Source organism: Lactuca sativa, chromosome 3 (genome assembly GCF_002870075.4).
Source record: "Lactuca sativa cultivar Salinas chromosome 3, Lsat_Salinas_v11, whole genome shotgun sequence".
Taxonomy (NCBI): domain Eukaryota; kingdom Viridiplantae; phylum Streptophyta; class Magnoliopsida; order Asterales; family Asteraceae; genus Lactuca; species Lactuca sativa.
This window is the reverse complement of record NC_056625.2, coordinates 323,442,758-323,586,936: the sequence shown is the minus strand read 5'-3', so window position 1 is coordinate 323,586,936 and position 144,179 is coordinate 323,442,758. Positions and strand designations below refer to the sequence as shown.

At 41.0% G+C, this 144,179-nt stretch overlaps 1 protein-coding gene across 1 annotated transcript; it reads right to left on the bottom strand.

Moving 5' to 3' along the window:
- Nucleotides 1–111,800: 111,800 nt before the first annotated feature.
- On the bottom strand, nucleotides 111,801–112,649 carry LOC111892188 (uncharacterized). The gene has a single exon (XM_023888261.1). The coding sequence runs from the start codon at nucleotides 112,647–112,649 to the stop codon at nucleotides 111,801–111,803; it is 849 nt and encodes a 282-aa protein (XP_023744029.1).
- Nucleotides 112,650–144,179: the final 31,530 nt, after the last annotated feature.

Here is a 144,179-nt window from a genome sequence, read left to right as displayed (position 1 = left end):
TCCCTAGAACTTGTCGCAGATGATCGCCATGTTCTTTCTTACTTCGGGAGTAGATCAGGATGTCGTCAATGAAAACGATGACGAACTGATCCAAGTAAGGTCGGCATACTCTATTCATCAGATCCATGAAGACTGCGGGCGCATTGGTCAATCCGAATGGCATCACTACGAACTCGTAATGTCCGTAACGAGTTCGGAAGGCGGTCTTCGGCACATCCTCCTCTAGCACTCGTAACTGGTGATACCCGGATCTCAGATCAATCTTAGAAAAATAGTTCGCCCCTTGCAGTTGGTCGAATAGATCATCTATGCGCGGTAGGGGATAACGATTCTTGACCGTCAGTTTGTTGAGTTCTCTGTAGTCGATGCACATCCTGAACGATCCATCTTTCTTTTTCACAAATAACACGGGTGCTCCCCAAGGTGAGAAGCTCGGTCTGATGAATCCTTTTTCCAGTAGTTCATTCAGTTGACTGGATAGTTCCTGCATCTCTGCCGGGGCTAATCGATAGGGTGCTTTGGCTACTGGGGTAGCTCCGGGAATCAGATCGATTCTGAATTCGACTTGTCTTACGGGTGGTATCCCTGGAAGGTCCTCGGGAAACACATCGGGAAAATCGCAAACGTCGGGTACATCCTTGATGTCCCGGACTTCGCGTTTCACGTCTACAACATGTGCAAGAAATGCGTGACACTCCTTTCGTAAGTGCTTCTGAGCTTGGATACTTGAGATGATTCTAAGAGTGGTACTAGGTTTGTCGCCCAAGACGAGGAAGGTTTCGCCGGTTGGCAGATTAAGGCGAACGGCCTTATCGTAACATAGAATGTCCGCACGATGTGAACTCAGCCAATCCATGCCAATGATGACATCGAAACTCTTAATCGAAACTGGCATGAGGTTGATTTGAAAGGGATTATCGTTTAGAGTTAGGGTGCAGTTTAAGTATATCTCTTTAGTGCCTTCGGTTTTCCCGTTGGCCATTTCTACTATGAACGGTTCACTTAATGATTGTGGTATTGGTTTTAGCATGCTTTTAAAGTCGTGACTCACAAAACTCCTTTCTGCTCCACTATCAAACAAAATGCATGCATACGAGTTATCGAGAAGAAACGTACCCGTAACAACAGTAGGGTCCGCAATGGCTTCATCTTGTCCCATTGCGAAAACTCGGCCTCTTCCGCCGGTATTCCTGTTGTTTGCCTTCGGGCAGTCCCTGCGGTAGTGCCCTGTGCTCCCGCACTCAAAGCAAGCGCGGCTTACTCCGGTATTAGCAGTGGCGGCGGATTGTTGGGTTGGCTCCTTGCAATAGCGGGCTGTATGACCCTTCTTATTGCACCTGGTGCATTGAAGGCCATGACAGAGACCGTGATGGTGGAAGTTGCACTGGTTACATTTCGGTAGCTTTCCATTGTATGAACTTGTGGGGGCAGAGTTGGTAGGCACAGTAATAGCGTGGGTCGCTATCACTTGTTGTTTCTTGGGGTTTTCCTGGAGGATTTGTCCCCTCCTCTTGTTCCAAGGCCTACTCTGTCCCTGAGCCTCCCTAGGTGGATTTGCGGCTGTTGTGATGGTACTCTGTTTCGCTCCGTGATCGATGAGTCGTTGCGCCAGGCGTTTAGCGCTGTTGTAGGTGATAGGGTTGGAGGCTAGGACATGTCCTTGAATCTGGGGTGACAACCCCCAAATGTACCTTTCGACCTTCTTTGATTCTGGGTTGACCATGGTAGGGCACAAAGCAGCGAGATCGTTGAACCTAGCTGTGTAAGCGACTAGGTCAGACCCGACCATTTTCAAATTCCAGAGTTCCTGCTCAAGCTTTTGCACTTCACCCCTTGGGCAGTATTCTTCCAGTAGTAGTACCTTCAGTTCTTCCCAACTCATGGCGTTAGCGACAGTGAGCGTCACTGAGTTCACATGGCTTTTCCACCAAGTGAGGGCTCGATCTATGAAGGTGCAAGCAGCGAACTTAACCTTGCTTGTTTCTTGGCACGAGCAGATCTCAAAGACCGTTTCGGTCTTTTCGAACCATTGCATTAGTGCAATGACTCCTCCTGTTCCATTAAAAGTTTTTGGTTTAGCGTTAGAGAACTCCTTGTAGGTACATTCTCTTCCTTGGCCATGACCAGTGCCATGATTTGGATGATTCGTGCTGCTTCCCGCCCCTCCATTCCCTTGGGAGTTTATTTGCGAGAGGGCTGCGGTTACCGCTGCTGTGATAGCAGCCTGAACCATGGCCGGATCATAAGCTGGTGGTGGAGGTGGTGCCGTGCCCGGCCTGGGCCTTAAGTTTGGACGAGGAGGCATCTTGCTGCCAAAAGAAAAATATGGAAGAAAATTATAAGTTTTGGCAGTTCAAAGTTGAATGATATTGAGTTAACTGCCTTAAATAGATTAAGAATTTGGTTTGATCAACAATGGGTTTTGAGCTTGATTTATTAATAACGTTTGAAGGGATGCACTTATGAGTTGAACGGAATACGCATATTTAAAATCAGAGAAGGGGGGTATGCTCCATATATATAAAACATATAGTCGTGTTACATCCGAGTTTAGACAAAACTTTTTGACCTTTCTAAAGGTCTCCGATTACAGAAAGTTTTAACGAAAAGGAAATTCTTATCCGAAGTCCTAATTTATAACAAAATTTGAAGTCCTGGCAGGCACTACTTGCGACGTAGGTTGCGCTTGGAGCTTGACTCCGCATCTGATTGCTTCGATTCCATTAGGCGTCGATCAAAAGCGGCTTGTTGCTCCCTTAACTCGGCTAGGGCTGCAATTATCTGTGCCTGAAATGCCTCAGACTGGAGTTGGACATTATCTTGTATCTTGTCCAGTCTACGGATATCGGAAGTGTGAACCTGCACTTCCACGTTGATATCCCGGAGTCGGCTTGCTTGTACTCCGGACTGATAGGACTGATTGGCTAACTTACCAACCATTACCGGGAGTGCTCGATCAGCCGAACTGCCACCGCGGACATCGTAGAAGTCCCGACACATGCCGTAGGGAGGGCGTATGCCTTGTTGTTGGCTCCAATGATGTAGGTGACTCCCCCAGACGGGAGTGGGTCCTTGGAAGTTCCTCACATGGACAGGAGGTTGAATGGGTGGTGGATCGATCACTTCAGGTTCTGAGTCAGTACCGGAGTCATCACCCAATTCTATGGGTTCCTCATCCTCTTCTGGATCATCTTCGATCCAACCTCCGTTGCCTTGGTTGGGAAAGTAGGGGTCATTGGGGTGGTGAAATCCAGCCATTTGACTGTACGAGAAATAGGGTCATAAGATTTGAATAAAGTCGGAACATGCAAAACATGTAAGTTAGTTTAAATAGCAACTACTCCTATAGCATTTAAATTATTGTGTTTGATTCTAATAACGGTTTGGTAAGTTTTTAAAATTTGTTGTCCACTGCAGACACCCCTCGGCACACGTTAGTCGGCTCTCGGACAAATATAGTTGATCAGGCTATATCCTTCCCAGTTCCGATTACATGTCCCAAGGCGTACCTGTACTGCACAACTTATTAATAATACTTCTAATATGGTACGATGTGGAACTGTTATTTATTACTAAATGAATGCATGCTTACTTTACAAAAACTAAATAAATTTAATTTCAAAAGTATGACTCTTCTCAGAGTGTTTTTGCCCAGTTGAGTTTATAGTTGTATAAAAAAAAAATGGTTTTGATATACTTAATTCACTATAAACGAAGCTCTGATACCAATCTGTCACACCCCCAAACCTGAACGGCGGAATCGTTCGGGGGCGGAGGACGTCATATTCAGTATCATAACAGTTCATAGAAAGGAAAGTACACACCACCATAATATAAATATTTTTGAAAAGTTTACATGATTGTAGGTGTTACATGTTTGCAAAAGAAACCAAATATAAAATGGTGATCCAAAATATGTTACTAACGCCAATGCGTTAGTCTTCAGAAGTAGTTGCTACCTGGCTAGCGGTTTCCTGTGAATACAAGTTATTTCAAAGAAAAAGTGTCAACATTTAAGTTGGTGAGTTCATAAGTAGTGTTTTGAGAAAATGTATGCCATTCGAAAGTGTTTGCATGTTTTCCAGAAAAACCCTTATTTTCTTATAAAAGTATGCAATGCATATGAATGTTCGTGATGTAAATTGCAACTAATTGTACCGAGAAAATCCCTTATTTTCCTATTAGTTGTTTGGTTTGTATACAGGAAAAACCCTTATTTCCCTGACATAACTGGCAGTCTCTAAGACCGAAAATCGCAAGCAAGCGACGTGCTTGTAAGTTGTGTCATAGTTTTACATAGTAAAGCTATACGAAGATCGAACTTATCAGATGAAGAATAGTTTTAATGACTACTCGTTCATAAAAGCATAATACCATAATAATTGTATATCCGATGAGTTTTATAACCATACTAAACATAATATGCCTGTAGCGACGTTCTTCAGGCGTCGTAGCGTTATGACAACTGTCACCCCAAAAGACGGACTGTAGCTAACAGTCAGGGCGCGGGATCATGACTTCCCGTATAGATCTATACACATTTGACACGTTCTCCGAACGGGAGACTCTGGTTATAGACAGGACTTGTAGCATTATTTTCTAATAAAGAAAGTAACGTTTGAAGATATATACGACTCATGGATTCTCAACTAAGTCCGTAATAAGGTAGTAGTTTGTATGCAAAGTTTAACCTCTTTCACAATGTTTGACAAAGCATAATCATAAGTTCTTTGAATGCATGAAATGACTTAGTAAAGAATGTTACCCTTGATATGATGTGTTTGTATATAAACGTATAAATAAAACATATTTCTATTTATAAACATATTATATCCCAAAGAGTGTAAAGCTGTGTTGTGAGGGGTTTTGTATCATAACAACTTCACAAAATAGTTAAAACAACAGTATGAAAAGTACATCAAAAGGTTAATGTTTCACACGATTTTAGTCATGTGTTTACTTGTATTCCTCCCCAAAAAGAGTATAAAACATTTAAAATGTATTTAAAGAGTGTTCGAAGGGGATATGAACTCACTTGATAGTTTGAAGATTGTGAGGTGGAAAATCGAGTAGAGTTTCGTCTCGGGAAACTGACTTTTCTTGGGATTCTCGGGAATCTCGGGAGTAGGATCGACCTTCGGGGCTTGAGCCAAAAAGAACAGGGATTCGGGTTTGAACGGACACGGAAAACGAGGAAATGCTGAGAGAGAGAGAAGAGCAATGAACACTATCTTTGGAAACCCTCGCATTCTATTTATAGGAAGGCAGGTCTGCCTCGGTACGCGGGGCGTACGCTCGTACGCGCTGCGTACGCGTACGTCATGCATGACCGAAGCCTCGACTGCCTCGGTTCGGATGGGACGGGTTCTTGGGTTATCGGGTCGGATGGGACGGGTTGCTGGGGAGGTGGGTCGGATGGGACGCCGGGTCGGATGGGACGTCGGTTCGGACGGGTCGGACGGGTCGGCTTCTTCGGATATGGCGACGTGGACGATCCGAGGCCAATCCTCTCGGTTACGCGGGGCGTACAGGAGTACGCAGCGTGTACTTCCGAGAAGGATGCTGACTCCTCTTCGGATTATATCCGAATTTTGAATTAAATAAATAATTAATTTATTTAATAAACTTCAAAAATCCATATCTTCTTCATACGAACTCCGTTTTCGATGGTCTTTATATCCACGCGTAGGTGAGACTACGATCTACAACTTTCGTTTAGACTCCGTTGGCAAATTCCAAAATATATATATATATTTTTTTTTATTTATTTTATAACTAATCGTTTTTAAGGAATTTCTTTGAAAAATCATAACTTCCTCCTGCGAAGTCAGATTTGGACGTTCTTTTTATATTTGGAACCTTTAAGACGATATCTACTACATAGCGTACTCCAAATCAAAGCTTTTGAATAATTCATTTATCGATGATATTCCCATTACATTAAAAAGGGGGTTACAAGACTCGGTTTATAATGCCTGGAAATAACGGGTTGTTACACTAGCGTTTCTTCATGCCTTTTTTGCCTTGTATTTGGAGTGTGAGAGGTCCCATGGGGAAATGGTACCTAGATTTGGACCTTAGTAGGTCCAGAGAGTCCCAAATGCCCTGCTTTATGCATATCCTTTTGAGTTGGGGACTTAGGTTACCATTTTAGATGTCATTTCACCAAAAGAAGCCTTGTAGGCGTTGCATGGTAGCCAAGATTGTGACTTTACGTGATGAATGTGATTGGGAGGGCTAGATCTAGGAGCTGATGGAGCGGATCTGACCTCAGGAACGAGATTGAGTTGATGCATGGCATGGACTCCCTGAGTCCGAAGAACAGACTCGGCGAGTAGCATGAAGATTGACCTTAACCACTCAGCGAGTGGTCTTGCCGAGTTAAGGGTTGACTCAGTGAGTCAGGGAGAGTTGGAGAGGGTGACAGATGGACTGAGTCGAGCTGGAACTCACCGGGTTATTCTTGAGACTCGGCGAGTTAAGTCGTGGTGGCCCCACGATTCATGCCAGGTGGAACTCGTCGAGTTAGGGGTGTACTCGACGTGTCAGGAGAGGATCCTAGGGAGTCAGTGAACACGTATAGACTCGCCGAGTCCGGTCAAAGTTGATCGTTGACCGTTGACCAGAGTTGACCAGTGTTGACTTGATAGGGGTAGTCAACCTTAGTGGTAAAAGTATTAATTAGAGATATATGATGTTATAGGAGGATTATAGGTCGGAGGATCGAGCACGAGTGATTTCCAGGATTCGCGAGTTATCGAGATATACGAGGTGAGTCTTCTCACTATACTTTACCTTGAGTAGGTAATCAGAGTTATGTGATAGAGTATTTGTATCCTATATATATGTTATGTGTTGTACTGCATTATTTCTATGTGATTTATGCTGTGCATGTTAATAGAGTTGGAACCGGAAGGTTCCCAGAGTTAGAACCAGTGGGTTCACAGAGTAGGGTCTACGAGACAGAGTATAGCCTTGAGTGGCTAATATGTGTTATGTGTGGTATTTTGGGGAACTCACTAAGCTTTGTGCTTACAGTGTTAGTGCTTATTGTTTCAGGTACTAGTGATGACCGTGGGAAGGTGTCGGCTTGATCAGTACACACACATGGGATTTTTATGATATGTGATCTTGGGATTTATTGTATGACATTGATTGGAGTTTTAAATACTGATGTTTTATGAAAATTAAATGAATATGTTTTTAAATTATGCGAAAAAAATTGTTTTGAAATTCACGGCGTTACAAGTTGGTATCAGAGCCTTGGTTTGAGGGATTCAAGTACACCTTCGGGCGTATTTGAACTCAAACTGAGGATTTGAGAAGTATTTTCAAAAGGAGTAAAAGATTTTTGGAAAAACGCAGAGCAGAGTTGTGTGTACGATCAGTCCGCGCCCGAACGGTGATTTCCCAAAATACCCTCATGTTATGTGATATTGATATTGATATGATGTATTCTCATGCTAGAGTAGGCTAAGTACTCCTATTAGGACTAGAGTGGCCTGATTTGTGATGCCTTAGCCTAGGGAGAGGTGAGCTGCTATGAGATGCTTGAGAGTGAGTAGGTAGCAGCGAGGGGCTTATGAGAGATTTGTTAGAGAGTGGATTGTGCATGATAGAGTACTTGGAATTTGGGATCCGAAGAGGAGGACTTGGGGTGTATTCTGATATGGTGCGGACAATAGTATTGGGCCCGTACTACTGAAAGCACCGGAGCGGTGTACGGCCCAAGTAGGAATCTTTGGAATACCAAGGATCAAGGAGGGAAGAGTTGTCGAGTGTGAGTATGCTCGAATGGATTCTAATTTATCATATGTTGTATTTTAGAGGTAGATCATGGCGACGACACGTCTGATGCCTGAGAGCAGTGAGACCAGTGATGAGGAGATCCGTCGGATCATCCATAAGGAGGTGGCTGCGGCCATCAGGGCAGAGATAGCAGAGATGTTCGGGTCTATTAAGACCACGTTGATTGAGACCTTCGACGAGCGTTATGCCGCTCTTTCTGAGGCTGCTGTTGCAGCGGCTACCGCAGCTATTGCTGCCGCGAGGCCGAAAGGTGGTGATGCGTTGCTGTTCCAAGAGTTCAGCAACACAAAACCACCAGAGTTTGATGGGACCCAGGACCCGGTGGCGGCTATGAGATGGATTTCTGATATAGAGGGGTGTTTCTTCACTTGCTCAACTCCTGGGCATTTGAAGGTTCGGTTCGCGATGAACCAGCTTCGCTTGGGAGCGAAGGACTGGTGGAAGTTTGTGACGGCGCACTTTACGCCTGCTGAGCTTGCGGCAGTGACCTGGGAGAGGTTCACTGCCATGTTCCGAGATGAGTACGTACCCTAGGTGGAGAGGGAGAGTTTGGCACAGGAGTTTCTGACCCTCAAGCAGGGTACTGAGTCTGTTACGGTGATTACCAAGATGTTCCATGAGAGGGCGATATTCTGCCCTGAGCACGTGTCCACGGAGCAGGCACGTATGAGCCGATATTTGAGTATCTTGAGGCGAGACATTCGGGAGTTCGCGGCGAACTCCTCGTACTGGACATTTGCCGAGCTTCAGGCAAATGCCCAGAAGAGGGAGATTGAGCTAGAGACTCAGGCCAGGGAGGAGGCGGAGTCTCAGGGGAGGGATCGGCGGCTGACACAGTCTCAGCCGGAAGCCAAGCGGGCCAAGCGTGCTGATCCCAAACCGGGGAGCCAGAAGGGCTGCACTTGTGGGAAGTGTGGCAAGGGTCACGATGGAGTTTGTAGAGCAGGATCTTGCTACAAGTGTGGGAAGGAGGGGCACATGGCCAAGGACTGCCCCAAGGGGTTTGCGGTGTGCTTTCACTGCAACCAGATCGGACACCGGAAGGCAGAGTGTCCGCAATTGTGAGGTTCATCTCAGGGAGCACCTCAGGGATCTGCCCCTGCCACCATCAGAGCTACCGAGAGTCGGCCAGTGAAGGCCGAGGCGCCGAGAGCGCGAGGGAGAGCTTTTCAGCTGACCGCGGAGGAGGTCCGCGCAGCACCCGATGTCGTGGCTGGTATGTATTCTTTCGTGTATTTATTTGATGTTGTGATATTATGCTTATATTATGTTATGCGTAGTACTTTTCTTGTGAATTCTGTACCTGCCTTGGTGTTATTTGACTCGGGTGCGAGTCGGTCTTTTGTATCTTTGGCTTTTAGTCAGCATATCAGCGTTAGTCGTGAGGCGTTGAGTCGGCCTCTGAGAGTTTCCATAGCTGACGAGAGGGTGACATATGCCACGGAGGTTCTCCGAGGGTGCGTAGTCGAGATTTTCGGTGTTGAGTTCCCGATTGATCTGGTTCCTATTGCGATGGGTGATGTCTGTGTCATTGTGGGCATGGACTGGTTGAGCAGATTCGGTGCGGTTATCGACTGCGAGCGACAGCTGGTGACCATACGAGACCCTAGTGGGGGAGTTCTTGCGGTGTACGGCGAGGGTACACATTCGGGATCAGTGTTTTGTTCGGCCGCTAGGGCGAGGCAGTGTCTACAGCAGGGCTGTAAGGGTTTTGTGGCGTATGTGATGGATACGCGGGTGGATTCCGAGAGACCGAGGTCAGTTGAGGAGGTTCCGGTAGTGCGTGAGTTCCCGGATGTATATCCCGAGGAGTTTCCGGGTGTGCCTCCTGTGAGACAAGTGGAGTTCAGTATCGATTTGGTTCCGGGGGCCGCGCCTATCGCTAAGGTGCCTTATCGCCTTGCACCTCCAGAGATGCAAGAGTTATCCTTGCAGCTTCAGGAGCTGCTGGGGAAGGGATTTATTCGGCCGAGGAGCTCGCCGTGGGGAGCGCCTATCCTGTTTGTCAAGAAGAAGGATGGTTCACACCGGATGTGCATTGATTACCGGGAGTTGAACAAGCTGACGGTCAAGAACCGTTACCCGTTGCCGAGGATCGACGATTTATTCGATCAGTTGCAGGGAGCATCTTGGTTCTCCAAGATCGATTTGAGGTCTGGATATCATCAGGTGAGAGTGTGGGATGAGGACGTCCAGAAGACAGCGTTCAGGACGCGTTATGGGCATTATGAGTTTGTGGTGATGCCTTTCGGGCTCACCAATGCCCCGACAGTGTTCATGGATCTTATGAACCGAGTGTGTAGGCCGATGTTGGATCGGTCGGTGATTGTATTTATTGACGACATTTTGGTATATTCGAGATCTAGAGAGCAGCATGAGGAGCATTTGAGAGAGGTTCTCGGAGTTCTGAGATCGGCGAGGCTTTATGCCAAATTCTCCAAGTGTGATTTCTGGTTGCGGGAGGTCCAGTTCTTAGGACATCTCGTTAACCGGGAAGGGATATTGGTCGACCCGGCCAAATTTGAGGCGGTGATGAGTTGGGAGGTGTCGAGGTCATCCTACGAGATCAGGAGTTTCCTAGGGTTGGCAGGGTATTATCGGAGATTTATCAAGGATTTCTCTAAAATCGTAGTGCCACTCACCAGATTGACCCGAAAGGGTGTTGCTTTTTCATGGGGCCCCGAGCAGCAGGCCTCCTTTGAGACACTTCGCCAAAGGTTATGCGAAGCCCCGGTGTTAGCCCTCCCGGAAGGGATGGAGGACTTTGTGGTATACTGTGATGCATCGATTTTGGGATTGGGGGTAGTGCTGATGCAGAGAGGGCATGTGATAGCATATGCATCGAGGCAGCTGAAGCCTCATGAGATGAGATATCCCACCCATGATCTAGAGTTGGGGGCAGTGGTGTTCGCCCTCAAGATTTGGCGTCACTACCTGTATAGGGTTCGGTGTACGATATACACGGACCATAAGAGTTTGAAATATTTGATGGATCAGCCCAACCTAAATATGCGACAGAGAAGGTGGTTGGATGTGGTCAAGGATTATGATTGTGAGATCCTGTACCACCCAGGCAAGGCTAATGTTGTAGCCGAAGCACTGAGCCACAGGGCGGAAAGCACCCCGCTGTGTGATGTATGTTTGAGATTGACCGTGATCGCTCCAGTGTTGGACGCCATTCGTGGGGCACAGGCCGAGGCTGTGCAATCTGAGATGCAGAAGAAAGAGCAGGTTGTTGGTTTGGTTTCAGAGTTCGTTACCGATGATCGGGGGCTTATGACATTTCAGGGGCGTATCTGGGTGCCTTACGTGGGAGGAACGCGTACAATTTTGATGGAAGAGGCTCATCGGTCAAAATTTTCGATCCATCCTGGGGCCACTAAGATGTATTTGGACCTGAGGAAGGAGTATTGGTGGCCCTGTATGAAGAGGGATGTTGTGTGGTTTGTCGAGAGGTGCTTGACCTGCCGTAGGGTTAAGGCCGAGCACCAGAGGCCGCATGGTAAGTTGCAGCTGTTGGAGGTTCCCGAATGGAAGTGGGAACAGGTCACCATGGATTTTATCACCAAATTGCCAAGGACTGCCAGGGGATTTGATGCAATTTGGGTGATTGTGGACAGGTTGACAAAGAGCGCTCACTTTCTTGCTATCAGCGAGAGTTCTTCAGCAGAGAAATTGGCAGAGGTGTATGTAAGGGAAGTGGTATCTCGGCATGGGGTGCCGATCTCGATTGTTTCAGATCGAGATGTGCGTTTCACTTCCAGGTTCTGGAAGAAGTTTCATGTGGAGTTGGGTACTAGGCTGCATTTTAGTACCGCTTATCATCCCCAGACAGACGGTCAGAGCGAGCGGACGATTCAGACGCTCGAGGACATGCTCCGGGCATGTGTATTGGATTTCGGGGGTAGTTGGGATGCATACTTGCCCTTGGCAGAGTTTTCCTACAACAACAACCATCATTCGAGCATTGGTATGCCGCCCTTTGAGCTGTTGTATGGGAGGAGGTGTCAGACCCCCATTTGTTGGGGAGAGGTTGGTCAGCATGTGATGGGCAGTACAGAGATCGTGCTTCAGACGACAGAGCAGATCCAGCAGGTCAGATAGAGGTTGTTGACCGCTCAGAGTCGTCAGAAGAGCTATGCAGATAGACGCCGGTCCGAGCTTGAGTTTCAGGTCGGCGACCTTATGCTCCTGAAGGTCTCTCCTTGGAAAGGAGTGATTCGATTCAGGAAGAGGGGCAAGTTGGGGCCCCGATATATTGGTCCTTTCCGAGTAATCGCAAGGGTAGGCCGGGTAGCCTATCGTTTGGATTTGCCAGCAGAGTTGGGGCAAATTCACGACACTTTTCATGTGTCGCAGCTGAGGAAGTGCATAGCCAATGAGTCGGCAGTGGTTCCATTAGAGGATATTCAGGTGGATGCGAGCCTGAATTATGCTGAGAGACCAGTGGCAATCAGAGATCAGAAAATCAAGGTTCTGAGGAACAAGGAGGTACCTCTGGTTTTGGTTCAGTGGCAGCATCGGAAGGGGTCCGAGATGACTTGGGAACTGGAGCGTGAGATGCGTGAGCAGCATCCAGAGTTATTTGCAGAGCGAGACTTCGAGGGCGAAGTCTAGTTCAGGTGGGGGAGAATTGTAACAGCCCGGATTCCCAGGTATTATTCATTTATTTATTTTGGTAAATTGTGAGGAGACTCGGCGAGTTGGAGCCTAGACTCGCCGAGTAGGATCGCGGATTTGGACGCAGGTTCGCGTCCGGACTCGGCGAGTCCACTCTGTTTAATGAAACCCTAATTTCCCGGCCCTGAGCCCTATTTAAAGGGCCTTATAACCCTTCATTGCGGCTACCTTCGACCTTGAGAGCACCAAAGCAGCTGAGAGTCATTGTGAGTGAGATAAGAGGCCATTATTCACCATTTTTGTGTGTATTTGCAAGAAAGGAAGAGGAAGGCCAAGCTAGGAGAGTTGGGGAGCTTGGATCTACTTCCATTTCGACAGAGGAAGCCATTTGAGGTAACATTCAGAGCTTATTCTCATGTTTTTCTTGATATGGTCAAATCTAGGGTTTCTTCATGCCTTGTTTGCCTTGTATTTGGAGTGTGAGAGGTCCCATGGGGAAATGGTACCTAGATCTGGACCTTAGTAGGTCCAGAGAGTCCCAAATGCCCTGCTTTATGCATATCCTTTTGAGTTGGGGACTTAGGTTACCATTTTAGATGTCATTTCACCAAAAGAAGCCTTGTAGGCGTTGCATGGTAGCCAAGATTATGACTTTACGTGATGAATGTGCTTGGGAGGGCTAGATCTAGGAGTTGATGGAGTGGATCTGACCTCAGGAACGATATTGAGTTGATGCAAGGCATGGACTCGCCGAGTCCGAAGAACATACTCGGCGAGTAGCATGAAGATTGACCTTAACCACTCAGCGAGTGGTCTTGCCGAGTTAAGGGTTGACTTAGTGAGTCAGGGAGAGTTGGAGAGGGTGACAGATGGACTGAGTCGAGCTGGAACTCGCCGAGTTGTTCTTGAGACTCGGCAAGTTGAGTCGTGGTGGCCCCACGATTCATGCCAGGTGGAACTCGTCGAGTTAGGGGTGTACTCGACGTGTCAGGAGAGGATCCTAGGGAGTCAGTGAACATGTATAGACTCGCCGAGTCGCCCTAGTGCACTCGCCGAGTCCGGTCAAAGTTGACCGTTGACCGTTGACCAGTGTTGACTTGATAGGGGTAGTCAACCTTAGTGGTAAAGGTATTAATTAGAGATATATGATGTTATAGGAGGATTATAGGTCGGAGGATCGAGCACGAGTGATTTCCAGGATTCGCGAGTTATCGAGATATATGAGGTGAGTCTTCTCACTATACTTTACCTTGAGTAGGTAATCAGAGTTATGTGATAGATTATTTGTATGCTATATATATGTTATGTGTTGTACTGCATTATTTCTATGTGATTTATGCTATGCATGTTTATAGAGTTGGAACCGGAAGGTTCCCAGAGTTAGAACCAGTGGGTTCACAGAGTAGGGTCTACGGACCCACAGAGTATAGCCTCGAGTGGCTAATATGTGTTATGTGTGGTATTTTGGGGAACTCACTAAGCTTTGTGCTTACAGTGTTAGTGTTTAATGTTTCAGGTACTAGTGATGACCCTGGGAAGGCGCCGACTTGATCAGTACACACACATGGGATTTTTATGATATGTGATCTTGGGATTTATTGTATGACATTGATTGGAGTTTTAAATACTGATGTTTTATGAAAATTAAATGAATATGTTTTTAAATTATGCGAAAAAAATTGTTTTGAAATTCACGGTGTTACAGGTCCGAAGCCTCTTCATCAGAACTTTCGTTCTCAGAATATGAGGGTAGAGCGTTCTTCTGCTTAGGAGGAACATATTCTGAATCTGAATCGCTGGAGGATTGAAGAATAAGTCTCCTAGCAGGCTTCTTCTACTTTTTGGGTTGAGGTTGAGAAGGAGCATCCTTATCAGTTTTTCGCTTCTTGGGGGTCTGCCCCTTGGTGGGTTTTGTGACCGGTCCCTCCTTCTGCGATTCAGGCTTCTTGCCCCTCTTGGCTGGCTTGTCAGCCTCTTCAATGGAGCCAAGCATTGTGGGTGTAAGATCACATGGACCAACAGATGGACATTTCCTGTACTGTTGAAGAAGATTACTCGATGCTTAGATACAATCGAGCATGGCTTCAGGAATAGATCCGATGTACGAAAACTTTGTTAGATCAGTGACAATGATCTTCGTCGTATGAAAAGTGGTGATAGAAGAAAGCAAGGGATCCGCCATAATTAGGACACGATTACGATCCATTGCCCATTTGGTGATGATAGTCCAGAAACGCCCACATGAAATCTCTGAATGCCTGGACGAAGAAACTAGGCTTTGAACCAACTGCTGCCAAATAATGGACCCATAGTCAAGGTTAAGCCCACTGTACAACCCATACAGCACCATCATGAATGCCTAGCTAGCACCGTCAGAACCAGCGCTCCGCTCAGACAATCCCTTGAATAAGAGCGTGAACAAACCATTCCATTGAGGAGGAAGGCAGGACTTCTTGAGCTTGGTGACAGTTGTTAGGGTTTCAATATACCCCATCTGATAAAACATTGTGAACAGTTGGCCAGTTGTAATGGAATCAGGGTTTGCCAGAGACGGATCTTGAGAAAGACCAATTAGGGCACAAAATCGACTCTTGGAGATAGACCTTCTCATCGTGAAGTTCAAAGTGGATCCGTTCATTATCCTTGTCGTAGAACACCGTAGGGTAGACGAGTGACAACAATGATGTGACAACCTGAAATTTCCATTCTGTACAAACAATATCACTTCCATAGAAGTTATAATAGTCATAGTCAGTTTTTAGACTTTTCGTATAAGTTGGAATAATTCAGGGTTTACACTTCAGTAAACATCAAGAGAGTGGATGCACTATGGTTTTGTGCAACACTATTATTCCAACACTATGTTATATTAGAAATCATTTCAGGAATAAAAATATTTTCTGTCCAAAATATCTCAGGACTATAAATAGAATTCTGAACCAAATTCATTCATTATTCACATTTCCAACTAGAGAAAAGCCATTTTCTCTCTCACGGATCTTCGGGTTTTCATCCCAAATCATGATTACACTTCTCTAGTTGTTTTATAATGCTTATTATATGCTTAATAACATAGATTACATGTCAAATATGTGAGATTCGGGATTTTACCGCCCAAGAACGTTCTTGGGGAGTAAACTCCAAAATGAAGCTTAAAGGCTATCTAGTCTGTCACAACTAAAATTTTGTGTCTTGTAATTACTATACTTAAGTAAAATATTGAATCAAAAACTTAAGAGCATGTGTGATACCTATTATTATGACATCAAAAACTTCAATCAAATACATCATACACATACTACAAATAGTCATCAAGCAATTGGAAATCCTAGAAGTTCTTGTTAGGTCCATTTTGGACTAGGACTTCCTTATTGGACTCAATGGACCAATAAGCTTCCAATTTGACTATCATGGGCTTAGAAACCTTAAATGGGCTCTAATTGGACCCACATTCACTTATTTCAACATTTTGGGCCATATTGGGTCTAGCAGGAAATAAATTAAATATTGTGAACCATAATTAACCTAAACTAGCCCAACAAGATATAAAAATCACACTTGTATCTTACAATCATCCAACTTAACTCTAATAATGGGCTTAAGGGCATTAAAGCCCAAAACCCTCCTTTCTTTTTTTAATTTCGGCCCAAAAGCCCAAGACAAAGGTGAAGAGTTGACTTCATCATGCCACATCAATAATACCTCATGGATATCCATGCATTACACTACAAACCTCCATGCAATCCCATTTCTCCATGCACATGTCACCTCAAAGTCACTCTTCTTCCTTCCCCTCTCACTCTCGGCCGAGGATACACACACATCACAAAAATTCAATTCCAATCTCTCTAAGTCTTGAAGAGCATTCCTCCCTCCCCCTTCAAAAATTTCGAGAATCAAGAGCTTCACAAGGAGAATTCTTCACTAAAATCATTATCTAGGTAAGTTAATGCTTGGAACCATACTTTGGACTTCTTCTTACATCCAAAAATCTCTTCTTAACTCTCATGAAATCATAAAATTGTGTCTTAGAACCCCTCAAACTCGAGATCTTCAAGAAAAGGGTGCTAAGGCCAAAAACCACCAAGCTTTCTTCCATCTTTTCTTCAAAAACCGAAACCACACCCTAAGGTGAGCTTCATACTCCCTATTTTCTGTTTTATAAGTTTTGTGGGGGGGGGGGGGGGGAATACAAGTGATAGTGTAGATCTATATGTGTTTTGTATGTCTTGTATGATTTCTATGCTTAAATGTGTGTTTTTGTGTGATTATGATGTTGGATCTAGCCATAAACTCCTAAAAATCGAGATATATTTTATGTTAAATGATATTAGCATAAATTATATTATTACATACAAAGTATTCCAAGAAAAATGGCTAAGTGACTTGATAACATCTTCTTTGGGCTAAAAAACTCAATTTTTGGACACAAAATGTTAAAAATATAAAGTTAAAGGGCCCAAATTGACATATTACGAATTCTGATGGATGAGAGGAGTCAAAACAGTTTCAATAAAATGTTTTCTGGAAATATACTCATTTGGAGGATTAAAAATATAAATTTGAAGCATAATGGGCTAAAAATGACATTTTCGGCCCAATAGGGCCCAATATGCGAAAATTTCTATTTTGGAGGGCTGAAACTGTGTTTTTCGGTAAAACAGTGGACTAATAGTGTTATAAGTCCTTTTCAAAGGTTAAAAATGCTTTTCATAATTAAAAAGGACCAAAGTTGCAAAATTTTCCAATTTGGGCCAAAAGTGTAAAAATTGCGAAAAGAGGGGTTATAACCGAGAAAACTGTATTTTCAGGGACTAAAACTGTTTTCAACTAAAAGTAGGCTGAAAAATATCAATTTCAGTAAGTTTTGGTGTTAAAATGTCAAGAAAAATGGTTTAGGGACTAAACCGGAAATTTATTTATTTAAAGGGTTGAAAAAGTAAATTTACAACAAAAAGAGGGGCTGTAACAGAAAAGTTGCAATGTTAATTCAATACATCCGTTGTGAACAAACACTGGCACTACGACTACCGACGAATTATATTACACAACAACACCAAAAATCGTTATCAAACGAATTGATTCGGTCTCGAATCAATAACAAACCCGAAACTACTAACACGACGATAACTCGACTCATACACGGAAAATTTGGGAAATCATTACACACGTGAGAGTGCACAGACGTCGACGCACCACCTTTGGGCCCAAAAGTGTAAAATCTTGTTTGTTGGGTCTAGCTAGCCCAATGACTTGATCTTTAGGCCCGAAGACTTCAACCTTACGAGTTGTTGAGTCTTACATGATCCAACACAACGTAAAAGGACTTTCAATGGCTTTTATACTATTGGTCCCCAAGGGTCCTTTGGTACTGCTAGTAAAGTCGGTTATTCAAATGCGAGTCGGGTCAAGGGCCCTTCGCACTCTTTTTATCCCCAATCGAATAACGGAGTTATCGAGGTCTTCGTGCCCTCTTTCTCTTCGGATGTGGGACTACAAGAAGTCAGGGCGGTTGGATTGCGTGAATAGTATGGACGACGCCTACGGGATCGTTAGTATAGTTGTAAACTGGTCGTTTGTGTAACGCGTGTTTATAGCAATTCACCATGCGCAATAATCCGACGTCGCCTGGAATCAGTGACTTCACACGCCGCGATGGTTCTACAACTACACGAAATTCAAAGTGTTAGGAAAACATCGGGTTTTCCTAGAGTTTTTCAATACATACAGTTTACGAAATGTACACAAGTTTAATGAACAATTTTTACAACTATAGAAACAAACAAGCATACTTATGGATCTTCACAAACTTTTTCATAAACTCTTTTCAGAAAATATCGGATTTTCTGGTAGTTTTTCAAAACAATACAAAACGTTGCTTTTCAAATACCGCTTATGAACTCACCAACATTTCATATGTTGACGTTTTTCAAAATACTTGTATTCTCAGGTAACAAGTGAACCGAAGGAAAATGTACTCAGTGATGGCTTGCAGTTTGTTTATCTATGAACCGAACAATTTATTTTTGGGAATGTAATGCTAAAACAATGTACTCAGTGTAAACTTTATCAGTTGTACTATATTAATGCATGGTGATGAATGATGTTATGTTTCATATATATTCAATGTTATGGTATTCAATTAAGTCACGACAGCCCTCGGACGTTTCCGCCGTCTGGTTCGGGGGTGTGACATAGTCCCATTCCCTTGATAAGTAACTAGCTTAGGCTTGCAAATGTGTAAATTTGAGGCTAGAAAACAATCAAAAACACCAAGCTTAGGGTGTTCACGACCCAAGAACTTCTTGGACCGTGAACTCCAAATTCAAGGGCCAAAATGTGCCCTAACCACTCCTAAAGCTTTAGACATTAACCCCCATTTATTCCTAGCTAATTTGTGGACTTTAAAACATCAAGAGCACCCCTCAAAGTGAGTTTACGGCCAAGGAATACTCATAGGCCGTAAACTCCAAACAAGGGCACCAAAGTGTGCCTAGGGTCCTTATTAGCCTTAAACAAATGCCTAGAAATTATCCTACTTGTGCTTGGAGCTTGAAAGAATAAAAATACCCATCCCAAGAGAGTTTACGACCGTAAACTCTAAGGGAATTGACCTTGGGGCCGTAAACTCCTCAAGGGAGTGTTTCTATGCCCTAAACTACCCAAAGAACTAAACCACCAAGTAGAACTTATTCTAGAAATCAAATAGCACTTCAAAACACCATGTACCAACAAGTTAAGAGTTCACGGCCGTAAACTCAAAGTTTTACGACCGTAAACTCCTTGTGTGGAGTTTATTGAGGAGTAAACACCTATACAAGGTCCTTGGAAGCATTAAACCCCTTTAGCCTTTTCCCACAACAACCTAGAGGCAACCATTAGGACCTATAACAATTTTACAAAGTGTTTTCATGTTATAGAGTTTCCTAACTTATTTCATTTGTTATTATTTGGCTAATTAGTTATATATATGCTCATTATATGATAACTAGGCTCGTGCGTGTGAACAAGTCTCCGTTTGCCACCTAGCACGGTATCTGACACTTCAATCCAATCCACTCACCACAAGTGAGTTCATACCCCTTTCATTAACCTTTGAAATACGTTTAATGTTTTAAATGCTTTTATGGGGGGGGGGGAATACAAGTTAAATACTTATAGTTATTACATCAATCACATGTGATTAGTTACTACAAAACCAATGATTTTATTATTGTTCAAACTGTTTATCAAACTGTTTTACTTCAAACTGCTTTACAAACTCTTTTACTGTAACACCCAAAGTTTTGAAGACCAAGAAAGGGAAGAAAACCCTAAGTTTAGGGGTCGACTCGGCGAGTCCAAGGAGGGACTCGGCGAGTCGGAGCGGGATCCGGGTCGAGGAGTAAGTGACCGACTCGGCAAGTCGGCCTAGGTGACTCGGCGAGTCTGGTCTGTGCGAGGAAAACCCTAATTCCGGGAGTTGTATCCTATATAAAGGGTGTTATGTCCCTCCCTCAGCCCCCATATCACTCCAGAAGACCTGTAAACCCTATAATTCGTGTGAGCTTCCTTTATTGAGAGAAATAGCTTTGGGAGGAAGGAAACTTTGGAGAGAAACTTGAAGATCAAGAAGGTTGCTTCAAGGGGGAAGTGTGTGCTCGAGATCTACTTCAGTTGTGTTCATCTTGGAGGTATTAAGCTGCCATTTTCCCTTCTTTGCATCTAGATCTATTTTGTCATAAGATTTGGGGGTTTTATGGTTGTTTGAGACCCAAATCGGGTTAGGGGCTTAGATATGCTGTTGCCACTTCAGATCTATTGTTGGGTTGGTCCATTATGTCATAAAGCATCAGGAGATGAGTAGTTGGTGAAGCCCTTGTGTCCTTAAACCAAACCCTAATGTGTTTTGAGCCTAGATCTCTTTAGTTATACGTAAAGTTTGCAACTTTACGTAGGGATTGAGTTTTGGAGGTATGGATCTATGGATTGGAGTCCCTGCATGACTCAAAAGCCCTCTGCATGTTGGGAGATCTGAATGGACTCGGCGAGTCCTTTGAGTGGACTCGGCGAGTCCTTTGAGTGGACTCGGCGAGTACCATGAAGATGAGGAGGAACTCGACGAGTGGGATGAACAGTTCGTCGAGTCGGATGAAGATAGGCATGAACTCGGCGAGTTGGATGAATAACTCGGCGAGTTGGATGAAGATTGCCGCGTGCTCGGCGAGTCTGTTCTTAGACTCGGCGAGTCAGGTCGCGAAGTCCCCAAACCCTTCGAGTTAAGACTCGAGTCAGCTAGTTGAGCAAGGACTCAGTGAGTTGGACAGGACAGGAATCGGGAATCAGTAGACTCGGTGAGTCAGGGGCTGACTCGGCGAGAAGAGTCGCGAGTGGAAGGACTCTGGACTTATGAACTCGGCGAGTCAGTAGGGTGACTCGACGAGTAGGGTTGACCTGGAAGGTTGACTTTGACCAGGACTTTGACTTTGACCTGAGTTGATTTGGTTATCTTTCGGGGGTCAGATAGACTCAATGTTGCTTTGATATTGGTAGCTTGGGGAGCTAGTGGAGCAGGAGTTCAGAGAGTTGTCGGTCAGCGACAGAGGATTATCAACAGAGTTCAGCAGTGCGAGGTGAGTCTCCTCACTGTTTGTATAGGTCTAAGGCACCAATGCCGGCCCATTTAGAATATGCATGAAAGACCAGGGGGCGGCTCCTGGCACACAGTATGTTACTTTGTATGGTAGGAAGACCCGGGGGTTAGCCCTAGGCGATATGTATGAAAGACCGAGAGGTGGCTCCTGGCGCATTGTATGCTATAGATATGAAAGACCAGGAGGTGGCTTCTGGCACACTGTATGCTGTTTAGCTAAGTAGACTAGTATGTACGGTTGTCTTTGTGATACTTGCATAGAAGACCAGGGGGTGGCCCTTGGCACTTGTCTGTAAGACCAGGGGGTGGCCCTTGGCATTTGTCTGTAAGACCAGGGGGTGGCCCTTGGCACACGGCAGTAAGACCAGGGGGTGGCCCTTAACACTTGTCTGTAAGACCTAGGGAGCGGCCCAGGCTTGACCAGGAAGACCACGTGCGGCCCGTGGCATAATGGCAAGACTATGTTTGGCACATAGCACCTTACTTGGTTATGGATAAGTCAGTTATGTATGGTTCTTGGCTATGAATGGTTTGTATGGTATGTGGTATCTAGGGAACTCACTAAGCTTCGTGCTTACGGCTTTCAGTTTTGGTTTCAGGTATTTCCGGTAGCGGATGATGGAGCTCGGGATGATCGCATGGCACACACCATAGATTAGTCAGCTTGGGAATGTTTTACTCTAATAATGAACATGTGTTTTGAAAACTAATACTCTGTTTATGTTTTGAAATGATGATTTTACTTTAAGTGATACTTTATTAAAATAAATTTTTAGTCTTGAATTTTGGGACGTTACATTTACTTATCAAATACTTTTATTTAAAATTTGTTATATTTCTTATAAATTGCATGCCCATATATGTGTAGATATATAAGAAATGTTTAAAGGGCTTAGGAAGGCCATCCGCCCTATTTCCTTTTTCTCGATTTGGATGTGGTCTGGTGGGATTTCGGGTAGCCCTCCGAAGGTCGTTTCAATATTTAATTATATATCAAATGTACATATATAGACATAAAAGTACTCCTTTATTCATGCGTATCAGTACATCATTAGTAAGTTACCATCGGGGTAACATAGGATCATACTACTACAATTTCTAGATCAATGAGTCAGTTCATTCATGAGTCAATACTTATTACTATGAGTACATATACAGCTATACTAGAAAGAGAACATATACAACTATACTAGAAAGAGAACATATAAAACTATACTAGAAAGAGAACATATACAACTATACTAGACAGAGAACATATACAACTATACTAGAGAAAGAACATATACAACTATACTAGAACAGTTCATTACATTACATATACAAGAATACGTTCATTATTGTGATATAAATCGGAGCATGACTTAAATGCCATGGCCCGAGTTGTAGCCAGAGTCTCTTGAAGGGAGAGCGTGAGTTTGCGTATAGATCTATACTGGATTGACTATCCTACACCTTGCTGCTAGCTACAGCCGGACCTGCAGGTCTGCGGGTGCCAAACGTCATTCCGTTATTACGACCATTCGTATGTCGTTGTTACCAGTCGATAGTATGGTGCAATTAGTCACATGATACCTTAATATAAATCCGGTTTAAGGTAGTTAGTACAGCAGTAGTTCCTATAATACAACACTATAGTACTACAATAATTTACCCATTACATATATTTAGTGATTATTTCACTTAAACATTAATGTACAAACTATATTTTGTTAAATGATTGTTACACTTGGGAAATTACACACTTTTACAACAAACGAGCATACAAAACAGTTAAGCCTTGGTAGAAGGCTACTTTACTAGAAAATATAGGTTTTTCTGAGAGATTCAAACTTTTACAAACATTTACATACATTTTCCAAACTTACACTTGAGACATGTTCAAACGTTTTGATAACAAACACCGACACTAAAATACTTATGAACTCACCAGCTTAATGCTGATAAACTCTTTGAAAATAACTTGTATTCTCAGGTCATCAGTAGACAGGTACCGAGGCCAGCTTTTGAGAAGATGGAGCGCATCCAAGACTCATCTTATTATTTTGATTCACATTATATTTTTGGTGTCTATAACTGTTCAGAACACGCTTGTATTAAAATTATATATTTAATGCTGTAACAACCCGTTATTTCCAGGCATTATAAACCGAGTCTTGTAACCCCTTTTTTTTTAATGTAATGGGAATATCATCGATAAATGAATTATTCAAAAGCTTTGATTTGGAGTACGCTATGTAGTAGATATCGTCTTAAAGGTTCCAAATATAAAAAGAACGTCCAAATCTGACTTCGCAGGAGGAAGTTATGATTTTTCAAAGAAATTCCTTAAAAACGATTAGTTATAAAATAAATAAAAAAAAAAAAATAAAATAAAATATATTTTGGAATTTGCCAACGGAGTCTAAACGAAAGTTGTAGATCGTAGTCTCACCTACGCGTGGATATAAAGACCATCGAAAACGGAGTTCGTATGAAGAAGATATGGATTTTTGAAGTTTATTAAATAAATTAATTATTTATTTAATTCAAAATTCGGATATAATCCGAAGAGGAGTCAGCATCCTTCTCGGAAGTACGCGCTGCGTACTCCTGTACGCCCCGCGTAACCGAGAGGATTGGCCTCGGATCGTCCACGTCGCCATATCCGAAGAAGCCGACCCGTCCGACCCGTCCGACCCGTCCGAACCGACGTCCCATCCGACCCGGCGTCCCATCCGACCCACCTCCCCAGCAACCCGTCCCATCCGACCCGATAACCCAAGAACCCGTCCCATCCGAACCGAGGCAGTCGAGGCTTCGGTCATGCATGACGTACGCGTACGCAGCGCGTACGAGCGTACGCCCCGCGTACCGAGGCAGACCTGCCTTCCTATAAATAGAATGCGAGGGTTTCCAAAGATAGTGTTCATTTCTCTTCTCTCTCTCTCAGCATTTCCTCGTTTTCCGTGTCCGTTCAAACCCGAATCCCTGTTCTTTTTGGCTCAAGCCCCGAAGGTCGATCCTACTCCCGAGATTCCCGAGAATCCCAAGAAAAGTCAGTTTCCCGAGACGAAACTCTACTCGATTTTCCACCTCACAATCTTCAAACTATCAAGTGAGTTCATATCCCCTTCGAACACTCTTTAAATACATTTTAAATGTTTTATACTCTTTTTGGGGAGGAATACAAGTAAACACATGACTAAAATCGTGTGAAACATTAACCTTTTGATGTACTTTTCATACTGTTGTTTTAACTATTTTGTGAAGTTGTTATGATACAAAACCCCTCACAACACAGCTTTACACTCTTTGGGATATAATATGTTTATAAATAGAAATATGTTTTATTTATACGTTTATATACAAACACATCATATCAAGGGTAACATTCTTTACTAAGTCATTTCATGCATTCAAAGAACTTATGATTATGCTTTGTCAAACATTGTGAAAGAGGTTAAACTTTGCATACAAACTACTACCTTATTACGGACTTAGTTGAGAATCCATGAGTCGTATATATCTTCAAACGTTACTTTCTTTATTAGAAAATAATGCTACAAGTCCTGTCTATAACCAGAGTCTCCCGTTCGGAGAACGTGTCAAATGTGTATAGATCTATACGGGAAGTCATGATCCCGCGCCCTGACTGTTAGCTACAGTCCGTCTTTTGGGGTGACAGTTGTCATAACGCTACGACGCCTGAAGAACGTCGCTACAGGCATATTATGTTTAGTATGGTTATAAAACTCATCGGATATACAATTATTATGGTATTATGCTTTTATGAACGAGTAGTCATTAAAACTATTCTTCATCTGATAAGTTCGATCTTCGTATAGCTTTACTATGTAAAACTATGACACAACTTACAAGCACGTCGCTTGCTTGCGATTTTCGGTCTTAGAGACTGCCAGTTATGTCAGGGAAATAAGGGTTTTTCCTGTATACAAACCAAACAACTAATAGGAAAATAAGGGATTTTCTCGGTACAATTAGTTGCAATTTACATCACGAACATTCATATGCATTGCATACTTTTATAAGAAAATAAGGGTTTTTCTGGAAAACATGCAAACACTTTCGAATGGCATACATTTTCTCAAAACACTACTTATGAACTCACCAACTTAAATGTTGACACTTTTTCTTTGAAATAACTTGTATTCACAGGAAACCGCTAGCCAGGTAGCAACTACTTCTGAAGACTAACGCATTGGCGTTAGTAACATATTTTGGATCACCATTTTATATTTGATTTCTTTTGCAAACATGTAATACCTACAATCATGTAAACTTTTCAAACATATTTATATTATGGTGGTGTGTACTTTCCTTTCTATGAACTGTTATGATACTGAATATGACGTCCTCCGCCCCCGAACGATTCCGCCGTTCAGGTTTGGGGGTGTGACAGATTGGTATCAGAGCTTCGTTTATAGTGAATTAAGTATATCAAAACCATTTTTTTTTATATACAACTATAAACTCAACTGGGCAAAAACACTCTGAGAAGAGTCATACTTTTGAAATTAAATTTATTTAGTTTTTGTAAAGTAAGCATGCATTCATTTAGTAATAAATGACAGTTCCACATCGTACCATATTAGAAGTATTATTAATAAGTTGTGCAGTACAGGTACGCCTTGGGACATGTAATCGGAACTGGGAAGGATATAGCCTGATCAACTATATTTGTCCGAGAGCCGACTAACGTGTGCCGAGGGGTGTCTGCAGTGGACAACAAATTTTAAAAACTTACCAAACCGTTATTAGAATCAAACACAATAATTTAAATGCTATAGGAGTAGTTGCTATTTAAAATAACTTACATGTTTTGCATGTTCCGACTTTATTCAAATCTTATGACCCTATTTCTCGTACAGTCAAATGGCTGGATTTCACCACCCCAATGACCCCTACTTTCCCAACCAAGGCAACGGAGGTTGGATCGAAGATGATCCAGAAGAGGATGAGGAACCCATAGAATTGGGTGATGACTCCGGTACTGACTCAGAACCTGAAGTGATCGATCCACCACCCATTCAACCTCCTGTCCATGTGAGGAACTTCCAAGGACCCACTCCCGTCTGGGGGAGTCACCTACATCATTGGAGCCAACAACAAGGCATACGCCCTCCCTACGGCATGTGTCGGGACTTCTACGATGTCCGCGGTGGCAGTTCGGCTGATCGAGCACTCCCGGTAATGGTTGGTAAGTTAGCCAATCAGTCCTATCAGTCCGGAGTACAAGCAAGCCGACTCCGGGATATCAACGTGGAAGTGCAGGTTCACACTTCCGATATCCGTAGACTGGACAAGATACAAGATAATGTCCAACTCCAGTCTGAGGCATTTCAGGCACAGATAATTGCAGCCCTAGCCGAGTTAAGGGAGCAACAAGCCGCTTTTGATCGACGCCTAATGGAATCGAAGCAATCAGATGCGGAGTCAAGCTCCAAGCGCAACCTACGTCGCAAGTAGTGCCTGCCAGGACTTCAAATTTTGTTATAAATTAGGACTTCGGATAAGAATTTCCTTTTCGTTAAAACTTTCTGTAATCGGAGACCTTTAGAAAGGTCAAAAAGTTTTGTCTAAACTCGGATGTAACACGACTATATGTTTTATATATATGGAGCATACCCCCCTTCTCTGATTTTAAATATGCGTATTCCGTTCAACTCATAAGTGCATCCCTTCAAACGTTATTAATAAATCAAGCTCAAAACCCATTGTTGATCAAACCAAATTCTTAATCTATTTAAGGCAGTTAACTCAATATCATTCAACTTTGAACTGCCAAAACTTATAATTTTCTTCCATATTTTTCTTTTGGCAGCAAGATGCCTCCTCGTCCAAACTTAAGGCCCAGGCCGGGCACGGCACCACCTCCACCACCAGCTTATGATCCGGCCATGGTTCAGGCTGCTATCACAGCAGCGGTAACCGCAGCCCTCTCGCAAATAAACTCCCAAGGGAATGGAGGGGCGGGAAGCAGCACGAATCATCCAAATCATGGCACTGGTCATGGCCAAGGAAGAGAATGTACCTACAAGGAGTTCTCTAACGCTAAACCAAAAACTTTTAATGGAACAGGAGGAGTCATTGCACTAATGCAATGGTTCGAAAAGACCGAAACGGTCTTCGAGATCTGCTCGTGCCAAGAAACAAGCAAGGTTAAGTTCGCTGCTTGCACCTTCATAGATCGAGCCCTCACTTGGTGGAAAAGCCATGTGAACTCAGTGACGCTCACTGTCGCTAACGCCATGAGTTGGGAAGAACTGAAGGTACTACTACTGGAAGAATACTGCCCAAGGGGTGAAGTGCAAAAGCTTGAGCAGGAACTCTGGAATTTGAAAATGGTCGGGTCTGACCTAGTCGCTTACACAGCTAGGTTCAACGATCTCGCTGCTTTGTGCCCTACCATGGTCAACCCAGAATCAAAGAAGGTCGAAAGGTACATTTGGGGGTTGTCACCCCAGATTCAAGGACATGTCCTAGCCTCCAACCCTATCACCTACAACAGCGCTAAACGCCTGGCGCAACGACTCATCGATCACGGAGCGAAACAGAGTACCATCACAACAGCCGCAAATCCACCTAGGGAGGCTCAGGGACAGAGTAGGCCTTGGAACAAGAGGAGGGGACAAATCCTCCAGGAAAACCCCAAGAAACAACAAGTGATAGCGACCCACGCTATTACTGTGCCTACCAACTCTGCCCCCACAAGTTCATACAATGGAAAGCTACCGAAATGTAACCAGTGCAACTTCCACCATCACGGTCTCTGTCATGGCCTTCAATGCACCAGGTGCAATAAGAAGGGTCATACAGCCCACTATTGCAAGGAGCCAACCCAACAATCCGCCGCCACTGCTAATACCGGAGTAAGCCGCGCTTGCTTTGAGTGCGGGAGCACAGGGCACTACCGCAGGGACTGCCCGAAGGCAAACAACAGGAATACCGGCGGAAGAGGCCGAGTTTTCGCAATGGAACAAGATGAAGCCATTGCGGACCCTACTGTTGTTACGGGTACGTTTCTTCTCGATAACTCGTATGCATGCATTTTGTTTGATAGTGGAGCAGAAAGGAGTTTTGTGAGTCACGACTTTAAAAGCATGCTAAAACCAATACCACAATCATTAAGTGAACCGTTCATAGTAGAAATGGCCAACGGGAAAACCGAAGGCACTAAAGAGATATACTTAAACTGCACCCTAACTCTAAACGATAATCCCTTTCAAATCAACCTCATGCCAGTTTCGATTAAGAGTTTCGATGTCATCATTGGCATGGATTGGCTGAGTTCACATCGTGCGGACATTCTATGTTACGATAAGGCCGTTCGCCTTAATCTGCCAACCGGCGAAACCTTCCTCGTCTTGGGCGACAAACCTAGTACCACTCTTAGAATCATCTCAAGTATCCAAGCTCAGAAGCACTTACGAAAGGAGTGTCACGCATTTCTTGCACATGTTGTAGACGTGAAACGCGAAGTCCGGGACATCAAGGATGTACCCGACGTTTGCGATTTTCCCGATGTGTTTCCCGAGGACCTTCCAGGGATACCACCCGTAAGACAAGTCGAATTCAGAATCGATCTGATTCCCGGAGCTACCCCAGTAGCCAAAGCACCCTATCGATTAGCCCCGGCAGAGATGCAGGAACTATCCAGTCAACTGAATGAACTACTGGAAAAAGGATTCATCAGACCGAGCTTCTCACCTTGGGGAGCACCCGTGTTATTTGTGAAAAAGAAAGATGGATCGTTCAGGATGTGCATCGACTACAGAGAACTCAACAAACTGACGGTCAAGAATCGTTATCCCCTACCGCGCATAGATGATCTATTCGACCAACTGCAAGGGGCGAACTATTTTTCTAAGATTGATCTGAGATCCGGGTATCACCAGTTACGAGTGCTAGAGGAGGATGTGCCGAAGACCGCCTTCCGAACTCGTTACGGACATTACGAGTTCGTAGTGATGCCATTCGGATTGACCAATGCGCCCGCAGTCTTCATGGATCTGATGAATAGAGTATGCCGACCTTACTTGGATCAGTTCGTCATCGTTTTCATTGACGACATCCTGATCTACTCCCGAAGTAAGAAAGAACATGGCGATCATCTACGACAAGTTCTAGGGACATTAAGAAAAGAGAAACTTTATGCGAAGTTCTCGAAATGTGAATTTTGGATCCGAAGAGTCGAATTCTTAGGACACGTGGTAAGCGAAGAGGGAATCCACGTGGACCCATCCAAAATTAAGGCCATTGAGAACTGGTCAGCACCGAAGACTCCTACAGAAATTCGTCAATTTCTAGGTCTCGCTGGCTACTACCGCAGGTTCATTCAGAACTTCTCACGAATAGCGAAGCCTCTTACAACCCTAACCCAGAAAGGTGTGGCCTTTGACTGGGAAGAGAAACAGGAAAGAGCGTTCCAAACGCTCAAACGAGCCTTGTGCACCGCACCAATACTATCCCTTCCTGAAGGAATAGAAGACTTCGTAGTTTATTGCGATGCATCAAACCAAGGACTCGGATGTGTTCTGATGCAGCGAGGTAAGGTCATCGCCTATGCCTCGAGACAGTTGAAAACACATGAGGTTAACTACACGACCCACGATCTTGAGCTAGGAGCAGTAGTGTTTGCCCTGAAGATCTGGAGACATTACTTGTATGGAACGAAGATCACTATCTTTACCGACCACAAGAGCTTACAACACATTTTCGATCAGAAGGAGCTCAACATGAGACAACGGCGATGGGTCGAGCTACTCAGTGATTACGAATGCGATATTCGCTATCATCCGGGAAAGGCAAACGTCGTAGCCGATGCCCTTAGTCGAAAGGAGTACTCAGGCCGGAGAGTGAAGTCATTAGCTATGTCGATCCATTCGCACCTATCAACGCAAGTCAAGGAAGCTCAATTAGAGGCCTTGAAACCCGAAAACGTGGCAGGTGAGGCCCTTAGGGGAATGGACAAGAACTTAGAAATCAAGAGTGACGGAGCACGCTACCTCATGAACCGGATCTGGACACCAAAGTTTGGGGGATTCAGAGAGGTAGTTATGAGCGAGGCACACAGGACCCCATACTCCGTACACCCAGGGTCAGACAAGATGTATCTAGATCTCAAGCAACTCTACTGGTGGCCAAACATGAAAGCGGAGATCGCTACTTATGTGGGCAAGTGTCTAACTTGCGCCAAAATAAAAATAGAACACCAAAAACCCTCAGGCCTACTCCAACAACCTGAAATACCTGAGTGGAAATGGGAGCAGATTTCCATGGACTTCATAACCAAACTGCCCAAAACTCAGAATGGCCAAGATACTATTTGGGTAATCGTCGACAGATTAACCAAGTCAGCCCATTTCTTACCTATCAAGGAAACCGATAGGATGGAAAAACTATCAAGAACCTACATCCGGGAGGTCGTACGACTTCATGGGGTACCAAAGTCCATCATCTCAGATAGAGACAGCAGGTTCACTTCCAGATTTTGGCAATCACTGCAAAAATCCATGGGAACAAGGTTGGACATGAGTACAGCATACCACCCTCAAACTGACGGACAGAGTGAGAGGACGATCCAAACCTTGGAAGACATGTTGCGAGCATGTGTAATCGACTTTGGCAAGGCATGGGATATTCACTTGCCTTTGGTCGAGTTCTCTTATAACAATAGTTATCATACTAGTATCAAGACCGCTCCGTTCGAAGCCCTTTACGGCCGTAAGTGCAGATCACCCCTGTGCTGGACGGAAGTGGGCGACACCCAATTGGCAAAAGGTCTAGTCACTAAGAGCACCCTTACTGGCCCAGAGATCATCAGAGAGACTACCGAAAAGATCGTGCAAATACGAGAACGACTGAAGTCCTCAAGGGATAGGCAAAAGAGCTATGCCGATAGGAGACGTAAACCCTTGGAATTCCAGATTGGCGACCGTGTGCTACTGAAGGTCTCACCCTGGAAAGGCGTGATACGCTTTGGGAAGCGTGGAAAGCTAAATCCCAGGTACATTGGACCCTTCGAAATCATTTCGAGAGTTGGTCCAGTGGCCTACAAACTCCAACTTCCAATCGAGCTTAATAAAGTGCATCCAGTATTCCACGTGTCGAACCTGAAAAAGTGTTTGTCCGACGAAACACTTGTAATACCACTCGATGAAATCGCGTTAAACGAAAATCTTAACTTTGTGGAAGAACCTGTCGAGATCATGGATAGGGAAGTTAAAAGGACCAAGCAGAGTCGCATTCCAATAGTAAAAGTCCGATGGAATGCTAAGAGAGGACCCGAATTCACATGGGAACGGGAAGACCAAATGCTACAGAAGTATCCGCATCTCTTCCTCAGCCCCTAAAACTCTTACCTTGTATTAAATTTCGGGACGAAATTCCCTCTAACGGGGGGATGATGTAACAACCCGTTATTTCCAGGCATTATAAACCGAGTCTTGTAACCCCTTTTTTTTTAATGTAATGGGAATATCATCGATAAATGAATTATTCAAAAGCTTTGATTTGGAGTACGCTATGTAGTAGATATCGTCTTAAAGGTTCCAAATATAAAAAGAACGTCCAAATCTGACTTCGCAGGAGGAAGTTATGATTTTTCAAAGAAATTCCTTAAAAACGATTAGTTATAAAATAAATAAAAAAAAATAAAAAATAAAATATATTTTGGAATTTGCCAACGGAGTCTAAACGAAAGTTGTAGATCGTAGTCTCACCTACGCGTGGATATAAAGACCATCGAAAACGGAGTTCGTATGAAGAAGATATGGATTTTTGAAGTTTATTAAATAAATTAATTATTTATTTAATTCAAAATTCGGATATAATCCGAAGAGGAGTCAGCATCCTTCTCGGAAGTACGCGCTGCGTACTCCTGTACGCCCCGCGTAACCGAGAGGATTGGCCTCGGATCGTCCACGTCGCCATATCCGAAGAAGCCGACCCGTCCGACCCGTCCGACCCGTCCGAACCGACGTCCCATCCGACCCGGCGTCCCATCCGACCCACCTCCCCAGCAACCCGTCCCATCCGACCCGATAACCCAAGAACCCGTCCCATCCGAACCGAGGCAGTCGAGGCTTCGGTCATGCATGACGTACGCGTACGCAGCGCGTACGAGCGTACGCCCCGCGTACCGAGGCAGACCTGCCTTCCTATAAATAGAATGCGAGGGTTTCCAAAGATAGTGTTCATTTCTCTTCTCTCTCTCTCAGCATTTCCTCGTTTTCCGTGTCCGTTCAAACCCGAATCCCTGTTCTTTTTGGCTCAAGCCCCGAAGGTCGATCCTACTCCCGAGATTCCCGAGAATCCCAAGAAAAGTCAGTTTCCCGAGACGAAACTCTACTCGATTTTCCACCTCACAATCTTCAAACTATCAAGTGAGTTCATATCCCCTTCGAACACTCTTTAAATACATTTTAAATGTTTTATACTCTTTTTGGGGAGGAATACAAGTAAACACATGACTAAAATCGTGTGAAACATTAACCTTTTGATGTACTTTTCATACTGTTGTTTTAACTATTTTGTGAAGTTGTTATGATACAAAACCCCTCACAACACAGCTTTACACTCTTTGGGATATAATATGTTTATAAATAGAAATATGTTTTATTTATACGTTTATATACAAACACATCATATCAAGGGTAACATTCTTTACTAAGTCATTTCATGCATTCAAAGAACTTATGATTATGCTTTGTCAAACATTGTGAAAGAGGTTAAACTTTGCATACAAACTACTACCTTATTACGGACTTAGTTGAGAATCCATGAGTCGTATATATCTTCAAACGTTACTTTCTTTATTAGAAAATAATGCTACAAGTCCTGTCTATAACCAGAGTCTCCCGTTCGGAGAACGTGTCAAATGTGTATAGATCTATACGGGAAGTCATGATCCCGCGCCCTGACTGTTAGCTACAGTCCGTCTTTTGGGGTGACAGTTGTCATAACGCTACGACGCCTGAAGAACGTCGCTACAGGCATATTATGTTTAGTATGGTTATAAAACTCATCGGATATACAATTATTATGGTATTATGCTTTTATGAACGAGTAGTCATTAAAACTATTCTTCATCTGATAAGTTCGATCTTCGTATAGCTTTACTATGTAAAACTATGACACAACTTACAAGCACGTCGCTTGCTTGCGATTTTCGGTCTTAGAGACTGCCAGTTATGTCAGGGAAATAAGGGTTTTTCCTGTATACAAACCAAACAACTAATAGGAAAATAAGGGATTTTCTCGGTACAATTAGTTGCAATTTACATCACGAACATTCATATGCATTGCATACTTTTATAAGAAAATAAGGGTTTTTCTGGAAAACATGCAAACACTTTCGAATGGCATACATTTTCTCAAAACACTACTTATGAACTCACCAACTTAAATGTTGACACTTTTTCTTTGAAATAACTTGTATTCACAGGAAACCGCTAGCCAGGTAGCAACTACTTCTGAAGACTAACGCATTGGCGTTAGTAACATATTTTGGATCACCATTTTATATTTGATTTCTTTTGCAAACATGTAATACCTACAATCATGTAAACTTTTCAAACATATTTATATTATGGTGGTGTGTACTTTCCTTTCTATGAACTGTTATGATACTGAATATGACGTCCTCCGCCCCCGAACGATTCCGCCGTTCAGGTTTGGGGGTGTGACAAATGCAATGGATGATGTTGTTTGCTTGTTTACTTTTACTGTGTTGTGATACTCTACATGACGTCCTCCGCCCCAGAACGTTCCCGCCGTTCTTGGTTTTGGGGTGTGACAGATTGGTATCAGAGCATTGTTTATAGTGAATTAAGTATATCAACCCATAAAAGATATACTAAACTATAAACCCATTAGGGATTAAAACACTCTGACCAAGAGTCTATACTTTAAATATTAAAATAATTAATTAAGTATACTAGTATGCATTCATACTAAAATCGGTGTCACAATGACAAGAACAAAAGTATTACGATTGTTAAATATCACAAGTGAGCTCGGGGATGTATGGTCAGTCCTAGGAATGGCATAGCCTGATCAACTATGCTGGTCCGAGGAGTGATTAGCATGTGCCCTAGAATGGTTGTGATATGTTAACAAGTCTAAAAACTTACCAACAATACCACAAGAAGATCAGTAGAACCTAAACTTAAAATACTATAGGTGTATTTTGTACTACTAGCTACATATATACTATATTCTTATACCTCTTTTCTCGCGTAGATTTAAATGGCTGGATTCCATCACGGCGACCCATACTTTCCAAATGAAGGCAATGCAGGGTGGATCGAAGAAGAGCCCGAAGATGAGCATCCAATCCCTTTGGATGATCACCTCGCAGAAGGCTTTTCTGATGGATCCGACTCCGAGCCTGAAGTCAACAACCTACCGCTAGTAGGTCAAGCCCCGAATAACAACCCCCGACCAGCTTTTCCAGGTCCTACACCCTTGTGGGCAACCAACTTGAATCGCTTGAGTGACGAACAGGGTCAACCCTTACCTTACTTTGGGGACCGAACCTTTTACCACGTTAGCGATGGTGGCTCTGCGGATCGAGCTCTGCCCGTCATTATCCGCAGAATAGCTCGTAATGTTGAGCAAGTAGAGCAGTCATCGACCGGGTCATGGAGATTGATGCCAACTCTGGTGTCAACACAGTCCGCATCCGCCGTCTTGAAGAAGACATGGAACGGACCCGGAGAACCAATGAAACCCTACAACAACAACTAGCTGCCTCCCGAGCTGAAGTCTTGGAACTCCGAGCCCGCCAGAGGGCTCAGGAGCGACACCTTCAAGAGGTGTTTCGTCAAGTGTCAGACCTCAGGACTCGCCCGAGGAATTCCCATCGCCGTTAGATGATGTCTAGTACATCTCTGTCTTTTGGTTAAGGAATAGCCTTTAGCATCTGTGCTCTAAGTAGCACTTGTCTGTAAAATATTCCTAACTTTTAGTACTCTAATTAGGAATCTAAGAACTGTCAAACTTGTTCGTATGGTATGATGTAAGACCTACTGTTAGGTCGATTTTCCCTGAACTTGTTACATCAGTAATACCAGTAATATTGATGTCTATCTAATCTGTGGGAAAAATCTGTACACTTGTGTTTTCCTACTAATATTCATTGTTGTGATCTCAAGCACTTATTCAAACTGTGGGGCTATGGTTAGTTAGTCCATGTGTCACTCTCACGTTGCTTACAAATTGATTCTTACCACTTTGCTTATCTTTATAAACTTCTAGCTGAAAGATGCCTCCTCGCAAATCTACCCGGAATAACCCTGCGCCTCCTCCGCCTCCGGTCATCGATACTGCAGCCCTAAATGCTGCCGTAGCCGCAGCAGTGGCAACTGCCATGGCTCAGTATCACTCTACTGACGCCTGCAGAGGTGGGACCCCTGTTAAATCCATTCCGGTTGAAACCCCTTTGCGCTCGAGAGAGTGCCCCTACAAGGATTTCACCAACTGCAAGCCGAAGTCCTTTCATGGGACCGGCGGAGTCATTGCCCTCTCGCAATGGTTCGAGAAGACTGAATCAGTCTTCGAAATCTGTTCATGCCCTGCTGCGAGCAAAGTCAAATATGCCGCATGCACCTTTGAAGGGAAGGCTCTGACGTGGTGGAACGGCCACGTTAAAGCTCTAACCCTCGTCGTAGCCAACGACATGGGCTGGGAAACGATGAAAGACCTCATGATTGAGGAATACTGCCCAAGGGGCGAAGTCCAGAAATTGGAGCAGGAGCTTTGGAGCCTGACCATGAAGGGCACCAACGTGGTCGCTTATACCGCCAGATTCAGCGAACTGGTGGCCCTCTGCCCCAATATGGTTCCCACTGAAGGGAAAAAGATCGAAAGGTATGTATGGGGGCTAGTGCCTCCGTACCAGGGGAATGTCCTATGATTAAACCCCGCTACCTTCGACAGTGCCAAGTGACTGGCACAACGACTCATTGACCATGGAGTCAAAACCTCTGCAACAACAACAACCCTAGCCGTCTCAGAACCCTCAAAACCCGTTGACACTAAGCGGAAGCTCTGGGATGAAAAGAAGAAGAAGCAGCGAGCTGCCAAAAAGCAGCAAATTGTGGCAGTACATGCTGCGATAACCCCTACTACTACTGCTACTGCTACTGCTCCGGTGGGATAGTATGCTGGAAGTTTTTCCAAATGCAACAAATGAAACTACCACCACAACGGCCCCTGCCGTGAAATGCAATGCTCTAACTACAACAGGAAAGGACACACAGTCCGTTTTTGTAAATTTCCGGCACAACCGATCGCCCAAGTCCCCGGCTCTGGCGCGAGCCCGACCTGCTATGGATGTGGCGAAGCAGGCCACTATAAGAGGGACTGCCCCAAAGCAAAGAATACTGGTGGAGCAAGAAGGAACTAAAGAGCATTGAGTGTTCAAGCACAAAAGTATCTGCGTAAAGAATATCGTGCATTCCTTGCTCACGTCGTCGATACGAGCCTTGAGATGAAGGAACTAAAGAGCATTCCAGTAGTGAGCGACTTTCCCGACATTTTCCCAGAAGAGCTACCAGGATTACCTCCGCAACGACAGGTCGAATTCAGAATCGACTTAGTCCCAGGAGCTACCCCAGTAGCCAAGTCGCCCTACCGATTAGCAACAGCAGAGATGCAGGAACTATCTGGTCAACTTAACGAACTGCTCAGCAAGGGCTTTATAAGACCAAGTTTCTCACCTTGGGGAGCACCAGTCGTGTTTGTTAAGAAGAAAGACGGATCATTCCGTATGTGTATCGACTACAGAGAACTCAACAAACTGACGGTCAAGAATTGTTACCCTCTGCCTCGCATAGACGATCTATTTGACCAACTGCAAGGGGAGAATTATTTTTCCAAAATTGATTTAAGATCCGGATATCACCAGTTATGAGTGCTAGAGGAGGATGTCCCAAAGACGGCCTTCCGAACTTGTTACGGACACTACGAGTTCGTGGTGATGCCATTCGGATTGACCAATGCGCCCGCAGTCTTCATGGACCTGATGAACAGAGTATGCCGACCTTACTTAGATCAGTTCGTTATCATTTTCATTGACTACATCCTGATCTACTCCCGAAGTAAGGAAGAGCATGGCGATCACTTGCGACAAGTTCTAGGGACTTTACGAACGGGAAAACTCTATGCGAAGTTCTCGAAATGTGAATTTTGGATCCGAAGAGTCGAATTCTTAGGGCACGTGGTAAGCGAAGAGGGAATCCACGTGGACCCATCCAAAATTAAAGCCATTGAGAACTGGTCAGCACCGAAGACGCCTACATAAATTCGTCAATTTCTAGGCTTCGCTGGTTACTACCGCAGGTTCATACAGAACTTCTCCCGAATAGCAAAACCTCTGACAACCCTGACCCAGAAAGGCGTGGCATTTGACTGGGAAGAGAGACAGGAGAGAGCGTTCCAAACGCTCAAGCGAGCCTTGTGCACCGCACCAATACTATCCCTTCCCGAAGGAATAGAAGACTTCATAGTCTATTGCGATGCATTGAATCAAGGGCTCGGATGTGTTCTGATGCAGCGAGGTAAGGTCATCGCCTACGCCTCGAGACAGCTGAAAACGCACGAAGTTAACTACACGACCCACGATCTTGAACTAGGAGCAGTTGTGATTGCCCTAAAGATCTGGAGACATTACTTATATGGAACGAAAAGCACTATCTTTACCGACCACAAGAGTTTACAACACATTTTCGTTCAGAAGGAGCTCAACATGAGACAACGACGGTGGGTCGAGCTACTCAGTGACTACGAATGCGATATTCGTTATCATCCGGGTAAAGCCAACGTAGTAGCAGACGCCCTAAGTCGGAAGGAATATTCTGGTCGCAGGGTCAAGTCATTGTCAATAACCATCCATTCACACTTGTCTAAAGAAATTCAGGCGGCCCAACTTGAAGCCATGAAACCTGAAAATGTGACGAGTGAATCCCTTAGATGAATGGATAAAAACCTAGAAGTCAAGGGTGGCGGAGCCTTATATTTCATGAACCGGATCTGGACACTGAAACATGGTGGTTTCCGAGACATGGTCATGACCGAGGCGCACAACACTCGGTATTCCGTCCACCCAGGTTCAAATAAGATGTATCTGGATCTTAAAAAGCTATACTGGTGGCCTAATATGAAAACAGAGATTGCTACCTTCGTAAGTAAATGCCTTACTTGCGCAAAGGTTAAGGTCGAGTACCAGAAGCCCTCCGGTCTACTACAACAACCAGAGATCCCAGAATGGAAGTGGGAGCGGATCACTATGGATTTCATAACCAAGTTACCCAAGACAACGGGTAGACTTGATACCATATGGGTCATCGTCGATAGATTGACCAAGTCTGCACACTTCCTACCTATCAAAGAAACAGACAAGATGGAGAAGCTTACGAGAACGTACATTAGGGAGATTATACGACTACATGGTGTACCTATATCCATTATCTCCGATAGAGATAATAGGTTCACCTCCAGATTCTGGCAATCACTATAACACTCCCTAGGAACAAGGCTGGACATGAGCACAGCCTACCATCCACAGACCGACGGACAAAGTGAGAGAACAATCCAGACCTTAGAAGATACGTTGCGTTCTTGTGTAATCGACTTTGGAAGAGCTTGGGATACCCATTTACCCCTCGTCGAATTTTCCTACAACAACAGTTATCACATGAGCATAAAGGCAGCACCATTCGAGGCCCTCTATGGCCGAAAGTGCAGATCCCCTCTGTGCTGGGCTGAGGTGGGTGATACCCAGTTAGCTAATGGACGAGTTCCCGAAAGCACTCTCACAGGTCCGGAGATCATTCGAGAAACGACAGAGAAGATCGTTCAAATTCGTGAATGATTGAAAGCCTTTAGAGACCGACTGAAGAGCTACGCTGATAAGCGAAGGAAACATTTGGAATTCCAGGTGGGCGACCGAGTCCTTCTCAAAGTCTCACCCTGGAAGGGCTTGATACATTTCGGTAAGCGTGGGAAGCTTAATCTGAGATACATAAAGCCTTTCGAGATTCTCGCAAGAGTCGGCCCCGTAGCTTACAAACTCGACCTACCCGACCCACTTCGTAACGTACATTCTACATTCCACGTATCTAACTTGAAAAAGTGTCTGTCCGGCGAGACTCTTGTAATCCCACTCGACGAGATCGAGATCAACGAGAGCCTCAACTTCGTGGAAGAATTGGTAGAGATCATGGACCGTGAGGTCAAGCAGACAAAGCAAAGCCGTATCCCGATCGTGAAGGTCCACTGGAACGCCAAGCAAGGACCGAAATTCACTTGGGAACGCGAGGATCAGATGAAACTGAAATACCCTCATCTTTTCGCTTAGTTATTTGTAACTCCTTAATTGCTTAAACTCTAATTTCGGGACGACATTCCTTCTAACGGGGGATGACGTGACAACCCGAAATTTCCATTCTGTACAAACAATATCACTTCCATAGAAGTTATAACAGTCATAGTCAATTTTCAGACTTTTCGTATAAGTTGGAATAATTCAGGGTTTACACTTCAGTAAACATCAAGAGAGTGGATGCACTATGGTTTTGTGCAGCACTGTTATTCCAACACTCTGTTACATTAGAAATCATTTCAGGAATAAAAATATTTTCTGTCCAAAATATCTCAGGACTATAAATAGATTTCTGAACGAAATTCATTCATTATTCACATTTCCAACTAGAGAAAAGCCATTTTCTCTCTCACGGATCTTTGGGTTTTCATCCCAAATCGTGAGTACACTTCTCTAGTTGTTTTATAATGCTTATTATATGCTTAATAACATAGATTACATGTCAAATATGTGAGATTCGGGAGTTTACCGCCCAAGAACGTTCTTGGGGAGTAAACTCCAAAATGAAGCTTAAAGGCTATCTAGTCCCATTCCCTTGATAAGTAACTAGCTTAGGCTTGCAAATGTGTAAATTTGAGGCTAGAAAACAATCAAAAACACCAAGCTTAGGGTGTTCACGGCCCAAGAACTTCTTGGACCATGAACTCCAAATTCAAGGGCCAAAATGTGCCCTAACCACTCCTAAAGCTTTAGACATTAACCCCCATTTATTCCTAGCTAATTTGTGGACTTTAAAACATCAAGAGCACCCCTCAAAGTGAGTTTACGGCCAAGGAATACTCATAGGCCGTAAACTCCAAACAAGGGCACCAAAGTGTGCCTAGGGTCCTCATTAGCCTTAAACAAATGCCTAGAAATTATCCTACTTGTTCCTGGAGCTTGAAAGAAGAAAAATACCCAACCCAAGAGAGTTTACAGCCGTAAAATCTAAGGTAATTGGCCTTGGGGCCATAAACTCCTCAAAGGAGTGTTTCTATGCCCTAAACTACCCAAAGAACTAAACCACCAAGTAGAACTTATTCTAGAAATCAAATAGCACTTCAAAACACCATGTACCACCAAGTTAAGAGTTCACGGCCGTAAACTCAAAGGTATACGACCGTAAACTCCTTTTGTGGAGTTTATTGAGGAGTAAACTGATGGGTTTTATACAAACAATCCTAAGTGTGCATGCAACGCTAGTTTGGATCTTTGTTTTCACTATTAGATACACAACATTATGAACACAAGAATAAAACCCTAATGTGCATTGCTGTTTTCGAAATTAACATACAAGATTGGATTACATACCTCTTGTTGTTATATTGCAATAACAACTTAAATCTTCAAATCCTAAGTCTTGAAAGCAAGCACCACAAGTGTAGTGTAACAGCCCGGAATTTCCAGGTATTGTTATATTTATGATTTTGGGTGTTTTAAGAGGGGACTCGGCGAGTTGGAGCTCAGACTCGCCGAGTAGGATCGCGGATCTGGTCGCGGGTTCGCGACTGGACTCGGCGAGTCCGGATATGGACTCGGCGAGTCCGCGCTGTTTAGCGAAACCCTAACTGTTCTGGTTTGGGACATATATAAGGGGCCTTATGGCCGTCATTGTCCACCCTAGTCCTGTGAGTGAAACCCTAATTCGGTTGTGAGCATCTGGAGCAAGGTAGAAGACCATTATTGATCTTGGAAGTGTTATTTTGCAAGGAGGAGGAGGCTTGGTTAAGGGAACAACAGGAGAAGCCATATTCTGAGGGTTGGGGACACAGAGCAACGTTATTCAGGTAATATTTTCGAGTTGTTCCCTTCTATGTTGATGTGTATATGGATTTAGGGTTTATTGAACCCTTTTGTGACTAGATTGAGTGTTTCCTTAGTCCCCCAAGCGATTGGAACCCTATATTGGGACCCTTGGAAGTCCAGAATGTTCCATGCCTGAGCTTTTCGGGAATCAATGGAGGTTTTGGATTGGAATCCTTATGCCTTAGGTCAAAATGTAAATTATGAGTCATGGGGTGTATTATGAGCACCGAAATGAGGACTTTACGTGATGAACCAGTCTAGGAAGGCCAGACCTATGAATTGCCGGAGCAAATCTGACCTTAGAAAGCAGTTTGAGCGGTTGCATGGCATGGACTCGCCGAGTCCGATGAACAGACTCGGCGAGTAGCTTGAAGATTGCCTTAGAGTGGTCCTGTCCGGGTTATGGGTTGGATCGGTGAGTCAGAGCGAGTTAGAGAGGGTTAACAGGTGGTCTGAGTCGAACTGGGACTCGCTGAGTTGTTCTTCAGACTCGGCGAGTTGAGTCGGGGTGGCCCCGCGATTCTTCCAGGAGGAACTCGTTGAGTCAGGGGGGGGGGATACTCGACGTGTAGAAAAGGGAATCTTAGGGAATTGGTGAGAACGTTTAGACTCGCCGAGTCGCCCTAGCACTCGCCGAGTCCGGTCAAAGTTGACCGTTGACTGTTGACCAGAGTGGACCTGTGTTGACTTCTTAGGGATAGTCAACATTAGAGATATAAAGTGTTAACTAGGGACATATGATGTTATAGGAGGATTAGAGCTCGGAGAATCGGGCACGAGGGATTCCCAGGGTTGTGAGATATCGAGACACGCGAGGTGAGTCTTCTCACTATACTTTACCTTGAGTAGGTAACCAGAGCTATGAGATAGAGTATTTGTATGCTATGTATGTTATGTGTTGCACTGCATTCTTCTATGTGATTTATGCTATGCTTGTTTACAGAGTTAGAACCTGAGGGTTCACAGAGTATGGGTGCACGGACCCACAAAGTTATAGCCTCGAGTGGCTAATATATTTTATATGGTATTTTGGGGAACTCACTAAGCTTTATGCTTACAGTGTTGGTGTTATTTGTTTTAGGTACTAGTGAGGATCGCGGGAAGGCGCCGGTCTGATCAGTGCACTCACACACGGGATTTTTATATTATGTGATCTTGGGGTTTTTATATGTTATGAAATGAATTACAAACAATGATGTTTTTATGAATATTAAATGAATTTTGCCTTTATAAAATGCGAAAAATTGTTTTTAAATTCTTGGTGTTACATGTAGTGCCTCTAATGGCTCACAAACACCACAAGCAATTGGAGAGGCTTAAGATAGAGGAGGGAGGAGATGGAATTCGTCCTTGGGACCTCTTAGGAGCATGTACACGAATTCTAAAGGCCTAGGGGTCTTTATATAGGGTTTAGATTAGGGTTTCAGTCCTTATCCTTATCCAGTTGCTTGCCCACCAAGCAACCACAAGATAAGCCTTGAAAAACCCTTATCTACTTATCCTTGGACGATTTCAAGGATATCCTTATCCTTGAACTCGTCCATCCTTTAACAAGGATAAATATTGCCCTATCTTGCAACTATCTTATAATTACAATTCAGCCCCTCTAGTTTAATTAATTACACTTGATCACAAAATTAATTCCTAATTAATTATTGACCAATGTTAATTAAACAAATATGATTTTTCCTTTAATATATTATTCTTATAACATATTAATAAATCACAATAACCTCTCTCTCTATTTAATTTCTCCAGTCAAGTTGCTTTGGTGAAGGCAACCCAAAAGGACCATGCACAACTGGGTCAAGTACTTACTAAATATGGTTACGGGCTTAGACACTAATCCAACAGTCTCCCACTTGGATAAGTCTAGTAACCAGAAATGTAACGTGCAACCCGATTAGCAATCGTAGCTCTCAAAGACGCTGTCAAACTCTGATCTTATCAGTAACCTGTCCTCTAGATAAGGGATCGTACAGTCCTCTGTTAGATATCACGCTGACAATTCTATGGAATGATTAGTCAAGCATTTAGGTTTCTCGATCTCCGATTTATTTGACATAGAACTTAATCGAACACATCAATTTAGTTTTGACCGGGCCCGACACATAAGTCAAATCAAATCATCGAGCAGCCGAGCTATCTCTTCTACCCTCTTAGGATAAAATTTACAGATAAACTTCGACTTATATGCATTTACTTATTCAATAATCAACTATACACAACAATGCGTTTTATAACATTGAGTTACCAATGCGTTTTCGCATTATCAATGTACAATCAATTAGCAAATAATAAACCATATATCTAGACTTTAAGACTATATGATATTATCGTCTTGCGATCACCTCTTATATATCATATTCCATATGGTTATTCCAGCAAGCGCGGGTTTATTCCAATGCTCAAAACCAGTTCATAAGCACTCATGAATGTCGCAGCAACCCTTTGCTATGTCTAATACCATTTAGACAATCTACACACCAATTCATGACAATCTTCATTCATATCTACTTCCAACACATGAACGATTGTGGAAAATTTGAATAATTCGATTATTCCTAATAAACTCAATTATTCTGGAAGCCAAAACATGCAAAAATTAAAACAATAGTTAAACAATTAACATATGACAGTAGCTTTACTTATAAATAAAACTCCTTTATTTAATCATCAAATGTCAATTACATTTATCTATTACACGTTTCTAAAACTATCTAATCTATGCTAATACCATCCTTCAGCCCAATACTCCTAGCATGGTGCAAGTGCTTAACCCTACTCAGTCCTTTCGTAAGCGGATCTGCTGGGTTATCTTCTAATGATATCCTCTTCACTACGAGTTGTCCTTCTTCTACACGACGTCTGATGAAGTGATATTTTATGTCGATATGTCGAGATCTACCATGATCCCTTGGTTCCTTGGTCAAGGCAACCGCTCCTTCATTATCACAGAAAATCTCCATGGGATCCTTTATGGCGGGTACAACTCCATGGTCACCAATGAAGTTCTTCAGCCATATTGCCTCCTTCGACGCTTCGCTCGCTGCTATGTACTCTGATTCGCACATTGAATCAGCTACTGTTTCCTGTTTGGAACTCTTCCAAGTCATTGCTCCTCCATTTAGGGTAAAGACCCAGCCCGATTGCGAACGATAGTTGTCCCTATCGGTTTGGAAGCTGGCGTCACTATACCCTCGCAACTTCAAGTAATCACTCCCTCTGAGGACTAAAAACCATTCCTTCGTCCTCCGAAGGTACTTAAGGATATTCTTCACAGCAATCCAATGTGCTCTGCCAGGGTTCCCTTGATATCTACTCACCATGCGCAAAGCAAAGGCTACATCAGGGTGAGTACAAGTCATAGCGTACATGATTGAGCTAACTACGGAAGCATAAGGAACTCGACTCATTTCAGCTATCTCAGCTTCTATACTCGGACTTTGAGTCTTACTCAATTTGGCATTACTTTGTATCGGTAATTCTCCCTTCTTTGAGTTTTCCATACTAAAACGTTTTAGTACTTTCTCTAAGTAAGTGTTCTGACTAAGTCCAATTAGTCTCTTACTTCTTTCTCTTACTATCCTTATTCCCAAAATGTAAGAAGCTTCTCTGAGGTCCTTCATAGCGAAGCACTTCCCGAGCCAGGACTTAACCTCCTGCAAAGTCGGGATGTCGTTTCCTATGAGTAATATGTCATCGACATATAAAACTAGAAAGCTTACTATACTCCCACTGGCTTTGACATATACACACGACTCATCTTCGCTTTGTACAAATCCAAACTCTTTGACTTTCTCATCAAAGCAGAGATTCCATCTGCGAGATGCTTACTTAAGTCCATAAATGGACTTCTCAAGCTTACACACTCTATTCGGATGCTTCAGATCCACAAACCCTTCTGGCTGAGCCATGTAAACATCCTCAGCCAACTTTCCATTAAGGAAAGCGGTCTTGACATCCATTTGCCAAATCTCATAATCATGAAATGCGGCAACAGCTAGCATCACTCTAATAGATTTTATCTTCGCAACTGGTGAGAAGGTCTCTTCATAGTCAACTCCGGGAGTTTGAGTAAAGCCCTTCACAACCAATCGCGCTTTATATGTGTGTACCTTTCCATCCACGTCGGTCTTCTTCTTGAAGATCCACTTACACCCAACGGTCTTACGTTCGGGCACATGATCAACCAAATTCCAAACTTGGTTATCATACATGGATTGGATCTCGCTATCCATCGCCTCTTTCCATTTCGCGGACTCCGGGCCTGCCATGGCTTCCTTATAGCTATTAGGTTCATCAAGATTTATTAGTGTACCATCACTAATATACGTGTCCCCTTCGGTAGTAATATGAAAACCATAAAACTGGGGTTGAACTCTAACTCTATCGGAACGTCTAAGAGGTAAGGACTCGTCAATTGGTTCAACCGGAGTTTCCTCCTCGGGTTGAGTGCCAGCGGTAGAGGTTCCTTCATCTATCGACTCTTGAATCTCTTCAAGCTCGATTTGCCTCCCACTGTCCTCTTGGCCTATGAGTTCTCGCTCTCGGAAAACTCCTCTCCTCGTAACAAAGACAACATTGTCCTTCGGTCTATAAAAGAGATATCCAAAGGATTTCTGTGGGTAGCCGATGAAAATACATCGCTCACTTCGAGGTTCAAGTTTTTCGTGAGTGTCTCGTCTTACGAAAGCCTCGCAACCCCAAACCTTGATATGTGCCAACGAAGGAGCTTTCCCCGTCCACATCTCATGAGGTGTTTTGGCAACCTTCTTAGTAGGGACTCAGTTAAGGATATGGGCGGCAGTCTCTAAGGCATACCCCCAGAAAGAGATTGGTAGTGAAGCACGACTCATCATAGAGCGAACCATATCCAATAAGGTTTGATTACGCCTTTCTGCCACACCATTCAACTGCGGTGTCCTAGGAGGCGTCAATTGTGAAACTATTCCACACTCCTTGAGATAATCGTGGAATTCAAGACTTAGGTACTCTCCTCCTTGATCGGATCGAAGCATCTTGATTTTTCTGCCCAATTGATTCTCCACTTCATTCTTGAACTCTTTAAACTTTTCAAAGGTTTCTAACTTTTGCTTGATTAAATAGATATACCCATATCTACTATTGTCATCGGTAAAACTCACGTAGAAGCGGTTCCCATCCTTCGTGGTTGATCTAAATGGTCCACATACATCGGTATGTATTAGGTCCAATAGACCCTCACCCCTTTCACACGCACTCGTGAAGGGTGATTTAGTCATCTTTCCAAGCAAACAAGACTCGCATGTGTCATCTTCCCTAAGGTCGAATGACTCCAACACTCCATCCTTTTGGATTTGGGCTATGCGTTTCTTGTTGACATGTCTAAGACGACAATGCCACAAGGATGCTCTATCCATACTATTGGAAGAATCTATGTTCAAAACATCATTTCCTAAGTTATCAACAATCATAACAGTTTCATAAATTCCATTACATGGTATAGCTTCAAAGTAAAAGACACCATTTAGATATGCTAAAATAGAACCATTCTCATTATTAAAAGAAAATCTAAAACCTTGTCTATATAAACCATGAAATGAAATGATGTTTCTAGCCATTTCTGGCGAATAGCAACAATTGTTCAAATCTAAACATAAATTATTCCTAAGCACTAAATAATACACTCCAATCTTGGTCACAGGCGACGATCTTCTGTTCCCCATGATTAGATTGATTCTTCCTTGCTCCACATCCCTACTTCTTCTTAGTCCCTGCACAATAGAACAAATGTGGTAACCACAACCGGTATCAAGAACACAAGAAATAGCATGACTAGAATCGTTAGATTTAATTGTGTATATACCTGCGAAAGATGGCTTGATCTTTCCTTCTTTGATGGCTTGCAGGTACTCTGGGCAGATTCTCTTCCAATGTCCTATCTTGTGGCAGTGGTGGCACTCTTCCTCCTTAGGGTTAGGACAGGGCTTAGCGGGATCAACTTTGGTCCCACTAGAAGAGGCACCATCTCGGGCTTTAACCTTGCGATAGTGCTTAGACGAAGCCTTCCTCTTCTTTCCCTTTCCTTGACCAATAGCCAAGACAGGAGCAGCGGGTGGATTGGGAGTTGGTGCAATAGACTTGTCTTTGAAGTTGCTCTCAGCGACCCTCAAGAGACCTTGGAGTTTGCTTAGGGTGACCTCTTCTTTGTTCATGTGGTAGGTCATCCTAAATTGATTGTACATCGGAGGCAAAGAGTGAAGCACCATGTCGATCGCCAAGTCTTCCCCAAAGTCAACATTCAACTTGCGAAGACGATCGACATACCTTTGCATCTTTTGCAGGTGCACGGTAAGAGACTCTGCATGACCCATCTTAGCGGAAATCCTGTTATTGAAAATCTCATAACGCTCTTGTCTCGCGTTTTGGTGGTATCTCTCCTATAAGTCTTGGTGAATCTCGTATGGATACATGTCCTCATAGGACTTTTGGAATTTGGAGTTCATTGTGGCTATCATGATGCAGTGAACCTTCGTTGCATCACGCTCATGAGTCTCAAAAGCACTCATTTCAGCCGGAGTAGCGATTTTTGGATTGATCTTCTCGAGCTTTTCATCAAGGACATACTCCTTGTCCTCGTAGCGAGCAATTGTGCGAATGTATCTTATCCATTCGCTAAAGTTCGTTCCATCGAAAGTAACCTTTTGGCAAAGGCTCATCAATGAGAAGGAACTATTGGCAGCGTTGTTTGATTTCGACATCTACAAAGGAAAAGGAGAAAGATAGATTAGAATATGAATCCCTAATTATCACCCAATTAGAAAAAATTAGGGCTAGGATCCAACAACAATATTTACATCTTAGAAAAGGGATGCCGTAATCTAAATGCAAATAATTTGAAGGTAAGTGAATGACGATTCACTAATTCTCCATCATGAAAAACCTAACTCTAAGTTCTAAATGTATTGAGAATTCCTAGGTTCGGATGAGATTCATTGAAACTTTTCAATGGCATGTTTAAATCTCGATATGCCCCTCTCGTTTGTGACCGGGATACCGAGGATCACAAAGTGGGTGTGAATTACCTTGCAAATTCACATGGTGCCTTCGTTGTAACGATCACCTATTCGATGTGCCGGTAAACCACACACGCTCCATCGAACTATGATAAACAACGAATCACCCTTTGCCACCTTCGCTTAGAACCAATTAGTGTGCCGGTAAACCACACACGCTCCACTAACTTCTTAGCAAGGTGCAAAGTGTAATTTCATGGGATTGCATCACATTCACTTTTTCTAAAGTAACTAAGATTGGGAAATTTTAGAAAACATGTAGTTACTTTGTATTTCTTATTATACTTTTAATGAGAGAATGAGGTTGCCCTATCCTACCCGTTCGGCTAACAACCCTCCACCGATCAAGCAAGCGGTGGGTGTGAGTGTACACCCATTAAGCGCCATTTTATAGGCCGTAACCTTATACCCACCTTATAGACCGGCTTCATGAATGAGGCCTACTAACGGTAAGACTAGCATTTTAATTATACATACATATATATATATATATATATATATATATATATATATATATATATATATATATATATATATACACACACATATATATATATATATATATATATATATATATATATATATATATATTAAGCTTGTAATAATATAATAGTATAGGGTGTATTTTAAACATTTTAAAAATACTAGGGTTTTAATCTTCAATTAAAATTTTCGAAATTTAATGTCACTTAAATTAAAATTTTAATTATTAAAACTCTTGATTTAAAAATTATCTTAAATTAAACTATTAATTTAAATTATCAAATCATAAGGGATTATCTAAATCTAAAAGATAATTACCATTTAAACATTTAAGTTATCCTAATCCCTTAAATCCCTCTATAAATTTCGAAAATAGGGATGGGATAATTCATGATCTTTAATTACCATATTTAACTATTAAAGGATAATTACAAGATATGGGATTATCCAAATCTCTAAAATTTAGGATCTTATCTTGGGGAAGGAGGCAAATCTTGAAATCTAAGGGTTTGCAAACCCTAGATTTCGAAATCTTGGATTGAAAGGAAAGGATTCAAAAACCCTTTCAAGATTTTCGCAAATTAAGGTTAGGAAACTCCAATCTCGAAATCTATGGCCTCCTAGGGTTTATTGGCTATAAACCCTAATTTGTCAAGTTCGTACAATTGAATAAAACTAATTGAAAACAAGTTAACCAAAGGCTCTAATACCACTGATGGGTTTTATACAAACAATCCTAAGTGTGCATGCAACCCTAGTTTGGATCTATGTTTTCACTATTAGATACACAACATTATGAACACAAGAATAAAACCCTAAAGTGCATTGCTATTTTCGAAATTAACATACAAGATTGGATTACATACCTCTTGTTGTTATATTGCAATAACAACTTAAATCTTCAAATCCTAAGTCTTGAAAGCAAGCACCACAAGTGTAGTGCCTCTAATGGCTCACAAACACCACAAGCAATTGGAGAGGCTTAAGATAGAGGAAGGAGGAGATGGAATTCGTCCTTGGGACCTCTTAGGAGCATGTACACGAATTCTAAAGGCCTAGGGGTTTTTATATAGGGTTTAGATTAGGGTTTTAGTCCTTATCCTTATCCAGTTGCTTGCCCACCAAGCAACCACAAGATAAGCCTTGAAAAACCCTTATCTACTTATCCTTGGACGATTTTAAGGATATCCTTATCCTTGAATTCGTCCATCCTTTAACAAGGATAAATATTGCCCTATCTTGCAACTATCTTATAATTACAATTCAAACCCTCTAGTTTAATTAATTACACTTGATCACAAAATTAATTTCTAATTAATTATTGACCAATATTAATTAAACAAATATGATTTTTCCTTTAATATATTATTCTTATAACATATTAATAAATCACAATAACCTCTCTCTCTATTTAATTTCTCCAGACAAGTTGCTTTGGTGAAGGCAACCCAAAAGGACCATGCACAACCGAGTCAAGTACTTACCAAATATGGTTACAGGCTTAGACACTAATCCAACATAAACACCTATACAAGGTCCTTGGAAGCATTAAACCCCTTTAGCCTTGTCCCACAACAACCTAGAGGCAACCATTAGGACCTATAACAATTATACAAAGTGTTTTCATGTTCTAGAGTGTCCCAACTTATTTCATTTGTTATTATTTGGCTAATTAGTTATATATATGCTCATTATATGATAACTAGGCTCGTGCGTGTGAACAAGTCTCCGTTTGCCACCTAGCACGGTATCCGACACTTCAATCCAATCCACTCACCATAAGTGAGTTCATACCCCTTTAATTAACCTTTGAAATACTTTTAATGTTTTAAATGCTTTTATGGGGGGGGGGGAATACAAGTTAAATACTTATAGTTATTACATCAATCACATGTGATTAGTAACTACAAAACCAATGATTTTATTATTGTTCAAACTGTTTTACTTCAAACTGCTTTACAAACTCTTTTACTTATCAAATACTTTTATTTAAACTTTGTTATATTTCTTATAAATTGCATGCCCATATATGTGTAGATATATAAGAAATGTTTAAAGGGCTTAGGAAGGCCATCCGCCCTATTTCCTTTTTCTCGATTTGGATGTGGTCTGGTGGGATTTCGGGTAGCCCTCCGAAGGTCGTTTCAATATTTAATTATATATCAAATGTACATATATAGACATAAAAGTACTCCTTTATTCATGCGTATAAGTACATCATTAGTAAGTTACCATCGGGGTAACATAGGATCATACTACTACAATTTCTAGATCAATGAGTCAGTTCATTCATGAGTCAATACTTATTACTACAAGTACATATACAACTATACTAGAAAGAGAACATATACAACTATACTAGAAAGAGAACATATAAAACTATACTAGAAAGAGAACATATACAACAATACTAGACAAAGAACGTATACAACTATACTAGAGAAAGAACATATACAACTATACTAGAACAGTTCATTACATCACATATACAAGAATACGTTCATTATTGTGATATGAATCGGAGCATGACTTAACTGCCATGGCCCGAGTTGTAGCCAGAGTCTCTTGAAGGGAGAGCGTGAGTTTGCGTATAGATCTATACTGGATTGACTATCCTACACCTTGCTGCTAGCTACAGCCGGACCTGCAGGTCTGCGGGTGCCAAACGTCATTCCGTTATTACGACCATTCGTATGTCGTTGTTACCAGTCGATAGTATGGTGCAATTAGTCACATGATACCTTAATATAAATCCGGTTTAAGGTAGTTAGTACAGCAGTAGTTCCTATAATACAACATTATAGTACTACAATAATTTACCCATTAAATATATTTAGTGATTATTTCACTTAAACATTAATGTACAAACTATATTTTGTTAAATGATAGTTACACTTGGGAAAATACACACTTTTACAACAAACGAGCATACAAAACAGTTAAGCCTTGGTAGAAGGCTACTTTACTAGAAAATATAGGTTTTTCTGAGAGATTCAAACTTTTACAAACACTTACAAACATTTACATACATTTTACAAACTTACACTTGAGACATGTTCAAACGTTTTGATAACAAACACCGACACTAAAATACTTATGAACTCACCAACTTAATGCTGATAAACTCTTTCAAAATAACTTGTATTCTCAGGTCATCAGTAGACAGGTACCGAGGCCAGCTTCTGAGAAGATGGAGCGCATCCAAGACTCATCTTATTATTTTGATTCACATTATATTTTTGGTGTCTATAACTGTTCAGAACATGCTTGTATTAAAATTATATATTTAATGCAATGGATGATGTTGTTTGCTTGTTTACTTTTACTGTGTTGTGATACTCTACATGACGTCCTCCGCCCCAGAACGTTTCCGCAGTTCTTGGTTTTGGGGTGTGACAAATGACATAGGAACAACTTCAACCTTTTTCAGTGCGCCGATGAGTGGTGAGTATTTGAGACACTCAACCACATACTGTTGGAATAGTGTCTAAGGCTGCAACTATATTAAGCAAGTATTTGACCCGATTTATTAAGAGAGAGTAAATATTATTAGTGTCTTATGAGAATAATATAAAGAATAATATATTGTTATTTGATTAATATAAGTCATAGAATTAATTGGAATTAATTTGGTGACTTAAAGAGATTAATTAAATAAGAGGGTATAAACTGTCAATTGTTTGATAGTTAAACTTTAGACTGTAAATCCATATAGATATGTATTGGACGGATTCTAGAAGCTTGGGATAGCTTCAAATCGTCCAAGGGGTTATCTAAGGAATGGATTTGGATGGCTTTAAGAGAAGATTATCCAATTAGGGTTCAGGTTGTAACCCTTAAGGAGTCTACAAGTATAAATAGACCCTATGGCATAAGGAAATCGGTACTTCACCAAAAGTAGAGAAGCCCTGGCCGAATTCCTCCCCTCTCCTCTCTCCCAAATCCTCCTCCTTGCTATTTGGTGTTTGTAAGCCATTAGAGGAGTGGCAATTGTGACTCTAGAAGCTCCAAGACAACAAGATCAACAAGGAATTCAAAGGTATGATTCTAGATCTGTTTCAATATTGTTATTACACCTAAATAGTCATTAGAAGTCTTGGATTCAAAGCATGTTTAATTAGAAAGCCTAGATCCAAGCATTAGGGTTTTGCATGCGCACATAGGAAAGTTCTTATGGCTAAAACCCATCAGTGGTATCAGAGCTTGGCTTGGTTTTCATTAAATTGTTGCTTATTTGTTTGAAACTTGTTTGCAAAATTCGAATTTTGGGTTTCTGAGTCGTAAAATCGATGAGTCCCATGGTGGACTCGGCGAGTTGGCCTAACTCGACGAGTCCAGTTGGGAACTCGACGAGTTCAAGCGTCAGGAAAGGCCAGATTCGGGATTTTTCCATACTTATCTTATGGAAACTTACCTTTATCATATTAGATCAATCCTAATCCGATTTTTTTGATATATATGACTATTATCTTGATCTAATTAAAGATATTTATCAACTAATAAAATATTTAATTTCCTTATATGATAATTAATTAATTATTTTGATTAATTTGGTAATTATCTTGAAAGAAATATTGAATAAATCAAATATAGATAATTAGGAAATTAATTGTTAATTAAAATTAATTGTTATTTGATTCTCCATGTTTTAAATGTTTAAAACTTGTCCTCAAGCTTTGAAATTTATATTTTGTGATTAAAGGTTTTAATTTAAACAATTTAAATTTCAAACCCTAGATTCTAAAATGTTTAAAATACAACCCTATACTAATATAATATTACAAGATTAATATATATATATATATATATATATATATATATATATATATATATATATATATATATATGTATAACTAAAATGCTAGTCTTACCGTTAGTAGGCCTCATTCATGAAGCCGATCTATAAGGTGGGTAAAAGGTTGCGGCCTATAAAATGGCGCTTAATGGGTGTACACTCACACCCACCGCTTGCTTGATCGGTGGAGGGTCGTTAGCCGAACGGGTAGGATAGGGCAACCTCATCCTCTCATTAAAAGTATAATAAGTAATACAAAGTAACTACACATATTTTAAATTTCCCAATCTTAGTTACTTTAGGAAAAGTGAATTGATGCAATCCCATGAAATTACACTTTGCACCCTTGCTAAGAAGTTAGTGGAGCGTGTGTGGTTTACCGACACACTAATTGGTTCTAAGCAAAGGTGGCAAAGGGTGATTCATTGTTTATCATAGTTCGATGGAGCGTGTGTGGTTTACCGGCACATCGAATAGGTGATTGTTAGAATGAAGGCACCATGTGAATTTGCATGGTAATTCACACCCGCTTTGTGATCCTCGGTATCCCAGTCACAAACGAGAGGGGCATATCGAGATTTAAACATGCCATTGAATAGTTTCAATGAATCTCATCCAAACCTAGGAATTCTCAATACATTTAGGACTTATAGTTAGTTTTTATGGTGGAGATTTAGTGAATCGTCATTCACTTACCTTCAATTTATTTGCATGTTAGATTATGGCATCCCTTTTCTAATATGTAAATGTTGTTGTTGGATCCTAGCCCTAATTTTTCTTATTGGGTGATAATTAGGGATTCATATTCTAATCCATCTTTGTCCTTTTTCTAATTGTAGATGTCGAACGCAAACAATGCTGCTGCTAGTTCTTTCACGTTGATGAGCCTTTGCCAAAAGGTCACCTTCGATGGAACAAACTTTAGCGAATGGATAAGATACAGTCGCACCATTGCTCGCTATGAGGATAAAGAGTATGTCCTCGATGAGAAGCTCTAGAAGATCAACCCTGAAACCGCTACTCCGGCCAAAATTACCGCTTTTGAAACTCATGAGCGCGATGCAACGAAGGTACATTGCATCATGATAGCCACCATGAACTCCGAATTCCAAAAGTCCTACGTGGACATGTACCCGTACGAGATGCATCAAGACTTATTGGAGAGATACCACCAAAACGCGAGATAAGAGCGTTATGAGATTTTCACTAACATGATTTCCGCTAAGATGGGTCATGGAGAGTCTGTTACCGTGCACCTGCAAAAGATGCAAAGGTATGTCGACTGCCTTCGCAAGTTAAATGTTGACTTTAGGGAAGACTTGGCGATCGACATGGTGCTTCACTCTTTGCCTCCGATGTACAATCAATTTAGGATGACCTACCACATGAACAAAGAAGAGGTCACCCTAAGCAAACTCCAAGGTCTCTTGAGATTCGCTGAGAGCAACTTCAAAGACAAGTCTGTTGCACCAACTCCCAATCCACCCGCTGCTCCTGTCTTGGCTATTGGTCAAGGAAAGGGAAAGAAGAGGAAGGCTTCGTCTAAGAACTATCACAAGGTTAAAGCCCGAGATGGTGCCTCTTCTAGTGGGACCCAAGTTGATCCCGCTAAACCCTGCCCTAACCCTAAGGAGGCAGAGTGCCACCACTGCCACAAGATAGGACATTGGAAGAGAAGCTGCCCAGAATACCTGCAAGCCATCAAGAAAGGAAAGATCAAGCTATCTTTCGCAGGTATATACACAATTAAATCTAACGATTCTAATCATGCTATTTCTTGGGTTCTTAATACCGGTTGTGGTTATCACATTTGTTCTAATGTGCAGGGACTAAGAAGAAGTAGGGATGTGGAACAAGGAAGAATCAATCTAATCATGGGGAACAGAAGATCGTCGCCTGTGACCAAGATTGGAGTGTATTCTTTAGTGCTTAGGAATAATTTATGTTTAGATTTGAACAATTGTTGCTATTCGCCAGAAATGGCTAGAAACATCATTTCATTTCATGGTTTATATAGACAAGGTTTTAGATTTTCTTTTAATAATGAGAATGGTTCTATTTTGGCTTATCTAAATGGTGTCTTTTACTTTGAAGCTATACCATGTAGTGGAATTTATGAAACTGTTATGATTGTTGATAACTTAGGAAATGATGTTTTGAACATAGATTCTTCCAATAGTATGGATAGAGCATCCTTGTGGCATTGTCGTCTTAGACATGTCAACAAGAAACGCATAGCCCAAATCCAAAAGGATGGAGTGTTGGAGTCATTCGACCTTAGGGAAGATGACACATGCGAGTCTTGTTTGCTTGGAAAGATGACTAAATCACCCTTCACGAGTGCGTGTGAAAGGGGTGAGGGTCTATTGGACCTAATACATGCCGATGTATGTGGACCATTTAGATCAACCACGAAGGATGGGAACCGCTTCTACGTGAGTTTTACCGATGACAATAGTAGATATGGGTATATCTATTTAATCAAGCAAAAGTTAGAAACCTTTGAAAAGTTTAAAGAGTTCAAGAATGAAGTGGAGAATCAATTGGGCAGAAAAATCAAGATGCTTCGATCCGATCAAGGAGGAGAGTACCTAAGTCTTGAATTCCACGATTATCTCAAGGAGTGTGGAATAGTTTCACAATTGACGCCTCCTAGGACACCGCAGTTGAATGGTGTGGCAGAAAGGCGTAATCGAACCTTATTGGATATGGTTCGCTCTATGATGAGTCGTGCTTCACTACCAATCTCTTTCTGGGGGTATGCCTTAGAGACTGCCGCCCATATCCTTAACCGAGTCCCTACTAAGAAGGTTGCCAAAACACCTCACGAGATGTGGACAGGGAAAGCTCCCTCGTTAGCACATATCAAGGTTTGGGTTTGCGAGGCTTTCGTAAGACGAGATACTCACGACAAGCTCGAACCTCGTAGTGAGCGATGTATTTTCATCGGCTACCCGCAGAAATCCTTTGGATATCTCTTCTATAGACCGAAGGACAATGTTGTCTTCGTTGTGAGAAGAGGAGTTTTCCGAGAGCGAGAACTCATAAGCCAAGGAGACAGTGGGAGGCAAATCGAACTTGAAGAGATTCAAGAGTCGATAGATGAAGGAACCTCTACCACTGGCACTCAACCCGAGGAGGAAACTCCGGTTGAACCGATTGACGAATCCTTACCTCTTAGACGTTCTGATAGAGTTAGAGTTCTACCCCAGTTTTATGGTTTTCATATTACTACCGAAGGGCACACGTATATTAGTGACGATACACTAATAAACCTTGATGAACCTAATAGCTATAAGGAAGCCATGGCAGGCCCGGAGTCTGCGAAATGGAAAGAGGCAATGGATAGCGAGATCCAATCCATGCATGATAACCAAGTTTGGAATTTGGTTGATAATGTGTCCGGACGTAAGACCATTGGGTGCAAATGGATCTTCAAGAAGAAGACCGAACCGGATGGAAACGTACACACATATAAAGCGCGATTGGTTGCGAAGGGCTTTACTCAAACTCCCGGAGTTGACTATGATGAGACCTTCTCACCAGTTGCGAACATAAAATCTATTAGAGTGATGCTAGCTATTGCTGCATTTCATGATTATGAGATTTGGCAAATGGATGTCAAGACCGCTTTCCTTAACGGAAAGTTGGCTAAGGATGTTTACATGGCTCAGCCAGAGGGGTTTGTGGATCCGAAGCATCCGAATAGAGTGTGTAAGCTTGAGAAGTCCATTTATGGACTTAATCAAGCGACTCGCAGATGGAATCTTTGCTTCGATGAGAAAGTCAAAGAGTTTGGATTTGTACGAAGCGAAGATGAATCATGTGTATATGTCAAAGCCAGTGGGAGTATAGTAAGCTTCCTCTTTCTATATGTCGATGACATATTACTCATAGAAAACGACATCCCGACTCTGTAGGAAGTTAAGTCCTGGCTCGGGAAGTGCTTCGCTATGAAGGACCTCGGAGAGGATTCTTACATTTTGGGAATAAGGATAGTAAGAGAAAGGAGTAAGAGACTAATTGGACTTAGTCAGAACACTTACTTAGAGAAGGTACTAAAACGTTTTAGTATGGAAAACTCGAAGAAGGGAGAATTAGATACAAAGTAATGCCAAGTTGAGTAAGACTCAAAGTCCGAGTACCGAAGCTGAAATAGCAGAAATGAGCCGAGTACCATATGCTTCCGCAATTGGCTCAATCATGTACGCTATGACTTGTACTCGCCCTGATGTAGCCTTCGCTTTGAGCATGGTTAGCAGATATCAAGGGAAACCTGGTAGAGCCCATTGGATTGCGGTGAAGAATATCCTTAAGTACCTTTGGAGGATGAAGGAATGGTTCTTAGTCCTCAGAGGGAGTGATGACTTGAAGGTGCGAGGGTATAGTGACGCCAGCTTTTAGACCGACAGGGACAAATACCGTTCGCAGTCGGGCTGGGTCTTTACCCTGAATGGAGGAGCAGTGACGTGGAAGAGTTCCAAGAAAGAAACTGTAGCTGATTCAACGTGCGAATCAGAGTACATTGTAGCAAGCGAAGCGTCGAAGGAGGCAATATGGCTGAAGAAGTTCATCGGTGATCTTGGAGTTGTACCTGCCATAAAGGAGCCCATGGAGATTTTCTGTGATAACGAAGGAACGGTTGCCTTGACCAAGGAACCGAGGGATCATGGTAGATCACGACATATCGACAGAAAATATCACTTTATTAGACATCGTGTAGAAGAAGGACAACTCATAGTGAAGAGGATATCATCGGAAGATAACCCAGCAGATCCGCTTACGAAGGGACTGAGTAGGGTTAAGCACTTGCAGCATGCTAGGAGTATTGGGCTGAAGGATGATATTAGCATAGATTAGATAGTATTAGAAACAAGTAATAGATAAATGTAATTAACATTTGATGTTTAAATAAAGGAGTTTTATTTATAGGTAATGTTACTATCTTATGTTAATTGTTTAACTACTGTTTCATTTTTGCATGTTTTGACTTCCAGAATAATTGAGTTTATTAGGAATAATCGAATTGTTCAAATTGTCCACAATCGTTCGTATGTTGGAAGTAGATATGAATGAAGATTGTCATGAATTGGTGTGTAGATTGTCTAAATGGTGTTAGACATAGCAAAGGGTTGCTGCAACGTTCATGAGTGCTTATGAACTGGTTTTGAGCATTGGAACAAACCCGCGCTTGCTGGAATCACCTTATGGAATATGATATAAAAGGGTGATCGCAAGACGATAATATCATATAGTCTTAAAACCTAGATATATGGTTTGTTATTTGTTAATTGGTTGTATATTGATAATGCGAAAACGCATCAGTAACTCGGTGTTATAAAACACATTGTTGTGTATAGTTGGTTAATGAATAAGTAAATGCATATAAGTCAAAGTTTATCTATAACTTTTATCCTAAGAAGGTAAAAGCGATATCTCGGCCGCTCGATGATTTGATTTGACTTATGTGCCGGGCCCGGTCAGAACTATATTGATGTGTTCGATTAAGTTCTATGTCGAATAAATCAGAGATCGAGAAACCTAAATGCTTGACTAACCATTCCATAGGATTGTCAGCATGATATCTAACAGAGGACTGTACGATCCCTTATCTGATTTATTATGAGAGAATAAATATTATTAATATATTATGAGAATAATATAAGGAATAATAATATTGTTATTTGATTAATATAAGTCATAGAATTAATTGGAATTAATTTGGTGACTTAAAGAGATTAATTAAATAAGAGGGTATAAACTGTCAATTTTTTGATAGTTAAACTTTAGACTGTAAATCCATATAGATATGTATTGGACGGATTCTAGAAGCTTGGGATAGCTTCAAATCGTCCAAGGGGTTATCGAAGGAATGGATTTGGATGGCTTTAAGAGAAGATTATCCAATTAGGGTTCAGGTTGTAACCCTTAAGGAGTCTACAAGTATAAATAGACCCTATGGCATAAGGAAATCGGTACTTCACCAAAAGTAGAGAAGCCCTGGCCGAATTCCTCCCCTCTCCTCTCTCCCAAATCATCCTCCTTGCTATTTGGTGTTTGTAAGCCATTAGAGGAGTGACAATTGTGACTCTAGAAGCTCCAAGACAACAAGAACAACAAGGAATTCAAAGGTATGATTCTAGATCTGTTTCAATATTGTTATTACACCTAAATAGTCATTAGAAGTCTTGGATTCAAAGCATGTTTAATTAGAAAGCCTAGATCCAAGCATTAGGGTTTTGCATGCGCACATAGGAAAGTTCTTATGGCTAAAACCCATCACATACATCATATATGGCTCATATACGAAGGTAGTGAGATCAATGATTAGGTTCTGTTGGGGTTTGATAGTGAGTAAGGGTTGACGAACTAAGGTATCGTGAACGGATGAGGATTCTGCCATTTTAGGAGCTTGAAGATGACAATGAACAGTTTCAGAAAATCATCGGGTTTCTTTGAGAGCTTTCTGGAAGTGATAAAGGTTGAGAGAGTACCATTCCAATTCCTTTTATACGTACAAGGAAGAGAGAGAAGAATCCGACTAAAATCTTGGATTATCTCAAAAATAGCGCCTGAGTTGATGTGTGAACAGTTGGCGTGCCGAAGATGACACATGAGAGAAAAAAACGTTTCCCCTTTTCACGCCTTTTCATAAAACTCACCTTTTTCAAATCGCCAAACCATTTGGATTTCTGCTGAGTCAGCGACCACTTTATCCCAATCGTTTCCCCTTATGACGCTTGAGTGTTTGTGCCTTGATCATTTGAATCATGAATCTGTGTGAAACTTAGAATTTGGAAAAATTAACAATTTTCGTGCAAAGGGTGTAAAAGATAAAGAAACAAAACGAGTATTTTTGGGATTATTTGTGATGTCGTATTTAGACATAAAACGATTGATTCCGGGCTAGAATCACTTCCTTCAAAGTCAAGAGAGACATTGAAGTGTTTGCTTGGTTTCCCATGAAATAACTGTGACAACCCGAAATTTCCATTTATACGAACAATATCTATTCATTAGAAGCCATCCCAGTTTCAGTGATTTTCAGACTTTTCCGAACAAGTTTGTGTATATTAGGGTTTACATTTCAGTAGATATCAGGAGAGTGGATGCTCCTGGAATTGTGAAACTTGAACATTCCAAGCTTCATGTTGTCATAGTCCAATCTCCGGAATTAAAATATTTTCTGCCAAAATATTTCAGGACTATAAATAGATTTCTGAAGTAATTAATTCATTATTCACAATTCCAACTAGAGAAAAGCCATTTTCTCTCTGACGGATCTTCGGGTTTTATCCCAGATTGTGAGTCCACTTTACTAGATGTGTTTTATTACTTGTTATATGCTTTATAACATTAATTACATGTCTAAACTGCAAGATCCGGGAGTTTACCGCCCAAGAACGTTCTTGGGGAGTAACCTCCAAAATGGAGCTTTAAGGCTACCTAGTCCCGTTTCTTTGTTAGGCAACTAGTTAAGGACTTAATGTATAACATTTGAGGCTTGAAATCATCCAAGAACACAAAGTTATTGGAGTTTACGACCCAAGAGTTCTTGGACCGTAAACACCATTTCCAAGGGCCAAAAGTGAGCCCTAAACACCCTTAAGGCTTAAGGCATTTACCCTCTAATGCTTGTAGCTAATTTGGACACCAAAACACTTCAAAATCACAAAGATTTAGGAGTTTATGGCCAAGACATGTTCTTGGGCCGTAAACCCCTTTTTAAGGGCAATAAGTGCCCTAAAGCACCTCTAAGGCTTTGAGACAGTTACCCTTGAATACTTAGGACTTGAATGGGGAATAAACTACATCAAAATCATCCCTCAAAGGGAGTTTACGGCCAAGGAACATCACTTGGGCCGTAAGCTCCAAGTAAAGGCACAAATGTGTGCCTAATGTCCCCTTTAGCCTTAGATAAAAACATAGAAGCTATCCTACATGTGCAAGTCACCAAAAAGAGTTAAAACCAACACCCCATAGGAGTTTACGGCCGTAAAATCTAGGAAATATGGTCTTTAGGCCGTAAACTCCTCTATGGAGCATTCTAGGGCCTTAAACTACTTCAAGGATTATTCCAACAATGCTAGGCTTATTCTAGGATTAAGATAGCACTTCAAAACACCCAAAACCACCAAGTGGGGAGTTCACGACCGTAAACTCATGGGTTCACGGCCGTAAACTCCAAAGGTGGGGTTTTTTGGGTGGTGAACTCTTATACAAGGTCTTTGGGAGCTCCAAACCCTTTTGCCTTGTCCCGTATCGACTTAGATGCAACCCTTAGGACCTATAACATTTATACAAAGTGTTTTCATGTTCCCAAGTGTCCCAACTTATTTTATTAAATTATTTTTTGGCTAATTTGTTATATATATGCTTATTATATGATAACTAGGCTCGTGCGTGTAAACAAGTCTCCGGTTGCCACCTAGCACGGTATCCGACACTGCAATTCAAACAGCTCACCACAAGTGAGTTCATACCCCTTTAATCAACCTTTGAAATGATTTTAAATGTTTTAAATACTTTATGCGGGGGATACAAGTCAAACACTTATAGTTATTGCTTCAATCACATGTGATTGACTTTAATCACACGTGATTAATAACTAGGAAACCAACGATTTTACCACTGTTCAAACTGTTTATCAAACTGCTTTACTTTGAAATGTTTTACAATCTCTTATACTTTTTAAACTTATTTACAACTATGATTCAAACAAATGTTCCAAATACTTAAACTGCTTTATTAAACTTATGCCTTCAAATTGTTTTATAGATTGACATCAAGTCGATCTTTTCTTGAAATAATATTTATGTTTCAAATGTCTTATAAAATCTTATTTATGCTTTTACTTCTTATAAATTGCATGCCCATATATGTATAGATGTATAAATAATGTTTAAAGGGCTTAGGAATGCCATCCGCCCTATTTCCTTTTCCTCGATTTGGATGTGGTCTGGTGGGATTTCGGGTGACCATCCGAAGGTCGTTTCAATATTAATTATATATCAAATATACATATATAGACATAAAAGTACTCCCATATTCATACGTACTAGACACATCACTAGTTAGTTACCATCGGGGTAACACAGGATCATACATATACAACTATACTAGGAAAACATATACAACTATACTACGAGAACATATACAACTATACTACGAGAACGTATACGACTATACTAGGAGGAGAACATATACAACTATACTAGAACTAGAAACATTACATTACATATACGAGAATACGTTAACAAATGTGATCCACTGTATCGGTGCATGCCTTAAATGTCATGTCCCGAGTTGTAGCCAGAATTCTCTTGGAGGGAGAGCGTGAGTTTGCATATAGATCTATACTGGATTGACTATCCTACACCTTGCTGCTAGCTACAGCTGGACCTACAGGTCTGCGGGTGCCAAACGTCATTCCATTATTACGACCATTTGTATGTCGTTGTTACTAGTCGATAGCATGGTGCAATCATCAAATATTACCTTAATATAAATCCGGTTTAAGGTAGTTAGTACAGCAGTAGTTTCTCTAAAACAGAACTACAGTACTACATTGATTTACCCATTACATATTTTTAGTGATAACCTCACTTAAACATTAAATGTACAAACAATATTTTAATAAATGATAGTTACATTTGGTAAATTACACACTTTTACAACAGACGAGCATACAAACAGTTAAGCCTTGGTAGAAGGCTCCTTTAATAGAAAATATAGGATTTTCTGAGAGATTCAAACTTTTACAAACACTTACATACATTTTACGAACTTATACTTGAGACACATTCAAACGATTTTGATAACGAACACCGACACTAAAATACTTATGAACTCACCAACTTAATGCTGATAAACTCTTTCAAAATAACTTGTATTCTCAGGTCATCAGTAGACAGGTACCGATGCCAGCTTTTGAGAAGATGGAGCGCATTCAAGACTCATCATATTATTATTTTGATTTACGTTATATTTTTGGTGTCTAAAACTGTACAGAACATGCTTGTATTAAAATTATATATTTAATGCAATGGATGATGTTGTTTGCTTATTTACATTTACTGTGTTGTGATACTTTACATGACGTCCTCCGCCCCAGAACGTTTCCGCCGTTCTTGGTTTTGGGGTGTGACAGATTGGTATCAGAGCATTGTTTATAGTGAATCGAGTATATCAACCCATAAAAGATATACTAAACTATAAACCCAAAAGGGATTAAAACACTCTGACCAAGAGTCTATACTTTATATATTAAAATATTTAATTAAGTATACTAGTCTGCATTCATACTAAAATCAGTGTCACAATGACATGAACAAAAGTATTACGATTGTTAAATATCACAAGTGAGCTCGGGGATATATAGTCAGTCCTGGGAATGGCATAGCCTGATCAACTGTGCTGGTCCTAGGAGTGATTAGCATATGCCCTAGAATGGTTGTGATATGTTAACAAGTCTAAAAACTTACCAACAATACCACAAGAAGATCGGTAGAACTTAAACTTAAAATACTATAGGTGTATTTTGTACTACTAGTTACACGTATACTATATTCTTATACCTCTCTTCTCGCGTAGATTTAAATGGCTGGATTCCATCACGGCGACCCGTACTTTCCAAATGAAGGCAATGCCGGGTGGATCGATGAAGAACCCGAAGATGACCATCCAATCCCTTTGGATGATCACCTCGCAGAAGGCTTTTCTGATGGATCCGACTCCGAGCCTGAAGTCAACGACCTACCGCTTGTAGGTCAAGCCCCGAACAACAACCCTCGACCAGCTTTTCCAGGTCCTACTCCCATGTGGGCAAACAACTTGAATCGTTGGAGTGATGAACAGGGTCAACCCTTACCATACCTTGGGGATCGAAGCTTTTACAACGTCAGCGATGGTGGCTCTGCTGACCAAGCTCTGCCTGTCATTATCCGCAGAATAGCTCGAAATGTCGAGCAAGGTCGAGCAGCCATCGACCGGGTCATGGAGATTGATGCCAACTCAGGTGTCAACACAGTCCGCATCCGCCGTCTTGAAGAAGACATGGAACGGACCCGGAGATCTAATGAAACTCTACAGCAGCAGCTGGCTGCCTCACAAACTGAAATCTTGGAACTTCGAGCTCGTCAGAGGGCTTAGGATCGACACCTTCAAGAGGTGTTTCGTCAAGTGTCCTACCTCAGGGCTCGCCCGAGAAATTCCCATCGCCGTTAGATGATGTCTAGTACATCTCTGTCTTTTGGTCAAGGAACAGCCTTTAACATCTGTGCTCTAAGTAGCACTTGTCTGTAAAATATTCCTAACTTTCAGTACTCTAATTAGGAATCTAAGAACTGTAAAACTTTTCTGTTTGGTATGATGTAAGACCTACTGTTAGGTCGATTTTCCTTGAACTTATTACATCAGTAATACCAGTATTAATGAAATCTATTGAATCTATGGGAAAAATCTGTACATTTGTGTTTTCCTACTAATATTCCTTGTTATGATTTCAAACACTCATTCAACTGTTGGGCTATGGTTAGTTAGTCCATGTGCCACTCTCACGTTGCTTACAAATTGATTCTTACCACCTTTCTTATCTTTATAAACTTATAGCTGAAAGATGCCTCCTCGCAAATCTCCCAGGAATAATCCTGCACCTCCACCACCTCCTCCGCCTCCGATCATCGATACTGCAGCTCTGAATGCTGCCGTAGCTGCAGCAGTGGCGACTGCCATGGCTCAGTATCATTCCACTGATGCCAGCAGAGGTGGAACCCTTGTGGAATCAACCCCGGTTGAAACCCCTGTGCGCTTGAGGGAGTGCTCATACAAGGTTTCACAAATTGCAAACCGAAGCCTTTCTATGGCACTGGTGGAGTCATTGCCCTCTCGCAATGGCTCGAGAAGACTGAATCAGTCTTCGAAATCTGTTCATGCCCTGCGGTGAGTAAAGTCAAGTACGCCGCATGCACCTTTGAAGGAAAGGCCCTGACATGGTGGAACGGCCATGTTAAGGCACTAACTCTCGTCGTAGCCAACGACATAGGCTGGGAAACGATGAAGGACCTCATGATGGAGGAATACTGCCCGAGGGGTGAAGTCCAGAAACTGGAACATGAACTCTGGAACCTGACCATGAAGGGTACCAATGTGATCGCTTACACTGCCCGATTTAGCGAACTGGTGGCCCTCTGCCCCAATATGGTTCCCACTGAAGGGATAAAGATCGAACGGTACATATGGGGGCTAGTGCCTCCGTATCAGGGGAATGTTCTAGCATCGAACCCCGCTACCTTCGACAGTGCCAAACGATTGGCACAGCGACTCATTGACCATGGAGTCAAAACCCCTGCAACCACAACCACCCTAGCCATCCAGGAACCCTCCAAACCCGCTGACACTAAGCGGAAATTCTGGGATGAGAAGAAGAAGCAGCGAGCTGCCAAAGGCAGCAAATCGTGGTAGTACATGCCGCGGTAACCCCTACTACTGTTACTGCTCCGGTGAGTCGGTATGTTGGAAGTTTGCCCAAGTGCAACAAATGCAACTTCCACCACAACGGCCCCTGCCGTGAAATGCAGTGCTCAAACTGCAACAGGAAAGGACACACCGTCCGTTTCTGTAAGTTCCCGGCACAACCTATCAACCAAGTCCCTAGCTCTGGCGCGAGCCCAACCTGCTATGGATGTGGCGAAGCAGGCCACTTTAAGAGGGACTGCCCCAAAGCGAGGAATGCGGGAGGAGCAGGGAGGGTACTAGCTATAGGCCACGGGGAAGCAGTTGCTGACCCGACCGTGGTGACTGGTACGTTCTTCCTCGATAACTCCTATGCATGCATTCTGTTCGATAGTGGAGCGGAGCGAAGCTTCGCAAACCATAAATTTGCTCGCATGCTTAATCAACCACCGCACGCACTCAAAGAACTATTCACAGTAGAAATGGCTAATGGAAAAACTGAAAGTACGAGTAGCATATACTTAGGCTGTACCCTAACTCTAGATAACCATTCATTCCCAATTGACCTCATGCCAGTCTCAATAAAAAGTTTCGACGTTATCATTGGCATGGATTGGTTAAGCCTTCATCACGCCGACATCATGTGCTACGAGAAAGCAGTCCGTCTAAACCTTCTGTCTAACGAAACTCTTATAGTCTACAGCGACAAACCCGACGCAAGTCTTCGTATTATATCAAGTATTCAAGCACAGAAGTATCTGCGTAAGGAATACAGTGCATTCCTTGCCCACGTCGTCGACACGAGCCTCGAAACGAAAGAACTAAAGAACATCCCAGTAGTGAGCGACTTCCCCGACATTTTCCCAGAAGAACTACCAGGGTTACCTCCGCAACGACAGGTCGAGTTCAGAGTCGACTTAGTCCCAGGAGCTACCCCAGTAGCCAAGTCGCCCTACCGTTTAGCACCAGCTGAGATGCAGGAACTCTCTGGTCAACTTAATGAACTGCTCAGTAAGGGCTTTATAAGACCAAGTTTCTCACCTTGGGGAGCACCGGTCTTGTTCGTTAAGAAGAAAGACGGATCATTCCGAATGTGTATTGACTACAGAGAACTCAACAAACTGATGGTCAAAAATCGTTACCCTCTGCCTCGTATAGATGATTTATTTGACCAACTGCAAGGGGCGAACTATTTTTCTAAGATTGATCTGAGATCCGGATATCACCAGTTACGAGTGCTAGAGGAGGATGTGCCGAAGACAGCCTTCCGAACTCGTTACGGACATTACGAGTTCGTGGTGATGCCATTCGGATTGACCAATGCGCCTGCAGTCTTCATGGATTTGATGAATAGCGTATGCTGGCCTTACCTGGATCAGTTTGTCATCGTTTTCATTGACGACATCCTGATCTATTCCCGAAGTAAGAAAGAGCACGGCGATCACCTGCGACAAGTTGTAGAGACGTTACGAAAAGAGAAACTTTATGCGAAGTTCTTGAAATGTGAATTTTTGATCCGAAGAGTCTAATTCTTAGGACACGTGGTAAGCGAAGAGGGAATCCACGTGGACCCATCCAAAATAAAATCCATTGAGAACTGGTCAGCGCCAAAGACGCCTACTGAAATTCGTCAATTTCTAAGTCTCGCTGGCTACTACCACAGGTTCATTTAGAACTTCTCCCGAATAGCGAAACCCCTTACGACCCTGACCCAGAAAGGCGTGGCCTTTGACTGGGAAGAGAAACAAGAAAGAGCGTTCCAAACGCTCAAACGAGCCTTGTGCACCGCGCCAATACTATCCCTTCCCGAAGGAATAGAAGACTTCGTAGTTTATTGCGATGCATCAAATCAAGGACTCGGATGCGTTCTGATGCAGCAAGGAAAGGTCATTGCCTACGCCTCGAGACAGTTAAAGACACACGAGGTTAACTACACGACCCATGATCTTGAACTAGGAGCTGTAGTGTTTGCTCTAAAGATCTGGAGACATTACTTGTATGGAACGAAGAGCACTATCTTTACCGACCACAAAAGTTTACAACACATTTTCGATCAAAAGGAGCTCAACATGAGACAACAACGGTGGGTCGAGCTACTTAGTGATTACGAATGCGATATTCGTTATCATCCGGGTAAAGCCAACGTAGTAGCAGACGCCCTAAGTCGGAAGGAATATTCTAGTCGCAAAGTCAAGTCATTGTCAATAACCATCCATTCACACTTGTCTAAGCAAATTCAGGCGGCTCAACTTGAAGCCATGAAACCTGAAAATGTGACGCGTGAATCCCTTAGAGGAATGGACAAGAATTTAGAAGCCAAGGGTGACGGAGCCTTATATTTCATGAACCAGATCTGGACACCGAAACACGGTGGTTTCTGCGACTTGGTCATGACCGAGGCGCACAACACTCGGTATTCCGTCCACCCAGGTTCATATAAGATGTATCTAGATCTTAAAAAGCTATACTGGTGGCCTAATATGAAAGCAGATATTGCTACCTTCGTAAGTAAATGCCTTACTTGTGCAAAGGTGAAGGTCGAGTACTAGAAGCCCTCTGGTTTATTGCAACAACCATAGATCCCGGAATGGAAGTGGGAGCGGATCACTATGGATTTCATAACCAAGTTGCCCAAGACAACGGGTGGACTTGATACCATATGGGTCATCGTCGATAGATTGACCAAGTCTGCACACTTCCTACCTATCAAAGAAACCGACAAGATGGAGAAACTTACGAGAACATACATTAGGGAAATCGTACGGTTACATGGTGTACCTATGTCCATTATCTCCGATAGAGATAGTAGGTTCACCTCAAGATTTTGGCAATCACTACAACATTCCCTAGGAACAAGGCTGGACATGAGCACAACCTACCATCCTCAGACCGACGGACAGAGTGAGAGGACCATCCAAACTCTGGAAGATATGTTGCGAGCCTGCGCGATTGATTTTGGGAAGGCATGGGATACTTATTTACCCCTTGTCGAGTTTTCCTATAATAACAGTTATCACACAAGCATCAAGGCTGCTCCATTTAAAGCTCTCTACGGCCGAAAGTGCAGATCCCCTCTGTGCTGGGCTGAGGTGGGTGATACCCAATTAGCCAGGGGCAAGCTTCCGACAGTACTCTCACCGGTCCGGAAATAATTCGGGAAACGACAGAGAAAATCGTTCAGATCCGTGAGCGATTGAAAGCCTCTAGAGACCGACAGAAGAGCTACGCTGATAAATGAAGAAAACCTTTGGAATTTCAGGTGGGAGACCGAGTCCTTCTCAAAGTCTCACCCTAGAAGGGCTTGATACGCTTCAGCAAGCGTGGGAAGCTTAATCCGAGGTACATAGGGCCATTCGAGATTCTTGTGAGAGTCGGCCCCGTAGCTTACAAACTTGACCTACCCGACACACTTCGTAACGTACATTCTACATTCCACGTATCTAACTTGAAAAAGTGTGTATCCGACGAGACTCTTGTAATCCCACTCGACGAGATCGAGATCAACGAGAGCCTCAACTTCGTGGAAGAACCTGTAGAGATCATGGACCGTGAGGTCAAGCAGACAAAGCAAAGCCGTATCCCTATCGTGAAGGTTCGCTGGAACGCCAAGCGAGGACCGGAATTCACTTGGGAACGCGAGGATCAGATGAAACAGAAATACCCTCATCTTTTCGATTAAATTTTTGTAACTTCATATTTGCTTAAATTCTAATTTCGGGACGACATTCCTTCTAACGGGGGGATGATGTGACAAACCAAAATTTCCATTTATACGAACAATATCTATTCATTAGAAGCCAGCCTAGTTTCAGTGATTTTCAGACTTTTCCGAACAAGTTTGTGTACATTAGGGTTTACATTTTAGTAGATATCAGGAGAGTGGATGCTCCTGGAATTGTGAAACTTGAACATTCCAAGTTTCATGTTGTCATAGTCCAATCTCCGGAATTAAAATATTTTCTGCCAAAATATTTCAGGACTATAAATAGATTTCTGAATTAATTAATTCATTATTCACAATTCCAACTAGAGAAAAGCCATTTTCTCTCTGACGGATCTTCGGGTTTTATCCTAGATTGTGAGTCCACTTTACTAGATGTGTTTTATTACTTGTTATATGCTTTATAACATTAATTACATGTCTAAACTGCAAGATCCGGGAGTTTACCGCCCAAGAACGTTCTTGGGGAGTAACCTCCAAAATGGAGCTTTAAGGCTACCTAGTCCCGTTTCTTTGTTAGGCAACTAGTTAAGGACTTAATGTATAACATTTGAGGCTTGAAATCATCCAAGAACACAAAGTTATTGGAGTTTACGGCCCAAGAGTTCTTGGACCGTAAACACCATTTCCAAGGGCCAAAAGTGAGCCCTAAACACCCTTAAGGCTTAAGGCATTTACCCTCTAATGCTTGTAGCTAATTTGGACACCAAAACACTTCAAAATCATAAAGATTTAGGAGTTTACGGCCAAGACATGCTCTTGGGCCGTAAACCCCTTTTTAAGGGCAATAAGTGCCCTAAAGCACCTCTAAGGCTTTGAGACAGTTACCCTTGAATACTTAGGACTTGAATGGGGAATAAACTACATCAAAATCATCCCTCAAAGGGAGTTTACGGCCAAGGAACATCACTTGGGCCGTAAACTCCAAGTAAAGGCACAAATGTGTGCCTAATGTCCCCTTTAGCCTTAGATAAAAACATAGAAGCTATCCTACATGTGCAAGTGACCAAAAAGAATTAAAACCAACACCCCATAGGAGTTTACGGCCATAAAATCTAGGAAATATGGTCTTTAGGCCGTAAACTCCTCTATGGAGCATTCTAGGGCCTTAAACTACTTCAAGGATTATTCCAACAATGCTAGGCTTATTCTAGGATTAAGATAGCACTTCAAAACACCCAAAACCACCAAGTGGGGAGTTCACGGCCGTAAAATCATGGGTTCACGGCCGTAAACTCCAAAGGTGGGGTTTGTTGGGTGGTGAACTCTTATACAAGGTCTTTGGAAGCTCCAAACCCTTTTGCCTTGTCCCGTATCGACTTAGATGCAACCCTTAGGACCTATAACATTTATACAAAGTGTTTTCATGTTCCTAAGTGTCCCAACTTATTTTATTAATTATTATTTGGCTAATTAGTTATATATATGCTTATTATATGATAACTAGGCTCGTGCGTGTAAACAAGTCTTCGGTTGCCACCTAGCACGGTATCCGACACTGCAATTCAAACAACTCACCACAAGTGAGTTCATACCCATTTAATCAACCTTTGAAATGATTTTAAATGTTTTAAATACTTTATGGGGGGGGGATACAAGTCAAACACTTATAGTTATTGCTTCAATCACATGTGATTGACTTTAATCACACGTGATTAATAACTAGGAAACCAACGATTTTACCACTGTTCAAACTGTTTATCAAACTGCTTTACTTTGAAATGTTTTACAATCTCTTATACTTTTTAAACTTATTTACAACTATGATTCAAACAAATGTTCCAAATACTTAAACTGCTTTATTAAACTTATGCCTTCAAATTGTTTTATAGATTGACATCAAGTCGATCTTTTCTTGAAATAATATTTATGTTTCAAATGTCTTATAAAATCTTATTTATGCTTTTACTTCTTATAAATTGCATGCCCATATATGTATAGATGTATAAATAATGTTTAAAGGGCTTAGGAATGCCATCCGCCCTATTTCCTTTTCCTCGATTTGGATGTGGTCTGGTGGGATTTCGGGTGACCATCCGAAGGTCGTTTCAATATTAATTATATATCAAATATATATATATATATATATATATATATATATATATATATATATATATATATATATATAGACATAAAAGTACTCCCATATTCATACGTACTAGACACATCACTAGTTAGTTACCATCGGGGTAACACAGGATCATACATATACAACTATACTACGAAAACATATACAACTATACTACGAGAACATATACAACTATACTACGAGAACGTATACGACTATACTAGGAGGAGAACATATACAACTATACTAGAACTAGAAACATTACATTACATATACGAGAATACGTTAACAAATGTGATCCACTGTATCGGTGCATGCCTTAAATGTCATGTCCCGAGTTGTAGCCAGAATTCTCTTGGAGGGAGAGCGTGAGTTTGCATATAGATCTATACTGGATTGACTATCCTACACCTTGCTGCTAGCTACAACTGGACCTACAGGTCTGCGGGTGCCAAACATCATTCCATTATTACGACCATTCGTATGTCGTTGTTACCAGTCGATAGCATGGTGCAATCATCACATATTACCTTAATATAAATCCGGTTTAAGGTAGTTAGTACAACAGTAGTTTCTCTAAAACAGAACTACAGTACTACATTGATTTACCCATTACATATTTTTAGTGATAACCTCACTTAAACATTAAATGTACAAACTATATTTTAATAAATGATAGTTACATTTGGTAAATTACACACTTTTACAACAGACGAGCATACAAACAGTTAAGCCTTGGTAGAAGGCTCCTTTAATAGAAAATATAGGATTTTCTGAGAGATTCAAACTTTTACAAACACTTACATACATTTTACGAACTTATACTTGAGACACATTCAAACGATTTTGATAACGAACACCGACACTAAAATACTTATGAACTCACCAGCTTAATGCTGATAAACTTTTTCAAAATAACTTGTATTCTCAGGTCATCAGTAGACAGGTACCGATGCCAGCTTTTGAGAAGATGGAGCGCATTCAAGACTCATCATATTATTATTTTGATTTACGTTATATTTTTGGTGTCTAAAACTGTACAGAACATGCTTGTATTAAAATTATATATTTAATGCAATGGATGATGTTGTTTGCTTATTTACATTTACTGTGTTGTGATACTTTACATGACGTCCTCCGCCCCAGAACGTTTCCGCCGTTCTTGGTTTTGGGGTGTGACAGATTGGTATCAGAGCATTGTTTATAGTGAATCGAGTATATCAACCCATAAAAGATATACTAAACTATAAACCCAAAAGGGATTAAAACACTCTGACCAAGAGTCTATACTTTAAATATTAAAATATTTAATTAAGTATACTAGTCTGCATTCATACTAAAATCAGTGTCACAATGACATGAACAAAAGTATTACGATTGTTAAATATCACAAGTGAGCTCGGGGATATATAGTCAGTCCTGGGAATGGCATAGTCTGATCAACTGTGCTGGTCCTAGGAGTGATTAGCATATGCCCTAGAATGGTTGTCAAATGTTAACAAGTCTAAAAACTTACCAACAATACCACAAGAAGATCGGTAGAACTTAAACTTAAAATACTATAGGTGTATTTTGTACTACTAGTTACACGTATACTATATTCTTATACCTCTCTTCTCGCGTAGATTTAAATGGCTGGATTCCATCACGGTGACCCGTACTTTCCAAATGAAGGCAATGACGGGTGGATCGATGAAGAACCCAAAGATGACCATCCAATCCCTTTGGATGATCACCTCGCAGAAGGCTTTTCTGATGGATCCGACTCCGAGCCTGAAGTCAACAACCTACCGCTTGTAGGTCAAGCCCCGAACAACAACCCTCGACCAGCTTTTCCAGGTCCTACTCCCATGTGGGCAAACTGTTGGGTTTTGAGCATTCTAACACTCCTAAGTGTACATGCAACCCTAAATACCTTGGATCTATGTTTTCTCTATTATACATGCAAATAAGAACTTCCAAGGTATTATCCTAATCTAGCATACAAAAACAATGAGTGTAACAAGATAGAATACATACCTTTTTGATGTAGAAAGTCTTCATGAAGCTTGAGTGCCTAGTGCCCCAAGTGTGACACCTCAAATGGAATCACAATCACCAAAACACTTAGAATAACTTGAGAGAATTCTACAACTCATGAAATCGGTTAGCCCTTTTACTTCACACACTAGTGCCGATTTTGGTCAAGAATAAGATGCTTATCTAGTTAGGGTTACACCATGTAAACCCTAATGGCCTTTCATTTCCATGATCCATGGGTACAAATACACCATGGAGCATCCATGGACCATCCTATGGGTTTTAGCCCAACTTGATTATCCATGGAGCATTAGCCCACTATACAAGTATGGATGATTTACACAATCAACCCATATATTTAATTAGTCTTCTTTTGATCACTTATTTAATACTAGATTAATTCTTGATCAATACTAATTAAATAATCTTATTATTCTTATTATTAATATACTAGAACTTATAATATATTAATAACCATAAGTGTCTTATTTCTCTCATTATAGTCTATCCAAGTGCATGATGGTATGCAACCCAAATGGACCATGCCGGGTCGGGTCAAGTCTTACCAATTATAGTTATGGACTTAGACATTAGTCCAACAGTCTCCCACTTGGATAAGTCTAAAACTATTATTGCGTATGACTTCAGGAACCAACCGACAATCGTAGCTCTCAAAAGCTTCTGTCGAACTCTAACCTTGTAGATGAACTCTGACCTTTGTCAATGACTTGTCCATTAGATAAGGGATCATATATTCCTCCATTCTAGATATCATATGGACTGAGACATGGATTATAATCATTCTCTCTGTCCATTTGTTGTTTCCCGATTTCCGATTTATGACGACTGACCAATTGAACAAATCAAATCAGTCCTGGCCCGGCCGAGCACTTCCATTTGTCATCATCAAATCATCGAGGGGCCCAAAGATATCGCTTTTAATCCGAAGGTAAAAGGAATGGATAAACTTCGACTCATATGGCTTGTTCTACTACTTGTTGAATTATACACAAAGGCACGTTTTTATAGCACAGAGTTACCAAATGCGGTTTCGTGCGATCAATGTACTATCAACTCATAGTAACAACTCATATCTCTAGGTTTGAAGAATATAAGATATTATCGTCTCATGATCACTCGTGATAAAATCCATGAAGTGATTGCAATGAGCGCGGGCTGAATCCAATACTCAGAACTTATGAGCACTCATGAGTGTTGTAGCCATTTGTCCAACACCTTAGACCTCTACAAGCCAACCCATGACAATCTTCATTCATATCTACTTCCAACATATAACCGACTGTGGATGGTTTGAATAACTTAGTCATTCCGGAAGAATAACCTAGTTTATTCGGGAAGTCAAAACATGCAAAATGAAACACAATAATAATCGAATCCAATATGGTCTCAGAACTTATGAATATAAATAAAATACCTTTTATTTATCACCATATGATTACACATTATTCATTGTATACTGTTTCAACTATCAACTTTATTCTTGAATTTAACACAATAGTTGTCCCATGCTCCAAGCATGTACACTATGTTTTCTAAACACTAGTCATGCCATACACCAAGTATGCATACTATGTTTGTCTATGATCTTTACTTTGTGAACTAGATCAATTGAACATTACTTCAATGATTCTCTTTTCACAGTCCCAAATCCTTACTGCAAATGCAAGAATTCCAAATTTATGCCATTTACTGAAATCTGTTAGATTCTAAACTTATATGCATTGATACTCTTGTAACGATTATGCACAAACTCACAAAGACTTGGCAACAATCATTACAGAGTATTCCAAAGGAGATCAACTCCTTGGAAATATTCTTCTTGCATTAAGTTTCCTTAATTTTACACAGATTGAAAATTCTAACTTTGAAACATTTCCAGATTCCATTTTGACTATCACTTCTGAACAAGAGTTGCCTCCTTACAGATTATGTCAATATGGTCCTTCCAGAATTATCACTATACTTCCAATTGTCCTTGAGTAACCAATCTTTGGTAAACCTTAGATTGTCCTCGACAATTGTTTAATCCTTTTAGTTATATCCAGTTCTAAACCTTTTCCCTTCTTAATGCCCTAGGCATTTGGAAAATTTTAGAACGGATGAATATAAACGGATGAATATAACACATGTAATCGATTCTATATCCGAAGCATATGGGACACGATTCATGATGTCTCACATAAAGACTAAACCAGTCTTTTGCTATAACATTTCCATTTCTATTTGCCAAGTTCTCATAATTCAGATTATGAAAAGGGATGCCGTAATCATAATCGAATTTTAAAACGCAAATAATGGACCCATATACAGAATTTCCTTATGTTGAGCCATTCCAACATGAAATTCATATATATCCTTGACTAAATGATTAAAAACTCACAATCTAAGCTTATAGATTTGAGATAGGATATAATTTCCTCTCCCTTAATTATAGAAAAACAACTTTTTTTTTCAATTGAAACTTTTGTTTTCTATAATTAACATTGCTAACTTGCAATACTTATCATAATTATCATGCTCCCACTAACATGATGATTATTAGCATAACACTTATGCTCCCACTAGCTTTGACATGTACCCAGAAATCAGCTGGACTTCTAGAAATCAATACTTCATTGACTTTCTTACCAAAGTTCAGATTTCTGATACTAGATTGTTTTGATAAAACTTTACCAAAAATCATACACCTTCCCTTAGATAGCACACTTGTGTGTCTAAACAGTTATGAAGAGGTATGCCGTAATCATAATGGTTAGACCTTTTTGCCACTTCTCACAAGTCCATATTAGTGTGCCGGTTAACCACACGCGCTCCACTAACGACTTTGAGAATGCAAATATCACAATTGCTATCTAGATAAAATCTACTTAGTGAAAGTGTTTCCTTACCATCATTTTCATGAATCGGAGAGAAACCTTATGACACTTAGATTTAATGGTGTATGAGTTCCTACCCATATGAATTTGTCAAAACCATAATCACAAGACAAAGATAATGACAAATCCAAAACCATATGGATTGAACTCAATCTTAATTTCTTGCCACTTGGCAGCTCAAGGGCCTGCCATTGTTTCCAAGTTGTTATGCAACCAATTGAGAACTCTAAGAACTCATATGCAAAGCCAACTTTAACTGGAATGGGTACAGAATATGTCAACACGATAGGTTATAAACCTCAAGTCGTGTGCTAGTGAAGAACTTCAGGTTCTATTCTTGATTAGTTCTTGAGACTTTCAAGACCTTTTAAGACTCCCACTATCCTCTTGACCTATAAGACTCCCTTGTCAAACATCCAAAAGATAGCATGGATTCTAATCAAGACAAACACTTCACACAATTGGCCTAAGTTGGTCTTTGTTTTATCCAAAACATCACAACTTACCAATTTCAAATGTACAAGAGTAGAAAACTTTTACTCTTACATTTGAAAAGTGTTTTAAACCTTCTTTGAGACATGTCACTCAAGTTACAATCTTGGAGTATGACTCTAAGACTTGTATTGGAACGAAGTATGACTCATCTTCTTGATTTAACCATTTCAACAATTCAAGATCCCTCTTCTTAGTCATAAGAATGCACTAAGATTTCCTTAGAGAACTAATTGTGATATGGTTTCTTAATCATTAAGATGATCACAAAACTGATACTAAAGTACTCTCCCATCTTTTCAGATTTGAGAAACTTTTATCCTTCTGCCTAAGTTGATTCTTCTTATTCGCTCTGCCATACATTGGATCCTTTTTCCAATGTATCAGAATTACACTTAAGCATGTAAGTATAATCATATTTACTAAGCCTTAGTAAACTATGACGAATAGTCTTATCAAACTTTTGTGGTGGACTTAATCAGTGCACAAGAATGTGTACTCGATCCTTTAGTCCTTTACTTGACTCACACATCCATGTGAACAAGTAATTAGTCTTAATTTTTCCAAAACTTGAAAGTTCTCATTCATCATGCTATACAACTTGCATGATTCCAAGTTCCGGTCCACTTGAAACTTGGGTGATGAGAATCTTTCCTTATTTGGTAAATTTAGACATTACCACAAATGAAAGAATCAATTTCATATTTCCACTCTTGCTATTAATGGAATCATATAAGCAACAATTTTTCCTCAAATGCCATTGTAAGGATATTTTAAAATAAAATCAAATTTTTTTTATTATTTTAAAACTTTGCGGAAAAACTTATCCTTACAATCCATATGAAAACTTGTTGTTATCTATTCCTAAGCAACATCTCATAACTCCTAAGAAGTAGCTCAAGAATCCGATCTTCAAGCTACGCGATAGAAATCCATCTATGCGATCAGATTCAGCATATTCTTTCTTTAAGTTTCTTCACTTTTCTTTGATTCTTAAAACATCACCATGTGACCCAGTCACATCATGTATCAAGAATCTCAGAATAGAAACTTAGTAGAGTTAGATAGTGAACTTTACCTGAAGTAGTGTCAAAGTTATTGACTTTAACATCCTTAGGTAAATTTGGCAGCTTCGCAAACAATGCCCCTTCCTTTGGCAATATAAACATATGGACCCTTTGATAATGGTACACGGGACTATCACAGACTTAGCTTTTCTCTTTACCATTTGGTCAACCGAGTTGACTATGGCCGATCCCTTTCCACTGGGAAGAGAAAGCTTTCCGGGATTTCCTGTGTCACTATTGTCAATGTCCATCAAGTTTTAAGAAAGTTGATCTTAACAAATAGATAAGATCATTAAGGGTCCTGTCATAGTCTGTTTCATAGGTGTCCCAAAGGAACTCACTATGTGACTTAGAAAGTGATTGAACCACTGAGTTTCTCAAGACTTTGACACCCAACTCTCCCGGCTTGTCAATATGTGACTACATCTCCAAGACGTGACCACACCTAGACCTTGCCTTGCCAATAGGGCCTGAGTGACCTTAAACTTTTTTCAAGAACTTGTGGGTTGGGGAGAATAATTGGAGGAGGAGAAAGAAGTATGATATCCATGGGACATCATCTTCATTAGGAAACCTTGTTTCAAGAGATTTGGGAAGATCATAGGTGTCTAAACCAGACATCTTTTGGGAGATATTCAAGATAGTTGATTTAAAGTCCTTAATATGACACCCAATATGAAATATTAAGGCTAGGACCCAACAATTTATTTTATAACTTAGAAGAGGTATGCCGTAATCCAAGCTATAAAATATTTGAAGGTAGGTGAATGACGATTCACCAATTTCCACCAAGATAAACGAAATGTATTATTAGGTTTTAATTGGTTTTGAAACTCCTAGATCTTTGAGATTCATTGAACTGTTCAAAGGCATGTTTCAATCTCGAGTGTGCCCTTCAGGTTTTGTGACTGGGATGCCGAGGATCACAAAACAAGGTGTGAAGTAACCATGCAAATCACTTGGTACCCTTAATAAATTACCCCTCAATCGATGTGCCGGTAAACCACACACGCTCCATCGATACTATGATAAACATTAAGTCACCCTTTACCTACCTTGTTAAGTCCAAGTTAGTGTGCCGGTTAACCACACACGCTCCACTAACGAATTAGACAAAGTGTAAAGTGTAATTTCATGGGTTAGCACTTTATTCACATTTTTCCTAAGTAACTAAGATTGGGTATTATTAAGAGTTTAGTTACATAGTATTATCATTAATACTTTTAATGAAGGAGAATTATAGTCTTGTCAAACCCGTTCGGCTAACGACCCTCCACCAGTCAAGCAAGCGGTGGGTGAGAGTGGACACCCATTAAGTTGCCATTTTATAGGCAACAACCTTATACCCACCTTATAGACCGGCTTCGTGAATGAGGCGTACTAGCGGTAAGACTGAATTTACTCTTATACATATATATATTATTAACTTATAATATTATAAAGTATAAGGGTTGAATTTTAACTTTTAAAATTCTAAGGGCTAACTTGGAATTAAAGTATTCACAAGTGAAAACTTTTCAAATTCCAAAACTTGAGGGCAAGTTTTGAAACTATTCAAAACTAATTAATTCCATAACTTATGTGTTTAAAGTAGTTTTAATCCAAAAACTCTTCAAGTTCCATAACTTGAGGACAAGTTATGGAAGACTTTAAACTAATAAAAGAACTAACTTTTCCTTTATTTTAAAACTTATGGATTTAATTATGGTTACATATTTTTCTTTTAATGAAGTGACTCTTGAACTTCCATAACTTGAGGATAAGTTATGGAGTCATAAAAATTATTCAATGACACAAGACCCTTCATTTTGTAACCATTGCCAACTCTTATGAATTTTATGAGTCTTTAATGTGACTCTTCATGTAACTTCAGGACAAGTTACACAAACACATTTTATACTCAACTCTTAGATTAAAATGGATTGAAAACAACTATTTCAATTAACTTTTCTATTAATCTAGGCAACTCATAAGTACAAGATAATTCAAATCAAACTTTTTCATGTAATTAGCCTAATCACTAAACTAATTCAAAACATGAATCTATTGATAATTATCTTTGAAATTGGATTAGCATGAACATTACCACATTAAAAACAAGTTTATAAGTTCAAAAACAACTTAGGGTAATGTTCCTAGTCCATTTCTAGCCAAAAACGTCGAATATATGCTGTCTAGGGCTCCTACTCGTCGAGTGCATGAACCTACTCAGCGAGTAGGATGATTTTACTCATGGACTCGGCGAGTTCATCAGTGGACTCGGCGAGTCCAGTGCCCAGAAAGCCAAAAAATCGAGTTTTTCAGCATTTTTCAGCAATTTGCATCAAGTATAAGAGAAAGCAAGCCTAGGCTCTGATACCATTGTTGGGTTTTGAGCATTCTAACACTCCTAAGTGTACATGCAACCCTAAATACCTTGGATCTATGTTTTCTCTATTATACATGCAAATAAGAACTTCCAAGGTATTATCCTAATCTAGCATACAAAAACAATGAGTGTAACAAGATAGAATACATACCTTTTTGATGTAGAAAGTCTTCATGAAGCTTGAGTGCCTAGTGCCCCAAGTGTGACACCTCAAATGGAATCACAATCACCAAAACACTTAGAATAACTTGAGAGAATTCTACAACTCATGAAATCGGTTAGCCCTTTTACTTCACACACTAGTGTCGATTTTGGTCAAGAATAAGATGCTTATATAGTTAGGGTTACACCATGTAAACCCTAATGGCCTTTCATTTCCATGATCCATGGGTACAAATACACCATGGAGCATCCATGGACCATCCTATGGGTTTTAGCCCAACTTGATTATCCATGGAGCATTAGCCCATTATACAAGTATGGATGATTTACACAATCAACCCATATATTTAATTAGTCTTCTTTTGATCACTTAATTAATCCTAGATTAATTCTTGATCAATACTAATTAAATAATCTTATTATTCTTATTATTAATATACTAGAACTTATAATATATTAATAACCATAAGTGTCTTATTTCTCTCATTATAGTCTATCCAAGTGCATGATGGTATGCAACCCAAATGGACCATGCCGGGTCGGGTCAAGTCTTACCAATTATAGTTATGGACTTAGACATTAATCCAACACAAACAACTTGAATCGCTGGAGTGATGAACAAGGTCAACCCTTACCATACCTTGGGGATCGAAGCTTTTACAACGTCAGCGATGGTGGCTCTGCTGACCGAGCTCTGCCTGTCATTATCCGCAGAATAGCTCGAAATGTCGAGCAAGGTCGAGCAGCCATCGACCGGGTCATGGAGATTGATGCCAACTCAAGTGTCAACACAGTCCGCATCCGCCGTCTTGAAGAAGACATGGAACGGACCCGGAGATCTAATGAGACTCTACAGCAGCAGCTGGCTGCCTCATAAACTGAAATCTTGGAACTTCGAGCTCGTCAGAGGGCTCAGGATCGACACCTTCAAGAGGTGTTTCGTCAAGTGTCCGACCTCAGGGCTCGCCCGGGAAATTCCCATCGCCGTTAGATGATGTCTAGTACATCTCTGCCTTTTGGTCAAGGAACAACCTTTAACATTTGTGCTCTAAGTAGCACTTGTCTGTAAAATATTCCTAACTTTCAGTACTCTAATTAGGAATCTAAGAACTGTAAAACTTTTCTGTTTGGTATGATGTAAGACCTACTGTTAGGTCGATTTTCCTTGAACTTATTACATTAGTAATACCAGTATTAATGAAATCTATTGAATCTATGGGAAAAATCTGTACATTTGTGTTTTCCTACTAATATTCCTTGTTATGATTTCAAACACTCATTCAACTGTTGGGCTATGGTTAGTTAGTCCATGTGTCACTCTCACGTTGCTTACAAATTGATTCTTACCACCTTTCTTATCTTTATAAACTTATAGCTGAAAGATGCCTCCTCGCAAATCTCCCAGGAATAATCCTGCACCTCCACCACCTCCTCCGCCTCCGATCATCGATACTGCAGCTCTGAATGCTGCCGTAGCTGCAGCAGTGGCGACTGCCATGGCTCAGTATCATTCCACTGATGCCAGCAGAGGTGGAACCTCTGTGGAATCAACCCGGGTTGAAACCCCTGTGCGCTCGAGGGAGTGCTCATACAAGGATTTCACAAATTGCAAACCGAAGCCTTTCTATGGCACCGGTGGAGTCATTGCCCTCTCGCAATGGCTCGAGAAGACTGAATCAGTCTTTGAAATCTGTTCATGCCCTGCGGTGAGTAAAGTCAAGTACGCCGCATGCACCTTTGAAGGAAAGGACCTGACATGGTGGAACGGCCATGTTAAGGCATATTGGATAGTGGTTGCACGAATTCTAGAAGCTAAGGATAGCTTAAAATCCTCCAAGGCTATCTAAGGAATGGATTTGGATTGCTTTAAGGGAAGATTATCCAATTAGGGTTTAAGCTGTAACCTTTAAGGAGTCTACAAGTATAAATAGACCCTATGGCAAAGGGAAATCGGCACTTGATCTAAAGTAGAGAACCCCTGGCCGAATTCCACCCCTCTCCTCTCTCTCAAATCATCCTCCTTTCTATTTGGTGTTTGTAAGCCATTAAAGGAGTGACAATTGTGACTCTAGAGCTCCAAGACAACAAGATCAAACAAGAGATTCAAAGGTATGATTCTAGATCTGATTTAGTATTGTTCTTATACCTAATTAGTCATTAGAAGTCTTGGATTCAAAACATGTTTAATTAGAATGCCTAGATCCAAGCATTAGGGTTTTGCATGCGCACATAGGAAAGTTCTTATGGCTAAAACCCATCAGCTTTTATGATCCAATCCACAGCCATCCAGATCGGCATCTGAAAATGCTTCAACGAAGAATCCGGAGTTGGCTGGATACCATAGATCGAGAGATGAGGTTCGCTTTAGATAGCGAAAGATGTTCTTCACTAATTGAAGATGAGGTTCTCGTGGGTTGTGTAACACCGAAAATTTCAAAACAATTTTTCGTTTAAAAATAATCATTTAATTCTTAAAACACTATGCTTAAAATCTCATTCATAATCGAATTACAAACATAACTCCATTTTCACTTGCATAATAAACCAAGATCCTCAAAACATGACTCTTTCTCTGGTGTGTACAATCGATCCGGTGTCGTCCCGTGATCTTGAGAGAAACCTGAAACACATAACACAAAACACTGTAAGCACGAAGCTTAGTGAGTTCCCCAAAATACCACACATAACACATATTAGCCACTCAAGGCTATAATTCTGTGGATCCGTGGATCCTACTCTGTGAACCTTCCGGTTCTAACTCTGTGAACCCTCCGGTTCTAACTCTGGGAACCTTCCGGTTCTAACTCTGTAAACATGCACAACATAAATCACATAGAAATAATGCAGTACAACACATAACATACATAGCATACAAATACTTTGTCACATAACTCTGGTTACCTACTCAAGGTAAAGTATAGTGAGAAGACTCACCTGGCAAGCAGGAAGCAGATATCCTCACGCTTGCATCTCGAACTCGCCACCATCTATCACATAAGGCAAAAGCTCTCTTGAACATAACTCTCGAGACTAGACTCAATCCTCTCTTGGCACCCTCTTAAGGGTAAAAGACCGTTTTACCCCCTTCTTGGTCCAAAGGCCACATTGCTAACCAAACCCTAAAAGTCAACAAAAGTCAACGGTCAAACTTTGACCCAACTCGCCGAGTGCACTCCGGTGACTCGACGAGTACACACATGTCCACTAACTCTTTGTCCCGTTTGGTACGTCGAGTCCCTCCCTATGCTCAACGAGTCATACCAGACAGGAATTGCGGGGCCACCCCGACTCAACTCGCCGAGTCTCAAGAACAACTCGGCGAGTACCGCCTTGAACTCCAGTCCTCTAACCCCCTCCTGACTCACTGAGTCATCCCCCAACTCGGCAAGTCTATTCACTGAGCAATTTACATGAAACCTTAACCCTACTCGCCAAGTCTCAAGAACAACTCGACGAGTTCATGCCATGCACAAAATCTACTGACCTCCTGAGGTCAGATCTATTTCCCCAAACCATAGATCTAGCCTCCCCAAGCATGAATGTCAAGTAAAGTTCAAAACTTGATGCTTGTATAACCACAACAAGGCATCAAAATGAGATTTAGTCCCAAAAATGGAAACCTAAGGCCAATAACCCAAAACTGGTCCATAAAGCTCCAAGGGTTAAGGTCTATGGACCTCTTTGAGTCCAGATCCAAGGCACAAACTCGAAGAGGGGCCATTTGCTCCACATAATCACTCTCCAAAGGGGTTAGAAAACCCTAAATCTAATGATCAACACCAAAACTGAAGGAGGTTCGAACCATTACCTCAAAATGATGTCTCTGAACTCTGGAACTACTTGAATCGCACCTCCTCTTTGCTCTTGCCACCTTCTTCTTGCTAAACCAAGGGTTCAAGGATCAAAAAGTGACTTCTTCTCCCTCACAACGATTTGGCTCACTTAGGGTTCTCTCAAGGGACTGGTAGCCGCAATGGGAGGCTATAAGTTCCCTTAAATAGGCTCCAAACCCAGGAGATTAGGGTTTCATTAAACAGCGTGGACTCGCCGAGTCCGGACGTGAACCCGGATGAACATCCGTGACCCTACTCGGCGAGTCTTGGCTGCAACTCGCCGAGTTCGTCCTCAAACTCCAAAATAATTAAATAAAATGATATACCTGGGAAATCAGGATGTTACAGGTTGGCTTGAAAGCGAGCACAATAACAGACAGAGAACATGATATCAGGTCTACTGGCGGTAAGATACATCAGAGACCCGATCATATGTCAATAAATCGTTGTATCAGCGGCTAGTTTCTCCAATGATGGTGTGAGTTTGGTTCCAAAGGCCATCGGCACTTTTACTTTGGAGTCTCCCGTCATTCCAAACTTGGTGAGTAAAGTCTTGGTATATGCTTCCTGATTAATAAAAATGCCTTCGGGTCCCTGTCTAATGTTCAATCCAAGAAAGAAATTAATTGGACCCATTGAGCTAATCTCAAACTTAGTTTCCATCAACTTCCGGAATTCAGTTATTAAGCTAGGATTCGTGGAGCCAAAGATGATGTCATCAACATAAATTTGGACTATCATAAGGTGGTTACCTTCTCGCTAACGAAAGAAGGTTGGGTTAACCGAACCTTGTTTGAATTTAAACATTTTTAAGAAACGAGTGAGAGTTTCATACCATGCTCTGGGAGCTTGTTTCAGGCCATAGACAACTTTTTCGAGGATATAGCAATGATCAGGATACCTCTCGTTCACGAATCCTGGCGGTTGCTCAACATATACGGTTTCTTCAAGTTCACCGTTGAGGAAGGCACATTTGATGTCCATCTGAAAGACTTCAAAGTTCTTGTGAGCAGCGTACGGAAGAAAGATACGAACATATTCCAATCTAGCCACTAGAGCGAAGGTTTCTTCATAATCAATTCCCTATTCCTGACAATATCCTTTGACCACCAGCCTTGCTTTATTACGAATGACATTTCCTTCTTTGTCCATCTTGTTTCTGAATACCCATTTGAGACCGACAACCAAAGCATCCTTTGGTGTTGGACCAAACTCATTTAACTCATCCTACATGGCTTGAACCCAGTCTGAATGATCAAGAGCTGAATTAACAGTCTTTGGTTCAATTTTGGACACGAATGAATTGAACATACAAAACTCGACTTTTGAAAATAGGGCAGCCTGTTTCGTGTTGATTTGAGAGCGAGTTAGCACCTTTTATGAGGATTCCCCAATAATTTGACTCTGGGGATGATCTTTGGTCCATTTGACAAGTGGTGGAAACTTTGGATCATAGATAGGATCCAATTCAGCATTGATTTTTTCTTCGAGTTCAGACAAATTGTCATCTTCACCACTAGTTTTCTCCCCCTCGAAGAATGATTCCTGTTCAGGACCAACATTTGTACCTCCTTCATTGGTCGGAATTTCAGTAGAGGCTATTGTATTTGGCGATGAGTTCTCCCCCTAGAAGGAAGAACCTTGATCATGATGAGAGGAATAACCCTCCCCCTCGACAGTAGGACGGTCACCAGAAGGTTCACTTGCGTCTTCACTTTCGGTTCCTTTGGATTGATCATTAGCCATTTTTCTAGCAGAATCATCTATAACTTGTTTCAGATTATCAACTTTGTTATCTTTCGCAGTTGATTCAGAGTCAATTGCCTTTTGAGGCTCATCAAACAAAAGCATGAATTGGTCGAAAACATTCGATATGGAGATAGTAACCTGACCATTCTTTGGAAATATGTCTTGTGATGCATCTTCTGTTGCTTTTAACTTCTTAACATAACTATCATCAAAAGTGACATAGTATGTTTCTTCAATTTTCTTCGAGCGTTTATTGAGAACTCTATATGCATTGGAGTTCAGCGAGTAGCCTAAGAAAATTCCTTCATCTGCCTTAGCATCGAACTTGTTTCAATTCTCTTTGGAGTTGAAAATGAAGCATCTAGAACCGAACACATGAAAGAATTTCACGTTTGGTTTTCAATTGTTCAAGATCTCGTAAGGAGTAATGGAGAACCGTTTATTCAAGTAAGATCGATTCTGAGTATAACATGCAGCCGCAATTGCATCAACACAGAAGTATAATGGCAAGGATGCGAAGCATAACATTGTGCGAGCAGCTTCACACAGGGATCGATTTCTCCTTTCACCAATGTCGTTTTGTTGTGGAGTATAGGGGGCTGAGAAATTGTGAGTCGTCCCCTTTTCAGCAAGAAAACATTCAAAATCTTTGTTTTTGAATTCCAGGCCATTATCGCTCCTCATATTACGAACAACCTTTCTTAGTTGCGTTTCTATCTGTTTAATGAAGAGCTTGAGCTTTGGTGTAGCTTCAGACTTTTGCTTGAGAAAGAAGGTCCATGTGAACCTTGAGAAATCGTCTACTATAACCAGAATATATTTGTTTCCCCCAATGCTTTTGATGGACGATGGACCACATAGATCAATATGCAGTAAGTCCAATGGTTCTATTACCTTAGTGTTGATAATAGAAGGATGACTCTGTCGACTCTGCTTTCCCATTTCACACGCTGCACAGAGATGTTCTTTATCGAATTTTAGAAATGGCAGCCCTCGAACATGATCACCTAAGACCAATTTGTTGATGTCCTTGAAGTTCAGATGAGAGAGTCTTCTGTGCCATAACCAACTTTCATCGGAGTGAGCCTTTGTGAGTAGACAGACTGCTGGTTTACCTCTTATCGGATTGAGGTTCAGGGGATACATTTCCCCTTTTCTCTTTGATTTCAACAGAATGTTGTTTGACTTCTTCTCGACAATTTTTGAGCCTTCATCGTCGAATGACACTTTTAACCCGGTACCAACCACCAGCTGTGATACACTGATGAGGTTGTGTTGGAGCCCTTCAACATATGCAACCTTCCTTATGGAGAACTCGCCATTAGTGATCATTCTGTAGCCTTTAATGGTTCCAAAAGAGTTGTTGCCATACTTTACAATACCACCATCTTTGAGAGAACGAAAGTCTCTTAGTTCCTCCTTCCTTCCTGTCATGTGACGCGAGCAGCCACTATCGATGTACCATTCTTCGTCAAACTGCTCGTCACATATAACCTGCAAAAAATTAAGCAGATTTAGGAACCCAAAGTTTCTTGGGTCCTTGTGAGCCTTTTACAGGACATGGTATAGTAAGAGAAATATCAACCATATATGTGCGTTTAATTAAAGTTGTTTCATCTTTTCTTTTAATGGTGAAAACTTTAATTTTTGTTAACTTAGGAGGACTGGGGTTTTTGACTGAAGCATTCCTTAAAGAAATGTATTTTTATATATAACAAAACTCGGAATGTCTTGTTCCGATACAGACAAAAAAGCATAAACAATAAAACATAGCTCTTACACAGTTATATAGAAGTACTAGTCTATAAACAAAAACATCTTCACAAGTCTCCAACTTATGCTCTCGTGCCACTACCTGGAATACAAATAAAACTGAGTGGGTCAGGCTTGGGAGTCTGGTGAGCTTATATGGTTTTCAACCCACAATAAATAATTATATTTAATTTTCACCATCAACAATAACCCGATTACCCATTCCCGTTATCCTCACTTTACGTCCCTATGACAACAATTATTACAAGGGACCTAATATAGGATTTTCTTCGGGACGGACATTACTGCATAGGGATTTCCTCGATAATAGATATCCTAAAGGCAACCATGAGGGGGATAGAGTACACCGGTGAACACCTTGTTCACAACACGTACAGGTTATGAACTTGCTAGCGTTCCACTGGACTGTCTAGAAAGAGTTCGTGGTCGTCATCCATACTCCGCTAGATGACTAGATCAACAACAACATCGAGGTCTCTCATCATTTTTATTTCATCACACATCAACTATCTACCCATGCTTTACCCAACATTTTTGTAGATAATATATATATATATATATATATATATATATATATATATATATATATATATATATATATATATACATATATGCACACACACACACAACTTAAAACCTGCATAATATATTCATTCAATATCCAACCCAAATAACAGATAATATATTAACACATAACACGTATTTTATAGAGAAATAATTCATATCTATGTGTTAGAAGAAAGAAACTACACACTCACTTGACAAGACGATGTTCGGACAACACTACGACTCTTAAAATAATAATCTTTGATGAAACCGGGATATCTTCCAAAAACCAGGCTTCTCGCGGGTAGAGATTCGACTTAGAAACTCTTTTCTTCTCAGGATCTTCGGGGCTTCGGGACTTGCTTCGGGTGTCGGGGTGATACCGGGGCTTTCGGGGGGGGGGGTATTTCTTACCAAGTAGAAGAAAGCAAAAGGGGGGAGAAGTGGAAATTAGCAAAAAGATCGGCAGCCCTTGAGATCTATTTATAGGGGCTGAACCCCCGAATTACGCTGCCGTACTCCGTTGTCGGCATGTACGCTGGGCGTACCGGGTGGATCAGACCGGAGGAGTCAGGACTTCGGATAAGCTTCCGAATTTATATTTTTATTTATTTAAAAATTTCAGAAATTCATAACTTCTGCATACGAGCTTCGTTTTTGACGTTCTTTATATCCACGCGTAGGTGAGACTATGCTCTACAACTTTCGTTTAGATTGCGTCGGCTAATTTTGACTTTATTTTTATTATATTATTTTTAGTCGACCGGGATAGGAAAACTCCGTTAGAAATTCATAACTTCTTCATCTGACGTCCGTTTTCGTCTGTCTTTTCACTGTTGGACTACTATCGATGAGATCTTCGATTCTTTTAGATTGTTTCGGCCAAATATCAATCGATCTCAATTTCGAGATTTGGGTTGTATACCACTAAGTCGAAACTTAGAAAAATCATAACTTCCTAATACGAAGTTAGATTTAGACATTCTTTTTATGGACACATTCGGTTTAACGTATTGTACGACTTTCGTTTAGATCACTAAGGCTAAATATCATTCTTTTGTAATTTCACTATTTACGTCGTGTAGTGTCGTAACGGTTTTGTCGCGATGATTATAGCAGATATGGGTATATCTACTTAATCAGGCACAAGTCAGAAACCTTTGAAAAGTTCAAAGAGTTTAAACAAGAAGTGGAGAATCATTTGGGCAGGAAAATCAACATGCTTTGATCCGATCGAGGAGGAGAGTACCTAAGTCTTGAATTCCACGACTATCTTAAGGAATGTGGAATCGTTTTGCAATCGAGGAGGAGAGTACCTAAGTCTTGAAAATCAAGATGCTTTGATCCGATCGAGGAGGAGAGTACCTAAGTCTTGAATTCCTTAATTCAGTCCCAACGAAGAAGGTTGCCAAAACACCTCACGAGATGCGGACAGGGAAGGCTCCCTCGTTGGCACATATCAAGGTTTGGGGTTGCGAGGCTTTCGTAAAACGAGAGACTGACGACAAGCTCGAACCTTATAGTGAACAATGTATTTTCATCATCTACCTGCAGAAGTCCTTTGGATATCTCTTCTATAGAACGAGTGACAATGTTGTCTTCGTTGAGTGGAGAGGGGTTTTCCGAGAGCAAGAACTCATAAGCCAAGGGGACAGTGGGAGGCAGATCGATCTTGAAGAGCTTCAAGAGTCGAGCGACGAAGGAACCTCTAACACTGGTGCTCAACCCGGGGAGGAAATTCCGGTTGAACCGATTGACGAGTCCTTACCTCTTGGACATTCCGAGAGAGTTGGGGTTTAACCCCAGTTTTATGGTTTTCATATCACTACCGAAGGGGATACGTTCATTAGTGATTGTACAATAGTGAATTTGGATGAACTTAACAACTATAAGGAAGCCTTGGCAGGCCCGGAGTATGCGAAGTGGAAAGAGGCGATGGACAACGAGATTCAATCCATGTATGGCAACCAGATTTTCAATTTGGTTGACCATGTACTAGGACGTAAGACAGTCGGGTCCAAGTGGATCTTCAAGAAGAAGACCGACATGGATGGGAATGTGCACACATATAAGGCGCAATTAGTAGCGAAGGGTTTCACTCAAACTCACGGAGTTGAATATGATGAAACCTTCTCACCGGTTGCCAAGATAAAATCTATTAGGGTGATGCTGGCCATTGCTGCATTTCATGATTACGAAATATGGCAGATGGATGTCAAAACCGCTTTCCGTAATGGGAAGTTGTCTGAGGATGTTTACATGGCTCAACCAGTGGGTTTTGTCAATGCGAAGCATCCCAATAGAGTATGTGAGCTTGAGAAGTCCATTTATGGACTTAAGCAAGCGTCTTGCAGATGGAATCTTTGCTTCGAGGAGAAAGTCAAAGAGTTTGGGTTTCTACGAAGCGAGGATGAATAATGTGTATATGTCAAAGCCAGTGGGAGTATAGTTAGCTTCCTTGTATTGTATGTCGATGAAGTGCTTCGCAATGAAGGACCTCGGAGAGGGTTCCTATATTTTGGGAATAAGGATAGTGAGAGACAGAAGTAAGAGACTAATAGGACTTAGTCAGAATACTTAGTTGGACAAGGTACTAAAATGTTTTAGTATGGAGAATGATGAGATGAAAACTCAGATCATTTAGATCTTTCACAGGTAAAGATGATGAACAAACAAATCAAACACAATAGAATAAAGAACACATAATAGAATCAAAATAATGCTTATGATTCAATAATAGTCATGCCTCAGCAGAGCTCGATGAAGAACTTCCACTGTAGAGGCGAGTTAGGATTTACAATACTTGTGTGAGAAAGTAATAAAAGCGTTACCTACAAAGGATGCATGCATGCACCTTAAATACTAAAACCCTAGTAGAAAAACATGCACGGTTGGACAAAAAAAAAGACAACCAAAACTGGGCTAAGGACTGAGTACATGAGGGAACACTATAAGCCCAACAATCTGCCCCTTTGCGTAAAATGAGATGAGAGATTATTTCTTCTGAGTTGGCTTCACAGTCTTTACCACCTTGAACAGCCGAGGGATGATAGCAAGAATTGTCTGCCGAAATTGAATGTACCATCTCAGCATATCAGTAAGCATGTTCTTGTCGGCTGCTGTGTGACATCCCCAAAATCACGGCCAGAAAAGACCGATTTTCATTTATGCTTTTAAATAATTTTAGAGTAAATCCTTTTGATTTGAAAGAGTTGCGGAATTTTTTCCCAAAAGAAAACATGATAAAATAATATTTATCAAAGCATTTCATCAAGAGATGCATTTTCATTATATAATCAAAACTCGGGATGTCATGTTCCGATACAGACCATAAAGCATAAACGATAACATTACAAGTCATTCAACAAATATATACATATACAGACTTGTAAACAAAACAACAAGATGATCCATCCATCTTACGCCCTTGCGCCACTACCTGTAATACAAATAAAACTGAGTGGGTCAGGCTTGGGAGCCTGGTGAGCATATAGGGTTTTCAACCCACAATAAATAAGTTATATTTAATTTCACCAACCAATCACTATCCCGATTACCCATTCCCGTTATCCTCACTTTACGTCCCTAAAATAACATCTATCTCAAGGGACCTAATCTAGGATTTTCATCGGGATGGACATCACTGCGAAGGGGTTTCCTCAACAATAGATATCCTAAAGGCAACCATGAGGGGGATAGAGTACACCGGTGAACACATCGTTCACAACACCTACAGGTTATGAACCTGCTAGCGTTCCACTGGATTGTCTAGAAAGAGTCCGTGGTCGTTATCCATACTCCGCTGAATAACTAGATCAACAACAACAACAACATCTAGGCCTCTCATCTGTTTATTACACACCAACTATCTACCCATGTTCTACCCAACATATTAGTAGATAAAATATATATTTTCATACATAGTTTAAAACATGTATATCATTTTCATTCAATATATATTCCACTTAACAGATGAGGCATACCACATAACACGTATTTCATAGAAAGCAATTCAGATCTATGAGATGGAATAAAGTGAATATCCATTCACGCATACAATCACAAAATATACACATAACAAGTATATCGCATATAATACTTCATAGTTACTTGTTAGAAGAAAGTAACTGCACCCTTACACATATAAACCACCATTTGCTTAATACATTCGAACCATACTTGTATTATTATCGTGTTTATGAAAGGTAGTATACACTCATTTGATCAGAAGATGATCGGACAGCACTACGACTTGCAGAGGTAGTAATCCTCAGCAGATCTGGAAGATCTTCACAAAAATCGAACTTCTCGCGGGCAGAGCTTCGACTCGGGAACCACACTTCTCGGGATCTTCGGGATCTCGGGACTTGCCTCGGGGCTAGAGTATAATACTGGGGCTCCGAGGTATTTCTGGCACGCAAAACGATGCAAAAAGGGAGAGAGAAATGAAGAAATTGGCAAAAGACTCGGCTGCCTTCGCATCCTATTTATAGAGGCTAGAGCCTCGGAGTACGCGGGGCGTACTGGTCCGAGAAACGTCACTGCATGCATCATCCGAAGCCACTTGCTGCGATGTCGACACCTTCGGAATACACGGGGTGTACTCGAGTACGCGGCGCGTACCTCGGATCAGATCGATGACTACTCTTCGGATAAGGCTTCCGATTTAATGATTTAATTTAATTCCAAAATAATTAATAAACTTCGGAAATTCATATCTTTTTCATACGAACTCCGTTTTCGACGTTCTTTATATCCACGCGAAGGTGAGACTACGCTCTACAACTTTCGTTTAGACTTCGTCGGCTAATTTCGAATTTATTTTTAATAGGCCGCGACAGAAAAACTTCGTTATAAATTCATAACTTCTTCGTTTGACGTCCGTTCTCGCGTAACTTTTTATCGCTTCGATACCAACAATGAGACCTTTGATCCTCGTTTAGAATGCTTCGGCTAAAAACCGCTCTATCTCAAATCGAGTATTTCAGGCTGCATACCGCTAGGTCGAAACTTCGATAAATCATAACTTTCTCATACGAAGTTAGATTTGGGCGTTCTATATATATTCGGAAACCTCGTTTCAACTACTACAACATTATCCAAAGATATTAAGTTTATTTTATACTTAAATTTTGACGCTTATTTTTATTCTTAATTAATCAAACCACATAATTAAGCAATTAAGCACAAAACACATAATACTCAAATAATACATTCTTATTATTTCAAAACGGGTTACAAAGGTTAACCTAGACTATTACATTGCTAAAAATGGCAAGCCCGGAAACACAGGCGTTACATGCTGTGTTCTGATTACACCTCTGGATAATCTCTAGAATGTGCTCCAAGAAAGAGGTTGAAAACAGGTGCTTATCAATAAGAGCGAACATGCATTTATGACCTTCGCCTCTGATAAACATCAAAGTCTGGTACTTCGTATCAATCTTCCCTTTGACCATCAAGTTAACATCCCCAATTCTTCCCATTGGTTTGATCGTTGTTCGCTTGTGAATTGCTGAGGCGATTTCTTGATCCATTTTTTCTACTTCGTGAATGTAGTAGACAAGCATTCGCTTGATATGGTCAATGATCGACTGATACTCCTGAGGATTTGATAGTAAGATGTTGTTGAGGAGTATCCAGTCGTGGGGATTGAGGTTCGGTAGATCAACAAGAGTGAAGTTGTGAACCGAGCCTTCAGATCCTCGAGTCACTTTGAATTTCATGTTAACAAACTTCCCAACTATATATGGCTTAATTACCTTGACAGTTGTGATTTTCTGCGAACTCCAGGTCAAGTACTGAGGCTTAGCGAACTCCAGATCGAATTCCAATAGATCCCTATCCACCTTCGGGTCTGGAGATGGGATGGAAACATTTGAGTTGAAGCAATGAAAGATGAATGCCTTTCGTGTGATTGGCATCTCAAACTGCTCATCCTTAGAGTTTTCAAGCCCGAACGACATCACAGGCTCAAGCCAAACTGTACTTGGTTCATCAATAGTACACCTTTGGAGCGAATCAACAGTCCACTCTGGAAAAATGGACTTCTTATTTTCCAGGAGCTCCTTTTCCTTTTGCTTCTACTCTAGCTCAGCCATTTGTTTCTTAAAATTTTCTTCAAGATCTTTATCAGAAGATTTTGTTTTCTGAAAAGGCTTAGCAAGATCCTTTTCATAAACATCTTCTTCATCATCAGTGTCATCCTCCCCAATTTTCTTCTTCTTCTTGTCTCTATTACTGACCGAAGCTTCATTAACCTTCAGTTCAGTGGATGACTTAGGCTCAGTAGGAGGTTGAGTTTTCGCTGCCTTTTCTTCCCCTTGTTTCGGTAGGACACCAGTCACCGGAACACCCTCAATACGACTAAGGATGTCCAATGCAGGCCTGAGTTTCTCAGCCAAATGCCTGCGGATGGTAATGGTTATGATGGGATCATGGGCTTCAAGGAGGTGAAGTAAAATGGAGTAAACATCGCCAACAGAGCTTCGTATAACCTCCCTCTCAGATTTAAAATCATTGAGCTCAGCTGTTGCGATGCGAAGCTTGAGGTTCTGCATCTTCAGCTGAGAGGTTCTTTTGTCGAGCTCATCCATGATACGATTTTCCACAGCCAACTCTGCCTCCATTTGGGTCAATCGATCATTGACGTTATCATGCAGAGGGGCATTGGTAGCTTCAAATGCTTGTCGTATAGCTTCATGGCTGGACCGTTTAGCTTGAAGAGAGCGCTGAAGGTTATCAACCGAAGCGTTCACAGTTTGAGAGTTCTTTTGAGCAGCTGCCTGCAAAGAATCTAAAAATAAGCGAGCCTCAGAAATTAGTTTATCGACTTTTGCAGTGGCTTCTTTACACCCCTTTGTGGAAGCCTCGACAGCAAGGGAGTGTTGGATTAATGTCTAAGTCCATAACTATAATTGGTAAGACTTGACCTGACCCGGCATGGTCCATTTGGGTTGCATGGCATCATGCACTTGGATAGACTAAAATGAGAGAAATAAGACACTTATGGTTATTAATATATTATAAGTTCTAGTATATTAATAATAAGAATAATAGTATTTAATTATTATTGATCAAGAATTAATCTAAGATTAATTAAGTGATCAAAAGAAGACTAATTAATTATGTGGGTTGATTGTGGAAATCATCCATAACTTATATATTGGACCAAAGCTCGATTGATAATCAAGTTGGGTTAAACCTATAGGATGCTCCATAGAGGTTACATAACCCATGGGTGATGAAAATGAAAGGTCATTACAATTAGGGTTTACATGGTGTAACCATAATTGTAACACACTATATAAGCATCATATTATTCACCAAAATCGGACACTAGTGTGTGTAAAAGAAGGGCTAGCCAATTTCATGAAGTGTAGAATTGTCTCAAGTTATTCCAAGTGTATTTGGTGTTGTGTGAACCATTTGAGGTGTCACACTTGAGGCACTAGGCACTCAAGCTTCATGAAGACATTCTACATCAAAGAGGTATGTATTCTATCTTGTTATATTCATTGTTTTGTATGCTAGATTAGGATAATACCTTGGATGTTCATATTTGCATGTATAATAGAGAAAACATAGATCCAAGGTATTTAGGGTTGCATGTACACTTAGGAGTGTTAGAATGCTCGAAACCCAACAGTGGTATCAGACACACGGGTTGTTTTCTATTATATTGATGCAAATATTTTATTTTCAAAATTGAAAAAAAAGGAAAAAAAAAACATGAAGTTTGTCAAATTTTAAGATAATTACTTGTTCTTGTGAAAAACTAATTATTTGTAAAATTTGAATAATTTGCTTTATGAGTTGAATTAGGTCAAATTTAATAAAAGATAAAATGATATGATTATTTTATTAGTTTTAAAAGTTTGATCTAAAGAGTTTTATTTTTTGAAACCTCCATAAGTTATGGATATGAAAAGGTTTTAAAATAAATTGATTCAAAGTTTTTATGGAGTTACAAAATTTGGTGTTAATGTTTTAAAGGATTCCATATCTTAAGAATACGTTATGGATCACCAAAAGTTTTTTGTGTTACCTTGTTTTATGAGTGAATTTAGATTAATGAATAAAATTATGTGATAGTTGGTTTTAATCCAAATTAATCTAAAAGAAGTTCATAAAATGTGTTTATGTGACTTATAAGTCACATTTATGAATCTTAAAACTCATAAAAGTTGCCATAGGTTACAAAATGAAGAGTCTTTTTCCTCATTAAATTGTTTTATGACTCCATAACTTGTCCCCAAGTTATGGATGTTCAAGAGTCACTTCATTAACGTTTTTAAAACTTTAATTAAACTCATAAGTTATGAAAATCCAAGAGTTTTGAATAGTTTCAAAACTTGCCCTCAAGTTTTGGAATTTGTAAAGTTTTCCCCATGAATACTTTAATTCCAAGTTATCCCTTAGAATTTTAAAAGTTAAAATTCAACCCTTATACGTTATAATATTATAAGTTAATAATATATATATATATATATATATATATATATATATATATATATATATATATATACATATATGTATAAGAGTAAAGTCAGTCTTACCGTTAGTAGGCCTCATTCACGAAGCCTGTCTATAAGGGGGTATAAGGTTACTGCCTATAAAATGGCAGTTTAATGGGTGTCCACTCTCACCCACCGCTTCCTTGACCGATGGAGGGTCGTTAGCCGAACGGGTAGGACAAGGACTAGAATTCTCCCTTCATTAAAAGTATTAATGATAAATACTAAGTAACTAAACTCTTATAAATACCCAATCTTAGTTACTTAGGAAAATGTGAATAAGGTGCTAATCCATGCAATTACACTTTGCACTTTTTTTAAGTTAGTTAGTGGAGCGTGTGTGGTTAACCGGCACACTAACTCGTATTTAACAAGGTAGGCAAAGGGTAACTTAATGTTTATCATAGTATCGATGGAACGTGTGTGGTTAACCGGCACATCGATTGAGGGGTAAACACTTAAGGGTACCAAGTAATTTGCATGGTTACTTCACACCTTGTTTTGTGATCCTCGGCGTCCCAGTCACAAAACCTGAAGGGCACACTCGAGATTGAAACATGCCATTGAAAAGTTCAATGAATCTCAAAGATATAGGAGTTTCAAAAACCAATTAAAACCTAATAATACATTTCGTTTATCTTGGTGGAAATTGGTGAATCGTCATTCACCTACCATCAAATATTTTATAGCTTGGATTACCGCATCCCTCTTCTAAGTTATAAAATCGTTTGTTGGGTCCTAGCCTTAATATTTCATATTGGGTGTCATATTAAGGACTTTAGATCAACTATCTTGAATATCTCCCAAAAGATGTCTGGTTTAGACATCTATGATCTTCCCAAATCTCTTGAAACAAGCTTTCCTAAATGAAGATGATGTCCCTTGGAAATCATACTTCTTCCACCTCCTCCAATTATTCTCCCTAACCCACAAGTTCTTGAAAAGTTTAAGGTCACTCAAGCCCTATTGGCAAGTAAAGGTCTATGTGTGGTCCCATCTTGGAGATGTAGTCACATATTGACATGCCGGGAGAGTTGGGTGTCAAAGTCTTGAGAAATTTGGTGGTTCAATCACTTTCTAGGTCACATAGTGAGCTCCTTCGGGACTCCTATGAACCAAACTATGACAAGACCCTTAATGATCTTATCTATTTGCTAAGATCAATTTCCTATAACTTTATAGACATTGACAATGGTGACATTGGATATCCAGTAAAGCTCTCTCTTCCCAATGGAAAGGGATCGGCCATAGTCAACTCGGTTGACAAAATGGTAAAGAGAAAAGCTAAGTCTGAGATAGTCCCATTACCAAAGGGTCCATATGTTTATATATTTCCAAAGAAAGGGGCATTGGTTGCAAAGCTACTAAATTTACCTAAGGATGTTAAAGTCAATAAGTTTGACTCTACTTCAGGTAAAGTCCACTATCTAACTCTGCTAAGTTTCTATTCTAAGATTCTTGATACATGATGTGACTGGGTCACATGTTGATGTTTTAAGGATCAAAGAAAAGTGAAGAAACTTAAAGAAAGAATATGCTGAATCTGATCGCGTAGATGGATTTCTATCGCGTAGTTTGAAGATCGGATTCTTGAGCTACTTCTTAGGAGTTATGAGATATTGCTTAGGAATAGATAACAACAAGTTTTCATATGGATTGTAAGGATAAGTTCTTCCGCAAAGTTTTTAAAATAAAAGGAAAAATTTCTGATTTTATTTATTTTAGAATATCCTTACAATGGCATCTGTGAAAATTTTTGTTGCTTATAAGATTCCATTAATAGCAAGAGTGGAAATATGGAATTGATTCTTTCATTTGTGGTAATGTCTAAATTTACCAAATAAGGAAAGATTCTCATCACCCAAGGTTCAATTGGACCGAAACTTGGAATCATACAAGTTGTATAGCATGATGAATGAGAACTTTCGAGCATTGGAAAATTAAGACTAATTACTTGTTCACATGGATGTGTGAATCAAGTGAAGGACTAAGGGATCGAGTACACATTCTGGTGCACTGGTCAAGTCCACCACAAAAGATCGATAAGATTATTCGTCATAATTTACTAAAGCTTAGTAAATATGGTTATACTTACAAGCTTAAGTGTAATTCTGAGACATTGGAAAAGGTTCCAATGTAAGGCAGAGTGAATAAGAAGAATCAAATTAGGCAGAAGGATAAAGGTTTCTCAAATCTAAAAAGATGGGAGAGTACTTTAGTATCAGTTTTTTATGATCATCTTACTGATTTAGAGACCTTATCACAATTCATCCTCTAAGTGCCCTAGGAAGAGGAACTATGAATTGTTGAAGTGGTTAAATCAAGAAGATGAGTCATACTTCGTTCCAATATAAGTCTTAGAGTCATACTCCAAGATTGTAACTTGATTGGCATGTCTTAAAGAAGGTTTAAAACACTTGTCAAATGTAAGAGTAAAAGGTTTCTACTCTTGTACATTTGAAATTGGTAAGTTGTGATGTTTTGGATAAAACAAAGACCAACTAAAGCCAATTGTGTGACGTGTTTGTCTTGATTAGAATCCACACTATCTCTTGAATATCTGACAAGAAAGTCTTATATGTCAATAGGACAGTGGGAGTCTTAAAAGTCTTGAAAGTCTCAAGAACTAATCAAGAATAAAACCTAAAGTTCTTCACTAGCACATGACTTGAGGTTCATAACCTATCGTGTCGACATATTCTGTGCCCATTCCAGTTAAAGTTGGCTTTGCATATGAGTTCTTAGAGTTCTCAATTGGTTGCACAATAACTTGGAAGCAATGGTAGGCCATTGAGCTGCCAGGTGGCAAGAAATTAAGATTGAGTTCAATCCATATGAGGTTAGATTTGTCATTATCATTGTCTTGTGTTTATGGTTTTGAAAAATTCATATGGGTAGGAACTCATACACCATAAAAATCTAAGTGTCATAAGTTTTCTCTCCGATTCATGAAAATGATGGTGAGGAAACACTTTCACTAAGTAGATTTTATCTAGATAGCAATTGCGATATTTGCATTCTCAAAGTCGTTAGTGGAGCATGTGTGGTTAACTGGCACACTAACCTGGACTTGTGAGAAGTGGAAAAAGGTCTAAACCATTATGATTACGACATCCCTCTTCATAATTGTTTAGACACACCTATGAGCTATCTAAGGGGAGGTGTATGATTTTGATAAAGTTTTATCAAAACAATCTAGTATCAGAAATTAGAACTTTGATTCACTCAAGTTACAATCTTGGAGTATAACTCCGGGATTTGTTTTTGGAACGAAGTATGAATTATCTTTTGATTTAACCATTTCAAGAATTCACGATTCGTCTCCTTAGGCAACATACACATTAAGGTTTCCTTAGAGGATCAATTGTGATATGGTTCCATAATCACTAAGATAATCATAAAACAAAATACACAAGTAGTCTCCCATCTCTTCAGATTGGAGAAACTTTTATCTTTCTGCCTTATTTAATTCTTCTTATTCATTCTGCCATACATTGAAACTTTTCCAATGTTTCGGAATTACACTTAAACTCGTAAGCATAACCATATTTACTAAAGTTTAGTAAATCATAATGAATAATCTTATCAACCTTTGTGGTGGACCTGACCAACACACAACCAAGTGTACCCAATCTCTTAGTCCTTTGCTTAACTCACATGCGAATGTGAACAAGGAATTAGTCTTAATTTACCAAAGATGAAAATTCTCATTCATCACACAATACAACTTGCATGATTCCAAGTTTCTATCCAACTGAAACTTGGATGATGAAAATCTTTCCTTATTTGGTAAATTATGACACTACCACTAATGAAAGAATCAAATCCATTTACCCATATTGCTTATCAATGGAAACTTGGATAAGTCAGCTGATTTCTGAGTACATGTCAAAGCTAGTGGGAGCATAAGTGTTATGCTAATAATCATCATGTTAGTGGGAGCATGATAATTATGATAAGTATTGCAAGTTAGCAATGTTAATTATAGAAAACAAAAGTTTCAATTGGGAAAGAGTTGTTTTGCTATAATTAAGGGAGAGGAAATTATACTTCATCTTAAATCTAAAAGCTTAGATTGAGGTTTTAATCGTATTTAGTCAAGGATATATATATGAATTTCATGTTGGAATGGCTCAACATAAGGAAATTCTGTATATTGGTCCATTATTTGCGTTCTAAAATTCGATTATGATTACGGCATGCCTTTTCATAATCTGAATTATGAGAACTTGGCAAATAGAAATGGAAATGGTATAGCAAAAGACTGGTTTAGTCTTTATGTGAGACATCATGAATCGTGTCCCATATGCTTCGGATATAGGATCGATTACATGTGCTATATTCATCCTTTCTAAAATTTTCCAAATGCCTGGGGCATTAAGAAGGGAAAAGGTCTAGAATTAGATTTGACTAAAAGGATTAATCAAGTGTCGAGGACAATCTAAGGTTTACCAAATATTGGTTGCTCAAGGACAGTTGGAAGTATAGTGATAATTCTGGAAGGACCATATTGACATAATCTGTAAGGAGGCAACTCTTGTTCAGAAGTGATAGTCAAAATGGAATATGGAAATGTTTCAAAGTTAGAAATTATTCAATCTGTGTAAGATTGGGAAACTTAATGCAAGAAGGACGTTTCCAAGGAACTGATCTCCTTTGGAATGCTCTGTAATGGTTGTTGTCAAGTCTTTCTGACTTTGTGCATAATCATTACAAGAGGATCAATGCATATAAGTTTAGAATCTAACTGATTTTAGTAAATGGCATGAATTTGGAATTCTTGCATTTGCAGTAAGGATTTGAGATTGTGAAAAGAGGATCATTGGAGTTATGTTCAATTGATCTATTTCACAAAGTAAAGATCATACACAAACGTAGTATGCATACTTGGTGTATGGCATGACTAGTGTTTAGAAAACACAGTGTACATGCTTGGAGCATGGGACAACTATTGTTTTAAATTCAAGAATAAAGTTGACAGCTGAAACAGTATACAATGAATAATGTGTTATCATATGGTGATAAATAAAAGGTGTTTTATTTATATTCATAAGTTCTGAGACCATATTAGATTCAATTATTCTTGTGTTTCATTTTGCATGTTTTGACTTCCCGAATAAACGAGGTTATTCTTCCGGAATGACTAAGTTATTCAAACCATCCACAGTCAGTCATATGTTGGAAGTAGATATGAATCAACACTGTCTTGGGTTGGCTTGTAGAGGTCTAAGATGTTGGACAAAGGGCTACAACACTCATGAGTGATCATAAGTTATGAGTATTGGATTCAACCCGCGCTCATTGGAATCACTTCATGGATTTTATCACGAGTGATCATGAGACGATAATATCTTATATTCTTCAAACCTAGAGATATGAGTTGTTACTATGAGTTGGTTGTACATTGATTGCATGAAAATGCACTCGGTAACTCGGTGTTATAAAACGTGCCTTTGTGTATGTGTATGATTCAAAAAGTAGTAGAACAAGCCATATGAGTCGAAGTTTATCCATTCCTTTTACCTTCGGGATAAAAGCGATATCTGTTGGCCCCTCGATGATTTGATGATGACAAATAAAAGTGCTCGGCCGGTCCAGGACTGATTTGATTTGTTCAATTAGTCAGTCGTCATAAATCAGAATCGGGAAACAACAAATGGACAGAGAGAATGATTATAATCCATGTCTCAGTCCATATGATATCTAGAATGGAGGAATATATTGATGGGTTTTAGCCATAAGAGCTTTCCTATGTGCGCATGCAAAACCCTAATGCTCGGATCTAGGCTTTCTAATTAAACATGCTTTGAATCCAAGACTTCTAATGACTAATTAGGTGTAAGAACAATACAAAACCATATCTAGAAGTTTACCTTTGAATCTCTTGTTTGATCTTGTTGTCTTGGAGCTCTAGAGTCACAATTGTCACTCCTTTAATGGCTTACAAACACCAACTAGCAAGGAGGATGATTTGAGAGAGAGGAGAGGGGAGGAAATGCGGCCAGGGGTTCTTTACTTGAGATGAGATGCCGAATTCCCTTGGCCAGAGGGTCTATTTACACTTGTAGACTCCTTAAGGGTTTCAGCTAAAACCCTAGTTAGATAATCTTTCCTTAAAGCAATCCAAATGCATTCCTTAGATAACCTTGGACGATTTTAAGCTATCCCTAGCTTCTAGAATTCGTCCATCCTCTATCCAATAAGGATTTACAGTCTAAAGTGTAACTATCAAACAATTGACAATTTATACCCTCTTATTTAATTAATCTCTTTAAGTCACCAAATTAATACTAATTAATTTATGACTTATATTAATCAAATAACAATATTATTATTCCTTATATTATTCTCATAATATATTAATAATATTTATTCTCTCATAATAAATCATCCTGTCAAGTTGTTATGGTGAAGGCAACCCAAAAGGACCATGCATAACCGGGTCAAATACTTGCCTAATATAGTTGCAGCCTTAGACACTATTCCAACAGTCTCCCACTTGGGTAAGTATAGTAACTAAATGCACAAGTACAATCCGATTTGCAATCGTAGCTCTCAAAGAGGCTGTCAAACTCAGATCTAATCGATCTTGTCCTTTAGATAAGGGATCGTATAGTCCTCTATTAGAAATCATGCTGACAATTCTATGGAATGATTAGTCAAGCATTTAGGTTTCTCGATCTCCGATTTATTCAACATAGAACTTAATCGAACACATCAATTCAGTTCTGACCGGGCCCGGCACATAAGTCAAATCAAATCATCGAGCGGCCGAGATATCACTTTTACCTTCTAAAAGTTACAGATAAACTTCGACTTATATGCATTTACTTATTCATTAACCAACAATACACAACAATGCGTTTTATAACACCGAGTTACTGATGCGTTTTCGCATTATCAATGTACAACCAATTAAAAAATAATAAACCATATATCTAGGTTTTAAGACTGTATGATATTATCATCATGCGATCACCCTTTTATATCATATTCCATAAGGTGATTCCAGCAAGCACGGGTTTGTTCCAATGCTCAAAACCAGTTCATAAGCACTCATGAATGTTGCAACAACCCTTTGCTATGTCTAACACCATTTAGACAATCTACACACCAATTCATGCCAATCTTCATTCATATCTACTTCCAACATACGAACGATTGTGGATAATTTGAATAATTCGATTATTCTTAATAAATTCAATTATTCTGGAAGTCAAAACATGCAAAGTGAAACAATAGTTAAACAATTAACATAAGATAGTAACATTACTCATAAATAAAACTCCTTTATTTAATCATCAAATGTTAATTACATTTATCTATTACACGTTTCTAATACTATCTAATCTATGCTAATATCATCCTTCAGCCCAATACTCCTAGCATGCTGCAAGTGCTTAACCCTACTCAGTCCCTTCGTAAGCGGATCTGCTGGGTTATCTTCTGATGATATCCTCTTCACTACAAGTTGTCCTTCTTCTACACGATGTCTGATAAAATTATATTTTATGTCGATATGTCGTGATCTACCATGATCCCTCGGTTCCTTGGTCAAGGCAACCGCTCCTTCATTATCACAGAAAATCTCTATGGGCTCCTTTATGGCAGGTACAACTCCAAGGTCACCAATGAAGTTCTTCAGCCATATTGCCTCCTTCGATGCTTCGCTCGCTGCAATGTACTCTGATTCACACATTGAATCAGCCACGGTTTACTGCTTGGAACTTTTCCAAGTCACTGCTCCTCCATTCAGGGTAAGGACCCAACCCGACTACGAACGGTAGTTTTCCCTGTCGGTCTGAAAGTTGGCGTCACTGTACCCTCGCACCTTCAAGTCATCACTCCCTCCGAGGACTAAGAACCATTCCTTCGTTCTCCGAAGGTACTTAAGGATATTTTTCACCGCAATCCAATGGGCTCTGCCAGGATTCCCTTGATATCTGCTAACCATGCTCAAAGAAAAGGCTACATCAGGGCGAGTACAAGTCATAGCGTACATGATAGAGCCAACTGCGGAAGCGTATGGTACTCGGCTCATTTCTGCTATTTCAGCTTCGGTACTCGGACTTTGAGTCTTACTCAACTTGGCATTACTTTGTATCGGTAATTCTCCCTTCTTCGAGTTTTCCATACTAAAGCGTTTTAGTACCTTCTCTAAGTAAGTGTTCTGACTAAGTCCTATTAGTTTCTTACTTCTTTCTCTCACTATCCTTATTCCCAAAATATAGGAAGCCTCTCCGAGGTCCTTCATAGCGAAGCACTTCCCGAGCCAGGACTTAACCTCCTGCAGAGTCGGGATGTCATTTCCTATGAGTAATATGTCATCGACATATAGAACGAGAAAGCTTACTATACTCCCACTAGCTTTGACATATACACACGATTCATCTTCGCTTCGTACAAACCCAAACTCTTTGACTTTCTCATCGAAACAAAGATTCCATCTGCGAGATGCCTGCTTAAGTCCATAAATGGACTTCTGAAGCTTACACACTCTATTTGGATGCTTTGGATCCACAAACCCCCCTGGCCGAGCCATGTAAACATCCTCAGCCAACTTCCCATTAAGGAAAGCGGTCTTGACATCCATTTTCCAAATCTCATAATCATGAAATGCAGCAATCGCTAGCATCACTCTAATAGATTTTATCTTCGCAACTGGTGAGAAGGTCTCATCATAGTCAACTCCGGGAGTTTGAGTAAAGCCCTTCGCGACCAATCGCGCTTTATATGTGTGTACTTTTCCATCCACGTCGGTCTTCTTCTTGAAGATCCATTTGCACCCAATGGTCTTACGTCCGGGCACATTATCAACCAAATTCCAAACTTGGCTATCATGCATGGATTGGATCTCGCTATCCATTGCCTCTTTCCACTTTGCAGACTCCGGGCCTGCCATGGCTTCCTTATAGCTATTAGGTTCATCAAGGTTTATTAGTGTACCATCACTAACATATGTGTCCCCCTCGGTAGTAATATGAAAACGATAAAACTGGGGTTGAACTCTAACTCTATTGGAACGTCTAAGAGGTAATGATTCGTCAATTGGTTCAACCGGAGTTTCCTCCTCGGGTTGAGTGCCAACGGTAGAGGTTCCTTCATCTATCGACTCTTGAATCTCTTCAAGCTCGATTTGCCTCCCACTGTCTCCTTGGCTTATGAGTTCTCGCTCTCGGAAAACTCCTCTCCTCGCAACGAAGACAACATTGTCCTTCGGTCTATAGAAGAGATATCCAAAGGATTTTTGCGGGTAGCCGATGAAAATACATCGCTCACTTCGAGGTTCGAGCTTGTCGTGAGTATCTCGTCTTACGAAAGCCTCGCAACCCAAAACCTTGATATGTGCCAACGAGGGAGCTTTCCCCATCCACATCTCATGAGGTGTTTTGGCAACCTTCTTAGTAGGGACTCGGTTAAGGATATGGGCGGCAGTCTCTAAGGCATACCCCCAAAAAGAGATAGGTAGTGAAGCACGACTCATCATAGAGCGAACCATATCCAATAAGGTTCGATTACGCCTTTCTGCCACACCATTCAATTGTGGTGTCCTAGGTGGCGTCAATTGTGAAACTATTCCACACTCCTTCAGATAATCGTGGAATTCAAGACTTAGGTACTCTCCTTCTCGATCGGATCGAAGCATCTTGATTTTCCTGCCCAATTGATTCTCCACTTCATTCTTGAACTCTTTGAACTTTTCAAAAGTTTCTAACTTTTGCTTGATTAAGTAGATATACCCATATCTACTATAGTCATCCGTAAAAGTCACATAGAAGCGGTTCCCATCCTTCGTGGGTGATCTAAATGGTCCACATACATCAGTATGTATTAGGTCCAACAGACCCTCACCCCTTTCGCAAGAACCAGCGAAGGGTGACTTAGTCATCTTTCCAACCAAACAAGACTCGCATGTGTCATCTTCCCTAAGGTCGAATGACTCCAACACTCCATCCTTTTGGAGTTGGGCTATGCGTTTCTTGTTGACATGTCCAAGGCGACAATGCCATAAGGATGCCTTATCCATACTATTGGAAGAATCTATGTTCAAAACATCATTTCCTAAGTTATCAACAATCATAACAGTTGCATAAATTCCATTGCATGGTATAGCTTCAAAATAAAAGACACCATTCAGATAAGCTAAAATAGAACCATTCTCATTATTAAAAGAAAATCTAAAACCTTGTCTAAACAAACCATGAAATGAAATGATGTTTCTAGCCATTTCTGGCGAATAGCAACAATTTTTCAAATCTAAACTTAAACCATTCCTAAGCACTAAAGAATACACTCCAATCTTGGTGACAGGCGACGATCTTCTGTTCCCCATGATTAGATTTATTCTTCCAGCCTCCACATCCCTATTTCTTCTTAGTCCATGCACATTAGAGCAAATGTGGTAACCATAACCGGTATCAAGAACCCAAGAAATAGTATGAGATGATTCATTAGATTTAACTGTATATATACCTGCGAAAGACGGCTTGATATTTCCTTCCTTGATGGCTTGCAGGTACTTTGGGCAACTTCTCTTCCAATGTCCTATCTTGTGGCAGTGGTGGCACTCTGCCTCCTTTGGGTTAGGGAAGGGCTTAGCAGGATCAACTTTGGTCCCACTAGAAGAGGCACCATCTCGGTCTTTAACCTTACGATAGTTCTTAGACGAAGCCTTCCTCTTCTTTCTCTTTCCTTGTCGAATAGCCAAGACAGGAGCAGCGGGTGGATTGGGAGTTGGTGCAGCAGACTTGTCCTTGAAGTTGCTTTCAGCGACCCTTAAGAGACCTTGGAGTTTGCTTAGGGTGACCTCCTCTTTGTTCATGTGGTAGGTCTCCTAAATTGATTATAGATCGGAGGCAAAGAGTGAAGCACCATGTCGATCGCCAAGTCTTCCCCAAAGTCAACATTTAACTTGCGAAGGCGGTCGACATACCTTTGCATCTTTTGCAGGTGCACGGTAAGAGACTCTCCATGACCCATCTTAGCGGAAATCATGTTAGTGAAAATCTCATAACGCTCTTGTCTCGCGTTTTGATGGTATCTCTCCAATAAGTCTTGATGCATCTCGTACGGGTACATGTCCTCATAGGACTTTTGGAATTCGGAGTTCATAGTGGCTATCATGATGCAATGTACCTTCGTTGCATCGCGCTCATGAGTTTCAAAAGCGGTCATTTCAGCCGGAGTAGCGATTTCAGGGTTAATCTTCTCGAGCTTCTCATCGAGGACATATTCTTTATCCTCATAGCGAGAAATGGTGCGAATGTATCTTATCCATTCGCTAAAGTTCGTTCCATCGAAAGTGACCTTTTGACAAAGACTCATCAATGTGAAAGAACTAGCAGCAACGTTGTTTGCGTTTGACATCTACAAATAGAAAGGAAAAAGATAGATTAGAATATGAATCCCTAATTATCACCCAATAAGAAAAATTAGGGCTAGGATCCAACAACAATATTTACATATTAGAAAAGGGATGTCGTAATCCAACATGCAAATAATATGAAGGTAAGTGAATGACGACTCACTAATTCTCCACCACAAAAACATAACTTTAAGTCCTAAATGTATTGAGAATTCCTAGGTTCGGATGAGATTCATTGAAACTATTCAATGGCATGTTTAAATCTCGATATGCCCCTCTTGTTTGTGACTGGGATACCGAGGATCACAAAGCGGGTGTGAATTACCATGCAAATTCGCATGGTGCCTTCATTGTAACGATAACCTATTCGATGTGCCGGTAAACCACACACGCTCCATCGAACTATGATAAACAATGAATCACCCTTTGCCACCTTTGCTTAGAACCAATTAGTGTGCCGGTAAACCACACACGCTCCACTAACTTCTTAGCAAGGGTGCAAAGTGTAATTTCATGGGATTGCATCAATTCACTTTTCCTAAAGTAACTAAGATTGGGAAATTTTAAAAATATGTAGTTACTTTATATTTCTTATTATACTTTTAATGAGAGGATGAGGTTGCCCTATCCTACCCGTTCGGCTAACGACCCTCCACCGATCAAGCAAGCGGTGGGTGTGAGTGTACACCCATTAAGCGCCATTTTATAGGCCGCAACCTTATACCCACCTTATAGATCGGCTTCGTGAATGAGGCCTACTAACGGTAAGACTAGCATTTTAGTTATACATATATATATATATATATATATATATATATACATATATATATATATATATATATATATATATATATATATATATACATATATATATATATATATATATATATATATATATATATATATATTTATCTTGTAATATTATACTAGTATAGGGTTGTATTTTAAACTTTTAAAATCTAGGGTTTGAAATTTAAATTGTCTAAATTAAAACTTTTAATCACAAAACATAAATTTCAAAACTTGAGGACAAGTTTTAAAACATTTAAAACATGGAGGATCAAATAACAAATAATTTTAATCAACAATTAATTCCATAATTATCTATATTTGATTTATTCAAGATTGCTTATAAGATAATTACCAATTTAATCAAAATAATTAATTAATTATCATATAAGGAAATTAAATATTTTATTAGTTGATAAATATCTTTAATTAGATCAAGATTATATTCATATATATCAAAAAATCGGATTAGGGTTGATCTAATATGATTAAGGTAAGTTTCCATAAGATAATCATCAAGAAATCCCAAATCTGGCCATTCCTGACGCTTGGACTCGCCGAGTGCACCAAGGGACTCGCCGAGTCAAGCCAACTCGCCGAGTCCACTATGGGACTCGCCGAGTACATGACTCAGAAACATAAAAATCGAATTTTGCAGTTAAGAATCACACAAACAAGCAAAAATTTAATAGAAACCAAGCTAGGCTCTGATACCACTGATGGGTTTTAGCCATAAGAACTTTCCTATGTGCGCATGCAAAACCCTAATGCTCGGATATAGGCTTTCTAATTAAACATGCTTTGAATCCAAGACTTCTAATGACTAATTACGTGTAAGAACAATACAAAACCAGATCTAGAAGTTTACCTTTGAATCTCTTGTTTGATCTGTTGTCTTGGAGCTCTAGAGTCACAATTATGACTCCTCTAATGGCTTACAAACAGCAACTAGCAAGGAGGATGATTTGAGAGAGAGGAGAGGGGAGGAAATTCGGCCAGGGGTTCTCTACTTGAGATGAGATGCCGAATTCCCTTGGCCAGAGGGTCTATTTACACTTGTAGACTCCTTAAGGGTTTCAGCTTAAACCCTAGTTGGATAATCTTTCCTTAAAGCAATCCAAATGCATTCCTTAGATAACCTTGGACGATTTTAAGCTATCCCTAGCTTCTAGAATTCGTCCATCCTCTATCCAATAAGGATTTACAGTCTAAAGTGTAACTATCAAACAATTGACAGTTTATACCCTCTTATTTAATTAATCTCTTTAAGTCACCAAATTAATACTAATTAATTTATGACTTATATTAATCAAATAAAAATATTATTATTCCTTATATTATTCTCATAATATATTAATAATATTTATTCTCTCATAATAAATCATCCTGTCAAGTTGTTATGGTGAAGGCAACCCAAAAGGACCATGCACAACCGGGTCAAATACTTGCCTAATATAGTTGCAGCCTTAGACACTATTCCAACATATATGATCCCTTATCTAATGGATAATTCATTGACAAAGGTCGGAGATTATCGTCAAGGTCAGAGTTCGACAGAAGCTTTTGAGAGCTACGATTGTCGGTCGGTTCTTGAAGTCATTCGCAATAATAGTTTTAGACTTATCCAAGTGGGAGACTGTTGGATTAATGTCTAAGTCCATAACTATAATTGGTAAGACTTGACCTGACCCGACATAGTCCATTTGGGTTGCATGGCATCATGCACTTGGATAGACTAAAATGAGAGAAATAAGACACTTATGGTTATTAATATATTATAAGTTCTAGTATATTAATAATAAGAATAGTAGTATTTAATTAGTATTGATCAAGAATTAATCTAAGATTAATTAAGTGATCAAAAGAAGACTAATTAATTATGTGGGTTGATTGTGCAAATCATCCATAACTTATATAGTGGACCAAAGCTCCATGGATAATCAAGTTGGGTTAAACCCATAGGATGCTCCATGGAGGTTACATAGCCCATGGGTCATGGAAATGAAAGTTCATGACAATTAGGGTTTACATGGTGTAACCCTAATTGTAACACACTATATAAGCATCATATTATTCACCAAAATCGGCCACTAGTGTGTGTAAAAGAAGGGCTAGCTGATTTCATGAAGTGTAGAATTCTCTCAAGTTATTCCAAGTGTATTTGGTGTTGTGTGAACCATTTGAGGTGTCACACTTGAGGCACTAGGCACTCAAGCTTCATGAAGACACTCTACATCAAAGAGGTATGTATTCTATCTTGTTATATTCATTGTTTTGTATGCTAGATTAGGATAATACCTTGGATGTTCATATTTACATGTATAATAGAGAAAACATAGATCCAAGGTATTTAGGGTTGCATGTACACTTAGGAGTGTTAGAATGCTCAAAACCCAACAGGAAGGCCCTTTGGCACTATGAAGTAGCGGCATCTATGGCCTTGGCTGTAGCAGATAGGGAGGCATTATGTTCATGGATTACGGAGGAGAACAAAGCCTTTAAAGCAGTGTCAGAATAAGCATCAGTTGAAGAGGAGGAAATTAGCTGATCAAGTTTGTTAGTGACTGCTTTGAGATGGCGCTTGGTTATAGGAGCCTCTTCATCTTCATCACTTTGTACACGGTAAGGACTGAAATATGTGGAATCAAATTCAAAGTCCTCACCGCCAAGAACTAGAGTGGTTTCAGTGGATTGGGTAGGTGACAAGGGTTTTGTAGTGATATGAGGTTCGGTTGTAACTGGTGGTTCGGCTGTAAATGGTGGTTCGGGTGCTGAAGAATGAACCCCCTTAGTGGTTGTGGTAGTGGTAGTTTCCGTGAAGATTGGATCAGGAATGGGAATAGAGGTACATGGTTGAGAGGTAGAGATGGGAAAAACTAGAGGGATGGACATTGGTACAGAAACGGGTGGAGGTGAAGGGGGTCGGGAGCGAACAGGTATTTCTGTGGTAGGTGAGCGAGGCGGGGTAGCAGCACGACTCGAAGCCTCCTCATCAGAACTTTCGCTGCCAGATTCTGAAGGAGCAGTAGATTTTTCTTTGGGAAGAACATACTCTGAGTCTGAATCGCTTGAAGATTGGAGTATGAGTCTCCGAGCGGGCTTCTTCTGTTGCTTCTGCTTAGGCTGTGAAGGAGCAGCCTTGTCTGATTTTCGCTTCTTGGGGGTTTGACCGTTTGTTGGTTTAGCGACAATCCACTCCTTCTGGGTTTCAGTTTTCTTTCCCCTCTTTGCTAGCTTATCAGCCTCTTCAATGGAGCGAACCATGGCTGGTGTAACGCCCCGATTCTCACTTATTGATTTAATGTGTGAATTCTTAGTTTCAAGGGTTACTCGACGAGTTGATTGCCTTACTTGCCGAGTAGCAGCGGGTTGGTCCATGCATTTTAATGACCTACTCGCCAAGTCCAAGAAGGGACTCGAAGAGTAGGAGTTGGCAGGTGAAACCTTAAATCTCGGGGTTTTGCACCCTATTTAAAGGATCATGTGTTGGATATAGTGTCTAAGTCCATAACTATATTTGGTATGTACCTGACCCGACCCGGCATGGTCCATTTGGGTTGCACTTCACCCGAACAATTTATGGATAATCTTTTTGAGAATAGTATAAGTTATGATTTATTAATATATTATAAGTTCTAATATATTAATATAAGATCATATTATTTAATTAGTATTGATCTATAATTAATCTAGGATTAATTTAGAGATCAAAAGTATTACTAATTAAATATGGGCTCTTATATTTATATAGTGTGGGCTAATGCTTATTTGGAATGGGCTAGGCTTGCATGGAGAGTCCATGGATACTCCATGGATCTTTAACCCATGGATCTCATGGAAATGAAGAGACATGGGTATTAGGGTTTACATGGATGTAACCCTAATCCACCACACTATATAAAGAAGGCCTTGGTTCTTGAAATCACACTAGTTGAGGTGAGTAAAGCAAGAGGGCCGTTTTCAAGATAGTTGTGACTATTCTCTCAAAGTTCCAAGTCTGTGGTGATTTGTGATTTCCATTTGAGGCATCCACACTATTGGTGCTAGGCTCTAAAACTCCAAGCAATCAACTACAACTACAAGGTAAGTAATTCTACAAGCTTTATTTGATTCAAGTTCCCCATGCCATGCTAGATAGGATATGAACCTTGGAAAAATAATTATTTGCATGTATCTTAGACAAACATAGATCCAAGGTTTATTAGGGTTGCATGTACACTTAGGAAGTGTTAGAATGCTCAAAACCCATCAGTGGTATCAGAGCCAGGTTTGTTTGTTTGATACTTGATGCAAAATATTGGAAAAAAGTCGAAATCTTGTTGTCTACCTGATGAACTCGCCGAGTCCATGGGGGGACTCGCCGAGTTCATATGTATCTTCATCCTACTCGGCGAGTAGGTTCGTGCAATCGAAGAGTAAGAGGCTCAGAATGCAGATTTTCGACTTTTGCTGCTGGAAATGGACCTGAAACATTACCCTAAACTGTTTTGGTGTTATAAAACTTATTTTAGATGGTGTAATGTTTGTTCTAATCCATTTACAATGGCTAATATCAATTTTTCATGATGATATGGGTTCATATGATTTTGAAACTTTGATACTGATATTCATGTTCTTGATCTTATGAATTTAGATGATCATATGAATTACTTGTAACCTACTTGGTAGTTTAATTCTTGATCATAATGTGTTTTTAATGGAGTACATAACTTGTCCTCAAGTTATGGAAAACCAAGAGTCACACTTCAATTAAAACCATTACAAGAACACAAGAGTTAGAAAAACGAAGAGTCTTCATTTTTAATACTCTGATTAACTCATAAGTTACAAGAAATGAAATTTTTTGAAAGTTTACAAAACTTGCCCTCAAGTTTTGGAACAAGTAAAGTCATATTAAAAACTTTAGTTCCAACCCTTAGAATTTTAAAAGTTAAAATTCAACCCTTATACTTATAATATTATAAGTTAATAATATATATATATATATATATATATATATATATATATATATATATATATATATATATATATATATATATATATATATATATATATATAAGATCAAAGTCGTCTTACCGCTAGTAAGCCTCTTTCACGAAGCTAGTCTATAAGGTGGGTATAAGGTTGTTGCCTATAAAATGGCAACTTAATGGGTGTCCATTCTCACCCACCGCTTGCTTGACTGGTCGAGGGTCGTTAGCCGAATGGGTAGGACAAGGACTTATCAATTCTCGTTAAAAGTATAATGATAATACTAAAGTAACTAAACCTTATGGAATTCCCAATCTTAGTTATTTTAGGAAAATGTGAATAAGGTGCTAATCCATGAAATTACACTTTACACTTTGTTTAAGTCGTTAGTGGAGCGTGTGTGGTTAACCGGCACACTAACTTGAACTTAAAAAGGTAGGTAAAGGGTGACTTAATGTTTATCATAGTATCGATGCAGCGTGTGTGGTTAACCGAGACGTCGATTGAGGGGTAATACACTAAGGGTACCAAGTATTTTGCATGGTTACTTCACACCTTGTTTTGTGATCCTCGGCATCCCAGTCACAAAACTTGAAGGGCACACTTGAGTTTGGAACATGCCATTGAAAAAAGTTCAATGAATCTCAAAGAATCTAGGAGTTTCTAAAACAATTAAAACGTAATTAAAAATTCGTTTTTCATGGTGGAAATTGGTGAATCGTCATTCACCTACTTTCAAATATCTTATAGCTTAGATTACCGCATCCCTCTTCTAAGTTATAAAATATTGTGTTGGGTCCTATCCTTAGTACTACATTTGGGTGTTTATTATGGGCTATCTCTAAATCTAATCTAATCTATTCCCTCTTCCTTTTAGATGTCTTCCAATAACAATGCTTCTGGCTCTAACCCTACTAGCTCTTTCTCTCTCATGAATCTTTGTGGGAGAGTCATCTTCGATGGATCCAACTTTACTGATTAGATCAGGAACATCAGGATGGTCACTCGATATGAGAACAAAGAATATGTTCTCGACAAGGAGCTAAAGGTACCCGAGCCAACTGCCACTCCTGAAGAGCTTGTTGAATATGAGGTACATGAAAGGGATGCTACAAAAGTAGTATGCATAATGATGGCCACCATGACAACCGAGCTACAAAAGTCCTACGAGGACTATTATCCTTTTGAGATGCACCACGACTTGATGGACCGTTACCATCAAAGTGCTCGTCAAGAGCGATATGAAATAATCTCCTCCATGATAACAACCCAAATAAAGGACGGTGAACCCATCACAGGCCACATGTAGAAAATGCAAAGGTATGTGGACCGTTTACTGAAGCTGAATGTGAACTTCCCCGAGGAGTTAGCAATAGACATCATTTTGCACTCCTTACCATCGTGTTATGATCAATTCCGCATGACATATCACATGAGCAAGGAAGAAGTCACCCTCAGTAAACTTCAGGGACTCTTGAAGACCAACTAAGGTGGTCTAAAGGGTACGTCGGTTGTTACTAATCCTACTCCTACTCCTACTGCGACCAATGTCTTGGCAATCGAGCATGGCAAAAGGAAGAAGAGAAAGAACCCTTCTAAGGGTACCAAGGGTAAGACCCTTGAAGGCTCCTCTTCAAGCAAAACCAAGAAAGGTTTTTTCACTCCTTCTGCTAACCCTAATGAGACTGAATGCTTTTATTGTCATGAAAAGTCGCACTGGAAGCGAAATGCCCAAAGTAACAGCAAGATGTGAAGGATGGGAAAGTAAAACCCAACCATGTAGGTATATACACTATATTGTCTAATAACTCGCCTCATTCTATGTCTTGGGTCCTTGACACAGGTTGTGGTATTCACATATGTTGTGATTTGCAGGGACTAAGAAGAAGTCAGAATGTGGAGCAGGGAAAGATAATCTCGATCATGGGAAGCAGGAAAGCTTCACCTGTCACCAAGATAGGAGTTTATTCCTTAGCGCTAAATAGTGGGTTTACATTAGATTTGAATAAGTGTTATTATTTGCCAGAAATGGCAAGAAATGTTATTTCCTTTCATGCATTGTATAAACAAGGTTTTACCTTTTATAATAATAATGGGAGTATTGATGCTTTCTTTAATAATGTTCGTTATTCTAAAGCATTACCTTGTGATGGCATGTATGAAACTGTATCTGTTGTAGATAATCTAGGAAATAATGTATTGTATATTGACTCTTCCACTAGCTTAGATAAAGCATCTTTATGGCATTGTCGTCTTGGACATGTAAGAAAGAAACGCATAGGCCAACTCCAGAAAGATGGAGTCTTGGAGTCATTTGACCTAAAGTCAGATGATAGTTGTGAATCTTGTTTGCTTGGTAAAATGACAAAGTCACCTTTTACTGACACTTGTGCTAGGGGTGAAGGTTTGTTGGACCTCATACACATGGATGTGAGTGGACCCTTCAAAACCGCCACAAGAGATGCTAATTGGTTTTATGTGACTTTCACTGATCATTTTAGTAAATATGGATATGTCTACTTAATCAAGCATAATTCAGAAACCTTTGAGAAATTCAAAGAGTTTAAGAAAGAAGTGGAGAATCAGTTGGGCAGGAACATTAAGATGCTTCGATCCGATTATGGTGGTGAGTATCTTAGTACTGAGTTCCTTGACTATCTTAAGGAATGTGGGATTATCTCACAATTGAAACCTCCTAGGACACCACAGTTGAATGGTGTAGCTGAGAGGCGCAATCGGACCATGTTGGACATGGTTCGTTCCATGATGGGTCGAGCTTCGCTACCAATCTCATTTTCGGGGTTTGCCTTAGAGACTGCCGCCCATATCCTTGATCTAGTCCCTACAAATAAGGTTGCCAAAACACCTCACGAGACGTGGACTGGAAAAGTTCCCAATCTAGACCACATCAAGATTTGGGGTTGTGAGGCTTTCGTGAGACGCGAGACTCACAATAAGCTCGAACCCCGAAGCGAAAGGTGTATTTTCATCGTCTATCCACATAAATCCTTTGGATACATCTTCTACAGACCCAGTGATAATGTGGTCTTTGTAGCAAGAAGAGGATTCTTTGGAGAGAGAGAATTCATGAGTCAAGGAGACAGTGGGAGGCAAATTGACCTTGAGGAACTTCAAGAGTCAAGTGATGTGTAACATCCAAAAATACGACCCAAAAAAATTTGTTTTAATGATAATAAAAACCATATACTGATCGTCACATCATAAAACCATGTGTCAAATATCTCAATCCATAATAAAATGTCATGAACATTTGTGCCAAATCAAACTATGAATCAAAACAAACTCCCAGGAAAAAGACTGAAGCTGTGGTGTGTGCGATGCCATCATCCCGAGCTCTTCCCTTTACTTGCGGAAGTACCTGAAACCAAAACTGAAGCTGTAAGCACAAAGCTTAGTGAGCTCCCCCAAACTACCACATACCATACAATGACATATAAAGCATCTACTGGGCCTTGCCCACAGCATCGGACCGATGCCGGGAAACTAACCAGGGCCTTTCCCTCTGCATCGGACCGAAGTCCGGAAACTGCATCGGACCGGAGTCCGGAACTAACCAGGTCCTTGCCCTCTTCATCAGACCTAAGTCCGGAACTAACTGCATCGGACCGAAGTCCGGAACTGATTGGAGCTTGTCCCCTGCATCGGACCGAAGTCCGGAACTGACTGAACATAACATAGCATAAACATATCAACTAACATGAATACATATATTTCATACTGCATCGGAACAGAGTCCGGAACACATAACACAAAACATGCTTGAATCACAACGACATCAAGCACCCTAACTACTGCATCAAACAGAGGTCCGAAACTACTGCTAACTAAACAGGCTGGCATTGTGGCCTTAGACTCGTTCTTACTGGAAGAAAACTCACCTCGTAGCCTAGCTGCTGAAAGAACTGCTCCAGAATCTGTCGCACCCCAAAACCAAGAACGGCGGAAACGTTCTGGGGCGGAGGACGTCATGTATAATATCAACAACAATGTAAAGTAGTAAACAAGCAACAACATCATCCATTGCATTAATAAAATAATTATTATACAATTGTGTTCTGTCAAATTTTGATAAACACTAAAGCATAAATCAAAATGAAAGATAAGTCTTGAACAAGCTCCATCTTACTTTCTCCTTGCATCGGTACCTGTCTATGATGACCTGAGGATACAAGTAATTTTGAAAGCGAGTATCAGCTTTGAAGCTGGTGAGATCATAAGTATTTAGTGTCTTAATTTGTAAGTAAGTATTTGTATGTAAGAATTTGTAAGTGTATATGAACTGTAAGTGTTTGAAAAACCCTAGAATCCCGATGATTCCTACTAGTATATGAAGGTGTCTTCTACCAAGACCTAACTGTTCTGAATGGTCGTTTCTTGTAAGAGTGTGTAATTTTCCCAAGTGTAACTATTATTAATAAAATATAGTTTTTACATTAATGTTTAAGTGAGGTTATCACTAAAAATATGTAATGGGGAAAATTAATGTAGTACTAAAACGTAGCTCTAAAAGGACTACTACCGTACTAACTACCTTAAACCGGATTTTAGGCTAAGGCATTATGTGATAAATTGCACCATACTATCGACTAGTAACAACGACATAATGAATGGTCGTAATAACAAAATGACGTTTGGCACCCGCAGACCTGCAGGTCCGGCTGTAGCTAGCAGTAGGGTGTAGGATTGTCAATCAAGTATAGATCTATACGCAAACTCACGCTCCCCCTCCAAGAGACTCTGGCCACAACTCAAGTCATGAGGTTTAAGTCATGCTCCGATTTAAATCACAGTAATTATCGTATTCTAGTATATGTAATGTAATGAACTGTTCTAACTGTAATATACGTGCTCTCTACCTAGCAAGTATAGCAATGTAATCGTTCTAGTATGGTTGTATATGTTCTCGTCCTAGTATAGTTGTATATGTAATGTACAGTAATGTTCTAGAAAGTATTGACTCATGAATGAACTAACTCATTGTATGATATCGCGTTCTAGTAATGGTTCTAGTATCTTCCTAAACTACCCATATGGTAGTTTACTAGCAGTCTAACTGGTACGTATGGTCATGGATGTATACCCTTGCTAACCAAGGGAATGGGATGAACTGGAAGGACCTTTTATGACTATATATGTACATATGATATATAACTAATATTTAAACGACTTTCGGACGGGTACCCGATATCCCACCAGACCACATCTCAAGCGCGAAAAGGAAATAGGGTGGATAGCCTTCCTATGTCTTTTAAACATTTCTTATATAACTATACATATAGAGGCATGCAATTTATAATAATATAAAAGCATCAGTAAATTTTGTAAGACATTTGTAACATAAATATTATTTTAAGAAAAGATCGACTTGATGTCAATCTACAAAACAATTTGAAGGCATATGTATGATAAAACAGTTTTGAGTATAAGGAAACATTTGTTTGAAACACAGTTGTAAATAAGTTTGAAAGGTAATGTACATAGTAAGATGTACAGTGTAATAAGTAGTTTAAAACATATAAAATGTTTATAAAAATCATTTGAAGGAAACTATTTGGTAAAACGGCTAATGAGTAGCCAAATCTTTCTTGAATGCTGTATATTAATCACATGTGATTGATGTAATAACTAGCGTAATTCTACTTATTAATCGCATGTGATTGATATAATAATAGCATGATTCTACTTGTATCCCCCCCATAAAACATTTAAAAGTAGTTTAAAACATTAGTTAAGGGGTATGAACTCACCTGCAGTAAGTGACTGGAATTGAACGGACTGTTATCGTACGGAAGGATCGGACAAGTGCTTGGTGTCAAGTGAAGACTTATACACACACAAAGATCCTAATTACATATGAAAACATATGTATATAAATAATTAGGGATTAAATCACTAATTATAGAAGTATAAACATTTAAACGCGAGGAAAACACTTTTGGTCAAGTGCTAGGAGGCTAATGGGTTGCAACAAAGGAGTGCAATGCCCCTAATGTGAGTTTAAGGTCTAATGACCATAATCATTGGAGTTTACAGCCCAGGGGAGTAAGCTCCTGGCCGTAAACTCTCAACCAAGTCTTGAAATGGTACTTAGAATTTCTACAACCCTAGTGGGAATTGTTTCAAGGCTTATACAAGTGTTTGGGCACCACATTGACTCCTTTGGGGAGTTTACGGCCCAAAGACCACTTTCCCTTGGAGTTTACGGCCGTAAACTCCCTTGGGAGGGTTATTATGGTGCTTTCAAGTCTCAAACATTTCTAGGAGCAAATCTAGACTTTAGCACTTGGCTTTAGGAGGGTTTATGGCACCAATTTGTACCATTTTATGGAGTTTACGGCCATAGAACCTTTTGGGCCGTAAACTCCCTCACTAATGGGGTTCTTAGTATTTTAACTAGTCCAAAACTCATCCAGGTACATGCCCAAATTGTCTCATGGCCTAAGGAAGGATTTAGGGTGTCCTTTGACCCCTTAATAGGAGTTTACGGCCCAAGAAATACTCTTGGCCGTAAACTCTTCCACACTTATGTTTCCATGAGTTTTCTAGGTGCTAATCACTTAGGAGTACATGCCAAAAATAAAGTCTAAGTCTTAGGGAAAGTTTGAAGGCATTTTGGCATTTAAAACATCGAGTTTACGGCCTAGGGAGCTTCTTGGCCGTAAACTCCCTTCTAGCCATGATTTCTAATGGTTTTGTTGGTATAAAGCATGAGTTTAAGGCTTCTAGTTCGAGTTATAAAGCTTTGAGGGTCATTTGAACCCTTAAGGACCTTAAAATGGAGTTTACTCCCCAAGAACGTTCTTGGGCAGTAAACTCCCGGATCTCACTTATTTGGCAAGCAATCTATGTTATTAAGCTTATAACAAGTAGTATAAAACAACTAGAGAAGTATACTCACAATCTGGGATAAAAACCCGAAGATCCGTGAGAGAGAATTTGGCTTTTCTCTAATTGGAATTCAACTAATGAACCAATTTGGTTTAGAATTCTATTTATAGTCCTGAGATTTTTGGCAGAAAATATTTCTATTCTCGGAATGGATTCTAATGACCTAGAGTAATGGAATTACAGTGTTGCACAAAATCCTAGTGCATCCACTCTCCTAATATCTCCTTAGGTGTAAAACCCTGAAAGCTGCCAAACTTATACTCGAAGTCTGAATTTTTCACTGTAACTGCTCTACTTCTATTGGATTGAAATGGTTTGATTAGAATGGAAATTTCGGGTTGTCACAGAATCTGTCTGATGCGGCTCCGGTTTCACCCCGACTACAATTTCCATAAGTACCATCAATCGAATACTGATAATAATACTGAGGGTAAAATGACTCTCTTACCCCTGGTCCAAGTCAACCTAACGGTCAAAGTCAACATTCAATTGACCTGACTCGTCGAGTTGGGTCACCAACTCGTTGAGTCCTTACTCTTACTTTCTTGCTTCTACTCGCTACTACTCGTCGAGTTTTGGCACAAACTCGGCGAGTTCCTCTTTGATACTAACACTCCGACAATATGCATCCGACTCGCCGAGTTGTATGAACAACTCGTCGGTTTCTCCTTCATCAGATGAACACTCTAGCTGTGACTCGACGAGTTGTATGAACAACTCGTCGAGTCTGTTCTTGAGGCATGAAGATTGCCTTGGACTCGCCGAGTCAGGGCATTGACTTGCCGAGTTCTTCCACGAATGAGTCTAACCCTCTAGCTCACCGAGTCCATCTCTCACTCACTGGTTCCACTCGACATAACTCGAAAAGGGGAAAACAGGGGACTTGCGACTCGACTCGCCGAGTCTGAAGAACAACTCGTCGAGTCGTATACATGCAAACGAGTTGTATGAACAACTCGTCGGTTTCTCCTTCATCAGATGAACACTCTAGCTGTGACTCGACGAGTTGTATGAACAACTCGTCGAGTCTGTTCTTGAGGCATGAAGATTGCCTTGGACTCGCCGAGTCAGGGCATTGACTTGCCGAGTTCTTCCACGAATGAGTCTAACCCTCTAGCTCACCGAGTCCATCTCTCACTCACTGGTTCCACTCGACATAACTCGAAAAGGGGAAAACAGGGGACTTGCGACTCGACTCGCCGAGTCTGAAGAACGACTCGTCGAGTCGTATACATGCAAACACTATATACTCGATTCTGCTTGAAACCAGTCCATTCCATTCATAGATCTGGGTTCTTGGGGCTTGATTAACACGTAAAGTTTCCAACTTTACGTGTAAATAACATCAAATGAAGGTTTTAGGGTTCAAAGCACACTATAAGAGTAGATCTAGAGCTTTCATGCAAAATGGCTCCATAAAGGTGCTAGATCTAAGCTTCTGGAATTCAAACCTAGCTAGATCCGAAGGCTAATCAACTCCATGAGTCCTCTATGCTACTACTAAGCCAAGAAATGGTTCAAGAATAGCTTTAATGGCTTCAAAAAGGGGATTTAAGCATAGAAACAGAAAAGGACCAAGATATACCTTACTATCTTCTAAAATTCCTCAAGGATCTAGGATCTCCTTCTTCTCCTCTTGATCTACCTTTCTTTTTCTCTCAAGATCTTCAAAGGAGCACACCAAAATCACACAAAAAATGCAAAGAGGGCTCTAGGGTTTCGAGAATGATGCTCTGAGGGGTGATGGGGGCTGACTAGAGGCCCCAAAAGTTGTTTAAATAGGGTGCAAACCCTTGAAATTAGGGTTTCATGCAGACTGGCGGACTCGCCGAGTCCGGAATATGGACTCTTCGAGTCGCCAACTTAAACGTGCTCGAAATCTCGACTCTACTCGGCGAGTCCAGCTACTGACTCGTCGAGTTCCCCCTAAAACTTGAAGAAAAAATAAATATATAAATATCATACCAGAATTGGGGTGTTACAACCCTCCCCCACTTGTCTCAGACTTCGTCCTCGAAGTCTACTGCCGCTGAATCTAGGAACAACTCTGGGTAATGCCCGCACATCTCCTCCTCGGACACCCACGTCCACTCTGAACCCTTCCGGTGCTGCCACTCCACCTTCACTAGCTGAATCACCTTGTTCCTCAAGGTCTTCACCTTCCGATCCAAGATCGCAACTGGCTTCTTGACGTAATTCAAGCTGCTATCAACCTGAATATCCTCAATGGGCACTATTGCCGACTCGTCCACCAAACACTTCCTCAATTGAGAAACTTGGAAAGTGTTGTGGATCTGGCTAAGCTCTGACGGAAGATCCAATCGATAAGCAACCCGACCCACCCGGACCAAAACCCTAAAAGGACCAATGAACCTGGGGCCCAGCTTGCCCCTCTTCCGAAACCTGATAACACCCTTCCAGGGTGATACCTTGAGGAGGACCATATCACCCACCTGGAACTCCAAATCTAAACGCCTCATATCTGCATAACTCTTCTGCCGACTCTACGCAGTCTGTAGTCTGCCACGAACCTGCTGGATCAACTCTGTCGTCTTGAGCACCACCTCGGTGCTTCCAATGACTCGCTAACCGACCTCGCCCCAAAAAATCGGGGTCCTGCACTTCCTCCCATATAGCATTTCGAAAGGAGGTCGATCGATACTCGCGTGGTAACTGTTGTTATACGAAAATTCCGCTAACGAAAGATACGTATCCCAACTGCCACCAAAGTCTAGAACACATGCCCGCAGCATGTCCTCGAGTGTCTGAATTGTTCTCTCGCTCTGTCCATCCGTCTGAGGATGGAAAGCGGTACTAAAATGGAGACGAGTGCCCATCTCGTCGTGAAATCGCTTCCAGATTCTGGAAGTAAAATGGACATCTCGGTCTGATACCACTGAAACAGGCACTCCATGACATGCCACCACCTCTCTCACATAAATAAAAGCTAACTTCTCTGCTGATATACTCTCCTGGATCGGTATACAATGAGCACTCTTCGTCAACCGATCCACTATAACCCATACAGAATCCACTCCACGCGTAGTCCTAGGAAGCTTCGTGATGAAATTCATGGTAATCTCTTCCCATTTCCACACTGGAATGTCTAACGGTTGCATCTTTCCGTGAGGTCTTTGGTGTTATGCCTTAACCTTTCTGCAGGTCAGGCACCTCTCCACATACCAAGCGACATCCCGCTTCATGCAGGGCCACCAATAATAGGGTCGAAGATCTCTATACATCTTCGTCGCCCCTGGATGAATGGAAAATCGAGACTTATGAGCCTCGTCCATCAACACTTGCCGTACTTCGCCCCAGTACGACACCCAAACTCTCCCGTGGAGGGTCAACAATCCTCTACTATCATAGTCAAAAGAAGCTACTCGGCCCACGATCCTCTCACACTTATGTCTCTCCTCCTTGAGGCCCTCTACCTGTGCCTCCTTGATTTGCTCCAATAATGGAGTAATCACCGTCATCCTCAAACAAATGTCTCTAGTCGGGGCCGCTACTTCCTTGTGGCTCAAGGCGTCGGCCACTACGTTGGCCTTCCCTGGGTGATAAAGGATCTCACAGTCATAATCCTTCAACACATCTAACCATCGCCTCTGCCTCATGTTCAGATTCGGATGATCCATGAGGTACCTCAAGCTCTTGTGATCCGTGTAAATGGTACAACGGACCCCATAAAGTTAATGCCTCCAAATCTTGAGGGCAAACACCACTGTCCCCAACTCTAAATCATGCGTAGGATAATTAGCCTCATGAGGCTTCAACTGTCTCGAGGCGTAAGCTATCACACGGCCTCGCTGCATCAACACTGCTCCCATACCTATGATCGAGGCATCACAGTAGACTACGAAATCCTCTACTCCCTCTGGCAGGGTAAGAATCAGTGCCTCGCACAATCTCTGCTTGAGGGTCTCAAACGCTACATGCTGCTCAGACCCCCAACGAAACGCTGCCGACTTCTTGGTCAGTCGGGTGAGCGGTACTGCTATGTTGGAGAAATCTTGGATGAATCTCCTGTAATACCCTGCCAAACCTAGGAAACTCCGAATCTCGGATGGAGACTTTGGGACCTCCCACTGCATCATGGCCTCAATCTTAGCCGGATCTACCAAAACGCCCTTCTGGTTGACGAGGTGACCAAGGAACTACACCTCGCGCAACCAGAACTCGCACTTGGAGAAATTCGCGAAGAGTCTCTCCCTCCTCATAGCCTATAACACCTCTCTCAGGTGCTCCTCATGCTGCTCCTGAGTCTTGGAATACACCAAGATATCATCTATGAATACTATCACAGACCGATCCAGCATCGGCCTGCACACGCGGTTCATGAGGTCTGCGAACGCGACTGGAGCGTTGGTGAGCCCAAACGGCATCACCACAAACTCATAATGACCATACCTGGTCCTGAAGGCAGTCTTCTGCACATCCTCGCCCCTGACCCGCATCTGGTGATATCCGGAGTGTAAATCGATCTTGGAGAACCAAGACGCTCCCTGAAGCTGATCAAACAAATCATCTATCCTCAGAAGTGGGTAACGGTTCTTCACCGTTACCTTATTCAGCTCCCGGTAATCTATACACAGACGGTGCGACCCGTCCTTTTTCTTCACAAATAAAATTGGTGCACCCCAGGGCGAACTGCTCAGCCTGATAAATCCCTTGTCTAGCAGCTCTTGCAGCTGCGTAGACAACTCCTGCATCTCTGGGGGAGCCAACCGATACGGTGCCTTGGCTATTGGAGCCGCACCTGGGATTAGATCAATCCCGAACTCAACCTGTCTCTCAGGAGGTATCCCCAGCAAATCCTCTGGAAATACATCCGGGTAGTCTTGCACCACCGGAACATCATCAACTGTCATCTTGCCCCTCCCCCGGGCATCTAAAACATAGGCAATATAGTCGGCGCAACCCTGCTAAAAGTAGCGCCTCGCTCTCGCTGCTGAACACAGAATTGGTCCGTGTTGTGGCTTCTCGCCCTGAATCACTAACTCTCCCCCACTGGGAGTGCGAACCCTCACCAACTGTAGCTCACAATCTATCACCGCCCCATTGGGGCTCAGCCAATCCATGCCTACTATGACCTTATTCCCTCACAGGGGAATAGGGACCAAGTCCACTGGAAACTGCTCATCGAATAAATGTAGGGAACATCCTTTATGTACCCTTGCAACCCTAACGGTGCTATCAGCTATTGTCTCAACCTCAAGTGGACAATCTAGCTCCCCTGGAGCTTTGCTAAACCTCTTGCTAAGTGCAAGAGAGACGAATGATCGGGTAGCTCCCGAATCAAACAATAATGTAGTTGAAATGTCGTTCACCGAGAACAACCCTATACAAAACATATAACCATAAGAAACAATCAATAATAAATACTAAGATAAGGGAAATAAATACATACCTACCACCACATCAGGAGTCACTCGCGCCTCCTCTGCTGTCAGCTGGAAAGCCCTACTCTTCGCCACCAGCGTCTCGACTCGGCCCTACCGGCCATCTGAAATCCTCAAAGTAACAGGTGCAGGTGATGACACCTTCCCCGTAGCCGCTAAACTCGGACACCGGGACTTTTTATGTCCCCTCTGATTGCACTGAAAGCAACTCAGATCTGATGCCGCAACGATGGTAGTAGTGGTTGTATAATCTCTGCTCATATACCCAGTCCGACCGCACTTGTAGCAGCCGTCACTCCCTGCCTTGCACGCCCCATCGTGCAATCTCCCACACTTGCCAAACCGAGCATGGCTCTGCTGACTCCTAGCTCTGTGATCTAAACCATTGGGCTTTTTTACCGAACTACCTGAACCTGGAGTCGCCTCCGGTTTCCTCTTTCTCTCCATCTCAAGGTCAATCTCTGTCTCTCGAGCCCTAGCAATCATGTCATCCAGCGTCTTACAGCTGGACCGGCTCACGAACTAGCGGATATCACTCCGCAGCATCTCATGATAACGGGCTTTCTTCATTTCCTCATCAGCTGCATACTGAAGAACGAGAAGTGCCCTCTCTCTGAACTTGGCGGTAATTTTCGCCACTGTCTCTGTAGTTTGATTCAAATCTTGGAACTCGCGTGCTAACTGCTGCACCTCAATAACCGGTGCGAACTCAGCTCTGAACCTGGTAGAAAAGTCTATCCAGGTCATGGCATCTAAAGCTGCGTCATCCCCGATGGCATGACCAACCTCCTCCCACCAATCTCGTGCCCTATCCTTCAGAAGACAGGACGCCAATCTGACCTTGTCCCCCTCGGGACATCTGCTCGTGCAGAATGCATTGGCCACATCCGCCAACCATCTAGTACTCGCAATGGGGTCCCGCGCCCCGTGGTAATCTGGAGCTCCACATGCACGGAACTCCCTGAAGGTAAGCATGCGCGACCCCATCATGGCCGCTACCTCAGCACGGAAAGCGCTCAATCTCTCATCCATCAACTCTAAAATACCCTCCTTGATCGAACCAAAGATCATAGGAGTCTGCTCAAGTATGGTGCGAGTAATCTCTGAAGAGAGAAATTCCATAGTCTGCCCATCCATCTGCCCCGCCTCCGGGTCTGATTCTGATCCCCCTTCGGCACCTGAACTGCCAACTGCTGGTCAAGGACGCAATACCACCATTCTGAAAACACATCAAAATAAACTTCCGGGTCATAAATATATCTCGAGGGATCACTACTATCACAAAGTTTCCTGGTCTCATCTCAGCTTTCTTGATTTGAGTACGGATCCCCTGCTTTCAGTAGTACGGGCCCATACTACCTTTCACATCTATCCGTACTTTCCTCAAGAACTGCCTTGACTCCACCAAGTCACTTTACAGCTATTGATCTCTGCTACTACCCTCCTAGGCTTGCCCTAGGGAACTTCTGACTCCACCCAAACCAGTCCTCAGCTACTGAAGGCCTCCTTGTAATGCTAATTAGCCATTACCTGAATACCATCACATGTGGCGAGGCTCAGATAATCCTTGGAGTAAAGACCCGTCCCTACTACGGTCAGACTCATACCAGAGCTGCGCAATAGAGCCAAATCTAGCACTCTGAGATTATTCAACCCTGTTCACAAGTGACGTGACGTATTCACCTAATGGCTAACTCCCATCACTCAGAGCCCCACAAAGCACAAAGCAAGCAGCATTCAGACACAGGAAAACTACTCATGCAACTCTATCCTCATAACAAGGACCTATACTAGCATACAATGCTAAGCTCATACTATCAGGCATAACCTAAATAGGCTATCTTACTGCTGCCTACTCAACTAGTATGCAATTATCATAAGGATGAAACACATATAGCAGGCACATAAGGCATCCTCCTAGATCCTTAGTCCTATTCTAGCATGCTATTCTACTAAAACTGAAACTGATAACTCATAACATAAACTCGTATGGGTAATTTGGGAGTACTTATTTGAGCTCGGCTGATCGCATGCACCACACCCCTTTTCTCTTTTCAAAGTTCTTTTCTTTCTAAAAATTCTTTTCACTTTTCTAAAACTCTTTTCTTTTGAAAACATTTTACCACTTCCTTAGTTTGAGTTCAGACACACCCGAAAGTGTGCCCGAATCCCTCAAACCAAGGCTCTGATACCAACTTGTAACATCCAAAAATACGACCCAACAAAATGTTTCAATGATAATAAAACCATATACTGCTCGTCACATCATAAAACCATGTGTCAAATATCTCAATCCATAATAAAATGTCATGAACATTTGTGCCAAATCAAACTATGAATCAAAACAAACTCCCGGGAAAAAGACTAAAGCTGTGGTGTGTGCGATGCCATCATCCCAAGCTCTTCCCTTTACTTGCGGAAGTACCTGAAACCAAAATTGAAACTATAAGCACAAAGCTTAGTGAGCTCCCCCAAACTACCACATACCATACAATAACATATAAAGCATCTACTGGGCCTTGCCCACTGCATCGGACCGAAGCCCGGAAACTAACCAGGGCCTTGCCCTCTGCATCGGACCGAAGTCCGGAAACTGCATCGGACCGGAGTCCGGAACTAACCAAGGCCTTGCCCTCTGCATCGAACCGAAGTCCGGAACTAACTGCATCGGACCGAAGTCCGAAACTGATTGGGACCTTCTCCCCTGCATCGGACCGACGTCCAGAACTGACTGAACATAACATAGCATAAACATATCAACTCACATGAATACATATACTACATACTGCATCGGAATAGAGTCCGGAACACATAACACAATGCATGCTTGAATCACAAAGACATCAAGCACCCTAACAACTGCATCGGACCGAGGTACGAAACTACTACTAACTAAACGGGCCGTCATTGTGGCCGTAGACCCGTTCCTACTAGAAGGAAACTCACCTCGTAGCCTAGCTTCTGAAAGAACTGCTCTGGAATCTGACTAATGCGACTCCGGTTTCACCCCGGCTACAATTTCCATAAGTACCATCAATCAAATACTGATAATAATACTGAGGGTAAAATGACTCTCTTACCCCTGGTCCAAGTCAACCCAACGGTCCAAGTCAACATTCAGTTGACCTTACTCGTCGGGTTGGGTCACCAACTCGTCAAGTCCTTACTCTTACTTTCTTGCTTCTACTCGCTACTACTCGTCGAGTTTTGGCACAAACTCGGCGAGTTCCTCTAGAGTACTAACACTCCGACAATCTGCATCCGACTCGCCGAGTTGTATGAACAACTCGTCGAGTTCTCCTTCATCAGATGAACACTCTAGCTGTGACTCGTCGAGTCTGTTCTTGTGGAATGAAGATTGCCTTGGACTCGCCGAGTCAGGGCATTGAATTGTCGAGTTCTTCCACGAATGAGTCTAACCCTCTAGCTCACTGAGTCCATCTCTCACTCACTGGTTCCACTCGGCATAACTCGAAAAAGGGAAAATAGGCGACTCGCGAGTCGACTCGCCAAGTCTGAAGAACGACTCGCCGAGTCGTATACATGCAAACACTATATACTCGATTCTGCTTGAAAGCAGTCCATTCCATTCATAGATCTGGGTTCTTGGGGCTTGATTAACACGTAAAGTTTCCAACTTTATGTGTAAATAACATCAAATGAAGGTTTTAGGTTTCAAAGCACACTATAAGAGTAGATCTAGAGCTTTCATGGAAAATGGCTCCATAAAGGTGCTAGATCTAAGCTTCTGGAACTCAAACCTAGCTAGATTCGAAGGCTAATCAACTCCATGAGTCCTCTATGCTACTACTAAGCCAAGAAATGGTTCAAGAATAGCTTTAATGGCTTCAAAAAGGGGATTTAAGCATAGAAACAGAAAAGGGCCAAGATATACCTTACTATCTTCTGAAATTCCTCAAGGATCTAGGATCTCCTTCTTCTCCTCTTGATCTACCTTCCTTTTTCTCTCAAGATCTTCAAAGAAACACACCAAAATCACACAAAAATGCAAAGAGGGCTCTAGGGTTTCGAGAATGATGCTCTGAGGGGTGATGGGGGCTGAGTAGAGGCCCCAAACGTTGTTTAAATAGGGTGCAAACCCTTGAAATTAGGGTTTCATCTAGACTGGCGGACTCGCCGAGTCCGGAATATGGACTCATCGAGTCGCCAACTTAAACGTGCTCGAAATCCCGACTCTACTCGACGAGTCCAGCTACTGACTCGTCGGGTTCCCTCTAAAACTTGAAGAAAATAAATATATAAATATCATACTAGAATTGGGGTGTTACAACTTAGGTACTCTCCTCCTCGATCAGATTGAAGCATCTTGATTTTCCTACCCAATTGATTCTCCACTTCTTGTTTAAACTCTTTGAACTTGTCAAAGGTTTTCGACTTGTGCTTAATTAATTGGATATACCCATATCTGTTATAATCGTCGGTGAAAGTTACATATAAGCAGTTCGCATCCCTTTTGGTAGATCTAAAGGGCCCATACACATCGGTGTGTATGAGATCCAATAGACCCTCACCCCTCTCACAAGTGCCAGTGAAGGGTGACTTGGTCATTGTCCCTAAAGTCGAATGACTCCAACACTCCATCCCTTTGGAGTTGGCCTAGGCGTTTCTTGTTGACATGTCCAAGACGATAATGCCACAAGCATGCTTTATTCATACATTGGAAGAATCCACACACAACACATCATTTCTTAAGTTATCTACAACCATCACAGTCTCGTAAATTCCATTACAAGGTAATGCTTCGAAATACAAAACACCATTTAGATAAGCATAAATAGAACCTTCTCATTATCAAATGAGTATCAAAATCATTGTTTAAACAAACCATGAAATGAAATGATGTTTCTTTCCATATCTGGCGAATAGCAACATTTATTTAAATCTAATCCTAATCCATTACTAAGCGCTAGAGAATACACTCCAATCTTGGTGACAGGCGACGATCCTCTGTTCCCCATGATTAGATTTATCCTTCCATGCTCCACATCCCTATCTCTTATAAGTCCCTGCAAATTAGAGTATATGTGAAAACCACATCCTGTGTCAAGAACCCAAGAAATAGCATGCAATGAATCATTAGATTTAATTGTGTAAATACCTGCGAAAGATGGCTTGATCTTCCCATCCTTGATAGCTTGCAGATATTCTGGGCAGCTTCTCTTCCAATGCCCTATCTTGTGGTAGTGGTGGCACTCTGCCTCCTTCTGGTCAGATTTGGGCTTAGCAGAACCTAATTTGGTTCCACTAGAAGAGGTACCATCTCAGGATTTTTCCTTATGGTGGCTCTATGAGGGAGCCTTCCTCTTCTTACCCCTCCCTTTCCCAATGGCCAAAACAGAAGCAGCGGTTGGAGTGGGAGTTGATGCAATAGACTTATCTCTGAGATTGCTCTCAGCAATCCTAAGCAATCCTTGAAGCTTGATCAAGGTGACCTCTTCCTTATTCATGTGGTAGGTCATGCGGAACTGGTTGTAGCAGGGAGGCAAGGAGTGAAAAATAATGTCAATTTCCAGATCTTCATCGAAGTTAACATTCAACTTCAGTAGGTGATCAACATATCTCTGCATCTTTTGCAGATGAGCGGTAAGAGACTCTCCATTACCCATTTTGGCAGTGATCATCAAAGTGATGATCTCATACCTTTCTTGCCTCGCACTTTGGTCGTACCGGTCAACCAAGTCTTGATGCATCTCGTAGGGATAGTAGTCCTCGTAGGACTTTTGAAGTTCAACAGTCATGGTCTCCAGCATGATGCAATGTACTTTCGTGGCATCACGCTCATGGGCCTCAAACGTTGCAATTTCTTCTAGAGTAGCAGTGTTGATGTTCACCTCCTTCAGCTCCTTATCGAGGACATACTCTTTATCCTTGTAACGAGTGACCATTCGGATGTTACAGATCCAATCATTGAAATTAGACACGTCAAAGATCACTCCCCCACACAAGTTCATGAGTAAGAACGAGCCAGATGAGGTCGAGCCTGAAGCATTGTTGTTGTTTGAGTTTGACATCTGAAATAGAAAAGAACAAAGTTTGATTAGAAACGAATCCTTAATTAAACACCGATCAAACTATGACAAACAATGAGTCACCCTTTGCCACCTTTACTTAGAACCAATTAGTGTGCCTGTTAACCACAGACGCTCCACTAACTTCATAGCAAGGGTACAAAGTGTGATTTCATGGGATTGCATCAATTCACTTTGCCTAAAGTAACTAAGATTGGGAATTTTTGTAAAAACATTTAGTTACTTTATATAGATTCATTATACTTATTAATAAGAAAGGTTTTCCCTATCCTACCCGTTCGGCTAACGACCCTCCACCAATCAAGGAAGCGGTGGGTGAGAGTGGACACCCATTAAACGGCCATTTTATAGGCCATAACCTTATACCCCCCCCCCCCCCCCCCCTTATAGATTGGCTTCGTGAATGAGGCCTACTAACGGTAAGACTAACATTTAAGTTATATATATATATATATATATATATATATATATATATATATATATATATATATATATATATTAATCTTATAATATTATAAAGTATAAGGTTGAATTTTAAACTTGTAAAATTCTAGGGTTTGAAATTTAAATAGTTCAAATTAAACATTTTAATCATAAAATTTAAATTTCAAAACTTGAGGACAAGTTTTGAACTTTTTCAAAACACAAAGATCAAATAGCAAATAATTTTCAATTAAGCGATTAATTTAATAATTATCTAAATTTGACCAAGTCAGTATTTCTTGCGAGATGATTCAACAATTAATTTAAATAATCAAGTATTATAAAATACGGAAATTATTATTTAAACAATTGGTAATTATCTTTTGTTTTGATGAAGATATTGATAAAAAGGTAATAAAATTCGGATTTTATTAGGCAAAAAAAATTTAGGCAATTATCCTTAAGCAAAACAACAAGAAATCCCGAATTTCCCTCTGTCTGACACTCCGACTCGCCGAGTCCCCTTATGGACTTGTCAAGTTCATCCTAATCATCGAGTCCACAATGGGACTCGCCGAGTTCATCAGGCAGAGAGCAAGAAAAATCGATTTAAGCAAGAATCAAAACACAAAGAATCAAATTCAACAGAAGCCAAGCCTAGGCTCTGATACCACTGATGGGTTTGAGCCATAAGAACATTCCTATGTGCACATACAAACCCTAATGCTTGGATCTAGGTTTCTCTAATGAACATGCTTTTCATCCAAGACTTTCAAACCCTAGATCTATGATATATAATTCAAAATTAACATTATAAAATAGATCTAGATGATTACCTCTTTCTTGGAAGCTTGAATCTTGTTATCCTTGGAGGTTAGAGTCATAATTGTCACTCCTCTAATGGCTTACAAACACCAAGAAGCAAGAGGATGATATGAAGAGAGGTTACGGATAAAATCGGCTCTAGGAACTCCTTAGGGTTTCTGGTAGCCGATTTATGTAGCCCCTGGGTCCTTTAAATACATAAGCTGCTAGGGTTACAATCTCAAACCCTAATTGGACTACTTAGGCCTTAAGCAGTCTAATGATCCTTCTAGATTAGGGCTTGGACGAATTCAAGGAGTCCATACACCTTAATTTCGTCCACCCCATGATCTATAAGGATCCAAAGCCCAAAATTAACTATCACACAATTGACATTTCTAGTCCCCTTTATTTAATTAATCTCTTTTAGCCACATAATTATTTCTTAATTAATCCTTGTCTAATATTAATTAAACTATATGATTTCTCCTTTAATATATTAATCATATAATATATTAATAAACCATAATAACCTCTTTATCATTCTATTATGTTGCTTTGGTGAAGGCAACCCAAAAGGACCATGTACAATCGGGTCAAGTACTTACCAAATATAGTTACGGGCTTAGACACTAATCCAACACAACTCACATCCTCGGTACACCAAAGAAGCAGAAACCCTGTGTTCGGTGGCGATAGAGACTCGCAATGAACACTCTAGCTAGCCTATTGGCACACTGAACACCCTACTAAATGTTTGAGATAAAAAAGACCAACTCTACTCCGAGTCAAATAAATCAACGCATGCAAGGAATTCACTAAAAACGTACCTAATCACAGGTACAATAGATAAGCATAATACATATATAATAAATGAGATAAAGGATAGAAACATACCAGCAACCACATCCGGTGCTGCCCTGGCCTCCCCGACTGTAAGATAGAAGGCACACCCCTGAGCCTTCGGAGGCTCTGCCTTAACTGGCCTCCCATCCGCAATCCTCAATGTAGTCGGCGCTGGAGTCTGTGTCGGTCTGGCTGCGAGCTGTAGACAGTTGGTCTTTACGTGACCAACCTAATGACAGTGGTAGCATATCCTCATATCTGATGCAGGGGCAGAATGGAGACAGTCCCTAGCATAGTGCCCCACACTTGTAACTCTGCTGATCCCCTGTCCTAGAATCAACGGTCTTAGACTGCTTCGGTGCTGGCTGAGACTGTGTCAGGGCCTGACGCTGCTCCCTCAACTGCAGCTCAATCTCCAACTCACGCCGCTTAGCAGTTTCCTATAGATCCAGTAGAGTATCACATCGTTGGGTAGACGCAAACTGTCTGATGTCAGTCTTGAGCATGCTCAGATAATGAGTCATCTGAGCCTGCTCGGAAGTAAACTCTGGGCAGAACATCGCCCTCTTTGTGAACATATGGGTGATCTTCGTCACCGACTCCCCATCCTGTCTCAAACTCAAAAACTCTTGTGCCAATCATTCCTGCTCAACCCATGGAATGTATCGGGTGCGGAACATATCCCAAAACTGCTCCCAACAGCAGCTATCTGATCATCATTGTACGACCCTGTCGTCAATCTCCTTCATTCCTTGGCCCCGGACCTTAGCAGGTTCAAGGCACACCTGACCTTCTGGTCAGTAGGACACAAGAAAGTAAAGAGACACCCATCCACATCTAAAACCCACCTCATAGCCTTGACGGGGTCCTGAGTCCCATCAAAAGTAGGGGCTTCATGTTATCGAAGTCCTTGTACTAGATGCCTCGAGTGGCTCCTACTCCCCCTGCCACCGATACCGCCGATGCAGCTGCAGTGGCAACCCACTTCCCAAGGGCTGTGTATCTGTCATCGAAGTACTCCATAAAAGCGGTCATGGTAGACCCAAACAACTCCGAAATCTGACCTCAGACAATCTTGACCACCTTCTCGCAGATGATCTCCCTGACTCGATCCTCTTTCAACACTGGCCCCTCTTGGCCAATAACCTCAGGCGCTACTGGGGCCTCCTGATCGCCCTGGCCGATAACCTCAGGCGCTATTGGGGCCTCCTTATCGCCCTGCCCTGATCCTCTGTCAACACTGGACCCTCCTGGCCGATAACCTCAGTCACTAAACGCCTCATAACCACCATATTGAAAATATAACTGGAAGATATCAGACAATCCTTATAAATAATTGGGAACCAACTCCTGACTAAATCCTATGGGTTTTGACTTCCTTGCTACGCATATGGGTCATGTACTTTCAATAGTACGGGCCAATACTACCTTCCACACCTACCCATATTTGTCTCGAGTATCATCACAACACCGTAACAATATACATACATATGGTGGTCGCTCAACCTCACTCCTAGAGGGAGGCTAACTGTCTTATATCGACCTACCGGCCTCACACAACTCACTCATCCATGAAACTTCCACCAACGATGCAACACTAGTGTATGCTAACCATACATAACGATGGACCTTATAGACTTTTGAATATCTGATCCTACCCTAAGCCCTAATCAATAAGAACAGAACATAAGGGCAAATCAAACATTCTCAGGGTATAAGATCTTAATGATGTACAACCGTGACACATACACAAGTAACTACAGTAATGATGTCAATCTCATATAAGGAAAACCCTAGGGTAGCAGGCATCATGTAATCAGGCAATTTTATCATGCAATTCTTGAAGATCCCTAGCCTAGTACTAGCATGTTGTTCTAATATATCACAATATCAAATAAACGTATGGTATTTTGGGGTTTACTTACTGGCTCTGACTGATCGTACACCATGCATCCTCCTTTTTCTTATTTTGAAAACCATTTTAAATTTTATTTTGAAAATCCTTCCTTGGTTTAAGACTGAATTCCCACTAATGTTCCTCCAATTTACTCAAACCAGGGCTCTGATACCAACTTGTAACACCCATAAAAATCATGCCAAATTTAAACTTTAAAAAAACATTTCAAATATATAAACCATTACAAACTTGCTTTCAAAATGTATCATATCAGAGTATCCCAGAAACAAGTCACAAAAAGTGAGGAGTTGTATGATCACACATTTTCCTTGCCACGATCCCCTGATGTACCTAAAACAATAAACTGAAACTATAAGCCCGAAAGCTTAGTGAATTACCCCCAAAATACCAACCTTATATACCCATAATCATAACATATCAACAAATACAGAACAAAATGCATAATGAGCGTTCAGCCTAACTGGACCGCATCGCAGGGCCTACAACCTATTTGGACTGCTCCCGAGCCTTCGGCATGACTGGACCGCCTCACAAGGCCTACAGCCTATTCGGACCGCTCGCAGGGTATGTTGGCCTACAACACAAAGCAAGACCGCCTCAACCCATCCCAAACCAAACAACCATTTTTGGTGTTCTTGTGTGGATTGTAAAGCTTGGAAGGAAGAAAGGAGCTTGGAAATCGAGTTGGGGCTTGTAGATTTGGAGATCTTACTTCATTTTTAGCAGCTTCAAGGTAAAATGCCCCTGTCTTGACTCATCTATGTTGTTATTCATCTTTAGCTTGGGATCTCTATGGATTTCTAAGTCATATTTCGGATTTGGAAGTGTTGAGTGAGTTTTGACTTCATATCTGGGCCTTAAGAGGGGTCTCATGGCATAAAGGTGCCACTTTAGGGCCATGAGAGCCCTATGCACATTTTAGGACACTTTATATGGATTTTTGAGCTAAAAACCCCATGCATGTGCATCAAGTTTGGATCTTTACGTATAAAATGGACTGTAGGAGGCCAGATCTATGGTTTTGGTGTGTTAGACCTCATTTAAATCGACTGTATGAAATTGGTCAAGGTTGGACTCGACGAGTTATTCTTGGCGCTCGACGAGTCGGTGACCATTTGTGCACCAAACCCTTTCTGTGAATGGGTAAGTGTTAGGAAGGAAGTCCCTTGTGGGTTTAGATGCGAAAAGGGACCTGGAAGCCATGGGACTCGGCGAGTGGTATGAGCAAACTCGGCGAGTCCATAGCAATTTCCCAATCTTTGAAGATGGACTCGATGAGTTGTTCATACAACTCGGCGAGTCATAGACTGGAGAAGTCCTTATGTTAGAGATGAACTCGACGAGTTCAAGAAGGAACTCGGCGAGTCGGATGAAGATGGTCCCGATGTTATGATTAAAGGAGAACCCGTCAAGTTTTGCTAGACTCGACGAGTGGAGTCGGGGTTTTGTGTCGGATTAGAGAAGCATGGACTAGACGAGTTGGTAGGCCAACTCGGCGAGTCAGGTCAACTGAATGTTAACATTGACCAATGTTGACTTTGGCTGAACATGGATTGACCCTGTTTAGGGTTGTATGTGATGTGTGTTGACTTGAAGGTTGTCGTGTAGGGATGGAGGAGTCGTAGGGAGTTGACTTGTGCACCGAGGATAGTTCAGACACTACACGACATTTAGGTGAGTTACCTTCTAGTAGGGATAGGTCTAATGCCACAATGTCGGCCCACCAAAAGGGGGTATTTAGAAGATAATGGTCTTGGTGATAATTATCTTGGTCTGGTTATGTGTTGGTTATGAGGTTTATCTGGGTTTATGTTATGTGTATGGTAGGGATTAGTTTCCCTGACAGTGGTCCTTAGGACCCAAGGGTAGGTCAGTACCCGGATATGCCTGACTGTATGCTTATATCTGTTGATTGTATGCTAGTGGTATGGGGTGAAATATTCCCCAATTACCGGTTGAATGATACCGATGTTGATTACCGGTTGAAAGATACCGATGATGGTTACCGGTTGAAAGATACCGATGAAGGTTACTGGTTGAAAGATATCGATGCAGGATACTAGTTGAAAGATACCGACGAAATTGTATGGTATGTGGTATGATGGGGGAACTCACTAAGCTTTGTGCTTATAGTTTTGGTTTTGGTTTCAGGTACCTCTTTGTCGAAGGGGAAAGAGTCGATGGTGTAGCAGCGCATCACACACACACACATGTTTCCGCAAGAACTTTTTGGGACTGTACTCTGATTTTCAATACTTATGATGTTATGGTTTGTAATACAACATTATGATTTTGTAACAGAATTCTTTATTGACAATGTTTTGGTAAAATGTTTATTAAATGCGTAATTCAAAAATGATATTTTTGCCCTTGAAAATTGGGTCGTTACAAGTTAGTATCAGAGCCCTGGTTTGAGGGATTCGGACACACCCTCGGGGGTGTCTGGACTCAAACCGAGGGACTAAAAGATCTTTCAAGGAAAAATGATTTTCTAAAGTCTAAACTGAGAAATATTAAGAAAGACAAAGTGTGTGATGCGTACGACCGGCCAGACTCAAGTAAGTTTTCCCCAAGATACCCATACTTGTTATGTTATGTTATATGGTTTTGATTCAGAGACCTGCATGCTAGAATTGGACTAAGGATCTAGGAGGATGCCTTGTGTGCCTGATATATGATTCTGAGAATTGCATGCTAGTTAGAGCTAAGAATCTAGTAAGGATGCCGTAAGGATGTCGTATGTTCCTGTTGTATGAGAATTGCTTTGTGCTATGGGGGTTCTGAACAGCTTCAACTAACTAAGGAGTGGATATGTAACAGTATCTGCAAGCTAGTTAGGGGAGGTGGTGGGGACTCCTAGTGCAGTTGATGGCGGAGAGTAGGTCGGAAAGTGCCCTACGGAAGCCTAGGATGAGGTTAGTGGAAAGGGTATCAATAAAAGGGACTTGTTGAAGTCGAAAAAATTCTTGAGGAAAGTACGGATAGATGTGGAAGGTAGTATGGGCCCGTACTACTGAAAGCAGAGGATCCGTACTCGAACCGAGGAGGGTCTAGATGGATCCGAGAAACTTGGAAAGTGTGTGTGACCTCCAAAAAGTATATGTTACCCTAACATTCGTATGTCTATTGTTTCAGAATGGTGGTCACGCGACATGGAGCAGGAGGTTCAGGATCCAGGTCAGGATCGGGCTCGGGGGCAGGATCCGAGCATGTGGATGATAAGTTACGCGAGTTCATCGTGTCCGAGATCATGAGGGGTATCCTTGATGCGATGCTAGTTATCTTCGGGTCGATCAAGGAGGGGATCATTGAGCTGATGGAGGATCGCCTCAGAGCGTTCCGGAGTGACATTGCGACCAACCAGTCAGGACCATGCACACTGTACTTTAAGGACTTTAGAGGGAGTGGTGCGCCAGATTTCCACGGGGCGAAGGACCCCATTTCTGCCAGACGATGGATTGCGGACATTGAGTCTGCACAGCTGACTAGCTTCTGCCCCGAGGGGTCGAAGGTACGATTTGCAGCAAGGTGTTAGAGGGGTCGGGCTAGGGACTGGTGGGAGTCGGTTGGTGACTCTCTGGGAGCCTCGGCTGTTGAGGCTATTACATGGTTGGATTTGGTTACCCAGTTCAGAGCAGAGTTTGCACCAGCTGTAGAGCTTCAGTAGCTGGCCATGGAATTCTTAGATATGAGACAGACTACGGAGACTGTGGCAGAGATCACCGCCAAGTTTCGGGAGAGGGATTTGTTGGTGCCTTGTATGCGGGTGATGATGACATGAAGAGGACCCGCTACCAAGACATGCTACGAGTTGACATCCGGGAGCATGTCAGTTTTTCTGCTTGCCCTACCCTGGATTCCATGATTGCCGGAGATAGGGAGAAGAGATTGATCTAGAACACATCCGGAAGAGGAAGGCAGACGAGGGGCAAACGACGGGGGCTTCAGGGAAGAAGCCCAAGGGATCCAATGGTAGGCCGAAAGGCCAGTCAGGGCGGGACCGCTGTGGGAAATGCAGTCGGTCACACGAGAGAGCTTGTCGCACTGGGCCAGGTTTGGGCTGCTATAAGTGTGGCAAGGTTGGACATTTTGGCAGGGATTGTACTGCCCCTACTATGACGATACAGATGTTAGACCTGATTTTCTTTCATTGCAATCAGAAGGGCCATAAAAAGGCCAATTGCCCTAGATTGGCAGCAGCAGCGGCGCTGGCAGTGGCGTCGAATCCAGCAACAGGACGGGTTGTGGATGGCCGGAAGGTCAAGTTGGAGGCTCCAGTGGTTCGGAGCCGAGCATTTCAGCTGACAGCCGAGGAGGCACGCGCTGCACCCGATGTGGTTACGAGTATGATTTCTTATCCTTATGCTTTTATATTATGTCGTTGTGATTTTGATATATCATGTGCCTTGTTTAGGATTGTTCCATGTGAACGTTATCCCAGTTCAGTTGTTGTTTAATTCGGGTGCCACCCGATCATTTGTCTCTCTTGCGCTTAGCAAGAAGTTCCCGGAGTCTTCGGGCATGTTGGATTTCCCTCTAGAGGTCGATATTGCGGACGACCGGTCGGTACGAGCATCGGAGGTCTATCGGGGCTGTGTTTTGAGGTTGTTCGGGGAACGTTACCTGGTAGACCTGGTTCTTATTCCGTTGAGGGGGAACAAGGTGATTATAGGCATGGATTGGTTGAGCCCCAATGGGGCAGTGATAGATTGCGCGCATCAGCTGGTTCGGATCAGGACCCCAAGTGGGGGAGAGTTGGTAGTTCAGGGTGAAAGGCCGCAACTATTGGATTAGTGTCTAAGTCCATAACTATTTTTGGTATGTACTTGACCCGATGGTGCATGGTCATTTTGGGTTGTCTTCACCAAAGCAACTTGATAGGATGAATTATGGAGAGAAATGATTAAATATGATTTATTAATATATTATGAGAATAATATATTAAAGGAGAAATCATATTGTTTAATTAATACTAGTCAATAATTAATTGGTAATTAGTTTTGTGACTAAAAGAGATTAATTAAACATAAGGGACTGGAATTGTAATTATAAGATAATTGCAATTTGGGCCATGGATTGCCTTTTATTATATGGTGGACGAATTCTATGGGGGGAGCCCATATGAAATCGTCCAAGGCTTTAAGAAAGGGCTCCATGGGTTGCTTAGGGCTTAAGCATCCAAATTAGGGTTTCCTTGTTAGATAACCCTAATTGCCTCACTATATATAGATCCCTTAAGGACCAAAAACGGGGCTAAGCTTCTTGCTAGGGTTTCACACGTTTTTGGGCAGCCTTTAACCTCTCTCCTCTTCATCCTCTTGCTTATGGTGTTTGTGAACCATTAGAGGAGTGACACTTGTGACTCTAAGCCTTCCAAAGTCAATACAAGGAGATTTGGGATTGTTATTGCTACATAACAATCAAGGTAACATTATAAACCTATTCTAATATCTAATATGATTACTTGTATGCTAGAATTAGGGTTTATAGTCTTGGATAACATGTATGTACAATAGAGAAACCTAGATCCAAACATTAGGGTTTGTATGAGCACATAGGATTTCTTATGACCAAAACCCATTAGTGGTATCAGAGACTAGACTGGTTTCAATTGTATTGATGCTTAATATGTTTGAAAAATTCGATTTTTTGGATTCTGGAGGCTGGACTCGCCGAGTCCATAGCTGAGCTCGCCGAGTCCATAGCTGAAGTCGCCGAGTCCATGCAGACTCGACGAGTCTAAGCTTGACTCGACGAGTCAACTCGTCAGATGGAGTATATCTCGGGATTTCTTGCTGTTTTTGCTTTGGGATAGTTACCTTATCACATTAGATCAATATAAATCCGATTTTAAGATATATATGACTATATTTTTGATCTAATTGAAGATATTTATCAATTAATAAGATAATTGTTTCCTTATGTGATAATTGTTTAATTATTTTGACTAAATTGATAAATTGTTTTGCAAGAAATCATTAAATAAATCAAATATGGATAATTATGTGATTAATTGTTAATTTAGATTATTTGTTATTTGATCCTTGTTGTTATGAAATGTTTCATATTTTCCCCTTTAGGTTTTATGGTTTAAATTTGAACCCAAAAGTTTTGTTGTTTTCAAATTTAAATAGTTAAAACCCTAATGTTTTGAAATGTTTCAAAACTTGCCCTCAAGTTTTGGAATTTAAATTTTGATTAAATTGTTTAATTTTGATGTATATTTAAATTCTAAACCCTAATGTGTTGAAATGTTTCAAAACTTGCCCTCAAGTTTTGGAATTTAATAGTTGATTAAAAGTTTAATTAGGAATGTTAAATTCTAAAACCCTAGTATTGTTTTGAAAAATTTCAAATCACACCCTTATGGTTTTATTAATTAATTAAGGTGTATAATTAAAAGAGGTTTAATAAATCCATAAAAGTTTTGGTTTACAATTTAATTGAATTAAAAGTATAATTGTTAAATTAGACCACCTAGTATTTTAAAAGTGTAAAATACACCCTATACTATATATAACATTAAAAGTCTAACATTATATATATATATATATATATATATATATATATATATATATATGTATATATATATATATATATATATATATATATGTGTATGTATGAGTAAAAGTCAGTCTTACTGTTAGTAGGCCTCATTCACGAAGCTAGTCTATAAGGGGTGTTCAAGGAAATTGCCTATAAAATGGCGATTGAATGGGTATCCACTCTTACCCACCGCACTCTTGACTAGTGGAGGGTTGTTAGCCGAACGGGTAGGATAGGATGAAACCTTCCATTATAAGTATAATGAATTATAAAAGTAACTAAATGTTTTTAAAACTCCCAATCTTAGTTACTTAGGCAAAAGTGAATTGATGCAATTCCATGAAATTACACCTTGTGCCCTTGCGAAGACGTTAGTGGATTGTGTGTGGTTAACCGGCACACTAAATGGTTCTAAGAAAAGGTAGCAAAGGGTGACTCAATGTTTGTCATAGTTCGGTGGAGCATGTGTGGTTTACCGGCACATCGAATAGGTGACTGTAACATGTGAGGGCACCATGTAAGTTTGCATGGTTATTCACACCTGCTTTGTGATCCTCGGCATCCCAGTCACAAACTAGAGGGGCATATGGAGATTTAAACATGCCATTGAAATTTCAATGAATCTCAAAGGATCTAGGAGTTTTCATAGATTTAAAACTTAAATTTCTTTTTCGTTTTTCATGGTGGAAATTAGTGAATCGTCATTCACTTACCTTCAAATATTCTGCAATTAGGGTTACGACATCCCTTTCCCGAGTTGTAGAATATTGTGTTGGGTCCTAGCCTTAGTATCTCATTTGGGTGATTTACTAAGGCCTCAATCAATCAACTAACGTGAATTCGTTTTCTCCCGTTTTGTAGATGTCAAAGTTCGACAACTATGGTCTTCCCAAATCCCGTGGAACAAGCTTTCCACATGAAGATG

Coding starts and splice junctions, on each gene's coding strand:
- LOC111892188 (XM_023888261.1), bottom strand. CDS start 112,649: ATGGTTCGCTCCATTGAAGAGGCTGATAAGCTAGCAAAGAGGGGAAAG.